We start from the raw sequence: 144,179 nt of genomic DNA on the forward strand, positions 1-144,179 counted from the left end.
GGATCTTCTCGACCCAGGGATCGAACCCTCATCTCTTATGTCTTTTGCATTGGCAGGCGGGTTCTTTACCACTAGTGCCATCTGGGAAACCTGATAAAATGTATACAAATAGACAAATTAAAAGATAAGGGCAGGTGGAGCCTATTATACAGAGTGAAGTAAGCCAGAAGGAAAAACATCAATACAGTATACTAACGCATATATATGGAATTTAGAAAGATGGTAACAATAACCCGGTGTATGAGACAGCAAAAGAGACACTGATGTATAGAACAGTCTTATGGACTCTGTGGGAGAGGGAGAGGGTGGGAAGATTTGGGAGAATGGCAATGAAACATGTAAAATATCATGTAGGAAACGAGTTGCCAGTCCAGGTTCGATGCATGATGCTGGATGCTTGGTGCTGGTGCACTGGGACGGCCCAGAGGGATGGTATGGGGAGGGAGGAGGGAGGAGGGTTCGGGATGGGGAACACATGTATACCTGTGGCGGATTCATTTTGATATTTGGCAAAACTAATACAATTATGTAAAGTTTAAAAATAAAATAAAATTGGAAGAATAAAAAAAAAAAGATAAGGGCAAAAATAAAATTACAAAATAAGTAAAGACTAGAACAATAATTGTCATTTTTTTATGAAAACCACTGAAAGGTTTTTAAAAGGAGAATTATTTCAGAGTTGTATTATAGGTAGTCCATCTTTTAGGCCATGGCAGGAAAAAGAAAGCAAGTTTTTTTTTTCTGATCTTTCTGATTTCTGGTAGAGTCATTTGTTTAGAACTGTTCTCTTTTCATGCTTCTGATGGTTTAGCACAAATATCTCTCTTTTGACTTGTACAATTCCACACCTTAAAAAATTGTTTTTTCCCCGTCTTCTGTACAGTCAGAGCTCTTTGAAAGCCAGACCTGTATCTTAATCATGTCTGCCACCTGTTCACCGAACACAGTTCTGGGAATATAGTAGACAGTGAAAAAAATGGGTCAGTGCTGAGTGAGCATATTCCCTCAAACAGAGAGATAGAGGAGAAATGGAATAATGCAAAGGTTTTAGGACATACCAGTAGAGAAAATGAGCCAGAAAGATCATTTTCACTCAAACCTGACTTGAATTGCTTACTGTTTCACAAACACATAAAACAGATTTTCATACTTTTCCAAAGTCAGAGAAATAAGAAGAAGGAATTTTGGTTATTTATTAGGACTTGAGGTAAAATTTGCCAGCTTCCCAGGTGACTCAGTGGTAAGAATTCATCTGCTAATGCAGGACACGAAGGAGACACGGGTTCGATCCCTGGGTCAGGAAAATCCCATGGAAGAGGAAATGGCAACCCACTCCAGAAAATAAAATAATTCATGATATAAATTAATAAATCTATGAGTCATGAATATTGCTAGACTTCAATGCAAATGTGGGTAAACAGACTGATTTATAAATTTTAATCTGTTCTAGTACGGTCTTTCAAAGAACGTTTATTAGTATTTAATACAAAGCAGAAGTATTGCTGAAAATCTTCCTTTTTTAATTGAAGTATAATTGATGTGCAATATTATGTTAGTTTCGGGTATACATCATAATGATTTGGCATTTAAATATAAAATGATCACCACAGTAAGTCTCATAACCATCTGTTACCATACAAAATTATTACAGTATTATTGACTATGTTCCTTATGCTATGTATTATGTCCCCATGACATTTATTTTATAACCAGTTTTGTACCTCTTAACCTCTTCACCTGTTTCACCCAACCCCCCACCCACCCTTCTGGCAACCACCAGTTTCCTCTCTGTATTTATGAGTTTTTAGATTCCTCATACAAGCTGGATTGGCCCTGGTGGCTCAGACAATAAAGAATCTGCCTGCAATGTGGGAGACCTGGGTTTGATTCCTGGGTCAGGAAGATGCCCTGGAGAAGGAATTGGCAACCCACTCCAGTATTCTTGCCAGGAGAATATCCATGGACAGAGGAGCCTCGTAGGCTTAAGTCCACGGGGTCACAAAGAGTTGGACACAACTGAACAACAAACACACACATACAAGATCATACAGTGTTTGTCTTTCTCTGTCTGATTTATTCCACTTAGCATAATACATCTAAGTTCACTCATGTTGTCAAAATGGCAAGATTTCATTTTTTCTTTTAGCCAAGTAATATGCCATTCTTTAGCCATTTATCTATCAATGGACATTTAGATTGAATCCATAATTTAGCTATTGTAAATAATGCTGAAGTGAACATGAAGGTGGATATATCTTTTCAAATTAGTGTTTTGGTTTAAACTTTTAAGAACCTCTAGAATTTGAAAACAGTGACAGAGTTTATTTTCTTGGGCTCTAAAATCACTGCAGATGGTGACTGCAGCCATGAAATTAAAAGACTCTTGCTCCTTGGAAGAAAGAAAAGCTATGACGTATTTAAAAACAGATTAAAAGCATATTAAAAAGTAGAGACATTTCTTTGTTGACAAAGGTCCGTCTAGTCAAAGCTATGGTTTTTCTAGTAGTCATATATGGGTGTGAGAGTTGGACCATAAAGAAGGCTGAGCACGGAAAACTGATGCTCTTGAACTGTGATGTTGGAGAAGACTTTCAAGAATCCCTTGGACTGCAAGGAGATCAAACCAGTCAATCCTAAAGGAAATCAGTACTGAATTTTCATTGGAAGGATTGATGCTGAAACTGAAGCTCCAATATTTTGGCCACCTGATGCGCAGAACTGACTCACTGGAAAAGACTCTTCTGCTGAGAAAGATTGAAGGCAGGAGGAGAAGGGAACAACAGAGAATGAGATGGTTGGATGGCATCACTGACTCTATGGACATGAGTTTGCGCAAGCTCCAGAAGTTACTGATGGACAGAGAAGCCTGGCATGCTGCAGTCCACTGGGTCACAAAGAGTTGGACACGACTGAACGACTGAACTGAAAACTTGTGTTATTACCTGCAGTAACTACAAAGTCAGAGGAATTCCTCTCCTCTAGAAGCCTCCCCCGCCCAAATTCCCAAGATCCTTGGCCTGCCAGGAAACAATTTTCTTTGTGTATGAGCCTGGCACCCTATATGTCATACACCATGTCAGTTTCCTTTGAGGACTTTGTAAATATTGACTCCACCCATATTTCTCTATTGTGAGGTTGTCATGACTGATTAAATAAGAATTATTTTCAAAAATTATTTTTCTGGTAGGCCTTAATTACACAATCAGTCTGTCTAAATTATGTCTAGATTTAAAAAAAAGACATATTCTTATTAAACTAATGCAATTAACTATGTTGCCATGAAAATTATGGATATATTTTTACTTTTTCAGTAAGTTTTTGTTCTGAATTTTAAGAGAGTTAGTGCAAATCAGATACCATTTTTAAATGCTTTGTCTCCATCTACATACAGAAACAGAATCTACTAAATTGGGTGCTAGATATAGAGCAAAAAGGGGAAGGGCTTCCCTGGTGGCTCAGAGGTAAAGAATCCGCCTGCCAATGCAGGAGACGCGGGTTCAGTTCCTGGTCTGGGAAGATCTCACATGCTGAGGAACAACCAAGCCTGTGTGCCACAACTGCTGAGCCTGTGTTCTAAAACCTTGGAGCCGCGACTACTGAAGCCTACATGCCTGAGAGCCTGTGCTCTGCAACAAGAGAAGTCTGAGCATCTCAAGCAGAAGAGTAGCCCCTACTCACTGAAACTAAAGAGAAGCCCACATAGCACAGCCAAAAATAAATAGTTTTTTTAAAAAGAAAGAGGAAGAACTTTCCCCAATATTTGTTTAAAATACATTTAAAAAATACCTTTGTGTGTATATGTGTGTGTGTGTGTGTGTGTTGAGTTGCTCACTTGTGTCTAACTCTTTGCAATGCTTTTGGACTGTAGCCTACCAGGCTCCTCTGTCCATGGAATTTTTCAGGCAACAATACTGGAGTGGGTTGCTGTTTCCTCCTCCAGGGGGATAAAGACTTATCATATTCTAAATAAATATCCACATTTTAATTTCCCTCCTCGTTCATTCAATCCTAGTAATTCTTATTCTGCTTGATCTTAGGCAAAGCATTCTTTTTCATGAAGTATATTTGCTTTTAAAGTTAAACATGTCCTAGAAAACCTGCCTTGTACTAGTACAAATAACCACAGTTAACCACTATCTTTACTATTTACTTGCCTTTACCAGTTAGATTTTTACTTACATACGTTTTCAAGTTATTAGTATATTTTCAGCTTAAAGAAACCCATTTCCTGTAAAGCTGGTTTTGTGGTGATAAACTCCTTTAGCTTTTGCTTCTATGGAAAACTTTTTCTCTCTCCTTCAGTTCTAAATGGTGGCCTTGCTGGGTAGAGATTCTTAGTGAGTTTTTTCCTTCACAACTTTAAGTATATCTTGCTACTCCCTTCTGACCTGCAAAGTTTCTGCTGAAAACTCAGCTGATAGTCCGATGGAAGTTCCCTTGTATGTAACAAGGTCTTTTTTTTTCTTTCTCTCTCTTGCTGTTTTTAAGATTCTCTCTTCAACTTTTGATTTTAATTATAACATGCCTTGATAGAGATCTCTTTGGTTCCTCTCATAAGGAACTCTTTGTGCTTCCTGTACCTGAATATCTGTTTCTTCCCCTTTGTTAGGGATGTTTTCAGCCATTATTTCTCAAGTTTTCAAGCTCTTTCTGTCTTCTCCTTTTGGGACTCCTTTAATGTGAATGTCATTCTGCTTGATGTTGTCCCATAGGAACTCTTTACCTGCCTCCACTCTTTCGACATTCTTTTTTCTGTTTGCTGCTCTATTTGGATGAGTTCCACTGCTCTTTCAGGTCACTGATCCTGTCTTCTGCTCCACTTCATCTTCCGTTGAACCCCTCGAGCCTATTTTCAGTTCAGTTATTATATTCTTCAGCTCTATGACTTCTGTTCAGCACTTTCTTATTTATCTTTGCTGAAGCTCTCACTGTGTTCATCCATTCTTCCTCAAGTTCAGTGAGCATTTTTCAACTATTCTTTTGAACTTTTTTTTCCAGATAATTTACGTATCTCCATTTTTTAAAATTTATTTATTTATTTTAATCAGAGGATAATTACTTTACAATATTGTGATGATTTTTGTCATGCATCAACATGAATCAGCCATAGGTATCTCCATTTTGTTAAGTTTTTTTTCTGAAGTTTTGTTTTGTTCTTTCATTTGAAGCATCTTCCCCCGTTTCCTCATTTTGCTTGACTCTCTGTGTTTGAGTCTGCATGCTAAATAAAACAGCCCACTTTCCCATTGAGTGTCCTGCGTATGAAATGAAACTTATCATTTATCCTCACCCTAGCTCTTGGTTGTCTCAAATCAGTGTGTTAAGCAGGCTGATTTATTCTTGACGGGTCCCAGTTGTTGAGGGTGTTTTAAGACCTGTCAGTGTTCCAGAAAGCTTGCTCCCAGAGTCAGTGCTTAGTTTCAGACAGATCGAAAGCCAGATACTCAGGCAACAGCTGTTAAAGTACATACAGTCCTGTGGGTCTGCAATCCCTGCTGACCTCCAGACCAGGAGATCCGGGAGTGTTTCTGGGCAATAGTTGCCAGAACTAAGCCTTCCTCTGAGTTTATAAGCTCATTGCTGGCAGATCCCAGCAAGCCATGGCAAGGTCAGGGGACAATGCAACAATGGGAGGGTGCAAAGACTGCATCTTCCTGCCTATATTCCCTACAAGTGCGTCTGCAGCCCCTAGATGAGCAGCAGTGCTGAAGCCTGTCCCTAAGGTTGAAGCTCCGGGACAAGTAAATGTCTTTTTCACAGGCAGACTATGGGTAGTTTTTTTTCTGCTGTCTGCGCAATGCCCTGGGTGTGACAGCCTGCCTAGAACTATCTTTCCAACCATTACAGACCTGTGAGGCCCGGGGAGGTTAGTCCCTCTGGCCACCAGCACCAGGTGATCAAGAGGTGCCCTGTGCAAACTGTGTCTACTGCCCAGCCCTAGCAAGTCTGCAGAAAAATGTTGAGGGTGGGGTGGATCCACAGTGTTAGCGATACAGGGGAAGTATGTTGGGAGCAGGGCTTGGCTGCAGCTTGAGGAAGGCTAGAAGAGAGTGGTAGATGGGTGGGTCGTGATGAAGTGAGGGGGAGGGAGAAGACGGGGAGAACACCTGCAATTTTAGTCAAGCACAAGCATTTCTTTTGAATTACTTTCTCCAGAGCTGCTTACTCAATCCTCTGTCAAAAAGTCCCCCTAAAGTCATTGAATGAGTTACTGGCATAATGACACATCCCTTGACCTTCAAAGGTAGCTTTCTTTGACACCTACTTGCAAGAATTTTGAAGGAGTTGAAGAAGGATGGGTTGAAAGTTCCTCCTCTGGAGCTTTGCTGTCAAAGTTAAAGAAGGTTAATTCTCCCTGGAACATAAATTTTTATTGTCTGGAAATGACTCAGAGCCTGTCAGACAGAGTTTAGCCTTGAGACTAATGAAGCAATCGCTGAGAGCATCAACCCTTTCGGGAAATCTGTGTCCAACCATGAACTCCATTTGGAGGCACTAGGTGGAGCTTGTCTGCAAATAGCATATAAAGTCTGCTAAATTTGAAAGGTCTCAAGGACCAGGCTGAGGGCAGGAGCTGGGCACGACACGGTGCCTGCGGTTTGTCCCTCACTATGGGGGAAGGCAGACTTCTTCACTCATGTCTCCTGCTACTTCTCGTCATTCGGTTTGCTACCAGCGCCTCAGATTCTGTGGAACCGTAAGTCTCACCCAACATCTCTTCCTCAATAATCTGTTTTTTTTATTTCAGTCTCTCCCTTATATCTTTGCTTTGCCTTTCCTAGTTATTGCTACCCTTTCATTCCTTAAGATACCTTAAAATTATAAGAAAGTATTATATTTTTTATTTCACTTATTCTATATTCTTGAAGTCATGTTTTTCATGGGGTCAATAATAGTCATAAACACAATAAGTAGTCATTAGGAAGCATGACAAACCTCAGACCCCACCCTCACAGAATCATTCTTTCAGGTGAAAGGTATGGACTATAAAAATATTTAAAATGTACTGTTGGGAGTAATTAAACTCATATTGCAGATTATATGTACACAGAAGGTAAGGAACGTGTTAAATTATATCACAGGCATATAATTTGCACAATTCATACCATGGAAAACTGACAATTTGATTTCTCCAACAAATAAATTGTCTCAGAATCAGAAGCAGAGACCACCTATAAAATTAGAAAGATTTAAAAGGCATATCAATCAATTAATCAATCACAATGTATAGGCCTAATTTTGATAATGATTTCAAAGACATCTTTTAAAACATAATGACATCTGTGATGACCTGGAGGGGTGGGATGGGGGCGTGGGAGGGAGGCTCAAGAAGGAGGGGTTATATGTACACATTTGGCTGATTCATGTTGTTGTACAACAAAAACTAATGCAACACTGTAGAGCAATTTACTCCAATAAAAAAACATGACATTTTAATAAAGAATTATAAATTTGCACTGGCTGAATATTTAAATATGGATGATATTAAAAAATTTTGTTAAATGTTTAGGTACCATAATGTAGCATGTTTTAGTTTAAAAATAATCCTTTCCTTCTGGAAATATATGTTGAAATATTTTGGAGTTTTGCTTCAAAATGATAATGGGAAAGGTGAGGTGGTTAGGAGGTGAATGTAGATGGAATGTGGATATGGTATAGCTAAGGCAAGAATGCACGTAGATGTCCTTGGATGTTAGAACTAGGTATTGAGAGTCTAGTGGTTCATTATATTAATACAATATTGTGGATATAGACTTTTAGTGTATTTAGAACAGTTAGATAAACAGATAAAGAATATGTGTACATATATACATGGAGAGTTTTATATATTTACAAAAAATATTCCCGATTAAAATTTACACAGGATTGGTGATTTCTCACTTTACATATAAAAGATGCCTTGCAGATAAATTATAAACCAGAAAGATTTTCAATGTGGTCATGGGTGACTGGTAGCCAATCATTAGGATTATTTTTGAGGGTAACTTTAGCATTTCTGTTCAAATGATGCTTTTAAAAACTATTACTACTACCACTACTTTTAAAGACTACTATTTTTCTGAGTGGAACCTATGTCAGGAGAGCAGGATAAAAGCCTATTAAAAACATATTATAAAAATAATAACATTGTGTATATATTTGGATTCATTTATTATTTTGTTTAATTTTATGTATGTTTGAAATGCTCCATCATAAAAACTTTAAAATTAAAAGGAAGTAACAATGAAAGTTACAAAACATTTAGAACTGAACAAGAATTAAAACATTTTATGTCAAAATACCTTATTTATTTGTTTAAATATCTAGTACACATGGAAGTACATTTTATAAAACCTAAACATTATATGAATTAAAAAATCAAGAAAGGTTGTTATATGAATGAAATGAGCTAGAAAAATGGGGGAGAAAGCAATATATAAAGAGTGTTGACAGCGAATTGTGAAGAACAGAAGTTAATAAAATGAAAGTCAACAAAATGATAGAATCAAGAAAACAAAAGTCTGTATTCTAAAGATTAATAAAACATATAAATGGTAAATTTTGAAAGCCTCAATGAAAAATATAATGTTGAGAGTCCCTTGGACTGCAAGGAGATCCAACCAGTCCATTCTGAAGGAGATCAGCCCTGGGATTTCTTTGGAAGGAATGATGCTAAAGCTGAAACTCCAGTACTTTGGCCACCTCATGTGAAGAGTTGACTCATTGGAAAAGACTCTGATGCTGGGAGGGATTGAGGGCAGGAGGAGAAGGGGACGACAGAGGATGAGATGGCTGGGTGGCATCACTGACTCGATGGACATGAGTCTGGGTGAACTCCAGGAGTTGGTGATGGACAGGGAGGCCTGGCGAGCTGCGATTCATGGGGTCACAAAGAGTCAGACACGACTGAGCGACTGAACTGAACTGAACTGAGAAGAACAAAAATTATACAAATTATCAAAAGTGAGGACAGAATATTTTGAAAAATTGAATAAACCAGAAATGAAAGTGAATTAGGAGTAAAAAATAATCCTTCACTTACAAAAGAAGCATAACAATATTTTACAGAAAAATTTCATCATACTTTCAAGGAAATGATAATCCCAATCCTAAAAACAATATTTAGAGAGCAGAAAAAGAATACCTATATAAATTACTTTAAGTTTAATATCATAAGAATCACACAAAAAAGAAAATTAAATATCAATCTCATGTACGGACTGCCAATTTGTTACAGCTGTGTATTTAGTTGATTTTACATTAGCTGCTAAAACAGTAAACCCTAAAACTCAGTGACAAAGCACAATAACCTAACTTTGTCATTTTCGTGTGTGTCACTTCCAAATACTTATCCATCGAACAGTGATATAAAGGTTCCCACAGGAAGTTTTAATACAGCAAACCTGGATATGACATACATGACATTTACTTATGCGCCATTAGCCAGAACTCAGTTGCATGATGAGACAGTCTTTCTGTGTATTCAGGAGGAAAAGGAAAGAAACTCAGTGCAACACTAGCCAGTCTCTGCTACAAGTCATGTGTGTATGTGGGTATGTGTGCTGTGTTGCTATGTGTTCCAGTTATCTACCTAGAGTGTAATGAATTAAAACAATACTTTATCATTTTTCTCTCATGGTTTTACGGTTTGACCAGGTTCACCCAACAGGGCATTATTTGCTTTGGTTCTCTCTTGCAGTTGAAGTCAGATGTTGGCTAGGGCTTTGGTCCTCTGAAGATTCAACTGGACTGGGTATCCAAGATGGCTCCTCAGATGGCATGCAGTTCGTGCTGGCCATCACCTGGTGGCTCATCTAGAAATGCTGCCCAGAGTGTTGGCACATGTCCTCTCCAAATGGCTCAGGACTTGGAGCGGGATTCCAAGAGACTGTGTCCTATGTATTAACATAAGCATTCTAGGGAATGGGGCAGAACCTGAAGAGCCTCTTGTGCCTAGCTTTGGAAGTCACATAGTACCACTTCCGTCACTACCCTTTTTCAAAAGCAAGGCATAGGGCAAGTAGAGGGAACTACATAAGCCTGAGAATACTGAAAGGCATGGTTTATTAAGGAACAATCTCTAACCACTAAGCTTTCATAATCTTCCATAAGCCCCCCATTGATTTGCATCTTGCTTCCATGTTAAAAAAAAAAAAAAAACACTCATCCATGTTCCCCTCCAACACATGATGTCTTGTCATATGATGACATCAGCCTCAGGCTTGAAATCCAGCATCTAAATTAGGTCCAGCTATAGGTGAGACTCCTTGGGGGTCATCTGCTCAATTTCAGTTCCTTTAGTATAGTTCTCATTCTGAAGATCTGTGAACTAAACAGAAATGTTAGTTATCTGCCACCACTCTGGGGACAATCCCAGGACAACTGTGACAGATACTTCTATTCAAAAAGGTGGAGCACGGGAGGCCACTCTAGTTCATGGTCCATAGCCACTCTGAAATCTGACCAGGCAGTTGTCACCAGTTCTCTGATTAGGGTTGTCTTGCTTCCTCAGAGTGGTTCTCTGTGACTCTGGAATCCACTCTACACTCTAATTCATCCTTTATTTCCCATGAGAAAAGGCATATGTTTTCAGCTGAGATATGCTCTCAGTCTTCTTCTAGTCTGTAGATGTTTGAGGGCTCTGAAATCTCCTTTTCCCTTTGAACCATCTCTGTCCTTTGAAGTCCCATCTGGAAGTGCTTCTGTTAGTACAGTTCTTTTAAATGTCATGGTTACATATTAGTTTTAATGAAATTTATTCCATGAGACAAAACCAATACCCACAAACCTCTCCAAAAGGCACATCTCTTCCTTAGGTCACCTACAAGGCTCCTATGAACTAGATTATTAGAATTCCTGTTGTCTAGCAAATACAGTCAAAGAGGAATACCCTTAAATTTCTCAGAAATCATTTTTTTTTCTATTCAAAAGTAACTGCTAGGCATAACTTTATTTAGTTCTGAACCTTAATGTTGGATGCTACAGTCAAAACTTTGACTTTATTTTTATCCCAAAGTACATTGATTCTGTACTTTGATTTTTATTTTGGGTTTGATTTTTCTCATGATACCCAGGAATAAATGGAAAGAAATGTTTAAAATATATATAAGAAAAAAAATTTAAATAGTAATGAAGAACACAAAAAAAGGACTTGAACAAATGTTATTTAATAAAGCATCCTATATTTTTGGATACGTTAAAAGTCAGCATCATGAAAATGTCAAATGTCAATACTCCCTATTTACATTTTATGTAATCTTAGCTCAAAAACCATTAGGATCAGAGATGCTGATTCTAAAATTCACATTAAAAAAAAAAAACCATTAAGATAGGTGAATTTTATATATGTGTGTCTGTCTGCCTATGTGTCTATCTGTCTACCCCTGGTTCCCAGCATAGCACTCCTAAAAATCCCCTTGGAATGTCCTAAGTGATAAGAGTACTTAGAGCATCTTTTATTTGAAGTTTTGCCCTTTGACCCAAGTTCCTGACACAGATCTCCTAAATCCATTGGGATTTTTTAGATAAGAGATATTTTCTTCTAAAGAGGCAACTGTTGGTGGGCTCCTGGATAGCTTCAGAATGGGAGCTGGGCACCAGAAACAGAAAACCATGATTAGAATCTATTTCCCTCTAAAATAATGGCTTCACTGTCTACATCTCAATGTTCTGGGCTGCCACACCCCCTGCTGTTTCATCCTTATGTATGTATAATTCCTCATTAATTGCATTTAATTTGCAAGAATCATCTATCAACCTGAGCTGGTTGTGTCTCCTTTTCAGCCCTACTGTGGGTTTCTATTTTCGTGCATGCGTGCTAAATCACTTCAGTTGTGTCTGACTTTTTGTGATCCTTTGGACTGTAGCCCACCAGGCTCCTCTGTCCATGGGATTCTTCAGGCAAGAATACTGGAGTGGTTTGCCATGCCCTCCTCCAGGGGATCTTCCTGACCCAGGGATCAAACCGGAGTCTCCTGTGGCTCCTACATTGCAGGTGGATTTTTTACCACTGAGCCACAGGGGAAGCCCATCTCTGTTTTCAGCATCCTTTAAATGACCCATTAAGCAAAGGAAAGGAGAGAAGTTTCACTTGATTCAGAAACTCAGTTTTGTTTCCATAGCAGTCCTTTTGGTCAGAGAATTCTTAACCTACACAATATACTTGTAAAGGAAGTTTGTCCATTCATTTTTTATTTTTATGTGAGGTCTCCTCTTTCTCTTCCTTTTTTGGTAGGAAAATAAAATATTGATATAATTTTATATTTGCATGGTATTTTAAACATCTCAGAGATGTTTCTATACATCTCATTTTTTTTCTAAACTGTTGCAGAGAAAAAGCCAGAAGCAGCATGAGAAACTGTTCTACTTAGCCTTATTGTAGACCATAATCACAAGACACAGAATTTCACAATGGGAAACGTGAAAGAAATCTCTGAAAATGATCCAAAAGATCTGAATTAGAATGTAAGAAAGAATTTTGTTTGAAACAAGGGATTTCTCAATCATAGAGAATACATAGGCCGACAAGAGACAGGGTAGGAGGGCAGGGCAGTTAGAAGTCTAAGAATTCTCTGCCTAATCCAGACCACTTTTTAAATTTCGTCTTCATATTTTCCAAAGAGAGAAGAAGCTGTGTTCTGGTCTTTTTCCTCAAATGATGTGTTTAATACCACTTATTACTACGCATTTTGATCCCTTTCTCATAAGGTGAAAGATTGCTCATGTATTTTTTCATAAGGAATGGTAGAAATGGTAGAAACAGGAAGCAAAGATAGTCACATTCTCCCAACATATCACTACTCCCCAGGTGGTGGGGGCAGGGGTGGTGGGGCGGAACAGTTAGGTTTCAATACTAGTGCTCTTTATTGAATTCTGGGATTAAAATTCCAGATTTCCAGAACCATATGTTTGCTTGCAGAAGCAGGAAAGATATGTGTGTGGGACAGTAACAGCACTTCCAAACAAGAACCAAAGAAGAAATTGGAAGAAGGGTCATTTTAACTATTGTACAAGAAAATCACACAGATCAGCAGAAGTCTCTACATTAATTTTTATTCAATAATTCGAGGTTATGGAACTATATATATGAAAACAGGAATTTCTCAAATAATAACAAGATCAGCCTGCTTTTCCCCTTTCCTTTATCTTTTTTTTTTTTTTTCTTTTTCCCCCCAAACAGTTACATGGACAAATCTTAACTGAAACTATACAAGTTCACATTTCTTTTCCCAAAGTAAGCAAAATACCTCTGTTTTCCCAGCATTTTTCCCTTCTTAATGTGGAAGAATAATTTACGAAAATGTTAAAGACTATTTTGGTTTCACTACTGAAAAGGATTTGAAAAGATTGTAATCTGTGCTGATTCTTATCCTATGGTTTTTTCCCCTTCCCTATTTCCAAGTGTAGCCAGGTCCTTGTGGCCTTTCTCCTTAAGAATTTTCAAGCTTAGAAGCAGAGGTTGCTTAAAGATACTATGCAAAAGCCCTGGCACTTGGGCAAATCACTCGAGGTGCTCCTGAGGAAGAAGAAAAAGAAGTCTTTTGCAGAGACGTTAAAGCGAAGCCCCACTGCAGCCAGGATGGGAAGGGAGTTTGCAGGAGAATGGATATATGTATATGTGTGACTGAGTCCCTTTGCTGTTCACCTGAAACTATCGCAGCATTGTTAATCGGCTATATCCCAATACAAAATCAAAAGGTTTTTTTATAAAAGAGAGAGAGAGAAGCCCCACTGGCAGAAAGAAATCAAAACCAGGACGTGAGTGGAGCTTATGGGATCCAGGAGAGTGGGCGCTGGGTCACCTCCATCATTGCACTCAGGGTAATAGACAGGACCTCTGAGCTAAGTAGCTGTGTGAGGCACATTCTGGACCACAGAGCTCTCAGTCTCAGGAAATATTCCTGTGTCCAGATAGAGCATAGAAGCAGCCAAGTAGCCAGGCTTCAAAATGGCTGAAGGGCTGGACAATGGCATGGTCATATGAGGAGTAACCAGTTTCATGCAAAGACAAAAGCAGCTTCCCAAATATTCTGTTTTACAAACCCCAGTGTGGGGAAGGCTCTAATAAAAATGAAGATTAAGTCTCACTAAGAATTTTAGAAGAATGAAAGCAGAGTCAGATTTAATTCAATTCCCACATGGCACTAGTGGTAAAGAGCCTGCCTGCCAACGTAGGAGACTTAAGAGACACAGGTTCGATCCCTGGGTCAGGAAAATCCCCTGGAGGAGGGCACGGCAACCCACTCCAGTATTCTTGCCAGGAGAATCCCAGACAGAGAAGCCTGGTGGGCTAGGATCTGCAGGGTAGCAAAGGGTCAAACACAACTGAAGCAACTTAGCATAAACGCACAAAGCAAGTAAAGCAATGTTATATTTCTTTTTGTGATTGAAGTGCAATTGACCTACAATGCTATGTTAGTTCCAGACACACAACACGGTGATTTGATATTTCTATACAAAATGATCACCACAATAAGTCTACTTGCCATCTGTCACCATAAAAAAATATTACAATATTATTGACTATATTCCCCATAAATGTTGTACATTTCATCCACAAGACTCATTTCTTTTCTCACTAGAAGTTTGTGCCTCTTAATCTCCCACACTTGCTTCACTAATTCCCCCTACTCCCCTCCCCTAGCAACCACTTGTTTGCTCTCTGTATCAATGAATTTGTTTCAGTTTTCTTATGTTTGTTCACTTCTCTCTTTTTTTAAATTCCACATGTAAGTGAAATTATATGGCACTTGTCTTTCTCTGTTTGACACATTCCACTTAGCATAATATCCTCCAGGTACATCCATGTTGTTGTAAATAGTAATATTTCATTCTTTATTGTGGCTGAGTAATATTCCTTTGTATTTGTATGTCACATTTTCTTTATCCAATCACCTGTCAATGGACACTTGGGTTGCTTCCATATCTTGGCTATTGTATATAATACCGCAGTGAACATAGGGGAGCATATATCTTTTCAAATTAGTGGTTTTGTTTTCAATGGATAAATACTCAGGAATGGAATTGCTAGATTATAAGGACAGTAAAAGGATAACAAAGGAATACTATGAACAATGCATTGCCCACAAATTTAATAATCTAAATGAAATGGACTAACTTCTTGAAAGGCCACTTTTCCCAAAACTCCTACAAGGAGAAATAGACAATTCAAACTGACCTATATCTATTGAAGATATTGAATCAATAATTAATAACCTTGCAAAACAGAAACCATCAGGCCCAGATAGGTTCACTGGTGAATTTATCAAACATCTAAGGAAAGAGTTATCCCAATTATCTTCAGTCTCTTTCAAAAGATAGACAAGGAAATATTTTCTAACTCAATTTATAAGCCCAGGATTAACATAATACTAAAACTGTACCAAGGCAATACAATAAAATAAAACTACAGAACAGTATTTCTCATGGGCATAAGTGCAAAAATCTTTTTAAAAAATAGTAGATCATATCCAACAGTGTATAAAAGAATTATACACAATAACCAAGTGGAATTTATCACAGTTATGCAAATCTGGTTAAATATTTGAAAATCAATTAATGTAACCCATTACATCAATAGGCTAAAGAAGAAATTGATATTACATGGTATCAGTAGATACAGAAAAAAGCAGTTAATAAAATCCAACACCCATTCGTGATAAAAAAAAACAAAAGTGAAAGTCGCTCAGTTGTGTCCAACTCTTTGCAACCCCATGGACTATCCATGGAATTCTCTAGACTAGAATACTGGAATGGGCAGCCTTTCCCTTCTCCAGGGGATCTTCCCAACCTAAGGATTGAACCCATGTCTCCCTCATTGCAGGCAGAGTCTTTACCAGCTGAGACACAAGGGAAGCCCAAGAATACTGGAGTGGGTAGTCTATCCCTTCTCCAGATCTTCCTGACCCAGGAATCAAACCAGGGTCTCCTGCATTGCAGGCAGATTCTTTACCAACTGAGCTGTCAGGGAAGCCCTAAAAAACAAAACCACTCAACAAAACAGAAACAGAGGAGAACTTCCTCAACATGATAAAAAAAAAAAAATTTTACTAGAAACTTACAATTTATATCACACTTACTGGTGCAAAACTAAAATTTTCCCACTAAGAGAAACAAAGGAAGTATATTACCTCTTATCACTTTTTTCCAATATCATATTAGAAGTTCTAACTAATGCAATAAGACAATAAAAGAAAATTAAAATTACACAGATTGAGAAAGAATAAATATCACTCCTGTGATGTTAGTCATGGGAGTTTTTGTTGTTGTTGTTGTTATTTCTTTCAGATCACTACATACAGCAGTAATAATAAGGTTGCAGGATACAAAGTTAATATAAAAAGTCAATTGCTTTCCTATACACCAGAAATGAACAAGTAAACTTTAGAATTTAAAAGCACAATACCATTTACATTAACAACCCCACCAAAATGAAATAATTAGGTATAAACTTAACAAAATAAACACATATGATGCTAGAACAACTGGACATCCACATGCAAAAAAAAAAAGAAAATGAAGGAATCTACACACTTTTCAAAGAAAATTAACTCAAAATGCATCATAGACCTAAATGTAAAATACAAAACTTCAAAACCCTAGAAGACAACACAGGAGAAAATCTAGGTGACATTAGTTATATTGACGACCTTTTTTGATAACAAAGCAAAGGCATTATCCATGAAAGAAATAATTGATAAGCTAAACTTCATTATGATTAAAAATCTGCTCTGTGAAAGACTCTATCAAGAAAATGAGAAGACAAGCTACAAACAGACCTATCTATTTATTTTAACTAGATATAATACTAATTAAGCAACCCCTGAAGGAATTTATCCTCACAGAATAAATAGCATTTTAGCAAGATAATCCTATTTATCTGTCTAGACTTGTCTGTTTATTTTTCCTTAATTGTGTTTATTTTATAAGCAGCACTGGTTCCTAAAGTAAATTTGAAAAATGTAGCAAACCACTAAAGAAGTATTGGATTGGCCAGTGAAAATCATGTCTCTACCTCTTCCATTGTTTTCTGAATAAGTCAGCCTAACACCAGTAGATAGAGATAGGTAAGACATGTCACACTGAGTTGAAGAGAGTTAAGATAGTAGATAGTATGGTGTACAGCTCCTAAAAGGATGAAAAGAATGTTCACAAAGAAAGTAGCCTGGCTCAATAGCATATTAGAAGTTCTGGCTAATGCAATAAGACAATAAAAGGAAATTAAAATTACACGGATTGAGAAAGAATAAATATCACTCCTGTGATATTAGAGTTGGAGCAAGATGAGGTGGGTGTCCTTATGGAGGGTTAGTCTACGTGTGGGGCATCAGAAGCCTAACAGAGTATGTATCAATTTATCTACATGTGTATGTATGTTTAAACATGCATAACTCCATAGCTCTTTTGCTAAGAAAGTCTAGGAGTAGGGACACCCTAAAAATAAAGGGCATACCTACATCCCAATTCTTGATTTCTAATGCCATTCGCTAAAAGAAAAAAAAAAAAACATAGTAAAGGAAAATTATAAGATGAGCTTGAAATATCTTGGGTCAGAAGATAAGTAGTTGCCCAAGATTAATTGAGGACATGCCAATAGGACCCAGGAGTCAGCTTAAATGGATTTTTACTCACCAAATCTGAGACTATTTGAGCATCAAAATAAATAATGAAATAATAGATTATAACCCATTATACAAAAAAGGAAAACATGACTATTCTGGCAGAAACAAACACATTGAAATTTTGATGAGAAGTAGGTATGTGTGTGTTAGTTGCTCAATTGTGTCCAACTATTGGTGACCCAATGGACTATAGCCTGCCAGGCTTCTCTGTCCCTGAGAAGTAGGTAGGTAGGTGGCAAAGAGTCGGACATGACTGAGCGACTAAGCACACAGCAGGACATTTATACAGTCTGATAGTATCCCCATAAAATATTAGTTACAAGGCAAAACATAAACTCACAGACAAGAAGTATGGCACGTAACACCTTAATCAAGTGATTGGATTTAACATTGCCCCAAATGAAAGAAACTTAACGATGTGCTACCTGACAGGGTTATAATAAGAACACAGCACCACCCTGGGATATCCCATCTGAAGATGTACATGCCTTCTGGATACCTCTACCTGGATGTCTTACAACCACGTCAAACTCTTGCTGCCTCCTCACTTTTCCTCTCCTCACGTATGAACTGTCTTGGCAATGGCATTATCATCACTTAGCTAAATATGCTCTCCCTATCTCCTTCTAAATCCTAATCTGAAGCACCATTGTCTCCCACCACTGCAAGAATAATCTTTTTGGTGTGACATCAGCATCATGGTGGTTGAGATGCTCTCTTTATCGCTCCCCTTCAGTCTACCACCAGGAAAACATCTGCAACTCAGCAAAGGTGCCTCCATCCAATACACCAGGACATCAGAGGATTTCACACATCTGTACGTTAAAGGTGGGTGGGCTGGGGCACATAGAGGAGGCAAAGCCAGGAGACCACTGGAAGCCGTGCCTGCGATTCTGGATCACCAGACTTGGTGGCTGAGCCCACAGCCCCACACAAGCTGGTAGCATCAGGAGAAGTGCACATGACACTGACCTTCTGGGTGCAGATGCGCCCGTGGCCACAGGGAACTGAACAGCATGGCAGCAGGGCCTGAGATCCTCTCCCTCCAGCCACAGAGGTACCTGTAACTCCACCTTTGACACACACAGTGGCAGCATCCATGACCCAACAACTCCGGTCATGGTAGAGACACTCATGATTCTGGATTCCCCACACACACAGCACACAGCACCAGAGCCTATGCCCCAGGAGGCCTTGGACGAGGCATAGGCACCTGTCATCCTGGTGCCCCAGGTGGTGCTGCCGGTGACACTGGAGCAGCAAGGTACCCACAATCCTGGAGGCAACAAGAGCAGTGACAGTGATGGCACTGGGCAACACCACTGACAAAGGCAGAGGAGGGTAGAAAGTGCCTTTAAAAAAATAGAGAGGGACTTCCCTGGTGGCCCAGTGGCTACGACTCCCAATGCAGGGGGTCTGGTCTCAATCCTAGGTTACAGAACTGAATCCCACATGTCACAGCTAACAGCACAGCCAAATAAATAAATAAATACATTTTTAAAAATAGAGAAATGTGAGTTACACAGTTGTGAGTAAATTCATAGCTTAATTCACTGTCAAATTACTATACTAGAATGTTAATAAATACATTTTAACTTGGAAAATGACCTGCCTCTTGAGAAACCTATATGCAGGTCAGGAAGCCACGGTTAGAACTGGACATGGAACAACAGACTGTTTCCAAATAGGAAAAGGGTTACATCAAGGCTGTTTATTGTCACCCTGCTTATTTAACTTATATGCAGAATACATCATGAGAAACACTGGGCTGGAAGAAGCGCAAGCTGGAATCAAGATTGCCAGGAGGAATATCAATAACCTCAGATATGCAGATGACACCATCCTTATGGCAGAAAGTGAAGAGGAACTAAAAAGCCTCTTGATGAAAGTGAAAGAGGAGAGTGAAAAAGTTGGCTTAAAGCTCAATATTCAGAAAATGAAGATCATGGCATCTGGTCCCATCACTTCATGGCAAATAGATGGGGAAACATTGGAAACAGTGTCAGACTTTGTTTTGGGGGCTCCAAAATCACTGCAGATGGTGACTGCAGCCATGAAATTAAAAAATGCTTACTCCTTGGAAGGAAAGTTATGACCAACCTAAATAGCATATTCAAAAGCAGAGACATTACTTTGCCAACAAAGGTCCGTCTAGTCAAGGCTATGGTTTTTCCAGTAGTCATGTATGGATGTGAGAGTTGGACTGTGAAGAAAGCTGAGTGCCAAAGAACTGATGCTTTTGAACTGTGGTGTTGGGCAAGACTCTTGAGAGTCCCTTGGACTGCGAGGAGATCCAACCAGTCCATTCTGAAGGAGATCAGCCTTGGGATTTCTTTGGAAGGAATGATGCTAAAGCTGAAACTCCAGTACTTTGGCCACCTCATGCGAAGAGTTGACTCATTGGAAAAGACTCTGATGCTAGGAGGGATTGGGGGCAGGAGGAGAAGGGGACGACGGAGGATGAGATGGCTGGATGGCATCACTGATTCAATGGACATGAGTTTGGGTGAACTCCAGGAGCTGGTGATGGACATGGAGGCCTGGCGTGCTGCGATTCATGGGGTTGCAAGAGTCAGACACAACTGAGCAACTGAACTGAACTGAGAACACATTAAGTCTTTAATATTTAGCCTTTTCAGCTCTTCATGTTCTGTCACAAAAGGAGTGCTTATCAGGGACTTGCCTGGTGGTCCAGTGGTTGAGAATCCATCTGCCAATGCAGGAGACATGGGTTTGATCCCTGATCCAGGAAGATTCCACATGTCGTGGAGCAACAAAGCCCGTGAGCTGCAACTAGAGAGCAGCCCCAACTCCCCACTAGAGAAAACCCTCCCAGCAGCAAAGAGCCTTTGCACTGCAACCAACACCCAGCACAACAAAAAATAATAAATAAATAAAAATAATTTTTTAAAAGGAATGCTTATCAATTTTGTAAATAACAGTACTGCAAAAGACAACTTTATGAACACTGGAATCACTTTTGAAAAACTGAAAATAAAGGCCAATATTTGCCAACATAGTATTCTTTTACATATTAATTTTAGTCATTTGTTCTTTCAACAGTTATTTATTGAGCACCTAATATGAACAAATGGGCACTGTTCTGGGCATTAATATGTATATATACTGTAAAAATTGTATGTACATATACATAGCATCATATGGTTACATGTAATATATTTTGTCATATGTACACTCTGTGTTAGTTGCTCAGTTGTGTCCAACTCTTTGCAACCCCATAGACTGTAGCTCACCAGGCTCTTCTGTCCATGCTCTCCATGGGATTCTCCAGGCAAGAATACTGGAATGGGTTGCCATTCTCTTCTCCAGGGGATCGTCCCAACCCAGGGATCAAACCTGAGTCTCCTGCATTGCAAGCAGATTCTCTATCATCTGAGCCACCAGGGGTCATTTATATTTTTATGTAATGTCATATGATCACATATATGTGTGTAATGAAATATGCTGTTACTGCTGCTACTGCTAAGTCACTTCAGTCGTGTCCGACTCTGTGCGACCCCATAGACGGCAGCCCAGCAGGCTCCCCCGTCCCTGGGATTCTCCAGGCAAGAACGCTGGAGTGGGTTGCCATTTCCTTCCCCCGTGCATGAAAGTGAAAAATGAAAGTGAAGTCGCTCAGTCGTGTCCGACTCTTCACGATCCCATAGACTAAAGCCTTCCAGGCTCCTCCGCCCGTGGGATTTTCCAGGCAAGAGTACTGGAGTGGGGTGCCATTGCCTTCTCCGAATGAAATACGCTAGGAACAATAAAAAGCAGCATAAGGAAACAGAGGACAATATGTGGAGGATTGCTATTCTGGTAGAATGGTCAAGAAAGGCCTTTGTGAGGTGGAACAGAAATGAATTAAAAGAGAAAGCCATATGTATATTCCAAGTGCCCCAAGAAGAGCAAACAGGGAGTACATGGCCCTGAAGCAAAAAGACTTTGTGTATTCCAGGAACAGGAAAGAGACCAGCATGACTTCAGCAGAGTGAACAGGATGGGTGAAGCCATAAAAATGAGATCAGAACATGGGAGGGAATCACCAAGTCCTGGACATCTTCTAGGCTTTGGTAAAAAATCTGGATTTATTTATTTTCAGGATCATGCGGAGCTGTCAGAGGAGTTTCCCAGGGGGTGACATAAATAGATTTTTCTTTTAAAGGATCTATTTTGACTTTTGTGTGAGACAGTGAATTGTCAGAGAACAGTGGGAGAATCAAGAAGACAAGTTAAACTAGTCTTGCATAGGACTGACAAAGGATGGTGGTGGTTTAGACTAGACGGTGGTAGATGAAATGACATCAGCATACTAAAGATATATTCTGATTGTTGTTAAACTTAACATTGGAAATAGCAGAAAAAAAGAAACCAAGGATGAATCCACAGATTTTTGGCCCAAGCAATTGGTTTAATGGAGATACCACTTAGAGGAAAAGTCCCAGGAAGGGAAGAGGAATCAGATGCTTAATCCTGTGTTGAATTTGAGGTGCCGGTAAGACTTCAGTAGAGAGTCAGAGGAAGCAGTTATAAATACAATTTTCAATCAGAAGGGAGCAATCAGGGATAGATGCTTTGCAATGAGAAATTGTTTGAGAATGAGAGTTTAAATACTCTCTAAATACAGCATTTAAAACCCTAGGACAAAAAGCGACTCTTTAGAGACAATATGACTTGAAAAGAGATTAAGTTAGAAGACTGGACTTTGAGACACGGCAAGGTTTAAGTGTCAGGAAAACAAATAATAAAGGATTCTGAAAATGATTGACAGAATCAAATAAGGGCAGGGCGTTGAAATTCAAGTAAGAAATGACTTCCAGAAGAATTTCAAGAACAGAGTGAGCAGCTAAGTCAGTTGCTTCTGAAAGACATAATAAAATGAGAACTGAGAATTAACCACTGAAATTGGCAACATGGAGATCGCTGGTAACTGACAGATGGAGATAAAGCCTTAGGAGTGGGTTAATGAAATAATGAGAGAAGAATTGGAAGTAGTAAGTTTGGACAAATATTGATAGGAGATTTGTGGGAAAAGGAACCAAAAAATAGTGGGGGAAGGAGGATTGGTAGAAGGATATGTATAGTCAAAGATTTTGTTTTTTTCACAGGTGAAATATATATTTATATGCTGATGAGAATAATGAGGTTGAGAGGACAGATTTTTATGGTATAGTAGAGAGAGCCAAGGGCTTCCCTGGTAACTCAGACAGTAAAGAATCCGCCTGCAATATGGGAGACATGGGTTCGATCCCTGGGTTGGGAAGATCCCCTGGAGGAGGGCATGGCAACCCACTCCAGTATTCTTACCTGGAGAATCCCACAGAGAGAAGAGCCTAGCAGGCCACGGTCCATGGGGTTGCAAAGAGTTAAACACGACTGAGTGATTAAGCACAGCACAGAGAGAGGTAAATCAATTTAGTAAAAAAAGTTTTTGAGTATGTGAAAAAAGTAAGTTACACTAAGAAAAAAAAAAATTTTTTTAATGGTAGTTTGCATTTAGATGCACACAAGTTTATCTGGTGCAACACAAGAGAATGCAGAGTCCATGGGTGCAGATGCAGACGAGCTGGCCATTTCAGAATTGGAGACAGATGATCAGAATTATACTTGTGATCATTTCTATCCTTTCAGTGAAATAAGAAGCTATGTCATCAGTAGAGAGAAAAGAGAGAAAGGGCATTGTTTATAGAAACGATGACTGGGAGAGTGAGGAAATAAAATCACTTGAGCAAGGCAGCTGCACTGCATGGAGACTGTGTTTGCACCCAAGTCTGCAGTCGTGAATTTAAAGTCGATCTGTTGGCATGGTCACATGTGTTTCACCAGTCACCTTCTTAATTTCGATGCAAAGGAATGTAAACTCCCCAATGGCAGAAACATATGGTTTTTGTTAACCACAGGACAGTGTCTGGTACAAAATATGCATTAGAATATATGTGGACTGACTAAATAATATCCATCTTCTCCACTTGACTGCTTTGCTTTACAATATCCCCAGTACTTAATACAGAGCCTGGTTCATAGTAGGCTTAAATATTAACTGAACAGACGAAGGAGCCAATTAATCAATCTCTTTTTTTTTTCCTTCACTTCTGAAATTTACCCCCAACTCCCTACTGAACAGCTTCCCTGAATTTCACAAGAAAGCCTCAAAGCCAACAAACATACCTGAGATTCTACCTGACAATTTCCTGTCTCTTATTAGCAAGATCACCCACGAGAGCCCCAGTGAGAAACCTAGAGTCATTCTCTATTTATCATCTCCAAAATGGAAAAGTCCATAACTAGTTTATACATTTTTGAGCAAAATAAATGAAATGAAGTACTTAACACAATGCCTAACATATAGTACCTACAATTATTAGCTATTTCTGGCATTCAGTGATTGTAACATACACATCTTTTCATATCATGACATATTTTACATAATTTAATTGGAAGAGCTTTTTCTTTAAGTAATATATTAAATAATTGTGTCCTTTATATCAATATTGCATCAAACAAGGTAAAAAGGGGTACTGTAACTTTTCTTTTCGTACGTTCATCAATATTAAACTAGTAATTGTCATGTCCAATACACTTAAAATCCACATTTTTCATCCTCTCCCCACTGTTGCAATGTTACTTTAAGTTCTAATTTTCTCTATATTTTTAAAATGCATTTTGCACCTGTCTGTGAATCAGCTAGGGATTTCTCTGGCAATAAATAACAGAAAAGCAACTAGCAATTGCTGAACAAATAGGGAAGAAGTCCATAGGTTGACATTCCAAGGTTGACACAATTACCCAATAATACTGACAGAGACCAAGGCCCTTTCTATCGTTTGGACCTGCGTAGCACGCAGACCTTGATCATCCTGTTCGTTGCTTTGTCAACTCAAGACGGTCATTGAAACTTTAAGTGTTACATTCAATTTGCATGCAGAAAGAATAAATAAAAACGTTCATTGCTGTGTCTTCTGAAACTTTTTCTTTTTGTTAAGAAACCAAAAGTTTTCTACAAGCCCCACCCAGAAGTTTTCCATTTAATATGTCACTGGCCAGACTAGATCAAACAGCTACCCATAGTTTGAAGATGGTTAGGGAGAAAGACGCTGTGTGAGTAGTTAAGCCAATGAGCATTGTCTATCATAGTTTGGCAAATGTCTTCTCAATTTTTGACACATAGGTCAAGAGTTATCTTATCTATTTGCTTATTTGTTTGCTTGTTGGGTTTACTGTTTGTTTCCTATTTATTTAGCACCTCATACACACCAGACCCTGTTCTAAGCACTGGGGATACAACAGTAACAAAATCCTTCCCCTTGTGAAACCATCCCAGCCTGCCCTTTTGATCCAATATTTCTACTTCGAACAATTTACCATATGGACTACTTTGCCAAGACAAGCATGTTCATTGATGCAATATCTAGAAAACAAAAAACTGATTAGTTATCTTTATGGTATTGATTAATCACAGCATGTACATATAAGGTAATTATTCAAGAGAATATATCTCTTTTAATATACATCCTTATGCTGACATGAAAAGCATCTTCAATACCATGTATACTTTAAGGGGAAAATGTATGGTATAGTAAAATCATACTTTTGAAAGAAAACCCACACTAAAATTCATGTGGAATCTTGAAGGACCCTGAATGGCCAAACAATTCTGAAAAAGAATAAAGCTGGAGGGTTCTCACTTCTTATTTTCAAAACATTACAAAGTTGAAGTAACCAAAATACAGTGGTACTGGCATAAAGATGGACAAATAGATCAACGGAAGAGAATAGAGAGCCCAGAAAGAAACTCCTCATGTATATGATAAAATGATCTTCAACAGTGCCAAGACCTCTCAACCTACTCTTAACAGTCAACTGTACATGCTTACCTTATGCTCATTTTTTAAAAATTCAGTTACTTGATTTTTTTTTTCAGTTACTTTATTGTTTTGTATGATTAAATTGTACTGTAAATTTGCTATGTCAAGGAGTGTACACATTTAAAGCTTTTATACATCCTGTCATATTACCTTTTTAAAATGACTCTGCCAATTATCTTCTACCAGCAGTGCCCAAGACTGCATTTTTCCCATGCCTTTAAAAGAATTTCCCAGTCTGACAGACAGCGTTGCATATCTTTTTTTCTTTTCCAAATGTATGATTACTAGTGATGTATTGTATCATTGTTACTTGTAGGAACTCTGCTGCTTATACTTTACTTTGTCTTGGGATTTTATTATCTGATTAAGAAGTCTTTTTGTACCCCCCAAATGGTAAAATTATTCTCTTACATGTTTTTCCTAATTTAAATATTTGTGCTTTATATTTTTGTCTTTAACTCTATGTAGTTTATTTTTGAATATGAGACTCGATAGGGAATATATTGCAGGGTTTCTTTTCCTTTGGTGAATAAAGAACGTGTGTGTGTGCGCATATGTGCGTACTAGCACAGGGTCATTTCACGAGAGAAAATGAAAGTGTTAGTCACTCACTGTGTTTGACTCTTTGAGACCCCATGGGCTGTAGCCCTCCAGGCTCCTCTGTCCGTGGGATTCTCCAGGCAAGAATACTGGAGTGGGTTGCCATTTCCTTCTCCAGGGGATCTTCCTGACCCAGGGATCAAACCCAGGTCTCCCACGTTGCGGGCAGATTCTTTACCATCTGAGCCACCAGGGAAGCCCAATCACAAGCCTTGATATTTCATTATAAAACCCCAATCACTCTGACTAGTAAAAACCTTCTCAACTATTTTCTTAAAATGTCTCTTCTTTGGGCTCAGAAATCCCACTCTCTCCCATGTTTCTCTTTCTCTCTGGCCTTTCCAGTTCCACTTAGATGTCCATCGCCTAGATACTAGTGTTTCTCGGAGGTCTGTTGTGGACTCTTTTCTATTTTCATCCCATATTATCTATTTCCATGGCATCAACTCTCCCTATAAATTGATAAATTATTAATCTGTAATAAATAGGCCAGATCTCCATTAACTGGTGGTGTTCAGATTGCTTTAACTCTAACCTACAATAAGAAATTTTGTATATTTTCATTAGGCAGTTTGCAAGGTAACAATGAAATCACATTTCACAATGTAACTTTTACACTGTGACTCAGGACACTTAGAGATGATAGAGATTGTAATGAAAAAAGAGAAATTATATGAGTTAAGATACAAGTTTTAGCTTGAACAAAGATATCTCAAAACACAAAGGCCTTTAAATAAGAGAAAATGTTTTTCTCTTACATGAAAGTGCCAGCTAAAATGGCCTTTGGATGACTCAGAGGCTCAGTCGATGTCTTGTTTTTTGTTCTGCCTCCCTTGACACATGGCTTCCATCTTATTACCTGCAATGAAAGATCTGACTATCATCAACGTGTCCACGTTCCAGACAGTAGTAAGGGAGAAAAGGGAAGGACAGAACCTAACCCTTCGAAGTCATGAATTGAAAGTTGCATACCAAACTTGCACTTACACTCCAGTTGCCAGAATTCAGCCGTATACCATACCCAGCCTCCAAGGAGAAGACTAGGAAATAAAAGTTTTCAGTGAGGTAGTTTATGCCCAGCAAGAACTCAGATGTTTGAATAATAAAGGTAGAGTCAGAGAAGGGGTAATAGGACATGACCAAAGTTTCTGCTGCACAACAGTGAAATAAATATTTCCAAACTCAATAGTTTCACGTATTCTGTTTGGTACACTGTGCTTTCTATTTTATTGTATTCTATTACATTTTTTAAAATCTTGGTCATGACTCACTGATCATGATATTATAATTCATTTTAGATGGTGATCCACAATTTGAAAAACATTTCTTTAAGCTTGCTGTCTAATATGGTAACCAGTAGCCTCATGGGCTGTTGAACATTTGAATGTGGCTATTCTAAATTGCTATTTCTTGTAAGTGTAGAATCCACCCTAGATTTTAAAGACTTAGTATGAAAAACAAATTTAGAGTATCTCATTAACAATTTTTATAATGATCAAATGATAATATTTGGGCAATACTGAGGTAAATAAATGGTATTATTAAATTAATTTTAAAATATATAACCAATGAGAACATACTGTACAGCACAGGGAACTCTGCTTAATTCACTGCAGTGACCTAAATGGTAAGGAAGTCCAAAAGGAAGGGGATACATGTATATATATGGCTGATTCATTTTGCTCTACAGTATAATACAACAAAACATTGTAAAGCAACTATACTTCAATAAAAATTCATTTAAAAATAAAAATGATAAAAATCAGTATAAAAATAAAATTAATTTAATTTAATCTGCTGCTTTTTGTTTTTCAATATGGGAAATGTAAAATTACTTAGGCTTACCTTACATTTCTTCTAGACAACAATGCTCTAAGTTCTAGATGCTAATGTTAGTTCAGTTCAGTTCAGTCGCTCAGTCGTGTCTGACACTTTGCGACCCCATGAACTGCAGCACACCAGGCCCCCCTGCCCATCACCAACTCCCAGAGTTTACTCAAACTCATGTCCATTAAGTCAGTGATGCTATCCAACCATCTCATCTTTTGTCGTCCCCTTCTCCTCCCGCCTTCAATCTTTCCCAGCATCAGGGTCTTTTCAAATGAGTCAGTTCTTTGCATCAGGTGGCCAAAGTATTGGAGTTTCAGCTTCAGCATCAGTCCTTCCAATGGATATTCAGGACTGATTTCCAATAGGATGGACTGGTTGGATCTCCTTGCTGTTCAAGGGACTCTCAAGCGTCTTCTCCAACACCACAGTTCAAAAGCTAATGTAAAACTCCCTACAAATGTTATTACTTAAAGCACAAGCACTTTCTAAAATGAGACTCTATCTTCCCAACTCTCAGCCCTCTGTTCTCGTTCTGTTCTCAGCCTGTGTCCTGTGTTTCACTCAATCACTTAAAAGCAACACAAGTCATTCAGTTAATAGCCAGGAAAATTGGAAGGCACATTGTCCTTTACCCACCACATTCATGTGTTCACTGTGTACTGTAATTTTAGCTCTTAAATATGATATAAATCTGTCAACCTCTAACCAATATCATTATAAATGCATGTATGCATGCATAAGTCACTTCAGTTGTGTCCAGCTTTTTGTGACCCCATGGACTGTAGCCCACCAGGCTCCTCTGTCCGTGGGGATTCTCCAGGCAAGAATACTGGAGTGAGTTATCATGCCCTCCTCCAGGGATCTTCCCAATCCAGGGATCGCATCCACATCTCTTATGTCTCCTGCCTTGGCAGGTGTTTCTTTACCACTAGAGCCACTTGGGAAACCCCAACCCTAGCTCAAATACCATCATTTCTCATCCATATAATTGTGCCAACTCCCACCCTGCTTCCTGGATTGTTTCCTTCCCATCACTCTCTCAAATTTCAGTGAGTGTGATCTTTTCAAGAAATAAATCTGGGGAAGTCATTTCACTGATTACCCCCCAAGTACCCTAGTACTGCCAGCAAGTTTCTTTTTTATTTGAAGCAAGCTTACTTCACCACTTTTCTAAGTGGACAAGCATTTTCTCCATTCCAAAAATTTTTCATTTTACTGTCATGATGTTTATCATGAATGTGTCATGATGGTTATCACCTCCTGTGTCTTTGTTTATGTCATTCCTTATGTGCTTCGAATGCACTTTGCGCCTCCTCTTTCCCCTGGCTAGCCACCACCCACAAGTGTGGGTGGGTGCTTAATTTGCTTTTTTCTTTCCCTTTGATTTCCTTTCCAAGACCCAAGTTTAAATTGTGTGCCCCAATCCTGTGCTCCCAGAGCACCTGAACTTCTCCAATAATAATGTCTGGCTACTGTTTTTTTATTGCTTATTTGTCTGCTTTCATACCCTCAAGAATGTGCAATCTGTTTCTACATATTTGACCATTCCATCTCCATGATTTTGTATGATCCTAGACCAATTGGGCTCAATAAAACTTACAAAACAATCAATCAATTGGATCAATGAATGAATGAGTGGATGGATGGATGGATGGAAGGATAAAATAGACTGGAGGGGAGTTGCATATTTAGAAGGCAGGAACAAAATGTGTTCATGTTCATGTAAGTAGATGGTAAAGGCAATTAAGGTCTTTCTTGGGCAGAGTAAGTCAAACTTGTTTTTGAGGTCCTGCTACTTCTCCTTTCATCTTTTCACTTCCTTAATACAGGGAAATATTTCTGTTATCATTCTTCCAGAACCTAGCTCTTTATCTGCAATCCAGCAATATCCTCCAGACAAAAAGGTATTCTTTTAATCCATTGTCATTTCCATAGAGGACAACTAAATTCTGAAACTGCTTCAATATCTGAGGTAGACATATCTGATGGAGGACTTGCAGGAGACGGACTTGTAGTGAAATATCTATTTTGAGCCTTCCAGTGTTGCTTAAATTATAGCTTCCCCTGCCAGCTATTCATGCAAGAGATGAGAGGAAAGCCTTAAAAGGCACTATGAGGAAGCAGAAGGAGGGAGCAAGAGAGAGAAGGGATTGAAAAGCCGATTAGCTGCTTTACGGGAAAACCCAGGGAAAATGAGCACTAATGGGAATGTGGATTTTATCCCTCCAGGAATCCTATTTAGCTTGCCAGGAATTAACCTTGACTGTAATTAAGTCCCTTAGAGCAATGACCCTTCCAGAGAATGTTCAGAGACCTCTACTTTGTTTAGACACCTTGTGTGGGTGGAACTTCCTGTTTACACAGAGAGCAGCATAAAGCCTACTTGCTCTGAGGAAAGTCTGGGACCAGACCAACTGCAGGGAGAAAGGTGCAACACAGTCTGGTCTCCTCCGGTCCCTTCTCCCTGCAGCATGGGGAAGAACAAACTCCTTTATCCAAGTCTTACTCTTCTTCTTCTGCTCTTGCTGCCGACAGATGCTTCAGTCTCTGGAAAACCGTGAGTTTCACATAAAACGTAAACTTGAAGAGTCCTTTCCTTTATTTTAAATGCTTACCATTCATTTATTTGTCCCCCCTATGGAACTGTCATCTCCTTATCTTTAAGGTCTCTTTCAATAATGAGATTTTACAAATCTTTACTTATTCTTAAACATTTCTCTCCAACTTCCTGGATCTCTGAATCTCTAAATTCTCTGGGGATATACAAAGAGGTTCTAAAGGGCACTGGAAATTGATACTTTGAAAAGAATCAGCTTTTAGATCCTCACACTCATGCTGATCAGCTTGAGACCATGCTATCTACCCTTTCTTACCTCCCCTTTTTAAATTTCCCATCTTCCACTTTAAAAGAGACAAACCTCCCTCAATTAGTTGTTACCATGGAACATTGTTCTGGAATATAAAAGTCTCTAGAGTTCCAAATAAAGGAGCAATTTGAAAAACTGATGTTGATGTTGAGAAAACAAAAGACTCAAATGACAGAAGAGAAAATCATTTTGCAGATAGTGTGGTGATGAATTCTTTGTTTCAACAGAATTGAAGGAGGATTTAAGGGAAATACCAGTTGATAGATGATAAGAAGCAACTCTTGATAATAGGGCACTGTGATTTTTGGCACGTAATGCAGAAGTTACAAGAGCTGATAAAAAAATGATATAATTTATTTACTTTTATGTGAACAATTTTTCACAGCACTGCATATACACAAACCAAAACTAGCAACAGAGTTCATGGTAGACCTTTGTTTAATTCTTGCAGTGAGGAGTATCTGTCCATGAATATTTAAGAACAGTTCATCATTTTCATCAAAGATGTGCTTCAAAAGTGTTTTGATTTTATATTAATATGTAAAATATATGAATCATAGCTTGTAATATATTTATTTTGTTTTGATCTGTTGTATACTACTAAGGCTTTTGAAAACAATTCAGAAGAAAATGTTTAACATTTACAACTTTATGATCACATTAAATTTAAGAGTTAAAATTCAATTTATATACCCACACATAACAGTACATGCATACATGTACATATGCACACACATCACACATACATATGCATATGTATATCCATACAAAATAAAGACACTAGAGTGATCCATAAAATATTTTAAAGCATAGAAATGTTAGGACAGACTTCTGTGTGGTGACATGAAAATTCAAGCTCAAGAGGGAAAAGGAGAAAGCTGCTAAATTTCTGATCATTACAAAAAGAACATTTTGATGTATTTTTTAAATAGATCATATTGAATATCTTATCAATATGATATTTAAGATTCCATGAGAAAGTTAGAAAAAAGTAATGTGGTGGTGGTGGTTTGCTTCCATGGGATTCTCCAGGCAAGAATACTGGAGTGGGTTGCCATTTCCTTCTCCAGAGGATCTTGCCAATCCAGGAATCAAACCCAGGTCTCCTGAATTGCAGGCAGATTCTCTACCAACTGAGTTATATCCAGGTAGCAAAAAAAAAAAGTAATGTAAGTTTTATTTTAAAGTATCATCAAAAATAATATATTTTGCTATTACTTAAACTTGTGGGGAAAAAAATAGATGTTTACCTGAGTATATGTAAGGAGTGCATAGTGTCTAAGAATTATGTTAGGGATATTGTGAGCAAAAATGTTTGAAAATTTGAGAGTCAATAAAATTATATATGAGGGTATTGGGAAAGTTTCTTTTCTGCTCATGAGTTACCAGGACTCCAAATTCAATCTTTAGAAGACCATCCTTGAGTACACCATTTTTGTCCAGCCGTGAGTTGAAAGACAAATATTTAATGTACAAACATTCAGGGTTAGGTAACACACCAAGATGTCATTAGTTGCTTAACACACTGAGACTTTAAACTAATGACTTTCTTTAAGCCTCAGGTTCCATATCCATAAAGTGGAAAACAAGAACATGCCATTCCATTTTTACAGGCTTGCTATGTATTCAACAAAAAGTTCTATAAGTGGATTGGCTTTTGTAATGTCTCACATGAGAATTGCTTGCTTTCCTCAGTAATCCTAATGTAAAATAGATTGACAGCTTGACTAAGTATAATTATCATGTCTTTATTTGAATTCAGATTTGAATTCCTCAGCATGAGATATGCCTGCAAATGTTCTCCTCATTAAGGCTCACTTCAAGTAAAATGTTCACTGACATGGCACTGACTATGGAAAGGAGAATAATTCTCTTGCATGCCTTTCAGTGGCAGGGATCAATTTCCTGCTTATCAATATGTCTTCTCTTGGCATAGAACTAAGGATAGTAACAAAAATTACAGCAGAAAATAGTGCTGCTGATAACAATGCCTCACCTCCTACACTCTCCTTTAACTGGACTCCCCCAACCCCAGGCAATACATGGTGCTGGTCCCCTCCCTGCTCCATACGGAGACCCCTGAGAAGGGCTGCCTCCTTCTGAGCCACCTGAATGAGACGGTGACCGTCAGCGCCTCCTTGGAGTCCGTCAGAGAGAACAGGAGCCTCTTCACTGACGTGGTGGCAGAGAAGGACTTATTCCACTGTGTCTCCTTCACTGTGAGTATGACAGTTTGACTTAATACACTTGTTTCTATGGGTCAGGAGCACAGGGATCTAGAATTCAGTCAAGATAAGACTTTGCGAGGCCGGCATGGACTTCACGAAGGAATCTAAATGTAACGACTAAGTGTAGAAATTAAGAAGCCACATGTGAATTTCCAACCACGGTAGACAAATATTTATAGAGATATTAAAATGAGCTTAATGACTGAAGAAAATTCCTCTTAACAAAACAAAACAAAACCAAAAAAAACAGTAAAAACTAGACAAAGGGAAAGTGTGACTTCTCCTTAAAATGAAAATGGAAAAAAGACTAATAAAACATACTAGGCCAATGTTCAACATAAGCCCCAGTGGTGGGCTGACTGGAACACAGAACACATCATCCCATACTCTTTCTAAGCGTGAAACTGTGGAAATCACCATGAATGTACAGCCAGTATCTCTTCAGAGTTGTATAGAATCCTTACAGCATCCAGCCAATAAAATATTGCAGTTTCCTTTCTCATAGCGTAAGTGAAGAAAGTCAGACAGAGGAAGACAAATATCATATAATATCGCTTACATGTGGAATCTTAAAAAAAAATCATACAAATAAACGTATTTTCAAAACAGAAACAGACTCACAGACTTACCGGCAGAGGGATAGATTGGGAGTTTGAGACTGACATGTACACACTGCCATATTTAAAATAGATAACCAATAAGGATCTACTGTATAGCATAGGGAAGTCTGCTCAATATCCTGCAATAACCTAAATGGAAAAAGAACTTGAAAAAGAATAGATACATGTATATGAATAACTGAATCGCTTTGCTGTACACCCGAAACTAACACAAAATTGTTGATCAACTATACTCCAATATAAATAAAAATTAAAAACAATAAATTGAGCAAAAATATTTTTTAAAAACTGTTCTGGCTGATCTACAAGGAGATGTGAATCTCATTTATGACCTCACTCACTGTTATGTTTTCCTCCACCTTTTGTTCTGTCTTCCCATTCACAAGTGACAGAGGTCATCCTGTCCATGAATTTCTGTCCATGACAGCTTTCTCCGATGAGAATGGGCCAGTGAAATTAAAAGGGGCAAGACCCCTAGGGAGAAGTAGGAGAGGGACTTGGAGAGGAAACTTGGGAAATGAGTGGGTTTTCAGGGTCTCTCTTCTATTTCAGCTCCCAAGATCTCCAACCAGTCAAGAGGTAATGTTCCTTACCATCCAAGTGAAAGGACCAACCCAAGAATTCAAGAAGCGGACCACAGTGTTGGTTAAAAACGAAGAGAGTCTGGTCTTTGTCCAGACAGACAAACCCATCTATAAACCAGAGCAGACAGGTACAGAGGCCTATAGTCAGGACAACTTCCCAAAAGAAAGATCTTCCTCTCTTGCATGTTTCCCAGTCAAAGGAATTCTGGTTCCTTAATAGCTTGTCTTACTAACCTACGGACCTGGCCTAAGGTTTCTGGGCCTCACGGAAAATATTTCTATTTCAGTGAAATTTCGTATTGTCTTGTTGGACGAAAGCTTTCACCCCCTGAATGAGTTGGTAAGTCTCCTAATATCTATCTAGAATTATTATTATCTGTATAAACAGGCTTGGAGTCTGTTTTTGGTGTTGGAGGAGGGCCAGAGAAAGGAAGAATCTGCTGATAACAATATTTTCTGGCATGGCCATTGTGCAAAATCCTCATTTAAAACAGTACCCTGGGTCAAGAGAGTTGTTGATTCTTTCTTGTTACTGGTACTTGATTGTCACACAATTAAACTTACTCTTTGAAAAATTCTCAGTTAGGCAAACTAGAAAGATACACTAAATAAATAAACTGTCAAAAAACTTAGGTTTAAATAACTTTTCAAAGATCCAAAATTTTTCTAAACACACCTACCAAAACCTCTCCTATAAGGGAAGGAGAGTATAATCGATGTTTGTTCCTCAAGACTAACGCTCAATTTTGATGTAGACAAGAAACCAAAGTCTTAATTTTTCTCTCCCAAATCTAGTCCTCAACCACATTTTTTTTTAATCTTGGAAAGAGACACTTTTCAATTAAAAGCCACAGACTCTGTTTACTATAGTCCCTCCCCCTCCCAACTTCCTTTTCCCCTCTTAAAAACACTCGCTTTCCCAGGCCATGGGGGGTTGCAATTCCCTGCTGATCCTGATTAAATCCATCTCTGCTGGGGAATGGGGTGGGAATGGGGGAGGGGGTTGGCAGAAGGAGCAGGGAGGACTGGCGGGGAGGGAGCAATTTTTTCCTTCTGGCTCCTAAAGCAAAAGATTAAGGCATAATCCTTCATCTTTTTCTCTTACAGCCACATCCTATTTTATCAGAAAATCATGTTAGCTTAAAATGTATCCAGACTGTGCTTTACCACCTGAATTGCTACAATTTTGTTCTCACCAATATCACCTCTAAATGACACTATTGCAGTAGCCTTGAAATGGGTCTCCTGGTTTCTACTTACACTTTTCTATCTAAAATTAAACACTTCTTCCATCACTCTGTCAGCTGAACTCTGCTTTATTTTCATTTCTTGACACTACTTCAAACATATATATATATATATAACTTAAATATATATGTCAAATATGTGTATCTCATACACCAAACATATATATCAAATGTATATCTATACATATCAAAAATATATATTGCATATATGTCTGTTTTTCATATATCCATCCCTATTAGAATGCAAGCTCCATGAGACACAGATCTATTGCTCTTTTGTGGATTGCTGTATTTATAGCACCTAGGATGATACACAGCACTTGGTAGGCACTTAATGTGCATACTAAGTCACTTCAGTAGTGTCCGACTCTATGAGACCCCATGAACTATAGCCTGCCAGGCTCCTTTGTCCATGGCATTCTCCAGGCAAGAATACTGGAGTGGGTTGCCATGCCCTCCTCCAGGGCTCGAACCCACATCTCTTACATCTCCTGCATTGGTAGGTGGGTTCTTTACACTAGGATTATACACGGCACCTGGTAGGCACTTAATAAATATCAGTTGTTGTTTTTTTTTTAATTTTATTTTATTTTTAAACCTTACATAATTGTATTAGCTTTGCCAAACATCAAAATGAATCCACCACAGGCATACATGTGCTCCCCATCCTGAACCCTCCTCCCTCCTCCCTCCCCATACCAGCCCTCTGGGTCGTCCCAGTGCACCAGCCCCAAGTTTTTAAAATGAATATGCATTAATAGTAGAGGATTTATTCCCACTCCTTCTTATTCTTAGAACTACTTAAGAATTCTGTGGTCCACCTCATATTTGGATCTGAACATGTTTACTCATTGTTTCATTGGTGTTTATTTCTCAATCTGTAAAATAGCATAACAAAGGAATGTTCTTCACTGGGGTGCTATAAGCATTTAAGTAATATTAGTAAATACCATTCCTAATGAATGGCACACATGCATTTGTTGCTGACAGTCCAGTAAGTACTTAACATTACTCATTAATTCCTTGTAATGGATTAAACTTCTACAAAACTTAATCTAGAATTTTTCTGTGTTTTACTACAGATAAAACTAATCTGCATAAAACTATTTTGCTTATAAATCAGAATTGAGGCTATGTGAGAACAGTTCTAAACTGCTGACTATCCTTTTGTCTTTCAGGTTCCACTAGTATATGTTGAGGTAAGCAACGTGAAACATTCCATAATTATAATAAACTTAGGGGAAATGTTCTTATTTAAGAGATTCTTACAGTATTTCAGAAATTTATCATTAAGGGAGAAGCCTTCAAATTCATGTAACACTGGTTTGTTCCAAGTCATCTCCTCCCACCCCTCTTTGTGGATAACATCAGAATTCCTCTTTGTGGATAACATCGGAGTCCCCATTGATTTCCTGTACTGTCTAACACCCTAGGCTCTTTTGTAAATTACGATTATTGTGCCTGTAGGACCCCAAAGGAAATCGCATCGCACAGTGGCAGAACCTCGAGGTAGAGAATGGCCTCCAGCAGTTGACCTTACCCCTCTCATCAGAGCCCTTTCAGGGCTCCTATAAGGTGGTGGTACAGAAGGGATCAGGTGGGACTGCAGAGCATCCCTTCACCGTGGAGGAATTCGGTATGCCATTAAGAAAAATCACCAAGCAGTTCTTTTTTTCATATTTGAACTTCTAAGGCCTAGAATTCAAGTTTCTTTGGAATCCTCCTATTTCCCATGGGTGAGATTAGACTTGGAGTGGACCAAATTATATCTAAATCCAGTGAGGACTATCAGGGATTTGTGAATAGGATGCCATATAGCCTTTTTTGTAACAATTTTAACCTTAAAAAATGTAAAACATTCATAGTCTAGTGGGGTCTCCCATAATTCACCAGGATTACATTGATCCATCACAGTCCTTTAACCAAGATCTCCAGTTGAAAGGAAGGTGAATATACTGGAGAAGAGGGCTACCTTTTCAGGGCCCTAAAATATTATCAGGGAATTATTATTGAGAATCTGGAAATGCCAATTCCCCAAAAGTTGAAAACCAATCATCAACTTCCTTTTCTCCAATCAACAGTGCTTCCTAAGTTTGAAGTACAAGTAAGAATGCCAAAGATAATCACCATCTTGGAAGAAGAGGTGAAAGTGTCCGTGTGCGGCCTGTGAGTTTATACTTTCCAAAAATCTTCTTTTGGGGTGGGTGTATTATTTAAAAGAGACTCACCCTTTGGGATATCTTGCTAGTTTGTCTATGAGGAGTGCTTCACAAACACCTTAAATACATGGGAACATTCCCATCTCTAGAACTTTCCTGTTGCTTTTCTATTTTCCTTCTTAATTTCTTTCCTGTCCTTACCAGAATTATTGTAACTATCATGGGATAGGCAACTGTTTCTAGAGAAGCTATGCTAGTAGGGTTGATTCTGAAAGTAATAAAGCTACTCGCGCACACATAGGCACACAAATAAGAGAGTGTTGAAGGGAAGTGACTTTCACTCTACCAGGTTGTACAGGAAAGTCAATCATCAACAGATCATTTACCTGACCTTGCAGACATAGTGGAAAAATAACTTAGATTCAGAATTTGTAAAGATAAGCGTGTTACAGAAATCTCATCTAACTCATCCATCTACCTAAGGCAGGTCACATACTTCTTGGCACTGCCATTGTCACTGATGAGACTGGACATGGTCTCTCAGTCACGCTTTTCCAACCTTGAGAATTAATGTTACTAGGATCTTATGCTCCCATCTCCAGTAGCCAGCCCAGCAGCAGCAGTAACAGAAAGAACAGGCAGTGAAGAAACAAGTCCCGCCTAAAGACCACACTTGTAATATACTAGCTGTTTCGCCGGAGAAGGCAATGGCACCCCACTCCAGTACTCTTGCCTGGAAAATCCCATGGACGGAGGAGCCATGGACGGAGGAGCCTGGTGGGCTACGTCCATGGGGTTGCTGAGAGTCAGGCACGACTGAGCGACTTCACTTTCACTTTTCACTTTCATGCATTGAAGAAGGAAATGGCAACCCACTCCAGTGTTCTTGCCTAGAGAGTCCCAGGGACGGGGGAGCCTGGTGGGCTGCTGTCTATGGGATTGCACAGAGTCAGACATGACTGAAGCGACTTAGCAGCAGCAGCAGCAGCTGTTTAGCTGGGTCCCTCTTCAGTCCCTTCCAGCACTCTCTCAGAGGAAGGCCACCAAGCTCCTGATCCACAGAGCTAATGAACCAATACTCTTACAAATACAGAGATAGAGGATTTTTTTTTTTTTTTTAATTTTGGCTGCACTGGGCCTTCGTTGCAGGTTTCTGTAGTTTTGGCATACAGGTTTAGCTGCCCTGAGGCATGTGGGATTTTAGTTCCCTGACCAGGGAACCCTGCCTGCATTAGAAGGCAGATTCTATTTTTTTAATTTACTTATTTTTAACTGGAGAATAATTGCTATACAAATTATGCTGGTTTTTGCCATACATCAGCATAAATCAGCCATCAGTTTACATGTGTCTCCTCCCTCTTGAATCTCCCTTCCACCTCCCACCCCATCCCACCCCTCTAGGTTGTCAGAGTACTAGTTTGAGCTCTCTAAGTCATACAGCAAATTCCCACTGGCTATCTATTTTATATATGGTAATGTAATTGTTGCCATGCTACTCTCTCAATTTGTCCCACACTCTCCTTCCCCAACTAGGTCCACAAATCTGTTCTCTATGCCTGCATCTCCTTTGTTGCCCTGCAAATAGGTTTATCAGTAGCACCTTTCTAGATTTTGTATATATGCATTAACATGTGATATTTATTTTTCTCTTCCTGACTTACTTCACTCTGTATAATAGGAAAAGGATATATATAAAACTCAAATGTGTTCCTTTTTATGGCTGAGTAATATTGAATTGTATATATGCACCACAGATTTTTTACCCATTCATCTGCCGATGGACATCTAGGTTGCTTCCGTGTCCTGGCTTTTGTAAATGGTGCTGCAGTGAACACTGGGTATACGTGTCTTTTTCATTTGTGGTTTCCTCAGGTTATATGCCTTGTAGTGGGATTGTTGGGTCACATGATAGTTTTATAACTAGTTTTTTGAGGAATCTCCATAATGTTCTCCATAGTGGCTGTATCAATTTTCATTTCCACCAACAGTGGAAGAGGGTTCCCTTTTCCCTATACCCTCTCCAGCTTTTATTGTTTGTAGATTTTGTGATGATGGCCATTCTGACCAAAATGAGGTGATACCTCACTGTAGTTCTGAGTTGCATTTCTCTAATAATGAGCAATGTTGAGCATATTTTCATGTATTTGTTAGCCATCTGTATGTCTAGAAAGTGGATTCTTAACCACTATACCATCTGGGAAGTCCTGAGGATATTTAAATTGGGAAGAAAACACTCTCAAAACCACAGCAATTACCAATGACATATTTATGGCACGATCCCATTTTTGTAAAAAGCTCAGTTCAGTCGCTCAGTCGTGTCCAACTCTGCAACCCCATGGACTGCAGTATGCCAGGCCTCCCTGTCCATCACCCACTCCCAGAGTTTACTCAAACTCATGTCCATTGAGTCGGTGATGCCATCCAACCATTTCATCCTCTGTTGTCCCCTTCTCTTCCTGCCTTCAATCTTTCCCAGCATCAGGGTCTTTTCCAATGAGTCAACTCTTCACATCAGGTGGCCAAAGTATTGGAGTTTCAGCTTCAACATCAGTCCTTCCAATGAATATTCAGGACTGATTTCCTTTAGGATAGACTGGTTGGATCTCCTTGCAGTCCAAGGGACTCTCAAGGGTCTTCTCCAACACCACCGTTTAAACACCACAGTTTTTGTAAAAAGTAAACAAGTAAAATTCAACATAAACAGAGATAGCTGCCCATAGGGAGAGGATGACAGAAGGAAAGACACCATCATGTTAATAGTTTATATTCCCATGTAGAATTGAAACCACTCATTGCTTATCTTTGTTTTGTTGGTATGGTTGTTTCTCTTAAGATCTGGTGCAGCTTTGACAATAAGAAAAATATTTTTTAAAAGATGAAACTGAAAATTAGATATCAGGGGGGAAAAAGACATGGTAAAAGAAGATGGTAGTAAATTTCAGCACACTGCACTGTAAATTTCTAAAAGAGAAGGTTTTAACAGACTTGTGGACCCAGTGGGAGAAGGAGAGGGTGGGACAAATTGAGAGAGCAGCATGGAAACAATTACATTACCATATATAAAATAGATAGCCAGTGGGAATTTGCTGTATGTATGTTAGGGAGCTCAAACCAGTTAGTTTACTTGCCCTCAACACTACATGAGCCCTGCAGAAGTTAGAAGGAAATACATAGAGTAAAAATATGCTATAGCTAAAGGGGAAATATAAACAGGTCAAAAATGAGGGTGTTCAATGTCTGATTTGATCCTTGTGGCAATGCTTTTATGACAGATACACTTATGGGAAGCCTGTCCCAGGACGTGTGACTATGAACATGTGCAGAAAGTACAGGAACCCTTCTAATTGTTATGGTGAAGAATCCAATGCTGTCTGTGAGAAGTTCAGTGGACAGGTACGTGGGAAGCCACTCCTAAGGACTAACAGCCTAAGCACCATTGACAAGTAGTGAGTTATAGCATGGTGACAATTCAAGCAAGAACAGACCAATCTATAAAATAATTCTATGCTAGCTATAGTAGTTTTTATTGATAAAAATCAGTGACTTAGCCTAATAGGAATTATTTCTTGTCAATTGTAGGTATTCTTTGTGCACCAGGGACCCAGAACCTGGTATCTAAAACCCCTTTGAGTATCTGCAGGAAGGAAGGAGACAGAATATACCCATCTTAACCACCTTGGCTGAGAAGGGCTTCAGTTCTTCCCTCTTTCTTTGAGCAAGAGCTTGTCACATGGCCCCACCTAGATGTCAGGAAGGGAGGAAATACAGTCCCCACATGGGCAGCTACCTCCCAGCCACAGCTGTAAACTAAGGGAAGCCAGATTTCAGTGAAGAGTTAGCTGCCTCCTGCAGTAAGATTGTTGTTATTGTTTGGTTTCTCAGTTGAGTCTGACTCTCGGAACCCCATGGACTATAGCCCACCAGGCTTCTCTGTCCATGGGATTTCCCTGGCAAGGGTCCTGAACTGAGTTGCCATTTCCTTCTCCAGGGCATCTTCCTGACCCAGGGATCAAACTCCAATTTTAACGGTTTAAATTTCTATACCTCATTCATTCTAGAGGTTATCAGGTACTAAGGAATACACCTGTCAGTTATAAGGCAGAGACTGTTGTGAGATGTAATAATAATTAATTCCTAGAGAATATTTATTGTGTTTTTATTATGCAAAGTTCCTAAGTCTTGTTGCCTCAAAAAAAAAAAAAAAATCCCTCCAGACTGCCTGACCACTCATTTGTCTAGTCTTACGTTTATGTGTTTTATTTCATCCCCTCCTAGCTGAACAATGAGGGCTGCTTCTCTCAGCAAGTAAACACCAAGATCTTCCAGATGAAGAGACAAGAGTTTGAAATGAAAATCGAAGTGGAAGCCAAGATCCAAGAAGAAGGAACAGGTGTGTATACCTCCTGGGTATGGGAAAAGAACAACGGACACTGATTTAGTTCCTTTGCCAAATTATGAAAGGGAGGTGGTGGTGTAAGTTCAGGGAGAAAATCCTTCCAAATGAGAATGTATTTTTTCCGTCTTTTTCAGAGGTGGAATTAACTGGAAAGGGGGCCACTGAAATAACAACAACCATCACCAAACTCTCATTTGTCACAGTGGACTCAAACCTTAGACGAGGAATTCCTTTCACGGGGAAGGTGAAGTATTTTTCAATTCACGTGTCAAACCATAGTCTCCCCTAATACACACAACATATTCTGCTAAAACCACATTTGGCTGGTATTATCCATTGATTAGTATAATCAAAATCATGCGTGAGTGTGTGCTCAGTCGCTTCAGTTGTGTCCAATTCTTTGAGACCCTATGGACTGTAACCTGCCAGGCTCCTCTCTCCATGGGGATTCTCCAGACAAGAATACTAGAGTGGATTGCCATGCCCTCCTCCATGGGATCTTCCCAACCCAGGGATCGAACCTACATCTCTTATGTCTCCTGCACTGGCAGGGGGGTTCTTTACCACTAGCACCATCTGGGAAGCCCCTAGTCAAAGGTATAAAACTGCATAAAATAGATTTGTTCCTTGGTAAATTTGTATATCAAATCTATAAAAACCACGCTAAAATTAGAAGGTTTTTAAAACAGCCCTGTGTGTTACCATTCAAACTCTTTCCCATGGCTTACCATACAGTCTCAGATTTTTATATTTTTCCATAAGCATCTCAAAATTCATGCTGGCCAATTACATTATCTTTCCAACATTAATTTTGTATGGAAATGATGGGTAGGTGGCTTTTATTTTTATTTTGAAGTATAAGAGGTTCTACTGTTTTCCGATGGCTCAGCAGGTAAAGAATCCACCTGCAATGCAGAAGGAGATCGGGGTTAGATTTCTGAGTCAGGAAGATTCCCTGGAGGAGAAAATAACAACCCACTCCAGTATTCCTGCCTAGAGAATCCCATGGACAGAGGAGCCTGCCAGGCTACAGTCCATGGAGTTGCAAAGAGTTGGACATGACTGAGCACATGGCAATCACTGTACCTGTTGTTTCTTTCATGGATTTTGTATTTATATTACTCTTTCTATAATAGCAAGTATATTTTAAAAACACTACACAGAGGGATAAAATACTGCTATTTAAGGTTTACCCTTCCAGGTGGTGCCAGTGGTAAAGAATCTACCTGCCAATGTAGGAGATGCAAGAGACCCAGGTTCAATCCCTGGGTTGGGAAGATCCCCTGGAGTTATGAAATATTATAAAATATTTGCTTAGGTGGCTCAGAAGATAAAGCATCTGCCTGCAATGCAAGAGAACCGGGTTTGATCTCTGGATCAGGAATATACTCTGGAAAAGAGAATGGCAACCCACTCCAGTATTCTTGCCTAGAGAATTTCATGGACAGAGGAGCCTGGCGGGCTACAATCCATGGGGTTGCAAAGAGTCAGACATGACTGAGTGACTAATACTTTCACTTTCACCAGATTTTAAAGATACAAATTCTTCTCTCAAATCTACAAAAAAAAAAAAAAAAAACTTCTCCTGTTATTTTTCTATTATATGTAAAAATACTAATGGAGTTTTCAGACTACGGAAGTCTAAGATGACAGTCATATGTACCTCCAAGTATAATCACCATGCATCTCGTCTTCAATAGAAACGTTGTGTCAGCTGTGGAGAGTGTAAAAAACAGAAGGATCAGGCTATAGAGGAGTGGTGGAATAAATTTTAGAATGTTTTGATTTTGTTATGACAGCACACATGTTCAGAAACTTTGGTCACTTCCTAAAATGAAAGTTCACTTTTTCAGATTTCTCAGAGATATATTGTACTTTTTGAGATTTTATTCCTGCTAAATAACTATCCCATTAGTCCCATTTCTAATCAAAAGAGAAAGAATTTTGGTGTTCTGGTCTTCATACATGCAACTGGCATTTCATTGGCAAACTCAGATTTTGTTGAAATTGAAAGTGCTAGTTTCTCAGTCGTGTATGACTCTGTGACCCCATGGACTATAGTGCACCAGGCTCCTTTGTCCATGGAGTTCTCCAGGCAAGAATACTGGAGTGGGTTGCCATTTTCTTCTCCAGGGGATCTTCCTGACCCAGGAATCGAACCCACGTCTTCTTCATTAGCAGGCGGGCTGTTTGCCACTGAACCACCAGGGAAGCCTAGCTACCAGGGAAACCCATTACTTACACATTTATTTAGCAGCTATCTTTTTTCCTGGACTGGATGCTCAAAGACAGAAGGAACTTTGTTTTGTTCACTGCTGTAGCCTCAATGCCTGGAACCACCTTCAACATATTAGACACAATAAATATCTGTGCTAAAATGAATGTTTGCTGCCTGTTGGATATTAGCCACAAAACTGATCTACAGCTTTTAATCTTCAGGTGCTCCTAGTGGACGGGAAAGGTGTCCCCATGCCAAATAAAGTCATCTTCATCACAGCAAATGAAGCCAACCACAACTCTAACACCACCACTGATGAGCACGGCCTGGCACAGTTCTCCATCACCACCACCAAAATCAAGGGCACCTCCCTCAGTATCAGGGTAAGTCTGTAAGGAAGTTACCAATGACATGAAGAAGTCTTAGGAAAAAGGGTTGCAACCGAAAGTGATGGCATTTCCAAGTTGTGTTTAGTCTTAAAGAAGACAGGGAAAAAATGAGAAATTAGAAACTAATTTTAGGTCAATTTTGAAACAGTTTATTAAAAAGGAGGCAGCACAGAGTTGTGGTTAAAGTGGTGGCGGTGGGGGGTGGGGTTTCGACACATGGAGCCTAAGACAGCCTGGGAGAGGCAGGCATCAATTACTTCACTCAAAGAATTGATGCTTTCAAATTGTGGTGCTATAGAAGACTCTTGAGAGTCCCCTGGACAGCAAAGAAATCAAACCAGTCCATCCTAAAGGAAATCAACCCTGAATATTCACTGGAAGGACTGGTGCTGAAGCTGAAGCTCCAATACTTTGGCCACCTGATATGAAGAGCCGACTCATTGGAAAAGACCCTGATGCTGGGAAAGATTGAAGGCAGGAGGAGAAGGGGACGACAGAGGATGAGATGGTTGGATGGCATCACTGACTCGATAGACATGAGTTTGAGCAAGCTCTGGGAGATGGTGAAGGACAGGGAGGCCTGGCGTGCTGCAGTCCATGGGGTCACAAAGAGTCAGACATGACTGAGTGACTGAACATAAACAAACATAAACTCAACTCTTGAACAAATGCTAGTTACAGAAAGTGTTCTCAGACGTCTAAGTTTGCAATATTACATTTATTCATAGTATCCATTTGAAACCCATCCTAAATGAGGCATCTCCTCTCCGAAATGCAATTCTTCAGTTTCTGAGAATCAGTTAGTCTCCTCAGTGAGGTTTCATAGCTCCAGTATCTCTGTCTGAATACATAAAGTGGCTACAGAAACGCAAGGGAGCTAATCAGAGTCAAGGATGCCTCCTCATATGCTCTTCAGAAGTATAAATACCAACCCAGGAAGCCTCTGCCATGTAAAGGGTCTGCAATATAGATAAAACAAAATAAGGGACACTTCTCTCTCACTTTTTAGTGTGGAGCAAAAGATTTCTAGGTACACTAGTTAAGGTAGGATACTAAACTAAACCAATTCTGTGAGCACACTGCCATTCTCTCTGATATATAATCTATAAGCTAATACTGGTTTTCTAATTCATCAGGTCAAATACAAGGATCACAGCCCCTGTTACGGCTACCAGTGGCTGTCAGAAGAGCATCAAGACGCTTATCACAGTGCTAATCTTGTGTTCTCCCGAAGCAACAGCTTTGTCTACCTGGAGCCCTTGCCTCGTGAACTGCCCTGTGGCAAAACTCAGACAGTCCAAGCACATTATGTGCTGAAGGGACAGGTCCTAAAGGATCTAAAGGAGCTCGTGTTCTATTACCTGGTGAGAAGGAGGGCCACCTTCACTGTCTGTAGATAAAAGCACTGTGTGGGCAAGCATTTATGAAGCTCTTTACATTCCTTCCCTGAAGGCTCAGATGGTAAAGAATCTGTCTGCAATGCGGGAGACCCAGGTTTGATCCCTAGGTCAGGAAGATCCCCTGGAGGAGGGCATGGCAACCCACTCCAGTCTTCTTGCCTGGAGAATTCCATGGACAGAGAAGTCTGGCAGGCTACAGTCCATGGGGTCTCATAGAGTCGGACATGACTGAGCAACTTCCACTTTTACATATCACTTCTTTGACCTCTTATGCACGTTCCTTTTGAAAGTTTGACTTCTCTCCAATCTAATTATTGCCAGTAGCGGCTTAATGAAACAGGCATATTACATGGAGGGCAAGAACTTCAGCTAAGAGCTCTTTCAGGCAAATTAAATCCCTTTTCATTTCCTTGTTTGCAGATAATGGCAAAAGGAGGCATTGTCCGATCTGGGACTCACACACTGCCCGTGGAGCAGGGAGACAGTGAGTATTTCTATAATTCCTCATGCTTGCCTTCCTCTGTCACATGCAGCCTTATGCTGCAAAAATACCAGGAATAGTCTCAAATAGAGAGAGACTGTTCATCTTACCCTCAGAAAAAAGCTGAAAAGGGAGACTTATCTGGCAGTCTAGTGGTTAAGACTCCATGCTTCCAATGTGGAGGGTTTAGGTTTCATCCCTGATCAGGGAACAAAGATTCCACATGCCTCATGGCCAAAAAAAACCAAAGCATAAAACAAAAGCAATATTGTAACATACTCAATAAAGACATCAAAAATGGTAAGCATCCCCAAAAAAAAAATCTTTAAAAGAAAAAAAAAATTTGAAAGGGGAAAGCGATTAAAAAACCCTTTATCAAATATTTTCTTTTCCTTCAGGTTAATCTGTTCAGATTTAAAATGTTGAGTTGGTTCATAATCTATGCTTATTCCAAATTTCCCAAAATAAATACTCATGAACCTTCTCAAAACGACATTTCAAAATTGTTTTAGACAATGGAAAGAAGCTAAAACTTTGCAGTGTCTCATATATTGGGTCCTGTGCTGAGTTATTTATATTTTCACATTATATTTCCCTTTTGAAGATATTTATGATTTATGAAGAGATAAATTGAGTTTTTCCAACATTGAATTGGTCTTTCCACAGGAACATATATGAAACAATATAATCTCTGAACTTTTCGCTTACATAAAGTGGCTAAGTCGCTGCAGTCGTGTCCAACTCTGTGCGACCCCATAGACGGCAGCCCAAGGGAATCTAAAAGATCCCTTACTAGAAAATTATCAGTGAACTACTCTTTTGTTGCTTCTTTGTAGCAACGTAGAAGCGCTACAGTAGACTTAGAGAAGCTTAATGTAACTTCTAACAAATCTATTTGCTAAGCTAAACCACTTCAGTTGTGTCCAACTCTGTGCGACCCCATAGATGGCAGCCCAGCAGGCTTCCCCGTCCCTGGGATTCTCCAGGCAAGAACACTGGAGTGGGTTGCCATTTCCTTCTCCAGTGCATGAAAGTGAAAAGTGAAAGTGAAGTCACTCAGTCGTGTCTGACCCTCAGCGACCCCATGGACTGCAGCTTTCCAGGCTCCTCCATCCATGGGATTTTCTAGGCAGGAGTACTGGAGTGGGGTGCCATTGCCTTCTCCAAACAAATCTATGTATGTGTCAAAAAACAACTTTCAAAGGAGCTCAGTACTCCTCTTAAGAAGAAAAAATAGAATATTTGGTTCATAGAAAGTTAGAGGATATAAGGGTAAACACAACGCATTAAACTCTTACTATTATATCTCACAACTTCAAGTTCTATTTCCTTCTCCACTGTGAAGTCTAGATCAAATGGAAGCCAAGCAGATGTCTCCACATCCTTAGATAACATCAGAATTTTATACAGATGAACTCAAGCTTAACTCAAGCTTAAACCTGGGGAGAAACCATCTTGTGATTTTCAGAGACGAGAAGACTTTGATAAAGTTTTTTTAAGCCAGAGTTCTTAGAGGTAGTCATCCATTTATTGCATCTACTATTTCTTATATCTGCTACATCTGCTGGGCTTCCCTGGTGACTCTGTGGTAAAGAAATCACCTGCCAAACAGGAGACTTGTTTTCGATCCCAGGGTCAGGAAGATCCCCTGGAGAAGGAAATGGCAACCCCCTCCAGTATTCTTGCCTGGGAACTCCCATGGACAGAGAAGCCTGGTGGGACCAAGTTCATGGGGTTACAGTGAGTCAGACAGGACTTAGCGACTAAATAACATTACATTACTAGTAGTCATTAGCCAAACCAGGCTTCTAAAATGACTTTGTACTGATACAACAGAAAAGCATTATTTTAGCCTTGAATTCTAACCCATGATCACTTCCTTATTGTCTCTGTGCTCCAGTGCAAGGCCATTTTTCCATGTCAGTCCCCGTGGAGTCAGACATTGCTCCTGTCGCTAGGCTGCTCATCTATGCCATTTTACCTGACGGAGAAGTGGTAGGGGATTCTGCAAGATATGAAGTTGAACACTGTCTGGACAACAAGGTGAGTGTTTTATATGGTAAAATTTTCAACATTTAAAACTAGAAGTTACTATCACTATCAATTATTTTCTACACTTGCGCATTGGGGTCAAAGGGGTTAAATGAATTCTCCAGAAATTTTCAGCAAGGTAATGGCAGATCACACTAAGAAGCCACGTCAAGAGAAAAACAAATATCATATATTAACACATATTTTTGAAATCTAGGAAAATGGTACAGATGAACTATTTGCAGGGCAAGAATAGAGATTTGCAGATGTAGAGGACAGATGTGTGAACAAGGAGGGGGTAATGAGGGTGGGATGAATTGGGAGATTAGGATTGATGTATACGCGCTAGCATGTGTAAAACAGATAGTGGGAAGCTTCTGTAAGGTACAGAGAGCTCAGCTTGGTGCTCTGTGATGACCAGGATGGGTGTTGGAGGAGGAGGATGGGAGCGAGGTACACGAGGGAAGGGATATATGTATACATATAGGTGATTCACTTCATTGCACAACAGACTCTAACACAACATTGTAAAGGAACTATACCACAATTTAAAAAAAGAAAGAAAGAAGCCATGTCACTTGACTCCTAGCACAAAATCCCCATGCATTATCTCTTACCCAGTTCACAGTACCTTGTTCCCTTCTTTTATGGTGAAGTGTTGGGAAATATGCAACCAAGTTTTAAGACTACAAAAGAGCCAAAGAAAAATACAAGAGTGTCTAGAACCATTTGCATTCTAGCCACAGTTAATGAACACCTCATCATGTATCAAAGGTGGACAGTGGAGTCTCAAATTTAATAACTTATAAAAATAGATATCACTATAATGGCTCAACTGATGAATATCAGAGTGACACATAGGGAATCAAAGGCCTCAAGACTCACGTGGCGCCAAACATCAACAAAGTCAAAGTGATTTTGCACCAAATTTGAGGAACAGCCAGGAAAGGCTGGTGAATCCATGGATCAATCAGGAAATTTCTTCTTCTGACTTTGTCCCCAATTCCACAGGTGGGTTTGAACTTCAGCCCCGGACAAAGTTTCCCGGCCTCCCAGGCCCACCTTCGAGTCACCGCTTCCCCTCAGTCCCTCTGCGCCCTCCGCGCCGTGGACCAAAGTGTGCTGCTCATGAGGCCCGAAGCTGAGCTCTCAGCAGCCACGGTGAGTTCTGTGAGCCCCAGGGGCCAGGAAGGGCCCCACGGGCAACTCAGAGCAAGGAGAGTGGGGTGGGTTCTATTAAACTTATATTTATCTAGGAGTTAATCATTTTGAGCTCTTTCATGTGCACCTTTTTTTTTTGGTAAGGAAGATAATACATATGAATATATAGGTATAAATGATGTACCATCCAAAATCCCTGATATTGAAGAGCTTTATGAACCCAATAATAAGAATTTTCAAACTAGTTTCAATATTTCAAAAAGTCTTAACATAAGTGGTACATATACGGGCACTAAGACTGCACAGGCTAAATGAAATATCAAATTTTTATAAGAATTGTATCACAGGATCCTTGGGGCTAGTGCACTGGGATGACCCGGAGGGATGGTACGGGGAGGGAGGTGGGAGGGGGTTCGGAATGGGGAACACGTGTACACCCGTGGCGGATTCATGTTGATGTGTGGCAGAACCAATACAATATTGTAATTAGCCTCCAATTAAAATAAATAAATTTAAATTTAAAAAAAAGAATTGTATCTGTTGTAACATTGCATTTTCCAAGATGAACACAGTTTCTGAAGGAAGAGCTATATTTTCTCTGATGAATACAAATTAGGAAAAATTAATTGCTGTGTGACAAACGACATTAATAAGTGAAACCTTTTAAAATATTGAGTTAGGGGACTTCCCTGGTGGTCCAGTGGCTAAACTCCAACCTCCCAAAGCAGGGGTCTGGGGTTTGATCCCTGGTCAGGAAACTAGATTCCCTCATGTGCAACTAAGACCCAATGCAGCCAAATAAATACTAAAAAAGAAAATAATACATAGATAAATAAATTAAATGAAATAAAATATTGGGCTAATAGGAAAAATAACAAAAGAATGTGCTGAGTGTAATAACAAGAAACTACTTAATATGTCCTAATAGTAGTTTGCCCATTTCTTCAAATTTTCAATGAGGCCAATTGGAATACCTCTTACTGAAGGTTTTTTTACTATCAAAATTTTATAAAGGGAAAGTTATGTTTTTTCTTCCCTACAAGAGAAACTTATAAGTAAAGGACTTTTTGGTCCTTCCAACGGTATTTAATTAAAAATCTTAAGATACTTCTAAAGGAAATTTTAAATGCATAGTGGAAGCAAGAAATATGTGGGCAAATTAAATTAATGTGTTAAGCTTATATAACATAATTTCATAGTTCTCAAAATTTTTTTAAATTACAACAACCTCAGTGGATAGATAAGGCAGAAGATTCTACTAGTTTGTTAATAATAAACCAGGCGCTTTCAGGTATTTAGGAGCAGACCTGGGTTAGAACAAGAGTTCCTCTCAATCTGTGATAATGTTTCAGTATTGAAATGCCTGCAGCGAAGGGGAGCCTGGTGGGCTGCCTTCTATAGGGTCGCACAGAGTCAGACACGACTGAAGCGACTTAGCAGCAACAGCAGCAGTAGCATAAGTCATTCAGTCCACACATACTTATTTAGTGCCTACTGAGTTCTGGATGTGCCTACTGTGTGCCTAAATTCTGGGGATCTCAATAGTGAACTACTAGAAAGTAAAAAATCTATGCAGTCATGGATCTTACATTTTTGTAGATGAGATAGACAATAATTACGTTATACGCTTTCAAGAAAAATAAAGCAGAGCAAGGAGACAGAGATGCTAAGAGGGAGCTGCCCTTGAGAAAGTGTTTCATTTCATTGTGCTACTCACTTTGCTAATTTAGTCTTGTCAACAATTTTGTCAGGATTTTCATGTTTGTTTTATTCTTCAAAGTATCATTTTCAGTATTCTACAATAAAAGTTTATGTATTTTATAAAGATATGGAGCATTTTGTTCCCATCATTAATACTAAGAAAATACCATCCTGACCTATATAGAGGATACAGGCTTATCCATGTGCCTGTTTGGAACATGCATCCATTACTTTGTTATACACTGAGTCTGTTGCTAACCACCAGGTAGAGAAAAAAACTATTACTTAATTCTCTCATCCCAAAGTGTTACACAATCTCTCAAGTACAGCAAACCTCAATTTCTCTTAATTAAATTTTATTTCATTCCAACATAGAGTCTAGGGTTTGTCTCTGAATTATGTAACAAAGGATTATGATCTTTGGGTATTTAGATAGGAATGTTTTGGGGTTTTTTTCCCCCTAACACTGTTAAACATCTTCAAAATCATCTTCTCTATAAATTGTCTAAGCAACAGAGCCACTCAAAGAAAGTTTGGCAGTGATTAGTCTTTTCTTTTCTCCTTGAACTTAAGAAAAATAAGCCACAAATAATTTTGGCCTTTTTTTTTTTTTAATTGTTTAATCCTTTTGTGGGGAGATGGTGCCCCCCACCCCATACTGCACAGCATGTGGGATCTTAGCTCCCCAACCAGGGATCCAACTCTAGAGCCCCCTGCCTTGGAAGCATGGACTCTTAACCACTGGGCCTCCACGGAAGTCCTTAATTTTGTCCTTTTGTCCTTTGCATTTGTACAGGTTTATAACCTGCTACCAGTCAAGGACCTCAGCAGTTTCCCCTCAAGTGTAAATCAACAGGAGGAAGACAATGAAGACTGCATCAGTCATGACAATGTCTATATCAATGGAATCATGTATTTCCCAGTATCAAATACAAATGAAAAAGATATGTATAGCTTCCTGCAGGTAAGTCCCTTATACTGCTGATGGTCACTTCTTAAGGTTCACAAAATATTATCCATAGGAAGAATATTTATTTTAATGCTTCCATATCATATTTGAGGGCAATGGAACATAGAGAGGTCAAGTAACTTCTCCAACATCTACTAATAGTAGCAGATCTGCAAGAGCAACATAACTAGGACTGGAACTTCTGGGACTATTAAGCAAATTTTGTTTTGTCTTTTTACCGAAATTCATTGCCTTGTGATATTTATAAATATCATATATGTAAAATAATTACCTTTGAAAGAGGTTTAAAGCCAGAATAAAATTATCTGTTTATCAATTTCCTTTCTACTATGTGAACATTAAAATTTTTTTAATTAAAATAAAAATTAGTATTAACCTAGTTGGATTATTTGTTTAATTCTATGAAAAGAAGAATGGGTATAAAATATGGATGTACTGATTCAGTTATGATTTCCTTTACAGGATATGGGCTTGAAGGCATTTACCAACTCAAAGATTCATAAACCCAAGATATGTCCACAGCCTGAAGAACATAGAATACAGCATCACACACTATTAGCTTCTCCAGGTAAAAAATTAATTAATTGCCTAATATATTGAACCAAATAAAATAATTCTTTAAAAAAGGTAAAATGTGATGAAATTAACCAAAAAGAACTTGTGATTCAAGTCATAGAGAGCAGACTTGGGTTGCCAAGAGGGAAGGAAGGGTTGGAGAGGGGTGAACTGGGAGTTTAGGGTTAGTAGATGCAAACTATTATATATAGGATGGATAAAAATTGGGGAATGAAGAACTTTTAAAATTCTTGATCCTCTCACTCCTATAAACTATTTCTCAAAGACACTGTCATAATGTCTGAGTATGGTTTTTCTTTGCTCGTGCAGAGGAGCAGACCAAATCCAGATCTCAAGTCATAACCCTCACCACTTAGAACAACATGCAGTAGCTGCAGAGCGTCCTTTCTGCTTCTAGGTCTCCTTTCACAGACTATCCAAGACTCTTTCTGCTTCTGGGTCTCACTGTTCTCTGACTGGGACTCGCTTCCCCCAGCTCACTTACAGCTTATTGTAATACTTCAGAATTCACCTAAAAATATCACCTCCTCCAAGAAGCTTTCCCTTAACCCAAGTGTCCTTTCCCAGTTCCTATCTTTTTCATCACCCTATTTCTTTTGTTGCACTTATTACAATCTCTCATAAGCTTTATCTTTATAGATACTGTTACTGTTTCGTCCACAGTCAGAGCTGAAATGGGAAGAAATCGTGATTTTGTGCATTTTGACGATACTTCAGAGCCTCCCACAGAGACTGTACGAAAGTACTTCCCTGAGACATGGATCTGGGACTTGGTGGTTGTAAGGTAAGCAACTTCTTTTAAATTACTTATTTTTTATTTACTTTATTTTCACTTTTCATTCATTTTATTATTCATTATTGACTCTGCTGGGTCTTCCTTGCTATGCACAGGCAATTTCTCTGTAGCCTGCAATGCTGTCTGATAGCATTTACCCATTGTAGAATGTCTTTCAAAATTGGAGTCAGTCCTCTCAAACTCTGCCATGGCTTTGGCAACTAAGTTTATGTAATATTCTAACTCTTTTGTTGTCATTTCAACAATTTACAGTATCTTCCACAGGAGTAGTCTCCATCTCAGGAAACTACTTTCTTTGCTCATCCATAAAAAGCAACTCCTTATCCATTCAAGTTTTAACATGAGATTGCAGCAATTTGGTCATATCTTCAGGCTGCACTTCTAATTCTGGTTCTCTTGCTATTTACACCACATCTGCAGTTATTTCCTCCACTGAAGTCTTAACCCCTCAAAGTCATCCATGAGAGTTGGAATCCACTTTTTTCACTCTCTTGTTAGTGTTAATAGTATGACCTCTTCCTATGAATCATGAATGTTCTCAATAGCACCTAGAATGGTGAAGCCTTTCCAAGAGGTTTTCAATTGACTTTGCCCAGATCCATAGAGGACTCAACCATATATGGGAGCTAAAGCCTTACAACGTATATTCCTTAAAGAATGAGACTTGGAAGTCAAAACTACTTCTTGATCCATGGACTTCAATGATTATTGTGTTAGCAGGCATGATGACAACATTAATCTCATTGAGCATCTCCATCAGAGCTCTTGAGAGACCAGGTACATTGTCAATGAGCAGTAGTATTTTGAAAGGGATCTTTTCTTTCTAAGCAGTGGGTCTCAACAGTGGGCTTAAAATATTCAGTAAACCATGTTGTAAACAGATGTTCTATCATACAGGCTCTGTTGTTCCATTTATAGAGCACAGGCAGAGTGGATTTAGCATAATTCTGAAGGGCCCCAAGATTTCCAGAATGATAAATGAGCATTGGTTTCAACTTCAAGTCACCACCTGCATTAGCCCCTAACTAGGGAGTCTGCCCATCCTTTGAAGATTTTAAGTCAGACATTGACTTTTCCTCTCCAACTATGAAAGTCCTAGTTGGCATGTTCTTATAATATAGGGCTGTCTCATCTACATTTAAAAATCTGTCATTTAGTGTGGTCACCTTCAGTAATTATCTTCTGGATAACTTGCAGCAGCTTCTATATCAGCACTTGCTACATCACCTTGAGCTTTTATGTTATAGAGTTAACTTCTTTCCTTAAGCCTCATAAACCATTCTCTGCCAGCTTCAAATTCTTCTGCAGCTCCCTTACCTCTCTCACCCCACAAAGAATTGAAGGGAGTTAAACCAAAGAGAGTTGGGGCCTTGCTCTGGATCAGGCTTTGGTTTCAGGAAATGTTGTGGCTGGTTTGGTCTTCTCTCTAAATCACTCAAATTTTCTCTGTCAAGCAGTAAGGCTGATGTTCTATCTTATCATCTAAGTGTTTACCCAAGTAGTACTTTTAATTTCCTTTAAGAACTTTCCCGAGCATTCATAACTTGGCTAACTGGTGCAAGAGGCCTAGCTTCCAACTTGAATTCCCCACAAAGCTTAATCATTTCTAGCTTTTTTAAAAATTGCATTTATTTATTTTCGGCTGTACTGGGTCTTTATTGCTGCATGCAGGTTTTCTCTAGTTGCAGCGAGTGGAGGCTACTCTTTGTTGTGATGTGTGGGCTTCTTATTGCAATGGCTACTCTTGTTGTGGAACATGGGCTCTAGAACATAGGCTTAAGTAGTTGCGCACTGGCTTAGTTGCCCTGGGGTATGTGGGATCTTCCCAGACCAGGATCAAACTCATGGGCCCCCTGCATTGGCAGGTGAATTCTTAGCCACTGGAAAACCAAGGAAACCCTATTTCTAGCTTTTGGTTTATTAAAGTGAGAGGTGTGCAATTCTTCCTTTCATTGAACACTTACAGGCCATCCTAGGATTATTAATTGGCCTAATTTCAGTATTGTTATGTCTCAGGGAATACAGAAGCCTGAAAAGAGGAAGAGAGTTGGGGGAATGGCTGGTCAGTGGAGCAGTCAGACACACACAGCATTTATCTATTAAGTTTGCTGTCTTATATGGGTACAGTTTATGGTACCCCAAAACAAGTAAAATAGTAACACCAAAAATTAATGATCACGGATCCATAACAAATATAATAATAATGTAAAAGTTTGAAATATTGAGAGAATTACTTCAGAGACCTGAAGTGAGCAAATGCTGGTAGAAAAATGACACCAATAGACTTGTTTGACACAGGATAGCCACAATTTGTTTAAAAACACAGAACTGTAAAGCACAATAAAGTAAAGCACAATAAAACGAGGTATGCCTGTACTGGGGCTTCCCTGGTGGCTCAGTGTAAAGAATCTGCCTGCCAGTATAGGAGACACAGGTTCAATCCCTGAGTCAGGAAGATCCCCTGAGGAAGGGAATGGCAACCCACACCAGTGCTTTTGCCTGGAGAATCCCATGGCAGAGGAGCCTGGTGGGCTATAGTCCATAGAGTCTCAAAGAGTTGAACACAACTTAGCAACTAAACACAACAACAAGGCCTGTATTTTAACTGCCTGCTTTTTGTTTTTCACATGGCCATCGTCCCCAGCTCTTCAGGTGTGCATGAAGTAGAAGTATCAGTCCCTGATACCATCACTGAATGGAAGGCAGGGGCCCTCTGCCTGTCCAGAGACACTGGACTTGGTCTCTCTCCGACCGCCTCTCTCCGAGTCTTCCAGCCCTTCTTTGTGGAGCTTACAATGCCCTACTCTGTGATCCGTGGAGAGGCCTTCACACTCAAGGCCACAGTGTTAAACTACCTTCCCAAATGCATCCGGGTAATGACCTCTCTTTCTTAAATTGAACACAGGATAACCATCCAATAAATTAAAAACTGCATTCCTGGGAATATTGACAAACTTCCTATTTATAAGATGGGCTCACCAGGAGAGAATACTGTCAGAAATATTCAGGTATTATATGACCGCAGTTTTTGATAGCTCCAAATACCAAATGACAATGTAAGACAAGGTTCTGACCTTATCATAATCCTCATGTCTTCTGTTCTCAAAGATTTCAACCTATGCATTCCTATATATTAATATTTAACTTTTCATATATGATTAATTATATTAAACTTAATTTTTAAATCTCACCATAACTGTTTATAAATCTTATATACTCTGCTGGGAGACCTGAAGGTGTGGTTGAGATCCTAAGCCAAGAGAGTGGGAAGGAGGTTCAGGAGGAAGGGGATTCCACTTAAGGCTCATTCACATTGTTGTACGGCAGAAACTAACACAACACTGTAAAACAATTATCTTCCAATTAAAAATAAATTTTAAAAAAAAATCCTAAGCCAAAGGAGTAGAGCTTCCACAGGCAACAAACCTACTATCATGACTTTTCTTCAACTCTGCTCCTACCACGTGAAAGAGCAGATTACTCCTAAATACTAAGATTTAGGTGTCAGATCCACCCATAAGATGCACAGTCCTCATTTATATTATCTTCAGTGTTAGGCAACCTGAAATCTACTTAATCCCCCAATGTGCTTTATTTTAAGCCATTCCCTCTTTGGTTCCCTTTTCCTCTGGTTCATTTGTCTCTTTATCTCACCCATGGTTTCAGGTCAGTGTGCAACTAGAAGCCTCTCCTGCATTCCTAGCTGTTCCAGAAAAGGAACAAGAGACTTATTGCATCTGTGGGAATGGCCGGCAGACTGTGTCCTGGGCGGTAACTCCAAAGTCCTTAGGTGAGAGACAGCCTCTCATAGGCAATTCTGTACCTAAAGATTGTATGTATATATGGGATCCTTATATCCAAGCAAAGAATGTGCCCCCTCTCCACCAGATGGTAGAATGTTTTTCTCTCTTTCATTCTAGGATGTCTAGAAGGATACCCCCTTTCCCTCACCTCCATCTCTACCTTGGATTCTCAGTATCATTAGCCTCTAGTCTATGCTACTTACATTCCTGTTCCTATATTTTTATAAACCAAAATAAAAAGTCACATAGCATTAAACATGTATAAACCTTGGGGTTTGGAGTCACTGAAGAAGACAGAGATGGGGCTCATCTCTACTGGTCCCCATTTTCTAGGGAATGTGAATTTCACAGTGAGTGCAGAGGCAGTGGAGTCTCAAGAGCTATGTGGGAGTGAAGTGCCTGTGGTCCCTGAGCATGGAAGGAAAGACACAATCATCAAGCCCCTGTTGGTTGAAGTAAGTAAGCCTGCTTTTTTTTTTGGATGGGTCACAATGAGTCAGGAAAAACAGTGGTGAATCCAGTTGGAGTTCCTGATTTTGGGTAAGAAGGACTAAATAATATATGATCATGTGATATTTCACAATATGATTCTCTCTTTGTCTCTCTCTCTCTCATCTTTACCTCTCTTGATTTAACTTTATAATTCCCTTCCCTTTCCCATCTATCAATTTGTCTCCTTCATATATTGCTTCAGTTCAGTTCAGTTCAGTCGCTCAGTCATGTCCGACTCTTTGCGACCCCATGTATTGCAGCACACCAGGCCTCCGTGTCCATCACTAACTCCCGGAGTTCACCCAAACTCATGTCCATTGAGTTGGTGATGCCATCCAGCCATCTCATCCTCTGTCGTCCCCTTCTCTTCCTGCCCCCAATCCCTCCCAGCATCAGAGTCTTTTCCAATGAGTCAATTCTTTGCATGAGGTGGCCGAAGTACTGGAGTTTCAGTTTTAGCATCATTCCTTCCAAAGAACACCCAGAACTGATCTCCTTTAGAATGGACTGGTTGGATCTCCTTGCAGTCCAAGGGACTCTCAAGAGTCTTCTCCAACACCACAGTTCAAAAGCATCAATTCTTCAGTGCTCAACTTTCTTCACAGTCCAACTTTCACATCCATACATGATCACTGGAAAAACCATAGCCTTGACTAGACGGACCTTTGTTGGTAAAGTAATGTCTCTGCTTTTGAATATGCTATCTAGGTTGGTCATAACTTTCCTTCCAAGGAGTAAGCATCTTTTAATTTCATGGCTGCAATCAGCTGAACGCTGAAGAAGTGATGCATTTGAACAGTAGTGTTGGAGAAGACTCTTGAGAGTCCCTTGGACTGCAAGGAGATCCAACCAGTCCATTCTGAAGGAGATCAGCCCAGGGATTTCTTTGGAAGGAATGATGCTAAAGCTGAAACTCCAGTACTTTGGCCACCTCATGCGAAGAGTTGACTCATTGGAAAAGACTCTGATGCTGGGAGGGATTGGGGGCAGGAGGAGAAGAGGATGACAGAGGATGAGATGGCTGGATGGCATCACCAACTCAATGGACATGAGTTTGGGTGAACTCCAGGAGTTGGTGATGGACACGGAGGCCTGGCGTGTTGCAATTCATGGGGTCGCAAAGAGTCGGACACAACTGAGTGACTGAACTGAACTGAACTGAACTGAATCACCATCTGCAGTGACTCTGGAGCCCCAAAAAATAAAGTCTGATACTGTTTCCACTGTTTCCCCATCTATTTGCCGTGAAGTGATGGGACCAGATGCCATGATCTTAGTTTTCTGAATGTTGAGCTTTAAGCCAACTTTTTCACTCTCCTCTTTCACTTTCATCAAGAGGCTTTTGCTTACACTTAAACAATTTGTTTATATAATACATTTGAAAATCAGTTCCAATACTTTTCTTCATGAAGAAACCTTTAGTTCCCCTATGTCCTGAAAGTCTCTCATTTCTAACTTTTTTTCTTTCCACCTAAAGCCTGAAGGACTAGAGAAGGAAGTAATATTCAACTCCCTGCTTTGTCCATCAGGTAAGACTCATTCATCATAATTAAAATGACATTGACTAGAGTATAATATTTGAAGTTCAAAGTATTTTATATAAACCCTTCCTACACTGTCCCTATGAGGTAAGACCCGAAGAACCATCAACCCATTTGGTAAGTGAGGAAACTGCTTCTTAAAGAGGCCAAGTAATTTGATCAGGGGACTATTCTTATCCCATGAATTCTGAGTCTTTATTTCTTAAGCACCTATGCAACTATCAAAATGACCTTCTGACTAGTGTATGATGTGGTTATAGGTTTTAATAGAAAGTGGGTAGATTCAAAACGAATATTGCCAAAGGGGATATTTTCTTGGATATTTACTAATACAACATGGGATGCATATATATAATACAATTATAATATACAATACAATACAAGTAGCTGAATTGCTGAATTCAAGCCACTGCAACACCGAGTTTTGCATAGCTAACCACATTAGAGAATGAGGCTACGGTACTTCCTGAGAAAAGGTTTCCATAGCCTGTACCATTTGTCCTGTCAATATTTTTTTGGTGTCGATTCTGACATCCTATCAGTCATTCCAAGGAGGAACTAAAGAAGCTTACAGTAAAAGATATAGCTTTATCCTTGTGGAGAATTCCCTAGTTTAAATAAAAACATTTATAGAAACTTAGTACATAAGAAATTTATCAATGCAATGTGTTCTTATCTCAAACTAATGTCTAATCAACATCATTTCTTGCCTTTCTCTTCATACTCACTTCCCTTTATTTTTTGTCATGTCAAGACTTAATATATTAATAAATGAAATGTATTCTAAAAAACATAATTGCCTTATTATTTAGCCTTGTTTATACATTTAAGTGAACTTACTGCTTACTACCAAATCCATCATAGATTTTCCTCTATTTCTGAGCTTTTCATTTTGATTTCTCTCTCATGTGTCTAGGGATAATCATCAGAGTTTTATTAAAATTAATTTTAATTACTCACATAATGCAAAAAATACTTTCTCCTTAAAAAGAACCAAAACCTCATATTAAAGGCTATTGTCATCACTTTGAAATCTTTTTCAATACTTTAATGATTATCAATGTGCATTTTTAAATAACACATTGATAAATTTGTTTCTGTATGTGTGATTTACATAAATGGATAAGTTTAATCATATAACTTGCTTTCTTTTTCACTCAAGGACTTTTAGCTTAGAAAACTCTCCATGTTAAATTATAGATTTAGATAATTCCTTTTAATTTCCAACTATCACAGTTCTGCTTGGTTTTATAGCATTTCCCAAATTGGTTTTTCCAACTATTTGCTGGACTAGATAGATAGATGCTTAAGGTAGATACCAAAATGTGAAATTCCTAATTAAGAGCCAGTAATGTATATTCTTAGTCTTAATAGAACTAAACAAAGTCTATTACCTAAATATGCTTCTATTTCCACCAGTTTATATTTTCCTGCATGATCACCAGCATTTGTTACCATCAAAGTTTTTAAATTTTGACCAAAAATGTGGATGAAAAAAAAAAGCATTGTTGCTTTAATTTACATTTCTCTAGCTGAAAATTAGGATGACTTTATTTTTGCACACTTATGAATTGCTTTCATATCCTTGACCATTTTCAATATGTTGGAGTAGTTTGGGGTTTTTTGGATTCAGTTGTATACATATCTATTGAGTAATTTGTAAATATTTCCTTTCATTTGGTAATTTGTCTTTTTTTTTTTTTTTTAAATGAACAGTTGACTTTGTCTTTCTCGGTGCGGAAGATGGAGGCCAAGTACTCCGCCATTTCCCACCCGCCGCCGCCACCGACACTGCTGCCGACGCCCACGACCCCGCCCGACCTGGTAATTTGTCTTTTTGCTTTGCTTATGTCATGTTTTCTTACAAAAAGTTTTTTGAATGTAAGAGAATTCATATACAAGTAATATATAATTAATATAACTATATTTAGCACACAATTATATATTTAACTACAGGATTAAATTTAACTACATGACTATGTAATTAATATAACTGATAGTATATACATAATTGATATATCCTACTTAATGAGTTTGGAAGAAGTATACACTTGTGAAACTGTCACCACAATCTATACCATAAACTTATCCATCACTTTCAACAGTTTCCTCTCACTCTCTTATTATTATGTTTTTGTAATATAAGATATATCCTATTAGCAAATGTTTAGATTTCACTTTCATGCATTGGAGGAGGAAATGGCAACCCACTCCAGTATTCTTGCCTGGAGAACCTCAGGGATGGGGGAGCCTGGTGGGCTGCCATCTTTGGGGTCGCACAGAGTCCGACATGACTGAAGCGATTTAGCAGCAGCAGCAGCAGGTATACAATACAGTATTAACTCTAGGCACTATGCTTTACAATAGACCTCTTGAATTTACTCATCTTGTATGACTGATACTTTGTGCCCTTTGACAAAGTTTCATTATTAGTCTATAAAGATGGGATTCAGTATGATGATAAATACTACAATTTTTTCTTTTCTTCTTCATGTCATTCACCAATTAAAAGGCCAGCAAATGTATGCTTATCAGCAACTATTAATTTCTTTTCAGTGAGTCAAATACTGTTCATCTTCACCCCCTGCCCCATGTCTAGGGTTTCCATAAAAATACTGTCTTTATATCTGGTGAAATTTGATGGAAGTAAAGACTGAGCATTAAGGTAGAATTCAGGAACTTTTGAGTGACAGCTGAAACCACCACCAAGATATTCTGGCCATGGTTTGGTCTTAATGAAACTCACTGAGTTGTGTTCGACTCTTTGCACCCCTATGGACTACACAGTCCGTGGAATTCTCCAGGCTAGAATATTGGAGTGGGTAGCCTTTCCCTTTTCCAGGGGATCTTCCCAACCCAGGGATTGAACCCAGGTCTCCTGCATTGCAGGCAGATTCTTAACCAGCTGAGCCACAAGGGAAGCCCAAAAACACTGGAGTGGGTAGCCTATCCCTTCTCCAGCGGATCTTCCCGACCCAGGAATCCAACCAGGGTCTCATGCATTGCAGGAGGATTCTCTACCAATTGAGCTATCAGGAAAGCCCAAAAAAAAACAGATTTTGGGCTTCCCTTGTGGGGAATTACACAGAATTACGATGTGTCAGGTTCTTGTCAATGTGTAGCCTTCTTTTGGCTACAATTTCACATACAAAGAGGCCGGGAAAGGAAAGATTCTAGAAATCTCAGAATCCCATTCATGTATGTTGAAGATATTAAAAAACTGGAATATTAAAAAAGGGACAACTTTTCAGAAGAAGTTTAGGTTCAAGGCATAGTTCTGGCTTCTGGGTCTTGGAGATCTTTAAGAAGATGCACAGTAGAAGTCATTTTCATCATGGCTGATTTGTTTCTCTAGGTGCCAAGGTGTCTGAATCATTATCTCTGAAGCTGCCACCAAATGTGGTGGAAGAATCTGCCCGAGCCTCCTTCTCAGTTTTAGGTGAGTCTCCAGCCCTAGGGGACTATAGGGGACTAGTGAACGGTATTAGACAATAGCTACTATTTTTTCCATAAATATTTTCTGAAAATAACAGCTATAATTTTAACTTCTTTGTTCTCTTCTCCTTTGGACTTATTTATTGCTTTTAATCATACTTCTATTCTTAAAAGACCCACCCTTCCTAAAAATCCTCCTTTCTTTACCTTAGCTAATTATTCATTTGTTCCTAATGATTCTGATACATCATAATCTATAAATTTTATGACTTCCCATCTCTCCCATTTCCTAGGAGACATATTAGGCTCTGCCATGAGAAACACCCAAAATCTCCTCCAAATGCCCTATGGTTGTGGAGAACAGAATATGGCCCGCTTTGCCCCTAACATCTATGTTCTGGATTATCTAAATGAGACACAGCAGCTGACTGCAGAGCTCAAGTCCAAGGCTATCCTCTACCTCAACACTGGTGAGTGACTGAATAAGTGCATGAAAACTTTGTGGTGTTATTTTAATAACAGACTGGATTATCCAGTAGGCTTGAGTTACTTATCCATTCTATGATATGTAAATGTATCATTCTAGGATATTTACAATAATAAGACTACTATGACGGTCAATTTCATGGGACCTATCCAGTGTCCAACCTCCAATAAAATGTTTAGGACTCAGAACCATCCAACATATTGCAGCAAAATTTAGGGAATAGCACAAGATGCCAGGGCGTTTTGATGATTTGTCTGGGCATGCAATGTACAATCTTTCATGTTGCTTATGAACCTTTCACTCCAGGTTACCAGAGACAGCTGCTCTACAAGCACTTCGATGGCTCTTACAGCACCTTTGGGGAGCATCGTGGCAACAGTGAGGGCAATACTTGGTAAGGGAAAGAAAGCTTTTTCAAGCTTCTATTTTTGTGTCAGCTCTCTTACATATATAATCAAAATTATATTCCCAGTAACCCTATCAGATATTATCATTAAGCCTATAGTTATACTGGATAAATATACAAGACTAGCAAGGCAACAAGCAAAAAAGCTGAGATTTGAATACACATATGTTAGACTTGTCCCCAGAATTCATCCTGTTCATAATACACCAAGGTATTCTTTCTGAAATAGCTATTTTTTTAAAACAGCCTCCATAACCATGACTTTTTAAATGAGATAGCCAGTGACCATATCACATAACTTCCAAATAAACTGTGTTAACTTCAGATTATGTTTTTTAGATCAGATTCATTTTGATCACTAGCAAACTAATAGTGAGGAAAGAAATGAGATGGTCCCAGTGATATCAAACATTATTTTAAAATCCCTAAGGTAGGAACATCCCCAGTGGTCCAGAGGTGAAGACTGCCTTCTAACACAGGCAGTGTAGGTTCGATCTCTGGTTGGGCAGCTAAGATCCCACAAGCCTTATAAAACAGAAGCAATATTGTAACAAACTCAATAAAGACCTTTAAAATGGCCCACATCAAAAAAAAATCAAAAAAAGAGATACCTCAGGCAAAACAGTGTCAAAAGGTACCACATGTAAGAGCTGTATATGAGAAAATTCTACCATCTACAAAGGAAAATCACTAAAGATTTAAAGCCTTAATCAAACAGAAAAAAAAAAAGAAGTAACATTAGGAGTACAGCTGACCCTTGAAAAACATGCAGGTTATGGGTGCTGACCTTCAGCAGTAGAAAATTCTACACTGTCACTCTACAGTTGGCCCTCTGTAACCCAGTTGTCCATCCACAGATTCAACCAAATGGGGATCATGTAGTACTGCAGTACATATTTGTTAAAAAAACAAACAAAAAAACCATTGAGTAAGTGGACTCATGCAGTTCAAACCATGTTGTTCAAGAGTCAACCGTACTAAATCCAGCAGATTCATCAAGTAAAGGCAATGGAAGCTCTGAGTACACAAGTATGTCTATTAGATGACTCACATCAGTGTATGAGACGTGTCCTGTGCAGGCTGCTGCTGTGAAGTGGTTATGAAACCACTGTACCAACATAGATGTGATCATCACTTCCTCTCCCCCACAGGCTCACGGCCTTTGTACTGAAGAGTTTTGCCCAGGCTCGAGGCTATATCTTCATTGATGAAGCACATATTACTGAAGCTCTCACCTGGCTGGCCCAAAAGCAGAAGAGCAATGGCTGTTTCAGGAGTACTGGGTCTCTGCTTAACAATGCCATCAAGGTGAAGTGTTCCCAGAGCTAGTTTTTGTTTGTCCAGTATACTGTCCACAAGGATAAGGAGAGGAAGTGATAACCTAAGGATTCCTTAAGGAAATCAGATGAAAATAAAACCTGGATAGCAGCACCAGAAAGAGGGGATGGAACTTAGGGTGAATGTGATACTTTGCCCCACGGTGATAAATATGGATTAGGACAAATCCCTTGACAACAGAATACAAGGAGCTGATGAAGAGCATTCTCAGAAGTTATTGGGAGTTTTTAAATTATTTTAAAAACTCAATTAGTTATTGGGAGTTTTTAAATTGGGAGTTTTAAACGACTCAGAACTTGACCAGTACTGAGTCAAGTTCAGTACTGGTAATTGGTCTGTTCAAACTTTCTATTCCTTCCTGGTTCAATTTCTTGGGAGATGGCACCTTCTAGGAATTTGTCCACTTCTTCTAGATTGTCCATTTTATTGACATACAGTTGCTGATAGCGCTCTCTTGTACTCCTCTGTATGTCTGTAGTGTCGGTTGTAACTTCTCCTTTTTTCCCATCTGATTTTATTGATTTAGGCCCGCTCCCTTTTATTTTTTTCATGACGAGTCAAGTGAAAGGTTTATCAATTTTGTCTGTCTTTTCAAAGAATCAGCTTTTAGTTTCACTGACCCTTTTTTTAATTTTTAGTTTCTATTTCATTTATTTCTGCTCTGATCTTTATGATTTCTTTCCTTCTACACACTTTGGGTTTTGTTTGTTCTTCTTGTTCTAGTTGCTTCAGGCATAAGATTAAATTGTTTATTTGAGATTTTTCTTGTTTCCTAAGGTAAGCTGGATCACTATAAATGTCCTTCTTACTCAAATCTCTCTCTGTCTCATGTTTACAGGGTGGGGTGGACGATGAAGTGACCCTCTCTGCCTACATCACCATCGCCCTTCTAGAGATGCCTCTCCCTGTTACAGTACGTGTCCTGGCTAAAGCATTGCTCTGGATGCCATGAAACTGCTGACATGTTGTCTGAAATGTCACCTTACTCAGCTTTCCCACTACGCAATGCCAGTGCTTCCCAGATCATTAGAGAATTTGATCAAACCACTAAGATACATTTACACTTTCCCAGTGATGGCCCTTGTCTATTTCTTCCCTAGCAACCTCACCACCAGCATCACACACACATAGAATCTAAAATTCTAAAGATATGGATTATATTCTTGCACTATGAATGTAGACTAACAGATTAAAAAATACTATTCTCTCCCTCCCTAAGAATGAGGCTAGAGGGATAAATGCTTCTGAACAACCTGACCTCTGTGCTGTGGTCCGTTTTTACCTGGGGGCCCCAACCTCCCCATTCACACAGCGCACCCCCTTCCTGTTCTCCCTCGCCAGCACCCTGTCGTCCGCAATGCCCTGTTCTGCCTGGACTCAGCCTGGAAGTCAGCCAAGGAAGGATCCCAAGGCAGCCACGTCTACACCAAGGCACTGTTGGCCTATGCCTTTGCCCTGGCGGGTAACCAGGAAAGGAGGACAGAGGTACTGACGTCACTGTATGAGGAAGCCGTGAAGGAAGGTGAGAGCACACCCGAGAACTTTCTCCCATCCCATATTCTCGGGATCAAGAATTCCACACCAAAGGTCTGCCATGACTACCTCTCAGGATCCCTTTCCCTCTCTTCTTTAACTATATCATTATATTTACATTTTGTTTATTTTTTAATTTTCGGCCACACTATGCAGTATGTGGGATCCTAGTTCCCTGACCAGGGATCGAACCCACACCACTTGCATTGAAAGGCTCAGTCTTAACCACTGGGCCACCAACGAAGTCCCTCTATATCATTATAGACTCGAAGTTTCTTACTCAAGTTACACATCCAAAGATTAAAAGGCAGTAGACTGTAATAGTAAGAAGCTTGGCCTCTGAAGACTAGTGCTAAAAAAGTATATGGCCTAGAGCAAGTGCTGTACAAGTATTAGCTATTGGTTAAGATATCAGTTCTCAATATATGCCCCACCCACACCCAGTGTATCATATCATTTTAAACATAAGACTGAAGGAAGTAATCCCATGAATAAATTCTAGTGTTTTATGCTCATTTCACAAAACTGATGATGTTGGGCAAGTCTATTCATTATCCACACAATATTTCTGTATATGTAATGGTCTATATGAGAGGTAGAAGAAGTAAAAATAAAATGCAAATAATAAGATATCCAATAAAACATATCCTGCTTTTTTCCCTTGACAGTGCTATTAGTTGTTTACTCTTATAATGCACTGAGAAACATTTCAGATATACAAAAATGCGTAAAGAACAATTAGCAAATACCTTTAATACCTCCCTTTCAGCTTAAGAAACAGAATATTACCAATGCTGGAAAAACCCTCAGGGTACCACTCCTACTCTAAAAAGTAGTTGATCTAGAATTTGTCATTACAATCTCCATAGATTTATCTTTTTATTGCATGTGTAATCCTAAATAATATTCAGAATGTTTACATTTTTCATCTTTAGATAAGAACTATCATCCTTCTAAGTATTTCTACTTGATCCTTGTCTTTCTGCTTACCTTTTGTATTTTAAGTTCAATGTTAGGCTGAAAGGAGTCCCTTGTACGGGTGTGTTAATTTTCACTGCTGCATAATACATTCAGTTCAGTTCAGTCATTCGGTCATGTCCGACTCTTTGCAACCCCATGAACTGCAGCAGGCCAGGCCTCCCTGTTCATCACCAACTCCTGGAGTTCACAAACTCATGTCCATCAAGTCGGTGATGCCATCCAGCCATCTCATCCTCTGTCGTCCCCTTCTCCTCCTGCCCCCAATCCCTCCCAGCATCAGAGTCTTTTCCAATGAGTCAACTCTTCGCATCAGGTGGCCAAAGTATTGGAGTTTCAGCTTTAGCGTCAGTCTTTCCAATGAACACCCAGCCCTGATCTCCTTTAGAATGGACTGGTTGAATCTCCTTGAAATCCAAGGGACCCTCAAGAGTATTCTCCAACACCACACTTCAAAAACATCTATTCTTTGGTGCTCAGCCTTCTTCACAGTCCAACTCTCACATCCATACATGACCACTGCAAAAACCATAGCCTTGACTAGATGGACCTTTGTTGGCAAAGTAATGTCTCTCTTTTCAATATGCTATCTAGGTTGGTCAGAACTTTCCTTCCAAGGAGTAAGCATCTTTTAATTTCATGGCTGCAATCACCATGTGCAGTGATTTTGGAGCCCCAAAAATACAGTCTGACACTGTTTCCACTGTTTCCCCATCTATTTCCCATGAAGTGATGGGACCAGATGCCATGATCTTAGTTTTCTGAATGTTGAGCTTTAAGCCAAATTTTTCACTCTCCACTTTCACTTTCATCAAGAGGCTTTTTAGTTCCTCATCACTTTCTGCCATAAGGATGGTGTAGTCTGCGTATCTGAAGTGAAGTGAAGTCGCTCAGTCATGTCCGACTCTTTGCAACTGTAGTGTACAGGGCTCCTCCATCCTTGGATTTTCCAGGCAAGAATACTGGAGAGGGCTGCCATTTCCTTCTCCAGGGGAACTTCCCAACCCAGGGATTGAACCCAGGTCTCCAGCATTGTGGGCAGACGCTTTACCGTTTAGGCCACAAAGAAAGCCACAACTTGCATATGTGAGGTTACTGATATTTCTCCCGGCAATCTTGATTCCAGCTTGTGCTTCTTCCAGCCCAGCATTTCTCATGATGTACTCTGCATAGAAGTTAAATAATAAGCAGGGTGACAATATACAGCCTTGACGTACTCCTTTTTCTATTTGGAACCAGTCTGTTGTTCCATGTCCAGTTCTAACTGCATATAGGTTTCTCAAGAGGCAGGTCAGGTAATCTGGGTATTCCCATTGCTTTCAGAATTTTCCACAGTTTATTGTGATCCGCACAGTCAAAGGCTTTGGCATAGTCAATAAAGCAGAAATGGATGTTTTTCTGGAACTCTCTTGCTTTTTCAGTGATCCAGTGGATGTTGGCAATTTGATCTCCGGTTCCTCTGCCTTTTCTAAAACCAGCTTGAACATCTGGAAGTTCACAGTTCACATATTGCTAAAGCCTGGCTTGGAGAATTTTGAGCGTTACTTTACTAGCGTGTGAGATGAGTACAATTGTGCGGTAGTTTGAGCATTCTTTGGCATTGCCTTTCTTTGGGATTGGAATGAAAACTGACCTTTTCCAGTCCTGTGGCCACTGCTGAGTTTTCCAAATGTGCTAGCATATTGAGTGCAGCACTTTCACAGCATCATCTTTCAGGATTTGAAATAACTGGAATTCCATCACCTGCACTAGCTTTGTTCATAGTGATGCTTTCTAAGGCCCACTTGACTTCACATTCCAGGATATCTGGCTCTAGGTCAGTGATCACACCATCGTGATTATCTTGGTCATGAAGATCTTTTTTGTACAGTTCTTCTGTGTATTCTTGCCGCCTCTTCTTAATATCTTCTGCTTCTGTGAGGTCCGTACCATTTCTGTCCTTTATCAAGCCCATCTTTCCATGAAATGTTCCCTTGGTATCTCTGATTTTCTTGAAGAGATCTCTAGTCTTCCCCATTCTGTTGTTTTCCTCTATTTCTTTGCATTGATTGCTGAGGAAGGCTTTCTTATCTCTTCTTGCTGTTCTTTGGAACTCTGCATTCAGATGCTTATATCTTTCCTTTTCTCCTTTGCTTTTTGCTTCTCTTCTTTTCACAGCTATTTGCAAGGCCTCCCCAGACAGCCATTTTGCTTTTTTGCATTTCTTTTCCATGGGGATGGTCTTGATCCCTTTCTCCTGTACAATGTCATGAACCTCCATCCATAGTTCATCAGGCACTCTATCTATCAGATCTAGGCCCTTAAATCTATTTCTCACTTCCACTGTATAATCATAAGGGATTTGATTTAGGTCATACCTGAATGGTCTAGTGGTTTTCCCTACTTTCTTCAATTTAAGTCTCAATTTGGTAATAAGGAATTCATGATCTGAGCCACAGTCAGCTCCTGGTCTTGTTTTTGTTGACTGTGTAGAGCTTCTCCATCTTTGGCTGCAAAGAATATAATCAGTCTGATTTCGGTATTGACCATCTGGTAATGTCCATGTGTAGAGTCTTCTCTTGTGTTGTTGGAAGAGGGTGTTTGTTATGACCAGTGCATTTTCTTGGCAAAACTCTATTAGCCTTTGCCCTGCTTCATTCCGTATTCCAAGGCCAAATTTGCCTGTTACTCCAGGTGTTTCTTGACTTCCTACTTTTGCATTCCAGTCCGCTATAATGAAAAGGACATCTTTTTTGGGTGTTAGTTTTAAAAGGTCTTGTAGGTCTTCATAGAACCATTCAACTTCAGCTTCTTCAGCGTTACTCGTTGGGGCACAGACTTGGATTACTGTGATATTGAATGGTTTGCCTTGGAAACGAACAGAGATCATTCTATCGTTTTTGAGATTGCATCCAAGTACTGCATTTCGGACTCTTTTGTTGACCGTGATGGCTACTCTATTTCTTCTGAGGGATTCCTGCCTGCAGTAGTAGATATAATGGTCATCAGAGTTAAATTCACCCATTCCAGTCCATTTTAGTTCACTGATTCCTAGAATGTCGACATTCACTCTTGCCATCTCCTGTTTGACCACTTCCAATTTCCCTTCATTCATGGACCTGACATTCCAGGTTCCTATGCGATATTGCTCTTTACAGCATCGGACCTTGCTTCTATCACCAGTCACATCCACAGCTGGGTATTGTTTTTGCTTTGGCTCCGTCCCTTCATTCTTTCTGGAGTTATTCCTCCACTGATCTCCAGTAGCATATTGGGCACCTACTGACCTGGGGAGTTCCTCTTTCAGTATCCTATCATTTTGCCTTTTCATACTGTTTATGGGGTTCTCAAGGCAAGAATACTGAAGTGGTTTTCCATTTCCTTCTCCAGTGGACCACATTCTGTCAGACCTCTCCACCAGGACCCACCCATCTTGGGTGGCCCCACAGGGCATGGCTTAGTTTCACTGAGTTAGACAAGGCTATGGTCCGTGTTATTAGATTGACTAGCATAATACATTACAATATACTGAAAGGTCGTAACTTATATAGAGTGTCTCTTCTCATGGATCTTTTCTTGTTTATTTACTTCTGTGGCAAACCATGATGCAATGAATACTCATATTCTCCTTGAGGGGGTAGTACCTGAGTTTGTCTAACTTGAACTTGGAAAGCATAACCGGTGGATTCGTGAGCTCAGTACATTTTCCCCTTTGCTGGATTACTGCCAAATTACTCTCCAAAGAGCTGTTTACTTCCCACAGCAGTATAAATCAGAACCTGTTATTTCACACCCTGTCAGCGTTTGGTATTTTGAGAATTACTCTACTTTTTTAATCTAATCAGTGAAAACTCCATTATCTCATGTGATTTGTGATCCTCATAAGCAATCTCCAAAGACAGGCTTTATAGAAAACTGAACAAACCCTGCTGCTACTAAGTCACTTCAGTCGTGTCCAACTCTGTGCGACCCCATAGACGGCAGCCCAACAGGTTCCTCTGTCCCTGGGATTCTCCAGGCAAGAACACTGGAGTGGGTTGCCATTTCCTTCTCCAATGCATGAAAGTGAAAAGTGAAAGTAAAGTCGCTCAGTCGTGTCCAACTCTTGGCAACCCCATGGACTGCAGCCTACCAGGTTCCTCTGTCCATGGGATTTTCCAGGCAAGAGTATTGGAGTGGGTTGCCATTGCCTTCTCCGGGAACAAACCCTAGACAAGGTTAGAATAACATCAGATACAGGAAATTACTACAACCAATCAGAGAACTTGGTCGGCTATTTCTTCCACCAATACAACTGCAGCAACCATTTCACAACTTGGATGGCTGTAGGCTTTGGACTCCAACAACATGACCACCTTAGCCCAAGTTCTATGAGAAGTTAAGTTCAGCTTGTCCCATAAGGAAAAGCATCCAGATAAGGTTTAACAGACTATCATTGGAAGGAAACCCTCACTGCAGGTCTGGCTCCTGTACTTTTACTTGAAGTTGAACATGAGTATGTGGTCACTTACATACCACATGAAAAAATCTTTTTCTCACATCCAGATAATACCATCCACTGGACACGACCTCAGAAACCCAGGGTGCTCACGGAGGACATTTACCAACCCAGGGCTCCGTCTGCGGAGGTGGAGATGACGGCCTACGTGATCCTTGCTCACGTCACGGCCCAGCCGGCCCCGAACCCAGAGGACCTCAAACGTGCCACGAGCATCGTGAAGTGGATCTCAAAGCAGCAGAATTGCCAGGGGGGCTTCTCCTCCACCCAGGTCCGTGCTTAGCCAGAACCTTTCACTTCACCTTCAGGTAGCAAAATGTTTGAACGAGATACAAACATGTATAAGAAGAAAAAAATGAAGATAAGAATAATTTGAAATGAGGAAAAATGTTATTAGTATTCAAGGATGGTGAGAAATAAGGATAGATACATGACAGAACCATACAGTCCAAGGTAGATACGCAAAGGATATGGTTCTGTCATCTATGTAAGGATTATAATCAATCTTAAAATGAGGATTCTACTACTAAAGTAGTGAGGGGAACAGGAAATAGGAAACCGAAGCTCCTTTTGTGGCAACTAACATGGATTTTGGGTTTCCCTGGTAATGCAGCTGGTAAAGAATCCTCCTGCAATGCAGGAGACCCTGGTTCTATCCCTGGGTTGGGAAGTTCCCCAGGAGAAGGGATAGGCTACCCACTCCAGTATTCTTGGGCTTCCCTGGTGGCTCAGACAGTAAAGAATCTGCCTGCAATGCGGGAGACCTGGGTTCAATCCCTGGGTTAGGAAGATACCCTGGAGAAGGGAAAGGCTAACTACTGCAGTATTCTTGCCTGGAGAATTCCATGGACAGAGGAGCCTGGCGGGCTACAGTCCATGGGGTCGCAAAGAGTCAGACATGACTGAGTGACTTTCACTATTAACAACATGGACTTTTGGGTCTTTCAAGGGCTGTCATGCCTAAGTGGGTCCTCTCACCTGTCTCTTCCAGGACACAGTGGTAGCTCTCCACGCCTTGTCCAGATACGGAGCAGCCACTTTCACCAGCGCTAGGAAGGCTGCACAGGTGACCATCCAGTCTTCAGGGACATTTTCCACAAAATTCCAAGTGGAAAACAGCAACCGCCTGTTACTACAGCAGGTTTCATTGCCAGAGGTGCCTGGAGAGTACAGCATGTCAGTCACAGGAGAAGGATGTGTTTACCTCCAGGTGAGATTCTGGGCACAGAAGATCCAGAGTCACCACGGTCAATGAAAAGTCGTAACTCAGTGAACGATGGCGCAAATGAGAGAAAGGGTTGAGGTATCTGGGAGGAGTCCTGGAGAAGGAAAAATCACAGATTTTTCTCTGTTCCACAGACATCTTTGAAATACAATATTCTCCCGAAAAAAGATGAGTTCCCATTTGCTTTGGAGGTGCAGACTCTGCCCCAAACTTGTGATGGACCCAAAGCCCACACCAGCTTCCAGATCTCACTGAGTGTCAGGTAAGACCTCTGACTGCATCATGTAGTTCTGGGTATAACAGCCAATCTTCTCACTAGAACTCCGCATTAAGCAGAGCAGCATGACGGTGAATGTCTGTTCTGCATTTATTGAAAAAGCAACCTGTTCCCATGTTGACACAGAATTTCTCAGTGATGAAGTTTACATTGTATATCCCCCACTGCAGGATCTCTTAATGTCTAATCTCCTTATTTACAGCTTATTAACCCCCTCAATAATAATTACATAAAGAACATTACCCCTTGCCTCTAACCTGAATTCCTGATTTTATTCTAATATAATGATTCATCCTGATTTCATTCTATTGTCATGAAATCCGATATTATTCTTGCTTTATCCAGGACAAAGGTGGAGACCTCTTGCAAAGTATGAATAGAAGGGAGTAGTGACTCTCTAGTTAAAATTCCTACTGGTGATAATTAAATCTCAGATTATATATAAAATAATCAATCTGGGGGAAATATATACATATGCAGCCATTTTCAAATAACTACTGGGCTATTTGTATCTGTCCACAAGATATTATGAGCAAACTCTGGCAGATAGGAAGGACAAGGGAGCCTGGCATCCTGTAGTCTATGGGATACAAAGAGTCAGACCCAACTTAGTGACTGAACAACAAGAATATTATAACCTGGTTGGGGATATTATTCAGGAAAAAAGACAAAGTACATGTAACAAATAACTGGATAGATTAGCAATCTCATGCCCATCTATGCTTTTGAACTGTGGTGTTGGAAAAGACTCTTGAGAGTCCCTTGGACTGCAAGGAGATCCAACAGTCCATCCTAAAGGAAATCAGTATTGAATAGTCATTGGAAGGACTGTTGCTGAAGCTGAAACTCCAATACTTTGGCCACCTGATATGAAGAACTGACTCATATGAAAAGACCCTGATGCTGAGAAAGACTGAAGGTGGGAGGAGAAGGGGACGGCAGAGGATGAGATGGTTGGATGGCATCACCAACTCGATGGACATGAGTTTGAGTATGGTGTTGGACGGGAGTTGGTGATGGATAGGAAGGCCTGGCATGGTACAGTCCATGGGGTCGCAAAGAGTCAGACATGACTGAGCGACTGAACTGAACTGCCCAACTATACAGCACTTATAGAGCTTTCTTAAAAGGCAGATGCTCAGAGGTCACACCCATGCAATTCTGATTCATCTGGTCTGGAGTAAGGCCTGGTCTCTGTGGCTTCAACAGTCTCCCCTGAAGATTCTAATGCACAGCCAGTTTTTTTAGCTCCTTGATAAGAAATTTAGGAAGATTTCTGGTACCTTTCAGGACTCTTATGTGCTTAATGGACATAGAAAAAGAATATTTAATGACACAGAAAATCCTAACTCCTTTCTTCCCTGGATTTTTAGTTATATTGGAAGCCGTCCAGCCTCCAATATGGCAATTGTTGACGTGAAGATGGTATCTGGCTTCATTCCCTTGAAACCAACAGTGAAAATGGTAGGTTTACAATAAGCCAAGGAGACTCTATTTTATTTAATGTTTTATATATCTCTAGACTAAGACATTAATATAAAATACTATTAAATCAACTCCTACCAAAGACATTACTTTCACCAAATGCAGAAATATAATTTAGTATGTTTGTATGGGGAGTTGTTTGTTTTCCCATTAAACTTTGCTTTAATGGGTCTCAAAATTTTGTGATGGATTTTTTGGTCACATTTCCGTTAAGATATTAATTTGAAATATTAATTTTAAGTACTAATAACCCAAAACTGCCACCCATGAAAAACAAATGGTCTGTAAAACTTTCTCCTTTTCTTCTAGTTTTATGAAGCATTGTTATCATTAACTAGTCTTTCACTACTAACTTCAGTGGTCAACTCAGACAATTTTGAGACTGTTCTTCCACCATGGATCATACTGGGGTGGCAGCTATTAGGGATCATATTAATTTAGTCTTCTGAGCTTCCTGGGCAGACCTGGATGCTGGATGCCAGCTCCAGCATCCTTCCTGTCCACTGCTTTAGTGACACAGCAGCAGTCTGTCTCCTGTCATGAACAGCACTATGGTAGGAGCCCCATCTACTAGGAAAAAAAGTGTTGGCAGGCTCTTACTTTAACGGAGCTTAGAATCTTCAGAAAATAAAGCATAAGCACATGAACCAGTGAAAAAATATGAAAAAGATTAACAAAGTAGAACTATTGCAGAAGTACAGAGAAAACTGAGAATAAGAAAAAGTAAAGAAAAAAAAAAAGCCTCCATAAAGGAATGGAATGTGAATTGAACCTTGAGATACGGGTAATTTCTAAGCTTTTTTGTTCCCTGTTCCTCAAATAAATCAACTTTATACATAGGTCCTGTATCATACTAATATTAAACCCTGCATCCCAATTACCTTTCCTCTTTAATTTTGCCACATTATTGTCTTTGCTTATAAAAAGCATTTCAAGAAATTTCACCCTTAGGCTTAGTTTGGTAATAAACATTCTTTTATCTGGTTCCCCAGGGTTTTCATCTGTTTATTAACATTTACAATGTCTTAATTTTCTTCAGCTAGAAAGATCTAACGTGAGCCGAACAGAAGTTAGCAACAACCATGTTTTGATTTATCTGGATAAGGTGAGTGCCCTGCCAGTCTAGTTGCAAAATATACAGATAAGACATTTTTGGAGACATCATCTCCATACTAAAAATTTGAGAATTCTAACATTAGTTCCAATAAATATTCTCCTCTCCTCTATTTATATTTCATCTGGGACTATGGGAAGAAATGACTTATATATAATATTGGGATATGAATATTTCTAGGACCCCCCAAAAGCAAGAAATTCTCCACAAAAGGTGCTGACTTATGTGCACAAGTTATTTTGCAAATACTGCATAATAGAAGGAAGCAACCATTGGGGTTAGTCAATTATTATATCAACATAATCAACATAATATCATATACCAGGTGACACCAATGGTAAAGAATCCACCTGCCAATGCAGGAGACTTAAGAGACAAGGGTTTGATCCCCGGGTCAGGAAGATCCCCTGGAGAAGTAAATGGCAACCGACTCCAGTATTCTTGCCTGAGAAATCCCATGGACAGAGGAGCCTGGTGGGCTATAGTCCTTGGCGTCGCTAAGGGTTGGACATGACTCAGCACACACACATTTCAACATCACATCAGTAAGACAAAAGGGTAATACCAATCTCAGGAAGGACTTAGACCATAAAATATAAGATCAGTCCATCAATAAACCAATCTGGTTTTGTAGTTGTGTGTTACATAGTTTATTTGTTCCCATATTGATGGATATTATAGCTTACAATTTTATGAAACTTAAGTCTGCAGCGATCTGCCTTTTATATTCCTTTTTTTTTAAACTTTTTATTTTATACAGGGTTATAGCCAGTTGGGCTTCCCAGGTGGCTCAGTGGTAAAAAACCTACCTGCCAATGCAGAAGACATAACAGACAAGAGTTCAATCTCTGGTTCAGGAAGATCCCCTGGAGGAGAGCATGGCAACCCACTCCAGTATTCTTGCCTGGAAAATCCCATGGATAGAGAAGCCTGGTGGGCTGTAGTCTATAGGGTCGCAAAGAGTCAGACACAACTGAAGCAACTTAGCACGCATACATGAGCCAATTAACAATGTTGTGTCAGCTTCAGGTGAAAAGCGAAAGGACTCAGCCATATATATATATATACACGTATTTTGAGTTAACAAGTATTTCTGCATGATAGAGAACTGAAAATATTGAATTCTGATACTTAAACATAGGTATTCAAACAATAAAAAGCATACATCATTCACCCCGATAAACAGAGCCATGAACTCATATTAATGGGAGTGTATGAATAGTTTTAGCTATTTAAGAAACAGTTTGGGGAAGTTTTCATCTACTTTGAGAGCTTTTAACCCAATTTAAGGACCCTGTTAGTTGACAAAAAGTTTTTCCCCAAAAGAGGTGAATACTTAAACTCACTCAAAGAAGAGAGACGGAAGCTCCCTGGAGGGTCATTTAATTCCTTTTTGCTTTATAGGTGACAAATGAGACCCTGACCTTGACCTTCACAGTTCTGCAAGACATCCCAGTAAGGGATCTGAAACCTGCCATAGTGAAAGTGTATGACTATTATGAGACAGGTGAGTGAGAGCAACGTTCACACAGAAATTAAATTCTTGATCAGAGATTTATATTTGAAAGATGTGTTGGGCCAGTTCATTAAACTAACTGCTCTCATCAGTTCATTTTGTCTCCACCAAGTCTGATTCTCCTGTCTTTGTCTTCTACACAAACATTGTAGAAATTACCTATTGTATAATTGTACTATTCCTAATACAAAGCACCTGTAGGATATCTAGTTCTTTTTTCTTCAGTTAAAATCAACTATAGGACAATATGAAATTTAAATAAGTATGATATCTAAACTGCTGCCCTTCAAGAGTTTAGGGTAAAGGAAAGCATAACATAAAGTATTTGAAGACACAAGGCAGTGAGAACACATCAAATGAATGATGCTGGTGTTTCTGATACAATTCTTCCCACAATAAAGATTCTCTCACTAACCTATATCCCATCGATGTTTGCTTTCCCTCTCACTTCATTTGACTGTTTTTGTTTTTATTCAGATGAGTTTGCAGTTGCTGAGTACAGTGCTCCTTGCAGCAAAGGTAAGCAAACCTCCTTCCAGATGGAATGAGAACCACTTTGTCTCCCCTCAAATCTCCTCCATAAAATTCTGGCTAAATATTTTTCATGGATATCATACTGCTCAAGGTGCAACTTATTGTTAAAAAAAATACCTTTATTGAAAAGGGGCCCCTGATAGTCAAATCTCAGACGGTTCATAGAACTGCAAGTTGAATCATTTTAAGTAATGAATCTCATTTCCACTATACTAACTGGATTTCCTCTGGCAATATGCCACCCAGATCTCAGGGAAAGAATTTCCACTGCTCCAGAAACCCATGTCCATCTGAACTTTCTGTCCTTCCCACTATCACAGATACTGGAAATGCTTAAAGACCATGTCAATGAAAACTGCTTTGCTGGATTCCCTGTTCCACAGACTCAGATCTCCGTGGAAGAAAGACAATTTTTAACATCTCTGAAGGCTTGTTGAATAAACCTTTTTTTTTTTTTTTTCTGGTCTCTATCACTGTTTTCTCATTTACTCAATAAATGTTTATTACACTTCCATGTGATTCCCATGGACTCCTGAGATAAAAATTCATAGAAAGGGGTTTCCGTGCTGGCTCAGTGGTAAAGAATCCACCTGCCAATGCTGGAGACAAGGATTTGATCCCCGATCAGGAAAGATACCACATCCTGTGGAGCAACTAAGCCCATGTGCAACAACTATTGAGTGTGTGCTCTAGCACTCAGGAGCTGCAGCTGCTGAGCCCACACGCTGCAGCTACTGAAGTCTGCACACACTAGAGCCCATGCTCTGCAACAAGAGAAGCCACCGCAACGAGAAGCCCACACACTGCAAGTAGAGAGTAGCCCCCACTCACCACAACTAGAGAAAGCCTTTGTGCAGCAATACAGACCCAGCACAGCCAAAAATAAATAAATACAGTTACTGTTTAAAAAGTCAAGGGTTAAGGGACTTCAAAAATGAGAAACATTACAGAGATGGTAGTCTGAGTAGGCTTCATTTAAAGGTTGCCGGGAAAAGAAGAAAGTACTGGATTATATACTAGGAGCATTTAAAGTGTGTTTGGTTATGGCAGGACTCTAAGAAAAAGCCAAAGAGTGGATTTATGAGAGAACAAAAGGCTGTCTGGAGAAAGAAAGACTCCACATTAAAGGGAAGTAATGAAATAGAAAGTTGACTGTCCAACATAGGGAGGCAGCATATTAATTGGGACTTGATTTGAATTGAAAGTTATGTGTCCTGAGAACCAAATCTGCCATTGATCAATATATGTGATCAGTTAGTTAACCTTGGGTATCAGATTCAGTGAAGGATGACAGATTGAAAATACTGAAGAGGTGATTCAAAGAGAAGTGAGTTTTCCTAGAAGAAAGAATACATAGGGCTCAAAGCCTAAATAAGAGTGTTACATTGAAACATCTCTTTTTTTGGAACTTTGAGCCAGAATCAAAGGATGAATACAAACTCAAGGAGATACTCATATGCATTAAATCATCCATCATATGGATGGAGGAGTAGAAGCTTCCAGAGTTTGAAGAGAAGGTCCCTGGAAAGTCCTAGGTGTCCTAGCCTTCATTTGGTTGAGTCTGACAGAGCCTGGATGCTATAAACAAAGAACTGTGAAGGTCTTTGAAGTTCAAGCACCCTTAGCTTTGTCTCCAGGCTAGGCAAAAGTAAAAGCTAAAAGCTATCACCCTGGAACTTCCCTGGCTATCGGTGGTTAACTTTGCCTTCCAATGCAGTGGGGTGTGGGTCCGATCCCTAGTTAGGGAGCTAAGATCATATGTGCCTCTTAGCCAAAAAATATAAAACAGAAGTAATATTATAACGAACTCAATAAAGACTTTTAAAATGGTCCACATCAAAAAAATCTTTAAGAAAGTTAATCACCTTTGTGCTAGATTCTACTCTAAGCACTTCATAGGTATTAATATATCAACCCTATGAAATAGGTATTATTATAACAATTGAGGCTTCCCTGGTAGCTCAGACAATAAACAAATCTGCCTGCAATGCAGGATACCAGGGTTTGGAAAATCCCCTGGAGGAGGAAATGGCAGCCCACTCAAGTATTCTTGCCTGGAGAATCCCATGGACAGAGGAGCCTAGTGGGCTACAGTCCACGGGGTCACAAAGAGTTGGGGACACAACTGAGTGACTAACACTTTCACTTTCATAGCAAGTGAGGACACTGAGGCACAGAGAGGTGTAATTTCCCCAAGTTATTCAGGGAGTAAATGGCTAAACCAGAATTCAATATCAAGAAGTCTGGCTTCCAAGTCTACACTCATAACCTCAAACCATTCTGCCTCTCCAACCCACACCAGACAACAAGGCCAAGAAAACAACATTTCAGAGCTGAATAAATGTTATAATTAGATCAATCTAAGTCATGAAATATAAAAGAAATTAGGGGTATGACTGCTGCTGCTGCTAAGTCACTTCGGTCATGTCCAACTCTGTGCAACCCCATAGATGGCAGCCCACCAGGCTCCTCTGTCCCTGGGATTCTCTCCAAGCAAGAATACTGGAGTGGTTTGCCATTTCCTTCTCCAATGCATGCATGAATCATGTCTGATTCTGTGCAACCCTACGGACAGCAGCCCACCAGGCTCCTCTGTCCACGGGATTCTCTAGGCAAGAATACTGGAGTGGGGTGCCATTGCCTTCTCCTCAGTTCAGTCGCTCAGTCATGTCCAAGTCTTTGCAACCCCATGAATCGAAGCACACCAGGCCTCCCTGTCCATCACCAACTCCTGGAGTTCACCCAGACTCATGTCCATCGAGTCAGTGATGCCATCCAGCCATCTATTCCTCTGTCGTCCCCTTCTCCTCCTGCCCCCAATCCCTCCCAGCATCAGAGTCTTTTCCAATAAGTCAACTGTTCACATGAGGTGGCCAAAGTACTGGAGTTTCAGCTTTACCCTCATTCCTTCCAAAGAAATCCCAGGGCTGATCTCCTTCAGAATGGACTGGTTGGATCTCCTTGCAGTCCAAGGGACTCTCAAGAGTCTTCTCCAACACCACAGTTCAAAAGCATCAATTCTTCGGCACTCAGCTTTCTTCACGGTCCAACTCTCACATCCATACATGACCACTGGAAAAACCATAGCCTTGACTAGATGGACCTTTGTTGGCAAAGTAATATCTCTGCTTTTCAATATGCTATGTATGACTAAAGGAAATAAACTAACAGGATTATAATAAATTCTATCACTTAGTCTAGTCCTTTGTTCTTATGGAAGTCATGACTGCAAATGTACTTGAAGGGTATGCTTGTTGCAAATCAATCACTGTATCTCCTTGGACCAAGAAGACTCACTCAAGAAACATTTGTTCATTCATTCCAGCGTGTCAGGCACTATATTCCATGCTATGATGCAAAATTGAATACATTGGAATTCTTTCCTTAGAGAAATTACATTGAAGAATAAAACAAACAGATTCATATTTGGCTTATTGTAATACTACATGATAAATATTGCAAACTATTTATTACTAGGATGGACTCCAGATACAATGACCTTCTCAAGTTTTGACATACTACATTCAAATTCTGATATTCTGGTAATTACCAGGCACTCTGTATGAATTCTTTTATAATTCGATTCACTTTTCCTTTCATTGTAAGAGGATTTTGGACATTATTTTCGTAACCAGAGAGACCTGGACGCTCTTGAGTCATGAATTTTTACATCGTGTTCTTTATCCTGAAGAAAAGATCTAATTATAATTGAAAATAGATCTGCCACCAGCCTACTGGTTGGGAATCATGGAATTAAAATTCAGCAGACTTTTAAAGAATGATATACCTTGACAACATCAAATTTCATGAACTATTTATTCTTTCTGTAAAAGTATTTGGAGACGTGACAGTAAAAGAGATAGAGAGGTCAGAGGTTGATTGCATGATTATGGCAGGAATTCAAAGAGAAAGAAATAGAATACTTGATCTACTTCTGAAGAATAAATGTCTTTTATATTCATGTAAACGCCACTGAAAAATCAAAAGTTAATACTGGGAGGTGAGGGTATAACAGTTTACTGTATGAAAGTGGTCACAAGAATTCAGAATATATTAGGAAACATCTAAACGATGGCAAAATATGTGGCTGGAAACAGAATGAAAAAGCACTCTACATATCAATACAGAAATAGCTCCAGGATTATACTGTTATGAGAAAACAATAGAGCAAAGGACAGGGTACATAATACAGGCTCTTAAATAATGGGAGGGGAAGGAAATAAAGTGTCCTTTTTTTTTGCACTTACATAAACTAAGACTCGAATGATGTCCACCAGAAATGGGAAAAAAAAGCTACTAAAAATGTATTTACCTGGGACTTGCCCAATGGTCCAGTGGTTAAGAATCCACCTCCCACATGCCACCAGGCAACTAAGCCTGAGCGCCTATGCATAACAATGAAGACCCAGCACGGTCAAAAAGGGAAGCACTTACCTACCTACAGGAACAGGAAAAAGTAGGCAGAGGTTCTCAAGGATAGGAAGAGACCACTTAGTGAGTACCATTTAAAATTATTTGACTATTGAATCACATGAGTATATTTACTGTTGGACTTCCCCGATGGGTCAGATGGTAAAGCATCTGCCTACAATGCGGGAGACTGGGATTTGATCCCTGGGTCGGGAAGATCCTCTGGAAAGGAAATGGCAGCCCACTCTAGTACTCTTGCCTGGAAAATCCCATGGAAGGAAGAGCATGGTAGGCTGTAGCTCATGGTGTCACAAAGAGTCGGACACGACTGAGCAACTTCACTTCACTTCACTTCAAGGTATGTGTTAGTCGCTCAGCCATGCCTGACTCTTTGCGACCCCACGAACTATAGCCTGCCAGGCTTCTCTGTCCATGGAATTCTCCAGGCAAAAATACTGGAGTGGATTGCCATTCCCTTCTCCAGAGGATATTCCAGCCCAGGATCAAACCCTGGTTTCCTGAATCCCAGGCAAATTCTTTTTTTTTTTTTTTTTTTTTTTCTCTAATTTTATTTTATTTTTAAACTTTACATAATTGTATTAGTTTTGCCAAATATCAAAATGAATCTGCCACAGGTATACATGTGCTCGCCATCCCGAACCCTCCTCCCTCCTCCCTCCCCATACCATCCCTCTGGGTCGTCCCAGTGCACCAGCCCCAAGCATCCAGCATCATGCATCGAACCTGGACTGGCAACTCGTTTCCTACATGATATTTTACATGTTTCATTGCCATTCTCCCAAATCTTCCCACCCTCTCCCTCTCCCACAGAGTCCATAAGACTGTTCTATACATCAGTGTCTCTTTTGCTGTCTCGTACACCTGGTTATTGTTACCATCTTTCTAAATTCCATATATATGCGTTAGTATACTGTATTTATGTTTTTCCTTCTGGCTTACTTCACTCTGTATAATAGGCTCCAGTTTCATCCACCTCATTAGAACTGATTCAAATGTATTCTTTTTAATGGCTGAGTAATACTCCATTGTGTATATGTACCACAGCTTTCTTTTCCATTCATCTGCTGATGGACATCTAGGTTGCTTCCATGTCTTGGCTATTATAAACAGTGCTGCGATGAACATTGGGGTACATGTGTCTCTTTCCCTTCTGGTTTCCTCAGTGTGTATGCCCAGCAGTGGGGTTGCTGGATCATAAGGCAGTTCTATTTCCAGTTTTTTAAGGAATCTCCACACTGTTCTCCATAGCAAATTCTTAACCATTTGAGCTACAGAGAAGTCCTTGAATTCAGTACCTGCCCTTCTGTACAAGAAAAAAGAATACTTACTATATAAAGTACAATTAAAGACATCTTCATAATCCTCATTGGGTCTTAAATACTCCACATATCTGGTTTTGTGGAAAGTATTTTCCTGCTCTTGTTTCTGTTTATCCACCACTTATTCGATTTCTCCTCTTCCTTTCCCCAAATGTTTATCTATTTCTCCTCAGCCTTTGTCTACTTAAGAAGACAAGAGACAAGCTTTTGAAAACTGAATAGCACATATTCACTGTGATCTATTAAATAGTCTTACAACAAAAAACTAACACTTGGAACTTCCCTGGTGCTCCAGTGCTTAAGACAATGAGCTCCCAATGCAGGGGACCCAGGTTCAAACCCTGATCAAGGAACTAGATCCCGTGTGCCACAACTAAGACTCAGCACAAATAAATAAATATTTTTTCAAAAAAAAAACTAACACCTTTATTCCAGTTGGTTCTGATTATGTTAATACATTATTTGTGGTAGTAGTTTATTAGTTTCTAGTCACTTGATTTTTAAAAGCTTAGTGTGCATCAGAATCACCTAGAAGACTTGTTAAAATATGTCAAAGCACTTGAATAGGTATTTCTCCAAAGATATATAAATGACATATAAGTACCTGAAAGAACAACAAACTGTGGGAAATTCTTGAAGAGATGGGACTACCAAGACTACCTTACCTGCCTCCTGAGAAATCTGTATGCAGGTCAAGAAGCAGCAGTTAGAACTGGACATGGAAAAACAGACTAGTTCAAAATAGGGAAAGAAGTACCTCAAGGCTGCATATTGTCACTCTGCTTATTTAACTTAAATGTGACGTATATCATGTGAAATGCTGGGCTGAATGAAGCACAAGCTGGAATCAAAATTTCCAGGAGATATATCAATAACCTCAGATACACAGATGACACCACCCTTATGGCAAAAAGGGAAGAAGAACTAAAGAGCCTCTTGATGAAAGTGGAAGAGGAGAATGAAAAAACTGGCTTAAAACTCAACATTCAGAAAACTTTGATCATGGCATCCGGTCATATCACTTCATGGCAAATAGAGAAACAAAGCAAACAGTAAGAGACTATGTTTGGAACTCCAAAATCACTGCAGATGGTGACTGCAGCCATGAAATTCAAAGATGCTCACTCTTTGGAAGAAAAGCTATGACAAACCTAGACAGCATATTAAAAAGCAGAGACATTACTTTGCCGACAAAGGTCCATCTAGTCAAAGCTATGGTTTTTCCAGTAGTTATGTATGCATGTGAGAGTTGGATTATAAAGAAAGCTAAGCACCAAAGAATGGATGCTTTTGAACTGTGGTATTGGACAAGACTCTTGAGAGTCCCTTGGACTGCAAGGAGATCAGACCAGTCCATCCTAAAGGAAATCAGTCCTGAATATTCACTGAAAGGACTGATGCTGAAGCTGAAACTCCAATACTTTGGCCACCTGATGCAAAGAACTGACTCATTGGAAAAGACCCTGATGCTGGGAAAGATTTTAAAAGCAGAAGGAGAAGGGGACAACAGAGAATGAGATGGTTGGATGACATCACCAATCCGATGGACATGAGTTAAGCAAGCTCCGGGAATTGGTGATGGACAGGGAAGCCTGGTGTGCTGCAGTCCATGGGATCGCAAAAAGTCAGACATGACTGAGTGACTGAACTGACTGACCTGAAGGAACCCTGATACTATTACTGATTAGAGAAACACAAATTGAGACCATAATGAGATACCACTTTATATCTACAAAAATGGCTATAATTGTTTTAAAAATTAACAAGTGTTGTCAAGGATGTAGAGAAATTATAGCCTTTGTACAGCTACCAGGAATGTAAAATGGTGCAGCCTCTGTGAAAAAGTGTGGTGGAGCCTCAAAAAGTTAAACATAAAATTACTATATGATTTGACAGTTCCACTCCTAAGAATATACCTCCAAAGAATTGGAAAAGAAAACTCAATCAGATGGATACTTGTATGCCATTGTTCACAGCACCATTAGTCACAATAAGCTGGTAATCAAAAATCCATCAACAGATGATGAAGGGATATATAAAAGGTGGTATGTACCTACAGTGGAAAATTATTTGGCCATAAAAAAGGGATATGGTTCTGACATTTCTACAACATGGATGAAACTTGAAAACATTATGCTAAGTGAAATAAGCCAGAAACAAAAGGACAAATATTGTATGATTCCACTTATATGAAATATCTAAAAGAGAAGATGTCTTAGAAACAGAAAGTAGACTAGAGGATACCAGGGACAGGGGATAGGTGGAAGACTGGGGAGCTATTGCTTAATGGGTACAACGCTTCTCTTAAGAGTGGCAAAAAGGATTTGGAGATAAAATAGTGGTGATGATTATACAACATTGCATATATACTTAAAGCTACTGAATTATGCATTAAAATAATGGTTGAAATGACAATTTTTATACTTTATATACTTCAGTATAGTAAAAACACACAAAAAAAATCCAATGTTAGGCATATCAGAGTGAAATTCAGAAAACAAAGACAAAGAACATATATTAGAAGGAACAGATTACTCAAAAACAGTACTTGAAGCCAGAAGATAACAAAATATCTCAAAATATTGAGAGAAAATATCTTCAAATCTAAAAATATATACCTAGCTAACTTACAAACAAGGGTCAAAAAATTTTTAGGTAAACAAAAGACATACTGGGAGAGGATACTTTTAATTCAAATAAACAAGTATTCGTCTCTAACAGAGAACAGACTTGTGGTTGCCAAGGGAGATGGGATGGGAGAGGGATGGAGTGGGAGTTCGGGGTTAGCAGATGTAGCTGTTACATGCATAGAATGGATAAACAACAAGGTCCTACTGTACAGCACAAGGAACTGTATCCAACCTATTGGGATAAACTATAATGAAAAAGAACATATATGTGTGTGTGTGTGTGTGTGTGTGCCTGCCTGCTTAGTTGCTTCAGTCATGTCCCACTCTTTGCAACCCTAGGGACTATAGCCCGTCAGGCTCCTCTGTCCATGGGATTCACCAGGCAAGAATACTGGAGTGGGTTGCCATGCCTTTTACCATATATAGATAGATAGATAGATACACACACACACATATATATAAACTATATATAACTGAATCACTGTGTACAGCAGAAATTAACACAGCATTGTAAATCAACTGTATTTCAATTTTAAAAATATTAGTGTTTGAATATATCTTTTAAAGGCTATAAATCACCATGAATAAGACAAATCAATAGAAAAATCGACAAAAGACATGAAACAACTAAAGGAAATATAAGTGGTTGGTAAACACAGGTGTTACCTAGCCTGTTTAGTAATCAGAAACATACAAATTAAAACAACATTATTTATACACATTGGGAAAATTTTTTTAAGTTTGGCACTGTTATAATTGGGCAAGATTGCAGAAGGGGAATATATACCTTGAAGGCTAATTTGTTAGGATTCTAAAATATACATACAGTATGGTAACAATTCCACTTCTGCGTATCTACCATAAAGAAATCCCCATATGTAAATAAGGAGCCTATGCAAGAACACTCATTACAGCATTGTTATCAGAAAAACCTAGAAACCACAGTTTAAATATTAAAAGGGCAGAATAAAATGTGGTATTGTGCAATAAAATACTATAGAGCAGATAAAATAAATTAACTGGCTCTGAATTAGAACATGCAAAAACTCTTCTTCCACTAGATAAAATTCTTAATCCTTTACAGATAAATGGCAGATTTTACCCAGTTGGGTCAAGGAAGGAGAAAATTGCAGCAAAATCAATGGAAGTTTATACAACCCCTTCAGTTCAGTTCAGTCGCTCAGTCGTGTCTGACTCTTTGCGACTCCATGAATCGAAGCACACCAGGCCTCCCTGTCCATCACCAGCTCCTGGAGTTCACTCAGACTCACGTCCATCGAGTCAGTGATGCCATCCAGCCATCTCATCCTCTGTCGTCCCCTTCTCCTCCTGCCCTCAATCCCTCCCAGCATCAGAGTCTTTTCCAATGAGTCAACTCTTTGCATGAGGTGGCCAAAGTACTGGAGTTTCAGCTTTACCCTCATTCCTTCCAAAGAAATCCCAGGGCTGATCTCCTTCAGAATGGACTGGTTGGATCTCCTTGCAGTCCAAGGGACTCTCAAGAGTCTTCTCCAACACCACAGTTCAAAAGCATCAATTCTTCGGTGCTCAAGCCTTCACAGTCCAACTCTCACATCCATACATGACCACAGGAAAAACCATAGCCTTGACTAGACGGACCTCTGTTGGCAAAGTAATGTCTCTGCTTTTCAATATGCTATCTAGGTTGGTCAGAACTTTCCTTTCAAGGAGTAAGCGTCTTTTAATTTCATGGCTGCAGTCACCACGTGCAGTGATTTTGGAGCCCAAAAAAATAAAGTCTGACATTGTTTCCACTGTTTCCCCATTTATTTCCCATGAAGTGATAGGACCAGATGCCATGATCTTCGTTTTCTGAATGTTGAGTTTTAAGCCAACTTTTTCACTCTCCTCTTTCACCTTCATCAAGAGGCTTTTTAGTTCTTCTTCACTTTCTGCCATAAGGGTGGTGTCATCTGCATATCTGAGGTTATTGATATTTCTCCCGGCAATCTTGATTCCAGCTTGTGCTTCTTCCAGTCCAGCATTTCTCATGATGTACTCTGCATAGAAGTTAAATAAGCAGGGTGACAATATACAGCCTTGACGTACTCCTTTTTCTATTTGGAACCAGTCTGTTGTTCTATGTCCAGTTCTAACTGTTGCTTCCTGACCTGAGTACAAATTTCTCAAGAGGCAGGTCAGGTGGTCTGGTATTCCCATCTCTTTCAGAATTTTCCACAGTTTATTGGGATCCACACAGTCAAAGGCTTTGGCATAGTCAATAAAGCAGAAATAGATGTTTTTCTGGAACTCTTTTGCTTTTTCGATGATGCAGCGGATGTTGGCAATTGGGAGGCGGCCAAGAGGAGTTACCCCACGTCCGAGGTCAGGGGCAGCGGCCGAGAGTGCCAGGCTGCAACGGCACAGGAACAGCCGAGAGGAGCTACCCAACGTCCAAGGTTAGGGGTGGCGGCCTGGAGGAGCTACCCCACGTCCGAGGTCAGGGGCGGCAGCCAAGAGGAGCTACCCGGAGTCCGAGGTTAGGGGTGGCGGCCGAGAGGAGATACAACCCCTTAGGCAATAAAAAATTGACTTTCATTTAAAGGGTTCAATGAGTCAATTTGATTTACAATTTAGAAAAAACGGTTTAAAAAATAGTAAAGCCTGCATTTGGATTCCAGTTTTTTTTCTTTAATTCCTCTATACTGGCTTTATGTTTGTGGACTGACTGTCTTAAAAGATGTCCTTCATGTATCCTTTTTAAAAATGCAGGATGGCAGAGACATCAGAATCCCCATAGAGAGAAATTTAGCAGGAAAATAAATGAGCCATTATTTTCACTGGACAATGAGCTGGAGACCTTTCTGGAACAACATTAAAGGATCAAGATTTTAATTTTCAGATGTTGACAGTTATTATCAATGTATTTTATTCTTCAGGTCATTTTTCAAAATGAAAAAATTACCTAAACTATCAAGTTCAGCTAAAAATAAGAAACAAATTATAACTTTGTGGATAATGATAGTTTTTAAAGTGTTTTGTTATGTTTTTCACGTTGTGGATTCTGATTAGTTTCTGATTAAAAACTAGTAAAAAGAGTTATGTCAAAACATAGTTGGGCTCAGATTCTGAGAAGAAAAAATTGGTCATATCCAGTAACTGGGCTTCCTGTACTTGAAGCAGGTTAATATTTAAGCAAAAGAAATGTCCTCAGAAGGTGTGGGACTCAGGCAAAGTGCAGCTAAATGTACTCTTGTGTAATTTATTTGGATAGAGTGCAAATACAAGAAGGAGACTTGTGGGATGCCAAGGGAAGACAGGTAAGTTCTTCAGTCATACCGTAACTGTTATAGGAAATTAACATTTTATAAAATTGGTTCAAGCCTTCTAGCTCATCATCCCTATTTTGTCTCCAATTGCAAATGCTTTTGCTTTCTGTTTCATGTCCATCAATCATTCAACCATTATTTATTGAGCAACTACACTCTGGCCCACTAGGAAGTAAAACAGACAAAAATCCCCATCTTCAGAGAGCTTAATTAAAGCGCTTAAGCTATGACAAACCTAGACAGCATATTAAAAAGAAGAGACATCACTTTGCAAGCAAAGGTCTATCTAGTCAAAGCTATGGTTTTTCCAGTACTTGTGTACGAATGTGAGAGTCGGACCATAAAGAAGGCTGAGCGCCAAAGAATTGATGCTTTCCAATGGTAGTGCTGGAGAAGACTCTTGAGAGTCCCTTGGATTGCAAGGAGATCAAACCAGTCAATCCTAAAGGAAATCAATCCTGAATATTCATTGGAAGGACTGATGTTGAAGCTGACGCTGCAATACTTTGGCCACCTGATATAAGAGCAGACTCATCGGAAAGGACCCAGATGTTGGGAAAGATTGAGAGCAGGAGAAGTGCGTGACAGGATGAGATGGTTAGATATGATCACTGTCTCAGTGGACATGAATCTGAGCAAAATCCGAGAGACAGTGAAGGACAGGGAAGCCTGACGTCACAGAGTCAGACAGACTTAGCAACTGAACAACTGAACAACAGAGAGCTTATGCTCTAGAGTGAGGAGAAAGATAAAAAGCAAGATAAATGAGGAAGCTAAATTGCGTATAAGAAATGTTTCCCACTATGGGAAGCAAAACAGGGGAAGAAGGTGTGAGTACAAATGGAAAATGATTACATCTCTAAACAGGAAAGCCTCCAGGAGAGGCTCACTTTTATGCAGCAACTTGTAAAAGGTGAAAAAATATTGTGCATTTTCCTGTCTCCGGCTTCCCTGCCTTCTTGTCTTTGATTTCCCTTTCTTCTTTCCTTCCACCTTTTTTCTCTCTTCCTCTTAACTATAGAAACTACATGATGAAATAAGTATTGAAAAGCTGTAGAATCTGTATTAAAGTCATAGCAGCTCTGTTCCTCACAGAATCTTTACAAAGATAATCTAGTAGCTGTATTGTCTAAAGATTGATAAATTTCTTCCCTACATCATTCATATCAGTAGCAGACTTATAACTGTTTCCCTTAACACATCTTGGGAAGAGTGATTATTATCATTGTTATTGTTTTATTATTATTATTAAGGGTGGGGAAAAGGGAGGTGCTCTAACACTTATCCTTGCTCACCTTGCATCCTGCCCTGTCATGAACATATTACACAGCTTTCTTTCTGCACTTTCACAGTAATCCTATGAGCAGATATATTAGTATCCACATTTTAAGGATGTAAAAGTGAGGCTTTGCAATCTTAAGTAAACCAGAGAACTCAGGATTTGAACCCTGGCATTCTAACTCCAGACATTCTCAATCATCATGCGAGTCTTGAACTCTTCAGTGTTCTTTCTAAGGCTTCTTCTCATGAAAATCTACTTATCCCAGTGTTAGTGCTCAGGAAGCTGTAGCTTAGGTTAGAAGCAAAGGTGACTTCATCAGAAGCACACGAAAGAGGCAATGCTGCATAGTGGTGAAGAAAAGCTGGGGCCCTGGGCCCAGAACACCTGAGTTCAGATTTTCTTGCTGCGCTTAGCTGTGAGTCCCCAGTAGGTGACCTAACCTCTGGGTACTCCATCTCTAAAGTGGGGGCAATAATAAGACCCACTTGGTGAGGTAATTGGAAGTGTTAAATTAGATAACACAGCCTAGCATGCCATAAGAGTTCAAATAGAGTTCAATAAACTATCCAGTGTAAAAACAGGACTAGAACTCCATTTGGTCTTGCAGTTCAGTGTGGTACTCAGAGCAGTGTGTATTCCACCCCTGAGGAGAAGAAGGTTCTGACTTGGTAGAGCAATATTCCAAGCAAGGAATTTCCTGTTTCAGGAAAGTTTATAGTATTTTACCAAAATAATAAATAGTAATAATTAACCCTAGAAGAATTAAAAATTAAAAGAACTCTCGTGGCTCAGAAGGTAAAGAATCCTCCTGCAATGCAGGAGACCTGGATTCACTCCTTGGGTCAGGAAGCTCCCCTGGAGAAGGGAATACTACCCACTCCAGCGTTCTAGCCTGGAGAATCCCAGAGACAGTGGAGAACTGGCAAGCTACAGTCCATGGGGTTGCATGAGAGTCAAACACAACTGAGTGACACAGAACTATATACTAAAGGACTAAGTTTCTATATGTAAATAATCCTTCATTAAATCTGACCCAAACTGAAAATAAACAAATTTTACAATTGCCCAAATTTGTAAAAATCTTTATGCATTTTTATACCTCTTAAATTTTCATGCCTTGGTTTTCCTTTATTTTCATGATACCATATTATCTGAATTTTCTCCTACTGCTCTGGCTCCTTCCTCTGCTGCTGCTGCTGCTAAGTCGCTTCAGTCGTGTCCAACTCTGTGGAACCCCATAGACGGTAGCCCACCAGGCTCCCCAAAACCTGGGATTCTCCAGGCAAGAACACTGGAGTGGGTTAACATTTCCTTCTCCAGTGCATGAAAGTGAAAAGTAAAAGTGAAAGTGAAAGTGAAGTCACTCAGTCGTGTCCGACTCTTAGCAACCCCATGGACTGCAGCCTACCAGGCTCCTCCGTCCTTGGGATTTTCCAGGCAAGAGTACTGGAGTGGAGTGCCATTGCCTTCTCCGACAAGACATGTGTACACAAACTCAATAAATGATGAGGAGACAAAGAAAGGTGAGTGCCATAAATATTCAGTCCAGAATGAAGAGTAGGGAAAATGGACTCTAGTTCTTGATGAGGGAGTGGCAGGGACAAAAGAGCCTGTGGTTCATTATTATATACACTTCAAATAGGTGTAGTTCATGGTTCATCAGCTATACTCAATGAAGGCATTTGCTTCTTTGTTTTTAAAGATCATGTTTGATGGGAGACGGGCAGCCATCTTGGGAAACAAGTCTGACACAGCGTTTTACACAATAGCTGTCAGGCAGTCAACATTCCTTCTTCATGTATGAACTTGGCTGCTTTCCCATTGACCTTCCCATTAAACAGCTTTAATCTCTCAGTGTTTTAGTCAGTGAGTCATTTGAAAAGGGAACTGGAATTCTGGTTGTTGTTTGAAACCCTCCCTGAACAACTCCTAGTCAGGTCAAAAATGTGTTAGCTTGAAGACCTGGTTGGCAACCAATCTCAGAAACAATGGTGAGGCACTCTTTTAGGAAATGCTGCATTGGCAGCAGCCACGTGATGTACATAAGGACACAGAGTATAAAAAGCGATTCAGATGAAATGCCCTCTAATGAAAATAAGTTTTAGGAATATTGAATGCCAGATGAATTCGGATGAATGCCGAATCCCTCCGGCCTGGGAGGGAGAACAGAAGAGCTAGCTAACATTCCAAATACATCATTGCTACATTTCAGGCAAAAGTGAAAAAGCTCTTGATTTCCAGTCTAGTGTTCTCTGCAGAACACTAAGATTTCCTGACTTGGATAACCCAACACAGAAGGCACTTAAACAGAAAAATGGACAGCATGGCTTTTGTCTTTCCAAATGGGGTAGGGGGTTAGATGACATTCGTTTATTAAGGACAGAAAAAGCCTGGGGACCTAGCACTACATCAGGGGCTTTATGATAATTCTGTGCCATCTACCAGATGCACTTTTTTTTTACCTTTTGGCCATCCGAATGACATGTGGGATCTTAGTTCCCCAGCCAGGAATCAAACCTGGGCCCTCTGCATTGGGAGCGCAGAGTCTTAAGCAGTGGACCACCAGGAAAGTCCCTGTGCCATACAGTGAAATGACATAGTGCATGTGACTATGAACCATTCCAAAATGATGCCAAGATTAGCGCTTGATTCTACCTGCATCTTCTCCTTTCTCTCTTAATTTTTGGAAAGCTTCATTTTCTGTAATCAACTGTCACCTTTCTATTAAAAATATGATGTGTTTCTGTTTTATCCTCTTTTGTTCTTTTCTTCATTACTGACACGTGCTACTGCTGATACTTTTACTTTCCTTGCCACTTAATGTTAGGTTTTTTGTTCTTATTCACTCTAGTGAATTCACTCTAGTCACTGTCATTCAGGACTAGAGTTGATAACTGGCAGTGACCTGAATACAGTGTACAAGCAGTCTGACTAATCAAATGATCCTAGATTTCTGTTTGAAAATGTCTGGTGATAAAGGGAATGATTCACCACAAATGAACTATTCGGGGATCTGAGTAAAGTCAAAACGACACAAGAATTTTTCTAGAAACAAGATAAGTGATTGGATAACAGATTCTACCCATGATTGGTCATTTAAAAATAAAACAGACAAAAACCTCAAAGAGCAGTCTTTAACTCAATACCCTCTGAGTGACCTTGGACAGAGTACTTCAGCAATTCTTCAGTTCCATTCAGTTCAGTCGCTCAGTCGTGTCCGACTCTTTGTGACCCCATGAATCCCAGCACGCAAGGCCTCCTTGTCCATCACCAACTCCCGGAGTTCACTCAGACTCACATCCATCGAGTCAGTGATGCCATCCAGCCATCTCATCCTCCGTCGTCCCCTTCTCCTCCTGCCCCCAATCCCTCCCAGCATCAGAGTATTTTCCAATGAGTCAACTCTTTGCATGAGGTGGCCAAAGTACTGTAGTTTCAGCTTCAGCATCATTCCCTCCAAGGAAATCCCAGAGCTGATCTCCTTCAGAATGGACTGGTTGGATCTCCTTGCAGTCCAAGGGACTCTCAAGAGTCTTCTCCAACACCACAGTTCAAAAGCATCAATTCTTCGGTGCTCAACCTTCTTCACAGTCCAACTCTCACATCCATACATGACCACTGGAAAAACCATAGCCTGGAATAGACGGACCTCTGTTGGCAAAGTAATGTCTCTGCTTTTCAATATGCTATCTAGGTTGGTCATAACTTTTCTTCCAAGGAGTAAGCGCCTTTTAATTTCATGCTGCAGTCACCATCTGCAGTGATTTTGGAGCCCCAGAAAATAAAGTCTGACACTGTTTCCACTGTTTCCCCATCTATTTCCCATGAAGTAATGGGACCAAATGCCATGATCTTCGTTTTCTGAATGTTGAGCTTTAAGACAACTTTTTCACTCTCCACTTTCACTTTCATCAAGAGGCATTTTAGTTCCTCTTCACTTTCTGCCATAAGGGTGGTGTCATCTGTGTATCTGAGGTTATTGATATTTCTCCCGGCAATCTTGATTCCAGCTTGTGCTTCTTCCAGCCCAGTGTTTCTCATGATGTACTCTGCATATAACTTAAACAAGCAGGGTGACAATATAGCAATTCTTAGATCAGGGCAATCATCGACTTTGACCACAAGAGGGCAGTTAAAATCACAAGAGATCATCATATATGTCTGTTTGTTTTATTAAAAATCCGAAATCTGGGTATGTAAACTGAACTTGTTCAGATAAGCTAGTTCATTATATTTTTAGTTTATTTTTTAATTTAAGGATAATTCCTTTACAGAATTTTGCCATTTTCTGCCACACATCAACAAGAATCATCCATAGGTACACCCATGTCCCCTCCCTTCTGAACCTCCCTCCCATCTCTCTCCCATCCCACCCTTCTAGATTCTCACAGAGCCCCTGCTTGAGTTCCCTGAGTCATACAGCAAATTACCATCGGCTATCTATTTCACATGTGGTATTGTAAATTTCCATGTTACTCTCTCCATACATCTCACCCTCTCCTTCTTCTCCTCTGCCCCACCCCCCACTCCTGTGTCCATAGGTCTGTTCTCTATGTCTGCTTCTCCACTGCTGCCCTGAAAGTAAATTCATCAGCACCATCTTTTCAAAGTGGATGGGAAAGAGAAGGAAGGAAGGAAAGGATTGTGGTTGTTGTTCAACCTCTAAATCATCTCCAACTCTTTGTGACCCCATGACCTGCAGCATTACTTTACTAGCATGTGAGATGAGTGCAATGGTGTGATAGTTTGAGCATTCTTTGACATTGCCTTTCTTTGGGATTGGAATGAAAACAGACCTTTTCCAGTCCTGTGGCCACTGCTGAGTTTTCCAAATTTGCTGGCATATTGAGTGCAGCACTTTTACAACATCATCTTTCAGGATTTTAAATAGCTCAACTGGAATTCCATCGCCTCCACTAGCTTTGTTCATAGTGATGCTTTCTAAGGCCCACTTGACTTCACATTCCAGGATGTCTGGCTCTAGGTGAGTGATCACACCTTCGTGATTATCTGGGTCATGAAGATCTTTTTTGTACAGTTCTTCTGTGTATTCTTGCCACCTCTTCTTAATATCTTCTGCTTCTGTGAGGTCCATACCATTTCTGTCCTTTATCGAGCCCATCTTTGCATGAAATGTTCCCTTGGTATCTCTAATTTTCTTGAAGAGATCTCTAATCTTTCCCATTCTGTTGTTTTCCTCTATTTCTTTGCATTGATCGCTGAGAAAGGCTTTCTTATCTCTTCTTGCTATTCTTTGGAACTCTGCATTCAGATGCTTATATCTTTCCTTTTCTCCTTTGCTTTTCCCTTCTCTTCTTTTCACAGAGATCAAGTTGCCAACATCCGCTGGATCATCAAAAAAGCAAGAGAGTTCCAGAAAACATCTATTTCTGCTTTATTGACTATGCCAAAGCATTTGACTGTGTGGATCACAATAAACTGTGGAAAATTCTGAAAGAGATGGGAATACTAGGCCACCTGACCTGACTCTTGAAAAATTTGTATGCAGGTCAGGAAGCAACAGGTAGAACTGGACATGGAACAACAGACTTGTTCCAAATAGGAAAAGGAGTACGTCAAGGCTCTATATTGTCACCCTGCTTATGTTAAATAAGCAGAGTACATCATGAGAAACCCTGGGCTGTAAGGAGCACAAGCTGGAATCAAGATTGCCAGGAGAAATATCAATAACCTCAGATACACAGATGACACCACCCTTATGGCAGAAAGTGAAGAGGAACTAGAAAGCCTCTTGATGAAGGTGAAAGTGGAGAGTGAAAAAGTTGGCTTAAAGCTCAACATTCAGATAATGAAGATCATGGCATTTGGTCCCATTACTTCATGGGAAATAGATGGCGAAACAGTAGAAACAGTGTCAGACTGTATTTTTGGGGGCTCCAAAATCACTGCAGATGGTGACTGCAGCCATGAAATTAAAAGACGCTTACTCCTTGGAAGAAAAGTTATGACCAACCTAGATAGCATATTGAAAAGCAGAGACATTACTTTGCCAACAAACGTCTGTCTAGTCAAGGCTATGGTTTTTCCAGTAGTCATGTATGGATGTAAGAGTTTGACTGTGAAGAAGGCTGAGCGCCGAAGAATTGACGCTTTTGAACTGTGGTGTTGGAGAAGACTCTTGAGAGTCCCTTGGACTGCAAGGAGATCCAAACAATCCATTCTGAAGGAGATAAGCCCTGGGATTTCTTTGGAAGGAATGATGCTGAAGCTGAAACTCCAGTACTTTGGCCATCTCCTGCGAAGAGTTGACTCACTGGAAAAAACTCTGATGCTGGGAGGGATTGGGGGCAGGAGGAGAAGGGGACGACAGAGGATGAGTTGGCTGGATGGCATCACTGACTCGATGGACGTGAGTCTGAGTGAACTCCGGGAGTTGGTGATGGACAGGAAGGCCTGGCGTGCTGCGATTCATGGGATCGCACAGAGTCGGACACGACTGAAGCGACTTAATAGCAGCAGCAGCAGTGAAGTATTTGTAGTAAAGTCAGTACAAAAAAGCAAAAATATGTCAAAATACTTAGTGATGATCACCATGTTGTAAAATTATTAGTGATTTTATTTTATTATATCTGCTTTCATGCTGCTACTGCTAAGTCGCTTCAGTCGTGTCCGACTCTGTGCGACCCCAGAGACAGCAGCCCACCAGGCTCCCCGTCCCTGGGATTTTCCAGGCAAGAACACTGGAGTGGGTTGCCATTTCCTTCTCCAATACAGGAAAGTGAAAAGTGAAAGTGAAGTCGTTCAGTCGTGTCCGACTCTTCGTGACCTCATGGACTGCAGCCTACCAGGCTCCTCCATCCATGGACTTTCTAGGCAAGAGTACTGGAGTAGGGTGCCATCGCCCTCTCCGATCTGCTCTCATAGTTTCTCTAATTCCTGTAATGAGCATGTAATCCTTTTTGTATTTCTCCTGGAGAAGAAAATGGCAACCCACTGCAGTATTCTTGCCTGGAGAATCCTATGGACAGAGGAGCCTGGAGGGCTACAGTCTGCGGGGTGACAGGAGTCTGACACGACTTAGCAACTAAACTACCACCAATACTTTTGTAAAGAGATTTTTAATATTGTTTTAATGCTCTTAACCTGTTTTCCCATTCTCAAGCAGAGCACCCCAGAAAGCTGGTGTAGGAATAAACATACTGGCAATAAATAAGAATGTGCAGTGTCCACTGGATACAAATAAAAAACCACTTTCCTGGAAATCAAAATAATTATAGTCAAGTTTCAACTTATCACAAATTGTGTGATCATGTACATAAATTCTAAAATGCACATTCTTTTTGATTTAACATTTTTATTCCTTAGAAATTAGCATAGACATAACCCCAAAGAAGGAAAAATAAGTACAAATAAAATGTTAAATGCTCTATAATTTACAGTAATAGAAATAAATCTAAATGTCTAAGTATAGTGGAATGATTTAGCAAATTATAGCAGTGATTTCAAGGGACAATACTAAAACTTGTAATAGTAAGACTAGGAGGCAAAAAAGAGAGAAATCTTATGGAGCTACACTAAAGAACACACTTCATGGGAGTTTGCTCCCCAAGATATAAAATCAAATATTAATTTTGGCACTTACACAGTTATCTGCCTGTCTCAGAAATTGTTTTCTTGGGGTTCCATGTAAGGATGGTTTGTTTCATCTTCAAATTCCCAGAGTCACAGGGTCTAGTATCTGTAACGCTCTTAATACCTTCTTTCTACACTTGTCACCATTCTGGTGCAACACTGGGAGTGTGGGAAGGACCTAGTTATATGAATTGTTCAGGGGACATTCAAATTTAAGGAATCAATATGCTGCACTTTTCTTCCTTTGTCTGCCATTTCTCAAGGATTCTCTATTCCTTAGCAGTCCCTATTCTGGGAATGAGTAGAGCCACACATAGTTCTCAGGACTGAGATCATGCAAAAGGGTACCTACTTGGATTGTTTTCAGTAGCTCCCTTCAATGACTCTTTTCAGCATCAGCGACCTTGTGTCTATTAGACTATCCATTTTGTTGCAATTGATGGGATTTCTGGCACCCCGCTCCAGTACTCTTGCCTGGAAAATCCCAGGGATGGGGGAGCCTGGTAGGCTGCAGTCCATGGGATCACAAAGAGTCGGACACGACTGAGCGACTTCACTTTCACTTTTCACTTTCCTGCATTGGAGAAGGAAATGGCAACCCACTCCAGTGTTCTTGTCTGGAGAATCCCAGGGACGGGGGAGACTGGTGCGCTGCCGTCTCTGGGGTCACACAGAGTCGGACACAATTGAAGCGACTTAGCAGCAGCAGGCTTTGTAATGGCTGAGTAATCATTTTACAAAAGATATATAAGCCTACATTTCTGCTAATAAAATACCCTTGTTTCACTAGAGACTTGGGTCCCCGTGTCATTCTTTCTTTCTCTCTCTCCCTCTGGTTAATTCTCTGGCGTGCAGAAACCTGCTGAGCTCACTTTTCTGCCCGGGCTTTCAAGACCTCTTTGAGAGGACCCCCTGTTCCTCCTAGGTACAAGCCCTGTCCTAGGGCTTTACTGGTTCTCTGCGTAACCCAGGGAATACTAGCCTCTTTCTCTCTTTTGCTTTCTTATCGTTGACTCTGGACCACCCGGTTCCAGTCCATTAAAGGACCGCAACAAGTGGCGCCCAAACAGGGATCTGGTATATGTGGCATTTCGGACGGAGTGACTCAGGACCTATTGAGGTCAGGACCTATTGAGGCTGGTAAGTACTAAGACACAGGTCAAACGGCTGGAAAACCCCATTGTTTCTCTACTTTACTTCACCATTTGTTTAAAGTTCAGGGACGGTTCAGTTTCACATCAGCAAATAGAGGCTTATCTCCAAATGGTGGAAACTATCTTGACTGTAATAATTGTAGTCATCTTATTCTTGCTGTTTGCTTTTTATATCTGTAACTATATAATGATTTTTATATCTAAATGGCTTAGTCATTTAAGTTACAAATGATTATTCATGCTCCTGCAGTTTCCACTGCCTCCTCTAGCTATTACTCAGGACCCCTAGATCAGAGACCCTCTATATAAAGATGAGGAGAATATATTGCCTCAACAATTTAAGGCCTATGCCCCTTCCCAGCAGGAAGAGATTACAGAATGATTTCTCCACCCCTTTCCCTGACAACCATATTCTCCTAAAAGCAGGAGGAAATCAAAGACTCAAAACTTAAGCAGACAGTCCAGGGCCCTATAAAGAGGAAACAAACATTCTCACTCATGCTTTCCTTAAACCCTATGCAACAATGAAGCTTGCTGGAAAACTGACCTTTCTTTTGGTCCAGAACTAATGATTTACACAGCACAATGTCTTACTCATGGAAATGCTTTTCTTAGGCTCTATGTTAATGATTATAATTATAACAAATCTTGCCTAAGAACTTGTATCTCAACACTTGTACCCCTGATTACACAACAACAAAATATCTTGCCCAGAGACATTATCTGGAACCTGTTCTCCCTGGCTAATTTTGTGCCAAAGTTATCACCAGATGAATGTCTTGAGAAAGGGCCTAACAGAACTCTTACAACATTGAGGTATTCTTTTTACTTAGTCTCAACAACTAATTGAAAAATATATAAGGTTCCACTTAAACTAATGAGACAAATACTCTTTCTAGCCCCTTTTTGATATCTATGACAGAAGCTTTCTCTGTTCTTTGAGGCAATAGAAGCTCAATACTATGCCCTCCTTAATGCACAAATAATTGAAAGAAGTTACCCTTGAAGCCTGGGATCAAATTAGTCCTCAAGAGAACCTAAAGGTACTTACACTAAGATATTACAAGGACCTAATGAAACATATGCTGATTTTCTAGCTAGACTAGAAACTGCTATTTCCCATACTGTGATTGGAAAAGAAGCCAATATACAACTAGGAAAACTGCTTGCATTTGAGAATGCAAATCAAGAATGTCAAAGGGCTATCACTCCAATATGTGAGACCGGGACTGTTATTGATTATTTGAAGGCTTGCCACAATCTTGGGTCTAAGACATAGAAAATGCAAATGTTAGCTAAAACAATGGCTGCTGCTTTTAAAAAGAGAAATGAAGGCTATTTTACTTGTGGGGATAAGACCCATATAAGAGACTGCCCTAAGAAACATACAGGAAAAAACAAAAATAATAAAAGGTTTTCAAAACTTTGCCCTCACTGCCATAAAGAGATGCATTGGGCTAAAGACTGCCAATCTAAATATGATGTTGAAAGAAAACTTATTTCGGGAAACTTCAAACAGGACTCCCCGGGTCCCTTTCAACAAAAATCAGGGACAAACTCCATCTTTTCCCTCAAATCCTCAACATCCAGCTGTACTGGCATCAATATATCAACCCTAAATGATTTTCTCCTTTTCCGTCAAACAATCCCTTCTAAAATACCTACTGGACTTTTTGGACCCCTACCTCCACAAACTTTCGGCCTTTTACTTGGCTGATCTAGTTTGACTTCTAAAGGAATTACTGTTCACCCTGGAGTAATTGATTCACATTATAAAGGAAAAATTCAAATTATGATGTCATCTCAGATTCTATGGCAATTCAAAAAGGGGGACAAAATTGCTCAATTACTTCTTTGACCTTATACTGCTATTAACTCCTCTCATGATATACAGACAGATGGGTCAAGTAATACAGATCAAAAACAATCCTTATGAATATCATTGGTATCTGAATATACCCGACCAAATATAAATATCAAAATTAATGATAAAAGATTTTCTGGTCTCCTCGATACTGGATCTGACCTCCCTATTATTTCAAAACACTTACGGCCCACATCTTGGCCTATACTGAAAGTTTCTTGCCAAATTACAGGAGTTTCTCAAACCAAAATACAAGAAGTTTATCAAAGTATTCAAATTTATCCTTATGAGGGACCAGAAGGCCAGCCTGCTACATTACAACCTTATGTGATAGATACACCCCTTAATCTAATAAAAAGGGATTTACTTATACAATGACAAACTCAGATATACATTCCACATTTTTCCTAGGGGCCACTGCTTATTTAACAAACAAAACAATTATTAAAATAACTTGAAAGAATGACGAGCCTATTTGGACAGAGCAATGGCCCCTTACAAAAGAAAAATTACAGGCTGCTAAAGAATTTGAATGAGTAAGTGAGTGAAGTCGTTCAGTCGTATCTGACTGTGATCCCATGGACTGTAGCCCACCAGGCTCCTCCATCCATGGGATTCTCCAGGCAAGAATATTGGAGTGGGTTGCCATTTCCTTCTCCAGGGGATCTTCCCAATCCAGGGATTGAACCCAGGTCTCCCACACTGCGGGCAGACGGTTTAACCTCTGAGCCACCAGGGAAGCACAATTAGAATTACAACATATTGAGAAATCTTGCTCTTCTTGGAACTCTCCTATTTTTGTTATAAAAAAGAAATCTAACAAATGGTGTCTCTTAACAGACCTTAGAAAAGTTAATGCATCTGTGAAACCAATGGGTACATTACAACCGGAGATCCCATCGCCTACCGCTATTCCTCAAGATTGATGCATTATTATCATTGATTTACAAGATTGCTTTTTTAATATACCTCTACACCCTTTAGACTGAGAAAAATTCGCTTTCTCCCTCCCTTTTCCTAATCACATCGGGCCTCATAAACAATATCAATAGACTATACTGCCTCAAAAAATGATAAATTCTCCCACCATGTGTCAGTACTACGTAACTAAAGCCCTTGAGCCTATGAAAAAACAATTTCCTGACTTTCTTGTTATTCATTATATAGATGATATATTATTTTTGGCTCCATCTGTTTTAAAAACTCAACACATGTTTGATATAGCTCAACAATGTTTAAACAACTTTGGATTAATCATTGCCCCTGAAAAAATCTAAACCTCTATACCTTACCATTACTTAGGGTTTATTATTAGTAGACAACACATTACTCCTCAACTAACACAGATTCATACTGATAAATTATTAACCTTGAATGATTTTCAAAAACTTTTAGGTGATATAAATTAGATTAGGCCCTCTTTCAGCATTGCTAATTATCAACTAATTAATCTATTTAATACTTTGAAAGGCGATCCTAATCTAAATAGCCCTCAATCACTTTCTCAAGAGGTACAAGAGAAACTCTATTTAGTGCAAAACAAACTACAGAAACTTGTTCTTACCTGCATTAGACTAGATTTACCTTTAAAATCATTTGTATTCCCCTCTCTTCATTCTTCCATGAGACTTCTTGCCCAATAAGAATACCCAATAAAATGGATCTATACCCATTTTAGAGAAATAAATTCACTTATACCTTACCTTGATTTAATTGCTCTAATCATTATCAATAGACTAGAACTAAAACTCTAATTGGCTCCAATCCCCATAAAATTGTAATACCTATTAATAAATCTCAATTTGAGAATACATTACAAACTTCTACCGATTTCCAACTAGCTTTTCTAGAATATTTCGGGAAATTTTCATTTCATTATCCCTCTAACAAGCTATGAAATTTCTTCAAAAATACTGAATTTATTATTTCCCACATTATCAGCCCACAGCCTATACCTCAAGCTAAAGTTTTCTACATAGATGAGACTAAAAACACTAAAGCCTTATTCTGGTCTCTCAAAGAATATAAAGTCTTTTACACTAAATTCCATTCTGCTCAACAAAACAAATTATATGCCCTTATTAAAGTTATTTGCCTACATCCCTACCCCATTAATATAGTCTCTGATTCCTTATATTCAGTTTTTTTATTAAAAAATATAGAAACCTCCACCATAAACTCCAATCAACCTATTATTCAACAACTTTTTTTCGAACTGCAATCCATTATTAAAAGCCACACTTCTCGCGTTTATATTACACATATTCGAGCACATTCCTGTCTTCCTGGTCCTATGACTCATGGTAATGAATAGGCTGATAAATTTGTTTCCTTTGCTACTCCAGAAAAACAGCATGCTCTGTTACACAACAATGCTGGCTCTCTACACCAGCTATAAAAAATCCCATACCACCAGGCTAAAAAAAAAGAAAAAAAATATATATATATAGTAATAATTGCTCTACTTGTAGACCCCTACATCTTCGACCCATTACCCAAGGTATTAATCCTCAGAGATTACAACCTAATAAACTATGACAAATAGATGTAACTCATTGCCCTAAACTTTCTCCTTCTTCTCTCCTACACGTCTGTATCGACATAAATTCTTCTTTTATCTGAGCCACACCTCTTCGCAGTGAAGCTACACAATACATTATAACTCACCTATTAGCTTGTTTTGCTATAATAAAAACTTCTGGTTTTATAAAAACAGACAATGACCCTTCCTATACTTCAAGTTATTTCAAACAATTTTTACAATCATTTTCTATTAAAGATGTTACAGGTATTCCTTTTAATCCACAAGCACAAGATATAATCAAACAAGCACATCACACACTGAAACTACAAATTAAAAAATTAATTTAAAAAGGAGAGAATACACAGGAACACTACTACCTTCCTTATCTAAAACAGACTTTACTAGATTCCAAAATAAGCTATTCTCTAAACCTATAACTATTGTCAATACAGCTTTATTTGTTTTAAACTTTTTAAACTTACTGCAGGGAGAAAAACATCTCAAGAAACTGAAGGTCACGTCTCTTCCGCTGCCCATTTGGTACCAAGATGGGTTAACTAATCAATGGAAATCTGGGAAACTAATCTTACAGGGAGAGGGGTATGCTTGTATTTCTCCAGATGGATCCAACGAACTCACATGGCTTCCTCTTCGGAAGATTTGACCTAAGGGGGCCCACAGCATTCAAACTAGAGATGAAACAGCAAAAACCCCAGGAGCAAGAAATTCCAATACGAACCATGGAGGCTCTAAAGATCTCCAGAAAGCACCGTCCTTGGTGGTATCAACCTTATGATCTCCCTTCTTGGGGACAGATAAAAACCCTTACTAATCAAGCTGAAAATCTGGTTTCTCAACAGGCAATGCCTCAGAATCCAGAAAATATTTTTGTTGCTATGCTTGTTTTGCTTGCTTTTCTTTCCCCTGCTCAAGCTGAATTAATGAATCATACTTATTGGGCTTATATACCCAACCCCCCTTTATTACAGGTTGTAGAATGGACAGAAAAGGGACCGATCATATCAACCAATGATTCCATACATATGCCTTCTCCCTGGAGCATGAAAGGGCCCTCACACTCTGAGGAGAAAGAGAGACTAATTAATATCTCTCTAGGTTATGAAATCCTTCCTTTATGCATGCGCCCAGCAGAATTATGCATAAATGGTAGCTGACAAACTTGGGCTTTTGTCCTGCCTCCAAAAAAGGACTTTCGGACATTGCTTGGATTATTTACTGCCCTTTCTTTTTATGAGAACCATGTCAACACTACTGAAACTCTAGGAAAAGGACAAAAAACATTATGCAAAGGGTTTACTTATAAAAACTTTAAGTATATTCCTGTTCATTGGTACAAGTGTCAAGCCAAATCAGGAAAATTAATGTTTGTGGCCAATTACAACATTGTCAATTGGGGACCCCATGGTATGTGGTTATCTGACTGTTCAGATGATATTAATAGCACTATATGTGATTATGCTGCACAAGTATCATGGAAGACTACCAATATTATGATGGAATATTACCATGAACAAGGACTTCTTGGCTGGCTTGATGGAGGAATGGCACCCCCTCACCCTTGAATCATCCTCAGTAAATGGATTGAACCTAAACAATAAGACATTTGGAAGCTTGCTGCGAGCACCAAAAAATCTTGTAACTTGGACTGAGTATTTTACAGAGACTAGTCGCAGTTCTAGTCATTATTCCTTTCATTGGAATCAGCCATATTTCATACAAGCTGTGTTCCCCTTCCTTTTGTTATAGCTATAGGAAACTTACAATTCAACAAGATTTTATGTTTTGTAACTTCTATAAATTGCAAATTATATACCTGTCTTAACTCTTCTATTTCCTTAAGAAATGAATCCCTTTTTGTCAGGAGCCACATTAGGCATTACTGACAAAGTGGAGGCGTGGCCCCAACACCCTCTCCTTGTCCCGCAGGCACGGACCCAGGATGAAGGAGTTAGGCCTTGTGATTCTGACTTTTTTTCCCTCTCCTTGGCTGGGTTGACTGAAAAGAATATTAAGGTGCTTATTGTTCTTGAGAGGAGCATGAGAAGACACAAAGCCTTCTGCAGCTGTGCTCAGAGAATAATTCATAAAGTTAATCATTGACATTCATTCAAGGACCTTTACAAAAGAGTGTTCCAGGATGAGCACATAGGCCGCAGCTTGAGGCCATGGGAGGGATTGCTATCTGAAACCTATTTGTGAGGGAAATATTTATGGCAAAGGAGTTTGCTGAATTTGGGTGGGGCTTAGGAATAATTTAAATAGTTAGAAGCTAAAGATTTAAGGAATGTTGTAATGTTAGCATATTTTACTATAGCTTATAGAGATCAGTAATTTTGGAGATATTAGAGGTTAGAAGCCTTTTTAGAGAAAGTGAGCTCAGGATACTAGAGGCAAACACGATTTAGAAAGATAAGAAATAAATTGAGGAATGTGGTATGCAGCCCAGGCATTAGCATGAGTTACAATGTATTCACAAGGACACACCAGAAGAAGTAGATAGAATTGCTGAGGCAGGAACTCCTTTTGAGGGGCAACAATGATTTATGGAGACAACAAATCTGGGTCATGGGGAACTGAAACTGTCAAACCTCTGACCTAATGCTTTTGTAAAAGTATAAGAGAATCTTAACCTTGAAATAAAGATGAAGTCCAAAAAAACTAAATGAGAGGCTGCATTGTGACTCGCCGACACCACCCATCCCTTCAGGCTGATTCCCTGGCTGCTGGAGCTGGACTCTGGCACCTTTTGATTTCTTCGATCTCAACGTAATTTATGGTTCCCAGTAAATCTCCAACAGCCCTGGAAAGAAGGCCCCATGGCCGGGCTCGCTTCCCAGTTACTTACTAAAATACTCTGATGATCTAAATGATTCATTGGATGGCTGATTCTTGGCATTTGGGAATTAATAGCTATTTGCACAACTGCCGCCCTCACTGGTGTTGCTTTACAAACTTCAATTCAAACACATAATTTTTTCCAAAATTGGACTAAAGATGCTCATACGATGTGGGCCACTCAGGCTCAGATAGATGAGGAATTTCAAGATGAAATACAGGAACTAAAAACAGCCATCAAATGGTTGGAGATCAATTAACAGATTTACAAAAACAAATAATACTAAAATGTGATTGGAGGTCTACTCAATTTTGTGTTACTCCTGTTGAATTCAATCATTGTGCCTACAACAGGGAATGGATCAAATTTCATTTACAAAACATACATGATAATGCCTCTCTGAATGTACAATTACTACAAAAAGAAATCTTTGAAACCTTTTCTAAAAGTCTTCCCTCTTCCACTAATTTGGAAACTAGCTGAACAACTGTCTGATCAATTATCTGGGCTAGACCCTCGAGGATGGTTACAAAGCATTATACACAGTATTGGATCTGAAATTATAACACTAATAATTGTCCTAATGGTTATATGCATATTATACCAATGCCTTTCAATTAAAATTGTTCAAACAAAACAAACTCATTTGGTCAGGACCTTTCTCACCAAAGTATCTACAGTCACCCCCAATTATGAAAAAATAAAAAAGAAGGAATTGTCAGAGGACAATAAAGACCATATATCCATTAATAGTCTGCCTTGTGAATTGTTTAGGATTAATAGAACACCATATGAATAAAAAATTGGAGAAGGCAATGGCACCCCACTCCAGCACTCTTGCCTGGCAAATCCCATGGATGGAGGAGCCTGGTGGGCTGCTGTCTATGGGGTCACACAGAGTTGGACACGACTGAAGTGACTTAGCAGCAGCAGCAGCATGAATAAAAAATACTAGAAAGTAAAAAAAAAAAAAAAAAAAAACTAGAAAGTTCCCAGTCTGGATCATTGGTTTTCTCCAGAGGAAACAAGGACATAAAGAGGTTAAGGGACTTGCTTAAGGAACATAGCTCATTGTAACAGAGCCAAGGCAGTACACATGGCTGATTAGGAATGTGTGTTCACATGGCTGTGTTCCTTTTAACCTGGTCTGTGGCTTTACAACTAACTTTACAATACTCAGCTTTGCTATGCAAAAGTATACAAGGGACAAAATTTGGAAAAATTTTATTATTCCACTGTTGCACTGAGTATTTTGAACTCTTCTTGGTTATGTAAAACAATAATGTAATTCACTTATTAGGTATTATGATTTTTAACACAAAGTGGGGGTTTTATATAATATTTAAATATTTTTGTTTGATTTGGTAATTATTTTCTTTCCAGGACATAGACTAAAGGTATTCACCAACTTGAAGCCCAAACATCCCTAATTCTGTCCTGATCCTATAAGTTTCTATCTTCCAGGCAAAATAAAAACAGCCATGGCAGGAGCCACTTTTTTTATTGCATTGGACATTATGCTGTCATTCAATAAGCAAAAAAATAAACAGTAAGATAAAATATAATTATTCCTATAGCAGGTGGATGAAGTGTACATCAAAAGAGAATAATTCTGAGAAGTCTGGATGTTTTTTCATATAGGAGATGTATCATATGGAATGAAGAGCATTTTAGCAAGTGTATGAGAGATAGAACAAAAGAAAAAAGACCCTTTAAGCAAACGGAATACTATCAAAGAAAGAGAAACAATTTTTAAGTTAAATAATGGTTGGAAGGCATCACTGACTCAATCAGACATGACTTTGAGCAAACTCTGGGAAATAGTGAAGGATAGGAAAGCTTGGCATGCTGCAGTCCAAGGGGCCATAAAGAGTCAGAGGCAACTTAGCAACTAAACAACACTATAAATGAAGTATGGTCACTCTATTTCTTCTTTGTTGTTGCTGTTTAGTCACTAACTTGTATCCAACTGGTTTGCAACCCAGGGATCTAACCCAAGTCTCCTGCATTGGCAGGCAGATTCTTTACCACTGAGTCACCAGGGAAGCCCTACTCTACATGCTAGAAAAACATCATGCAGACTGGCAGATCTGGGAGTAGAGAACTGAGACATTAGAAAACTCTGAGGAATGAACGTTAAAAAGAAAGTCAGAGGCCAAGTTAAGAAGTCAGTGGCCATGGCAAACAAAAACCCAGAAAATGAAACTGTATAAATGCAGGGGGAAAAATCCATGAAGGAAGGATAAACAATTTTTGTACAGTCTCCTCATTTATCAGTTCTTCAACAGTTATTTCTGAAAATAAGTCCACTTAAGAAAGGAACACTTTGTTACAAGCCTTAACTCTGAATCTGTTTGTATTCCTATTCTAAGAAAATGCAGACCAAAGAACCTCTGCTACTAGTTGTAAGATTTTTATTTCCTGCCACTTCAACCCAAGCAAATGCTATGATTCTTGTGTCCTTATTTTCCTTTGCCCCATCAAAAAATATATATATACATACCGGATAGGGAATGTTCCCTTTCATCCCTTTCTAGTTCAGAAGTTTATACTGTTTCATTTCTTGCCTTTTTTCACAAATTAAAAACAGGTAACTCAAAACATTAAGTTTGCTTTTATGGATCTATAAAAAGAAAAACATTGCAAGAATCTCTCTACTAATAACTTTGGCACTGTTCAGCTCTTGCCATTCATAATTGAAATGACTCTTCTTACAGCTGGAGATATCTTGCCTAAAGGGCAGCTTAAGGTTCCTGCTTCTGTCTAATGTGAAAGTTCTCCTGTTTTTGGAAGCCCTCCCCAACTACCCTCACTCCCAAAATATACACCATTCTCTGGTGGCTCAAATGGTAAAGAATCCACCTGCAATGCGGGAGACCTGAGTTCGATCTGTGGGTTGTTAAGATCCCCTGGAGAAAGGAATGGCTACCCACTCCAGTATTCTGGCCTGGAGAATTCCACGGACTGGACAGTCCATGGGGTCGCAAGTGACTGAGCAACTTTCACTTTCCTTCCAGTTTCTCTTACACTAGGTTAGGCTTTCTCCAGGATTTTGTCATTTCTACTTTTTAAAAAAGGTTTTGTCTGCATGGGATTGTGGTGGGTGGGGGCTACTTTTCATTATGGTAGCTTCTCTTGTTGCAGTCCACAGGCTATAGGCACACGGGCTTCAGTAGTACAGTACTCGGGCTCAGGAGTTGTGGCCCACAGGCTTAGCTGCCCCTTGGCATGTGGAATCTTCCCAAACCAGGCATCTCAGAACCCATATCCCCTGCACTGGCAGGTGGATTCCCATCCACTATGCCACCAGAGAAGTCCAGTCATTTCTACTTTTGACAAAGATTCTATCCATTCAGAAAATGAGTGGCTGAACATGGTTTCCAGTGCAACTGTTTTAACATTTTAATTTTAGCAGGAAAACTAGATATTTAGCTGCATTATTCATTTATGTCACATTGTATGAAATAACTTTCTCAAAGCAGCATCTTCTTCTTCCCACTGTAATAGTCAAAGTGGCCCTTGCCACTGAGGAAGATACTACGGTAATGGGAGAGATCCACTCAAAGCCAATCACTAAGACTGTGTGAAGCTACTTCCCTGAAGCCTGGATCTAGGACTTGGTGATAATAAAGTGAGTAACTTCCACTCAACCACATTTGCTTTGGATGTAAAAAACATGACTTCATTATTTCCAACCATTTCTCTAATTAACTGTCATTTCAAAACAGGACTAGGCTAATTTATAAAACTCTGGTCTAACTATATCAAGTCAACAATTGTAGATATGCATGTATTCCTGGCACTTTTAAAAAATAAAAGAGATGACTAATTATGGAATTCTCCAGGCCAGAATACTGGAGTGGGTAGCCTTTCTCTTCTCCAGGGGATCTTCCCAACCCAGGGATTGAAGCCAGATCTCCCCCATTGCAGGCATAGTCTTTATCAGCTGAGCCACAAAGGAAGCCCAGGAAAACAGGATAGGGTAGCCCATCCCTTCTGCAGTGGATCTTCCCGACCCAGGAATCAAACTCAGGTCTTCTGCATTGCAGGCAGATTCTTGACCAACTGAGCCATCAGGGAAGCCAATTATAATCAAGTTTTCTAATGTTTACCAAGCACGAATGCCATATTGAAGAGCAAACCTGAAGCAATCCTACAAGCAAGTGGAATAAACCACTTTTAGAATTATAAAGTTGTCAGGTAGTATTTTAGAGAGGGAAGCTCAATGACAATTTCAAGTCTATAGTCAGATTTTTTTTCAATTTTATTTATTTGGCTGCCCCAGGTCTTAGTTGTAGCATACAAGATCTAGTTCCCTGATCAGGGATCGAACCTGGGGCCCCTGCACTGGGAGCTCGGAGTCTTAACACTGGACCAACAGGGGAGTCCCTATAGTCAGATTTCTAATGATTATACAGACTTGTGGGAGGCATGACCATGTTGGGGGAAGTTGAATCACTGAAATGCCTTTTATTTTTCCATCTTGGGCTTTGATTATATTGTTAATTTCTATAATTCTTTTGAAAGTGAAAGTTGTTCAGTCGTGTCTGACTCTTTGAGATGCCATGGACTATAGAGTCCATGGGATTCTCCAGGCCAGAATACTGGGATGGGTAGCCTTTCCCTTCTCCAAGGGATCTTCCCAACTCAGGGATCAAACTAGGTCTTCCATATTGCAGGAGAATTCTTTGCCAGCCGAGCCACCTGCTGCTGCTACTGCTGCTAAGTTGCAACATTTGCGTCTGACTCTGTGTGACCCCAGAGACGGCAGCCCACCAGACTCCGCTGTCCCTGGGATTCTCCAGGCAAGAATACTGGAGTGGGTTGCCATTTCCTTCTCCAACGCATGGAAGTGAAAAGAGAAAGTGAAGTCGTTCAGTCGTGTCCATCTCTGCATGACCCCATGGACTGTAGCCTACCAGGCTCCTCCGTCCAGAGTGGGTTGCCATTGCCTTCTCCACCAAGCCACCTGGGAAGCCCTTAACTCTTTTGAGAGGACTCAAAAGTATGATATTGGGTCACACTCATCAGTTACCAGCTTGTGCATGACTGCTCAGTCGCTCAGCTGGATTCTTTACCACTGAGTCACCTGGGAAGCCCAGTTACCATTTTAGAATAACCAGTTCACTTGCTTGCTTTTTGTTCATCACATGGCTGTCCTCTGCAGCTTCTTGGGTGTAACTTAAGTAGGAGTGAGTAACGGTCCCTGATACCATCACTGAGTGGAAGGCAGGGGTCCTATGTCTGTCCAGTGACACTGGACTTGGTCTCTCTCTCAACTGCCTCTCGCTGAGCCTTCCAGCCCTTCTTCTTGGAGGTCACGATGCCCTACTCTGTGGTCCATAGAGAAGCCTTCACACTCAAGGCCACGGTGTTAAACTACCTTCCCAAGTGTATTTGGGTAAGGACGTTCCCAAATTAAGTGTGAATTTAAAATTGCTTTTTGCCCATAACATTTCTTCCAGATCACTGAAGTAACCCATGATTCCAATTACATATATTACCACACCACTAATAATCAGGTCCTAGGTTAAGGGGCATAAGTAGCATTTTTTTCCAAAATTAAATTAAACATTGGCTGTGAAACTATAACTTACACACTCTAGATCTTCTTTCATTTCTTAAACTTACAAAAAATATTTCATTATAACCTAGGCCGAGTGTCCAAAAATGACATGAGTCAGTACTGTTCAATCCCGTTATTTGGATTTTCTAAGTCTTCCCCTAAATTTCTACGACTTACTTTGTATCTTTCTTCTAACACACATTGCATTTAACCATATGTAATGTAATTCTTTCTGGCATCGTTTATGTCCTGCGACCAAAACCATATTGAGGACAGGAGGTACTTATATCATACAAGTGCTTATATGCATAAAGTTTACCATAACTAAATAAATGTTTTTAACTGAATGAGCAGATGAGTGTGTGGATTAAAAAAAAAAATGAAGGAAGGAAAAAATTGAAAGAGGGAGCTCCAAATGGACTATCGCTACAAATTTAGCTGGGAGAATTCTCATGAGTCTAAGCCAGTATCTAAATTTCCTCAGGACAACATGCTATTTTCACTTTCCTTGTCCCTCCATTACTGGTACAAAAAAAATTAATAAACAAATACATATTTATATTAAACACATTTACAAATACATATGTTCTATATGAAGTTGATACAAATTTTTAAGGTAAATATGTTGCTGTTCAGTTGCTAAGTTGTGTCTGACTCTTTGCAGCCCATGGACTGCAGCATACCTCCTGGAGAGATAGTGAAGTCATGTCCCCTGAGTCGGTGACTGCCAGGGTCCAGCCCCAGCAGGATCCAGGGGAACTCTCAGGATGAACAGCGTCAGTGAGAGAGATGACACGGGTCTAATAATGGACTGGGACCTGGTGGTCCAGGGTCAAAAATAAAAATAAAAACTAAAGAGAAAGACTAAGGGAGAGAGAAAGAGGCTGAAATTCCTTGGTTTACACAGAAAGCCAGTAAAGCCCCTGACACGGGACTTGCTCTGTTCACGGAGGCCTCAGGTGCCCTCTTGGTGGGGTGAAGACGCAGAGCGCCTTCCTGATCAGGTCTTAGAAGCCCAGGGAAAAAGTGAACTCAGAGGGCCTCTGTGCTCCAGGGATTCAGCCTGGAAAAAAGGGAGAAAGAGAAAGAAAGACACAGAGACCAGAGCTCTGGTGAAGTGGGATCCACAGCTTTATTTTCAAAAAAGAACTTTTATACTCTGAGTTACACATTTCTCAAAGTGAAAGATACAGTGTCAGTTCAACATTCCATCAATTTTACCTTTATTGAAACCAGGATATTTTCTGTATACCTTTTCATAAACAAAGGTCTTATGTTATGTCTGGCCCTGTGGCCTGTTAATATTTCATGACTCTTTTCTGATAAAGGTTGATTAGCCAGAGAACTTGTTTTCCCTAAAGTGTTTTGTTTTTTCTTTATTTCTCCCAGCCTCAGAAAGTACTAAATAAAGTTACATTCTCACAGAGCAAAGGAGCAGTGGGTCACAACAAAGAAAGAACTTATTAGCTCAAAGGTCTGATGTGGTTAATACCAAGCCTACTACTTATTTTTCTTACATTCCAACTACATTAACTAATGCACTCCCAGGTGCATAATGGATAAGGGATACGGGAACTTGGTGGCAAGCATTGGCCAAATAATGAAGCCCTTTACCAATACTATTCTAATAATTTTTCATCCCTTAAAGGACTCTATGCTCATTAGGACTTTTAGAATGTTTAGGCTTCCCATGCCTTTCATGGTTGGGAAGCTGTGAATAATCATGTGCGTTAGTTGTAAGAGTATGGATAAACCTGTCAAGTAAGCTAGAATGCTAATCAGAGGGATTTGAATTGAAATACTCCTTTCATGCCCAGGAGACTTATTAATTAGAGCCCTAAGTTGATTTTCTTCAGAGAAAGGTGGTCAGGGATAGCCCCTTGCTAATGTCAGAAGAGTTGGTGAAAAACATAATATAGTAAACACTAGACAGACAGATTTTGGTTTCAGGGTAGATGCTCGAGCAGGTCCAGGGAGTCCCTCGAGTCCTGATCCGCCTTGCCTGTCAGGTCTCTTCCACATGACCTTGTCATGGGTGGGATCTCCCATGGTGGCTCCCGGCAGGTGACGTCATCCAACCATCTCATCCTCTGTCGTCCCCTTCTCCTTCTGCCTTCAATCTTTCCCAGCATCAGGGTCTTTTCAAATGAGTTGGCTCTTCACATCAGGTGGCCAAAGTATTGGAGCTTCAGCTTCAGCATCAGTCCTTCCAGTAAAATATTCAGGATTGATTTCCTTTAGGATTGACTGGTTGAATCTCCTTGCAGTCCAAGGGACTCTCAAGAGTCTTCTCCAGCACCACAGTTCAAAAGCATCAATTCTTCTACACTCAGCCTTCTTTACAGTCCAACTGTCACATCTGTACATGACTACTGGGAAAAACATAGCTTTGACTATATGGACCTTTGTATGCAAAGCTTTTTAATTCATTTTATACATGTTAGTCTGTTTATGTCAATGCTACTCTCTCAATTCCATCTGTCTCTTTTTAACACCTCAGATTCACTCCAGGTTTTCTCACTTGCCCATCTCATGTGTCATCTTGTTACCTTAACAGCCTCTCTCTGGTGTCACTTTGTCCCCTGGGGGGCTGCAGGTGGCTATGCAGCTGGAAGCCTCTCCTGACTTCACAGCTGTCCCCGTGGAGAAAGACCAACATTCCTCCTGCCTCTGAGCAGACGAGAGGCAATCAGTGTCCTGCTTGGTTACTGCCAAATCACTAGGTGAGTGAGAGTTCTCTAAAGAGACTCCTCCACTCAAAGATGGTAAAAATGGGAAGGTTCCTCAAATTAGGTTTGCCTATTTGGGCCCCACAAGCCAAAGACTTCAGTGGATGCTGTACATATCCCTGCACTTGCAAGCTCCTTAAAATCAGGGGCCAGCTTTTCTCCTTGGAAAAGACCCTGATGCTGGGAAAGATAGAAGGCAGGAGGAGAAGAGGGTGACAGAGTACTAGATGGTTGGGTGGCATCACTGATTCAGTGGACATGAGTTTGAGAAAGCTCTGTGAGATGGTGAAGGATAGGGAATCCTGGCGTGCCACAGTCCACGGGATCACAAGGAGTTGGACACAACTGAGCAACTGAACAACAACAAAAGCTTTTTAGTTGCTCACAAAACCTAGGACACCATGTGGATTCTGGGGATTTGAAGAGCACCTCTGGACATGATGTGCAGAGGTCCTGGGACCTCTAAGCTCAGATAAACACACCCTTTCTTTCAGGGAATATGAATTTCTCAGTGAGTACAGAAACAGTGCACTCCTTGGAGCTCTGTAGTACTCAGGTGGCTACAGTTCCTGAAATTGGGAGGAAAGACACAGTTGTCAAACTTCTTTTAGTTGAGCTGAGTAAGCCTGACTTGCTTGATAGCTCTATAAGGTCCAGAGAATGGTAACAATATTGGCTGCCTGTAGTCTTCAGGTAAAAAAAGTATTTTTAAATGAATTTTTATTGCAGTATAATTTCTTTCCCTGGAGAAGGAAATGGCAACCCTCTCCAGTATTCTTGCTTGGAGAATTCCATGGACAGAGGAGTCTGGTGGGCTACAGTCCATGGGGTCGCAAAGAGTTGGATACAACTGAATGACAAACATTTACTTGTTTATACTTGCTTTATAATGTTGTGTTAGTTTCTACTGTACAGCAAAGTGAATGAGCCACACACACAAATATATATATTCACTCCCTTTTGGGTTTCCTTCCCACTCAGGTCACCACAGTGCATTAAGTAGAGCTCCCTGTGCTGTGCAGTATGTCCTCACTAGTTATCTACTTTATACATAATGTCAGTAGTGTATATGTGTCAATCACAATCTCGCAATTCCTCATTCATTTATTCAGTAACACTGGTGATTTCTCTCATTTGCCTCAGCTCGATAACTCGCACCACGTGAGCAGGATAGAAGTGAGCAACAGCAATGTCCTGATTTAGGTGGAACAGGTAAGAGCCCTGCAGCCTTTCTGGACACAGGCAGGTGAACATTACTTTTACTTGTGTCTCTTCACCTGGGAGGTACCTAATATGAGAAAAGCGATCAGGGAAGCCTCCTTAAAAAGCACATTCTTCCAGTTCCATTAGATAATATTATAAAATCTCTTTCCTCACTGCAGTCTTCCCTGGAATTTGGAGTGTCAGAAGCAAGGTGGGTGGGGGAATATGAGCATTTCAGAAACTATGGATTTATTTGTATTGAAATGAGAATATGAGTATTTCTGTCTGCTTCAGGTAGACATTCAGTCTCCATAACAATTCTAGGAAGATAGGTTTTATTATTTCTATTTTATAAGTGAAGAAACTTACCCAAGACACATGTTTACTCAGGTGTAAAATGTGAGTTCTATGTGAGTTCTAGACATGCTTTTCCACAAACAGGCTCCATCATCTAGAAGCTCAGTTGAAAGTTGCTGATCAAGGGTAGGAAGTGTTCCCAGGAGTTGGCCAATGATTATGCCAACCTCACCTGAACATAAATATATACCAAAAATTAGATGTTGGTAAATAGATAGGTAAGTAGATAGATATATACATAGAGAGATATAGACAGAGAGATATGTTGTCAGTCTAGAAGTGTTAATCATAGTTAGTTTCATCATAATGTAATCAATTTCATTAGCAACACAAGAAACCACTCTGATTTTGTACACGAATTTGTACGCATACATTTGTACATGAATGTTTATACTTTGAAAAATGTTTTCTAAATATTCAGAAACACTAGTACGGATAGAGTCAGTCCACCAGTAAAAAGAATTTCTGGGCACTTCTTGGCAGTCCAATGGTTAGGATTCTGAGCTTCCACTGAGATGATGTGGGTTTGTCCTGATCAGGGAACCAAGATCCCGCATGCTGAATGGCATGGCCAAAAAAAAAGTTTTTTTAATTAAAAAGAAAAAATTCCAAAAAAAAAAAGAAAAGAAAAAATTATCTCTCACTCCGAGCAGAAACATATATTGGACATTATGGAGAAACGTGGGCCGTTTTTTTCTAAATATTTATTTATTTGGCTGTGCCAGGTCTTAGTTGCAGCACTCAGGATCTTCCATCTTCCTTGCAGCATGCGGAATCTTTAGTTGCAGTATGCAAATGAACTCAGTTGCAGCATGTGGGATCTAGTTCCCTGATCAGGAATGGAACCTGGGCCCCCTGCATTGGGAGTGTGGAATCTTAGCTGTCAGACCACCAGGGAAGTCCCTGAATTGTTTTAATTGTTTAAAAGTCTGGTAAAGTTTCATTACTCTAAGATCTTTTCTCTAACTCCTCAGGTTCCTACTCTAAAATCTTCATCACCATCCTCCTACAAGAGCAGTGAGGGAGCACAGCTGCCTTGAGATTAAACACCACCACCAACAGGACTGTTCTTCAAAGGATGAAGACTGAATGGAGCTAAAGGAAAAGAGGCGAGGACTCCTTGATTCTGGATTATTCTCCCTGTCTTTTTTCAGGTAACCAATCAGACACTGAGCTTTTCCTTCTGTGTTCTACAAGACATGCCTGTAAGAAACCTGCAACCTGCTATCATGAAAGTCTATGATTACTATAAGACCAGTGAGTAACACAGCACTAAGGCCCTAAGTTGGAGAAGGAAATGGCAACCTGCTCCAGTATTCTTGTCTGGTATTATCCATGGACAGAGGAGCCTGCTGGGCTACAGTCCATAGGGTTGCAAAGAGTCAGACACAACTTAGCGACTAAACAACAACAGCAAAGACCCTAAGTTACCTCAATCCATATAAAAAGGAATTAGAGTGTGACAGACATGTATAAGTAAGTCTTGTTTTCAACATATTCTATTACCTTATTCGTGCTACCTTGGCCTATAAAACTACTATAAAAAACTACCTACAACATAAGTCTGCCAATAATATAATGATTTCCAAGGGACTAAGAGTTTTATGAAGAAATGTTTACAGATTAAGAGATATATAAATCTTCTTTAAAAGATACTTCAACAATGCAAAGTAATAAAAAGTTGGGAGAATTATACAGATATTTATAGGAGAAAATTAGAGATAGGAAGAGAACAACCCTTTGAATGGTCAGTGAAGACCAATCCAAACAAAAAAAAAGTGGGGAACTTCCCCGGCGGTCCAGTGGTTAAGACTCTACACTTCCACTGAAGGAGGCATGGGTTCTATTCCTGGTCAGGAACCTAAGATCCCGCCTGCCATGAGGTATTGCAAAAATTTTTAAACAAAAATTTAAGAATAAAGAAAATAAAAACTTAGTTGGAAGATAGAGGGTGAGTACTATGCTGATTAGTGGAGAGGAACATGCTGAATGTTGCAGACTTGGAAAGAAAGATGAGAAAATATCATGAAGGGACAAAGAAGCAAATATCAAAGCAGAACTGAAAGGATGCACACCACGGTTAGCCAGGTCCTGTACTTTGCTTGAATAACTGCAATGTGGGCAGCCCTTCACTTCTCCTCCAGAGAAGGGGATTCCTTCAATGATATCAAGAGAGGAAATCCCTCCACATTTTTGTCTATTTTCCCAATGAGCTGTTATTTCTGCAATGATACAAATCCTGCTTCAGTCAAGTGTGCAGTTCTGATCTGTGAAAACCTCCCCATGAAATCCTGTCCCATTGAAGCTCCCATTTCTCAAGCTTTTCCCACATCGTGTCTTTCAGATGAAGCAGGCTTTGCTGAGTACAGAGCTCTGTGCAACACAGGTAAACAGTCTATGTTCCAAGTGTCAAGTCTTTATTTTGTTCCTAAAGCCAGTCCTCCTAAATACAAAATCACCTATATCTTTTTTCAATTGATCTCAGATTCCTCATGCCACATAATAACACAGAAGTATACACTGGGGAGAAGAGTGCTAACTCTCTGAAAGATTTCTTTCTAATTTCTTTACTAGAAGAGTCTCTATTTGTTATATGCTGGATATTTGATGAATCCCAATCTCAGCCACAGCCAGTTTAGCTTCCTTTAGCAAGACCTGTCATTCACATCCAATTAGAAGTGCATTCAAGCCTGTCAAGCTCTAAATCAGCCTGTTTACTTTCTTCTCTTTATAGACATAGAACTAGAAAATATTTGAGGATAGTAGCATCAGTTCAGTTCAGTTCAGTTTAGTTGCTCAGTTGTGTCCAACTCTGCGACCCCATGAACTGCAGCATGCCAGGCCTCCGTGTCCATTACCAACTCCCAGAGTCTAATCAAACTCATGTCCATCAAGTCAGTGATGCCATCCAACCATCTCAACCTCTGTAATCCCCTTCTTCCCCCCATCTTCAATCTTTCCCAGCATCAGGGTCTTTTCCAATGAGTCAGTTCTTCACATCAGGTGGCCAAAGTATCGGAGCTTCAGCTGCAGCATCAGTCCTTCCAATGAACATGCAGGACTGATCTCCTTTAGGATGGACTGGTTGGATCTCCTTGAAGTCCAAGGGACTTGCAAGAGTCTTCTCCAACACCACAGTTCAAAAGCATCAATTCTTTGGTGCTCAGTTTCCTTCACAGTCCAACTCTCACATCCATACATGACCACTGGAAAAACCATAGCCTTGACTAGACGGACCTTTGTTGGCAAAGTAATATCTCTGCTTTTGAATATGCTATTTAGGTTGGTCATAACTTTCCTTCCAAGGAGTAAGTGTCTTTTAATTTCATGGCTGCAGTCACCATCTGCAGCAATTTTGGAGCCCCAAAAAATAAAGTCTGACCCTGTTTCCACTGTTTCCCCATCTATTTCCCATGAAGTGATGGGACTGGATGCCATGATCTTACTTTTCTGAATGTTGAGCTTTAAGACAACTTTTTCGCTCTCCTCTTTCACTTTCATCAAGAGGCTTTTTAGTTCCTCTTCACTTTCTGCCATAAGGGTGGTGTCATCTGCATATCTGAGGTTATTGATATTTCTCCCGGCAATCTTGATTCCAGCTTGTGCTTCTTCCAGTCCAGCGTTTCTCATGATGTACTCTGCGTATAAGTTATATAAGCAGGATGACAATATACAGCCTTGACGTACTCCTTTTTCTATTTGGAACCAGTCTGTTGTTCCATGTCCAGTTCTAACCGTTGCTTCCTGACCTGCATACAAGCTTCTCAAGAGGCAGATCAGGTGGTCTGGTATTCCCATCTCTTTCAGCATTTTCCACAGTGTATTGTGATCCACACAGTCAAAGGCTTTGGCATAGTCAATAAAGCAGAAATAGATGTTTTTCTGGAATGCTCTTGCTTTTTCCATGATCCAGTGGATGTTGGCAATTTGATCTCTGGTTCCTCTGCCTTTTCTAAAACCAGCTTGAACATCAGGAAGTTCATGGTTAATGTATTGCTGAAGCCTGGCTTGAAGAATTTTGAGCATTACTTTACTAGCGTGTGAGATGAGTGAAATTGTGTGGTAGTTTGAGCATTCTTTGGCATTGCCTTTCTTTGGGATTGGAATGAAAACTGACCTTTTCCAGTCCTGTGGCCACTGCTGAGTTTTCCAAATGTGCTGGCATATTGAGTGCAGCACTTTCACAGCATCATCTTTCAGGATTTGAAATAGCTCAACTGGAATTCCATCACCTCCACTAGCTTTGTTCATAGTGATGCTTTCTAAGGCCCACTTGACTTCACATTCCAGGATATCTGGCTCTAGGTCAGTGATCACACCATCATGATTATCTTGGTCATGAAGATCTTTTTTGTACAGTTCTTCTGTGCATTCTTGCCACCTCTTCTTAATATCTTCTGCTTCTGTTAGGTCCATACCATTTCTGTCCTTTATCGAGCCCATCTTTCCATGAAATGTTCCCTTGGTATCTCTGATTTTCTTGAAGAGATCTCTAATCTTTCCCATTCTGTTGTTTTCCTCTATTTCTTTGCATTGATTGCTGAGGAAGGCTTTCTTATCTCTTCTTGCTGTTCTTTGGAACTCTGCATTCAGATGTTTATATCTTTCCTTTTCTCCTGTGCTTGTCGCTTCTCTTCTTTTCACAGCTATTTGTAAGACCCCCTCAGCCAGCCATTTTGCTTTTTTGCATTTCTTTTCCATGGGGATGGTCTTGATCCCTGTGCCCTATACAGTGTCACAAACCTCCGTCCATAGTTCATCAGGCACTCTATCTATCATATCTAGTCCTTTAAATCCATTTCTCACTTCCACTGTATAGTCATAAGGGATTTGATTTAGGTCATACCTGAATGGTCTAGTGGTTTTCCCTACTTTCTTCAATTTAAGTCTGAATTTGGCAATAAGGAGTTCATGGTCTGAGCCACAGTCAGCTCCCGGTCTTGTTTTTGCTGACTGTATACAGCTTCTCCATCTTTATCTGCAAAGAGTAAAATCAGTCTGATTTCGGTGTTGACGATCTGGTGATGTCCATGTGAAAGTCTTCTCTTGTGTTGTTGGAAGAGGGTGTTCGCTATGACCAGTGCATTTTCTTGGCAAAACTCTATTAGCCTTTGCCCTGCTTCATTCCGTATTCCAGGCCAAATTTGCCTGTTACTCCAGGTGTTTCTTGACTTCCTACTTTTGCATTCCAGTCCCCTATAATGAAAAGGACATCTTTTTGGGGTGTTAGTTCTTAAAGGTCTTGTAGGTCTTCATAGAACCGTTCAACTTCACCTTCTTCAGCATTACCGGTTGGGGCATAGACTTGGATTACTGTGATACAGAATGGTTTGCCTTGGAAACGAACAGAGATCATTCTGTCGTTTTTGAGATTGCATCCAAGTACTGCATTTTGGACTCTTTTGTTGACCATGATGGCTACTCTATTTCTTCTAAGGGATTCCTGCCCACAGTAGTAGATATAATAGTCATCTGAGTTAAATTCACCCATTCCAGTTCATTTTAGTTCACTGATTCCTAGAATGTCAACGTTCACTCTTGCCATCTCCTGTTTGACCACTTTCAATTTGCCTTGATTCATGGACCTGACATTCCAGGTTCCTATGCAATATTGCTCTTTACAGCATCGGACCTTGCGTCTATCACCAGTCACATCCACAGCTGGGTATTGTTTTTGCTTTGGCTCCATCCCTTCATTCTTTCTGGAGTTATTTCTCCCTGATCTCCAGTAGCATATTGGGCACCTACTGACCTCGGGAGTTCCTCTTTCAATATCCTATCATTTTGCCTTTTCATACTGTTCTTGGGGTTCTCAAGGCAAGAATACTGAAATGGTTTGCCATTCCCTTCTCCAGTGGACCACATTCTGTCAGACCTCTCCACCATGACCCGCCTGTCTTGGATGGCCCCACAGGGCATGGCTTAGTTTCATTGAGTTAGACAAGGCTGTGGTCCGTGTGATCAAATTGACTAGTTTTCTGTGATTATGGTTTCATTGTGTATGCCCTCTGATCCCCTCTCGCAATATCTACTGTCTTACTTGGGTTTCTCTTACCTTGGATGTGGGGTATCTCTTCACAGCTACTCCAGCAAAGTGCAGCCACTGCTCCTTACCTTGGACCTGGGGTATCTCCTCAAGGCCGCCCCTCCTGATGAACATGGAGTAGCTCCTCTCGGCCCTCCTTCTTAGTAGCATAATCAGGTTTAATTTGAGATAGTAACAAGCAAGAGAAATGGGCAAGAGAGGTAATACTAGGTGGAAAGGAGATTAATAGTCCTTATTTCTCGTGGAAAATGGGCTATGAATATATTCTACTTCTTAAAAGTGATTTTCATTTTGCCACTTAAAGAAAGCCAAAATGCTTTGCACCAGTCTGACAAGTTCTAGACCAACATGAAAGTCTACAAAGACATTTTACTGTATGGGTCTACGATCAATAGGTTCAGCTTTCTATGCAATTCTTTTCCCAAGTCCATTAAAAGCCATAATTGACACTCATGGCAAGGCAGGATCAACAATTAATGTGATTAATTATGCATCTTAGTTTGAACTCAGATGAGGAATGGGGAATTACTAGGTAAGGTTAGACATAAACTGAAAGGATTTTAAACATAGATACTGATACTTTGGAGGCACATATATAGCATATACTAGATTCGTGCTTCCAATCCTGAGCATTATAGTGAAAAGACCGTCCTGGATGTTCTGCCAGTTTTTCTTTCTTTTCTTTTCTTTTTTTTTTTTTTAAATGTGCTTCCGCTTCACTTGTGCCTGCTCTGATACCTTAGCAGAAGCCCTAAGATGCCCTCTTTTCATGCACAGTAATGAAACTGCCACAGGGTGGCAGCAGAGGTTTAGAAAATATGAGTACTGCTGCTGTATTAATTGTAAAAAATTTGGCAAAAAAATTAAAAGTTAGGCAAGGGAAGAGAGAAGGAGAGGAATAAAATAATCACAGAAATTTATAGTAAGAAGATAACAAAGCAAGGTAACTAGCACACAGATTGTCCTTACTGGTCCACAGAATTGCATTCTGGAAGTAGTGATTGTGTGTGTGTTTGTGTGTGTGTGTGTGTGTGTGTGTGTGCACGCGCGTACACGCGCGTATGGGGGGCACATTTTTCACACTTTAACATCTCTGAAATTGGGACACATCCTACAGTGAATATTATCTATTTGATTTATGTATTGTTGCATAACAAATCACTCCAAAATTCAATAAGCTTAAAAAGCAACAATTTTATTGTATTTTACAGTTTCATGGATTGACTGAGCTTCTCCAGGGGGTTCTTCAGATGGTCCTGCCAGGGGTCTCTCATGAAACTGCAGGCTGATAGGAGCTCGGACTGGACTTATCCAAAGGCTCCACCAGGATTCTTGGACAGCTGGGGTCTGCCCCATCTCCATGTAGCTCAGGGTTCCTCCTTGTGTCTTCTCCAACGGACCTGTTACAGGGCAACTCAGTGCTCCCAAGAAACAAAGCAGAAACTGAAACATTACTATAGAACAACCCCAGAAGTCACATAGAATCACTTTTATTACATTGAATTGATCAAGAGCATCACAGGGTCCAGCTTGTATTCAAGAGAAAGTGAAACAGACTCTATCATGAAATAGAAGTAAGATCACGTTACAGCAGACTATGTAGATGAAGGAATTGTTGTAGCCACCTTTGGAAACACATTTTGCTAAATCTTCCATTTGATTACAAAATCACTTCTTTCCCCCACAGGCTAAATATTTTTAGCCTCTCCTCAGAAATTCTCACCTTATTATGGATGCGCTAGGATCTCAGCATCAAAATCAGGTGTGAATGGGGTTTGTGGGTGAAGTTCCTTAAGTACCACTCTTCAAATATAGATCCTGAAGAAATCTGGTGGGTTTTTTTTTTTTTTTTGGTTCTTTGTTAGGTTTTTGGGGGCCATGCTACATGGCTTGCAGGATTTTAGTTCCCTAACTGTGCATTGAATCCAGGCTCCCGCAGGGAAAGCACAAGTCCAAACCACTGGACCGCCAGGGAATCCCTAGTTGCTAAAGAAATCTGAATTTACAAGACATCTGTACACAAATTCAATAAATGATGAGGAGACAAAGAAAGGTAAGTGCCATAAATACTCAGTCCAGAATGAAGAGTAGGGAAAATGGACTCTAGTTCTTGATGGAGGAGTGGAAAGGACAAAAGAGCCTGTGGTTCATTATTATATACACTTCAAATAAGTGTAGATCTTGGTTCATCAGCTATACTCAATGAAGGCATTTGCTTCTTTGTTTTTAAAGATCATATTTGATGGGAGACGGGCAGCCATCTTGGGAAACAAGTCTGACACAGCGTTTTACACAATAGCTGTCAGGCAGTCAACATTCCTTCTTCATGTATGAACTTGGCTGCTTTCCCATTGACCTTCCCATTAAACAGCTTTAATCTCTCAGTGTTTTAGTCAGTGAGTCATTTGAAAAGGGAACTGGAATTCTGGTTGCTGTTTGAAACCCTCCCTGAACAACTCCTAGTCAGGTCAAAAAAGTGTTAGCTTGAAGACCTACCAAATGGTTGTCAGCTTGGCAACCAATCTCAGAGACAATGGTGAGGCACTCTTTTAGGAAATGCTGCATTGGCAGCAGCCACGTGATGTACATAAGGACACAGAGTATAAAAAGCGATTCAGATGAAATGCCCTCTAATGAAAATAAGTTTTAGGAATATTGAATGCCGGATGTAGGCCTGGGAGGGAGGCACAGAACAGAAGAGCTAGCTAACATTCCAAATACTTCATTGCTACGTTTCAGGCAAATAGTGAAAAAGCTCTTGATTTCCAGTCTAGTGTTCTCTGCAGAACACTAAGATTTCCTGACTTGGATAACCCAACACAGAAGGCACTTAAACAGAAAAATGGACAGCATGGCTTTTGTCTTTCCAAATGGGGTAGGGGATTAGATGACATTCGTTTATTAAGGACAGAAAAAGCCTGGGGACCTAGCACTACATCAGGGGCTTTATGATAATTCTGTGCCATCTACTAGATGCACTTTTTTTTTTAACCTTTTGGCCATCCGAAAGACATGTGGGATCTTAGTTCCCCAGCCAGGAATCAAACCTGGGCCCTCTACATTGGGAGCGCAGAGTCTTAAGCAGTGGACCACCAGGAAAGTCCCTGTGCCATACAGTGAAATGACACAGCGCATGTGACTATGAACCATTCCAAAATGATACCAAGATTAGTGCTTGATTCTACCTGCATCTTCTCCTTTCTCTCTTAATTTTTGGAAAGCTTCATTTTCTGTAATCAACTGTCACCTTTCTATTAAAAATATGATGTGTTTCTGTTTTATCCTCTTTTGTTCTTTTCTTCATTACTGACACGTGCTACTGCTGATACTTTTACTTTCCTTGCCACTTAATGTTATGGTTTTTTGTTCTTATTCACTCGCTGTCATCCAGGACTAGAGTTGATAACTGGCAGTGACCTGAATACAGTGTACAAGCAGTCTGACTAATCAAATGATCCTAGATTTCTGTTTGAAAATGTCTGGTGACAAAGGGAATGATTCACCACAAATGAACTATTCGGGGATCTGAGTAAAGTCAAAACGACACAAGAATTTTTCTAGAAACAAGATAAGTGATTGGATAACAGATTCTACCCACGATTGGTCATTTAAAAATAAAACAGACAAAAACCTGAAAGAGCAGTCTTTAACTCAATACCCTCTGAGTGACCTTGGACAGAGTACTTTAGCAATTCTTAGATCAGGGCAATCATCGACTTTGACCACAAGAGGGCAGTTAAAATCACAAGAGATCATCATACATGTTTGTTTTATTAAAAATCCGAAATCTGGGTATATAAACTGAACTTGTTCAGATAAGCTAGTTCATTATATTTTTAGTTTATTTTTTAATTTAAGGATAATTCCTTTACAGAATTTTGCCATTTTCTGCCACACATCAACAAGAATCATCCATAGGTACACCCATGTCCCCTCCCTTCTGAACCTCCCTCCCACCTCTCTCCCATCCCATCCTTCTAGATTCTCACAGAGCCCCTGCTTGAGTTCCCTGAGTCATACAGCAAATTTTCATTGGCTCTCTATTTCACATGTGGTATTGTAAATTTCCATGTTACTCTCTCCATACATCTCACCCTCTCCCTCCTCTCCTCTGCCCCACCCCCACCCCTGTGTCCATAGGTCTGACTCTATGTCTGCTTCTCCATTGCTGCCCTGAAAGTAAATTCATCAGCACTATCTTTTTAAAGTGGATGGGAAAGAGAAGGAAGAAAGGAAAGGATTGTAGTTGTTGTTCAACCTCCAAATCATCTCCAACTCTTTGTGACCCCATGTCCTGCAGCATGCCAGGCTTGCCTGTCCTTCATTATTTCCCTGAGTTTGCTCAAAGTCATGTGATAGAAAAAAATGAAATTTAATTTAAAAAAAAAACCTAAGTTTATACATGTGCAGAAACCAAATAAATCTGTCAATCCACAATATCTGAGTGCAAATTGATACCAAAAGTTTTATTCAATTTAAAACAAAATATCAGTCTTATAAAATTTCTGGCTACATACCTCTGGCTTCTGAGTCTTGCTTTCACAGACCAGCAGTGGGGAAGTGAGGCAGCCCTCTAGCCTCTGGAGTTGGGGATTGGAAGAACAAAGTCTTTTTTACTGGTACTCTGTTATCTAGCTATCACTTTGTGTGACTGATACCTGTGATGGTCCTGTGATATGTCATCTCAGCTAGGCAACAGTCCCCAGTCATTCAATCAAACACTGTTTTTTTTTGTTTGTTTGTTTGTTTTTGGTGGCGCCCTGCAGTATGTGGGATCTTGGTTCCCCAACCAGGGATTAAATCCTCACCTCCTGCACTGGAAGCGCAGTCTTAACCATTGGACTGCCAGGGAAGTCCATCGCACTAGTCTAGATGTTGCTGTGAAGGTGTGCTTCCCAGGTGGCATTAGTGTTAAAGAACCCCCTGGCAATGCAGGAGATGCTGGAGACACAGGTTTGATCCCTGAGTCAGGAAGATCCCCTGGTGGAGGGCATGGCAATCCACTCCAGTATTTTTGCCTGTAGAATTCCATGGACAGAGGAACCTGCCGGGCTATAGTCCATAGAGTTGCAAAGAGTTGAACACAACTGAAGTGACTCAGCACACACACACACATGCAAAGTCTATAACCAGTTGACTTTAAGTAAGGGAGATTACCACAATCAGTTGACAGGCCTTAAAGCAGAATTGAAGTTTCCCTGATGAAGAAGAAATTCCTCCTGGGGACAGCAGTGTCCCCAGTCTGCCCTTCCTGATAGCCTGCCCTTTGAGTTTTGGACTTGCCTCGTTGGCCCCACAATTGCCTGAAACAATTCCATGCAATATATACATTTTTAAATATATCGCCTACTGGTTCTGCTTCTTTTGTTGAACCCAGACTGATATGATCCCCGGATACTAGTGGGTTTCAGGAGATCCCACACACAGCTAGACACACGCCCGAGGAATTTCCGCCCTGCACCATTTCCTGATACAGGTGATATGCTCTCTGGAGGGCCTCTTCACTCATGGCCAAACATTCCACAGGACCTCTTTCTCCTGGGGTCCCTTTGTAGACAACTCAAACCCCATTAACTTCTTCTGTTTCCTCTGGGCCTGGGGTGCTCCTATACCCACTGAACAAATGGTGAAATTGCAACTGGCATCCACTGCATCTGCCCTTCCTTACCTTGGCATGAGGGGCAATTTCAGGTAGCTTCCCACCACCAGACCTCTCCAGGCAACATTCAGATGGAAGTTTCTATGCCATCCACAACAGGGCATTTAGGTTGAGTTCTTACAAGCACTCTCTTGCTCTCCAGTCAGCCCTGGGTCTACAAATTTCCAGAGCTGAGCCATACAGACTGGGAAGGACTGTGTCCACCTCCAGCAAGCAGAGGCCCTCCTAGTTCCTCCCCAACTTGGCCTGGGCTGAAGGAGGGGAAACATGCCAGCAATCCCATCATCCACAGATTCCCTCAAAAAATTTGCCTCTGTAATTGGTTTTGAATTTTTCATTATATGGGCTGTGGGTAACTGTCCCCAGACCCATTTAGAAAGTCCTATGGGGTGTGTCCAAAACCTGTCTTTGGAACACAGGACTTTTTATCACCTACTATTCTCAGCTTGCCTATATGCACTTCAGGAAGCAACAGTTAGAACTGGACATGGAACAACAGACTGGTTCCAAATAGGAAAAGGAGTACGTCAAGGCTGTATATTGTCATCCTGCTTATTTAACTTCTATGCAGAGTACATCATGAGAAACGCTGGGCTGCGAGAAGCACAAGCTGGAATCAAGATTGCCAGGAGAAATATCAATAACCTCAGATATGCAGATGACACCACCCTTATGGCAAAAAGTGAAGAAGAACTAAATTGATTAAAGTGAAAGAGGAGAGTGAAAAAGTTGGCTTAAAACTCAACATTCAGAAAACGAAAATCATGGCATCTGGTCCCATCACTTCATGGGAAATAGATGGGAAAACAGTCTGACACTGTTTCCACTGTTTTCCCATCTATTTCCCATCTATTTTGGGGGGCTCCAAATTCACTGCAGATGGTGATTGCAGCCATGAAATTAAAAGATGCTTATTCCTTGGAAGGAAAGTTGTGACCAACCTAGATAGCATATTGAAAAGCAGAGACATTACTTTGCCAACAAAGGTCCATCTAGTCAAGGCTATGGTTTTTCCATTGGTCATGTATGGATGTGAGAGTTGGACTGTGAAGAAAGCTGAGTGCTGAAGAATTATGGTTTTGAACTGTGGTGTTGGAAAAGACTCTTGAGAGTCCCTTGGACTGCAAGGAGATCCAACCAGTCCATCCTAAAGGAGTGTTCTTTGGAAGGACTGGGTGTTCTGAGTGCTGAAGAATTATGGTTTTGAACTGTGGTGTTGGAAAAGACTCTTGAGAGTCCCTTGGACTGCAAGGAGATCCAACCAGTCCATCCTAAAGGAGTGTTCTTTGGAAGGACTGGGTGTTCTTTGGAAGGACTGATGCTAAAGCTGAAACTCCAATACTTTGGCCACCTCATGTGAAGAATTGACTCATTGGAAAGGACCCTGATGCTGGGAGGGATTGGGGGCAGAAGAAGGGGATGACAGAGGATGAGATGTCTGGATGGCATCACCGACTCGATGGACATGAGTTTGAGTGAACTCTGAATGTTGGTGATTGACAGAGAGGCCTGGCGTGCTGTGATTCATGGAGTTGCAAAGAGTCAGACACGACTGAGCAACTGAAATGAACTGAACTGAACTGAACTGATTCTCAGCTTTAGGTTTCAGCCAAAATTTTGAGACCACAGGAAAAAAAGTCTTGCTGATATTCTATTTCTCTCATCAATGGGGAAGTTCTTGCACTCTCAAAAATCAGTTATTCATAGGTGAGCTTCTATCTAGAATTTTGTATCTTCAAAGAATATTCCCAGGTTGCTCTAGGCTCTCAACAGCATTGTCCACTACTGACTCTGTTCTGAGTCTAGAGATATTTGATAAGTCCCCAAGTCTGTCAGTGAATACCTATGGTGCTGGACCTTACAGATTCTTAAAGCCTCTCGGATGAGCCATCACACATGTAACTACTGTGCTCATTTCCCTGTTTCTCTAGCAAATGCACCAATTTTCCATCCTTCTTGACACAACAATGCCAATTCCAATTAATTCCTGGGGTTTCTATAATTATGCCTTTCACTGGAGGTCAGTTGTTTTATATTTTCCTTTAACTAATTTAATCTTAGAATGGAGAATAAAGGATTTCAAAGGACATAAACAGAAAAATTATAAACTTAAAATATTTTCAGCCTGTATTACACACAAAGGGCTCATTTATTTAGTATATAAAGAACTTTTTCTCACACATTATTTAAGAAAAGATCAATCACCCAATCTCTTTTTTTAAAAAGGATATAGGCTATGAACTGTCAGATCACAGAAAAGGAAATACAAATGACTTGTAAGCACGTAAAAAGATAATTCTTAATAAGAGAACTACAAATTAAAACCACAGTGAGAAACCGTTTTTCATTTCTCTAATTAGCAAAGATCAAAACGTTTGATGAAAAACTGCATTGGTAAAGATGTAAAGGAAAATGAAACTTGTCATGCATTGCTGGAGAGAGTACAAATCTGCAGATTTATGTACAATTGGGGAAATCTACAAATACTCAAAAAGCAAGAAATTACATCTGTAGAAATATAGTCATTGCAGCATTGTTTGTAAAGGCAAAAGAAGGGAAATGATCTACACTTCCATTAATAGATCAGTTACATAAATTGTTAAATCCATAAAATAGAATTCTGTCCCACCATTAAAAAGAATAAGGCAGTTCTAATGAGTATATAAACATAGATTCAAGATATATTGTTAACTGGGGGTGGGAAGTACAGTTCAGAACAGTGTGTATACTATGCTACAACTTGAGGTGTGTGTGCGTGTGTTTGCGAGTGCATGCTCAGTCATGTTTAACTCTTTGTAACCCCATAGACTGTAGTCGGCTAGGTTCTTCTGTCCATGGAATTTTCCAGGCAAGAAAACTGGAAAAGGTTGCCATTTACTGCTCCAGGGGCTCTTCCTGACCCAGGAAATGAACCTGTGTCTCCTGCATCTCTTGCAGTAGCAGACAGATTCTTTACTAATGAGCCATCTGGGAACCCCCGTATGTGTGTGTGTGTGTGTGTGCGCGCGCGTGCACTCATGTACATAAATGCTTGTTTGTGAACAATTTATATCTGAGAAAGAATGTCAAGGCAACAGTATTTTTCTCCAGGGCAAGGAACTGGTGAGCTGGCAATCAGAGGTGGAGCAGAGACTCTTTTCATGGCTATGTCTTGTAACTTTTAAATTTTATCCTGTGCGCATGTACATCTTCAAAACACGGTAAATAATAATTTGATAGAAGTAACACATAAAGAAAATAAGACTGACAAGAGCTTTGAAGAAACTAAACAAGCAGATGTCACAGAGAGCTGGGAGATTGGCTGTTTTGGACAGAGCAATCATATAGAATGGCTCAATATAAGCTCAGAGAAGGTAAGCATTTTTGCCTAAAGTCACACAGCAATTATTTGAAAAAGGATTTGAGGAAAGGTTGCTCTTGGGGACTTCCCTGGCAATCCAGAGGTTAAGATTTCACTTTTCGATGCAGGGGGTGCAGGTTCAGTCTCTGATTGGGAAGCTAAGATTCCCACATGCCTGACAGCCAGAAAACCAAACATAAAATAGAAGCAATATTGTAACAAATTCAATAAAGACTTTAAAAATGGTCTATATCAAAAAAGAAATTTTTTTAAATTTTATTTTATTTTTAAACTTTACATAATTGTATTAGTTTTGCCAAATATCAAAATGAATCCGTCACAGGTATACATGTGTTCCCCATCCTGAACCCTCCTCCCTCCTCCCTCCCCATACCATCCCTCTGGGTCGTCCCAGTGCACTAGCCCCAAGCATCCAGTATCGTGTATCGAACCTGGACTGGCAACTTGTTTCTTACATGATATTTTACATGTTTCAATGTCATTCTCCCAAATCTTCCCACCCTCTCCCTCTCCCACAGAGTCCATTAGACTGTTCTATACATCAGTGTCTCTTTTGCTGTCTCGTACACTGGGTTATTGTTACCATCTTTCTAAATTCCATATATATGCGTTAGTATACTGTATTTATGTTTTTCCTTCTGGCTTACTTCACTCTGTATAATAGGCTCCAGTTTCATCCACTATGAGGTACCATTTCACACCAGTCAGAATGGCTGCGATCCAAAAGTCTACAAATAATAAATGCTGGAGAGGGTGTGGAGAAAAGGGAACCCTCTTACACTGTTGGTGGGAATGCAAACTAGTACAGCCACTATGGAGAACAGTGTGGAGATTCCTTAAAAAACTGGAAATAGAACTGCCTTATGATTCAGCAATCCCACTGCTGGGCATACACACTGAGGAAACCAGAAGGGAAAGAGACACGTGTACCCCAATGTTCATCGCAGCACTGTTTATAATAGCCAAAAAAGAAGTTTTTAAGTTGGTCTTATTGACTCCAGCATCAGTGCTCTTCCCACTGTCTTCCCACAGCTCTTAAGAGGGGACAAGGCATTTTCTAAGGAAAAATATATAGAAGGAGCCCCAGTGGCTCAGTGGTAAAGAATCCACCTGTAATGTGGGAGACACAGGTTCAATCCCTGGGTTGGGAAGATCCCCTGAAGAAGGAAATGGCTACCCACTCCAGTATTCTTGCCTGGAGAAACCTCTGGACAGAGGAGCCTAGGGAACTCCAGGTCCATGGAGTTACAAAAGAGCTGGACACAACTGAGCAACTGAGCACACACATACATACAAGGAACCAGTGTAACTAACAGTCTTCAGGAAAGCGGTTGAGCATTCCATACCTGTCACAGCCAGCAGCACTTAGATGCAAATATTTGCTTACAAGTCATGCAGGGCATTGGAAGTCATGAAAAACTGTTTAAGCAGAAAATAGGAAGAACTAAGGGGAAAAAAACTTTTGGTTCTTTACTGGGGATCTAGAGAGCACATTCTAGCCCATCTTTGGAGAGACATCACATATAAACAGCTTGGGACATCACTATAGCTAAGACAAGAAAAGCCTAAGAGCAGTCTTGGCATCCATGACAAAATTTGGAATGTGTGCAGTGAGGTCACTGACCCTATGTCCATGTGACCAAAGATGTGGCCCTTTTGAAGACAAGTAGGACTTGTTTTGAGGGGGCAGAGAAGGTGCAACTCTTTTAAAAGTTTTTTCTTTTTTTTTTAAATTTATTTGGCTGCATCGGGTCTTAGTTGTAGCATGCGGGCTTTAGCTGTGGGGCACGTGGGATCTTCGTTCCTCAACCAGGGACTGAACCCACATTCCCTGCATTGGAAAGAAAGCCTCAGAAAATGCAACTTTTGAATTTTGATCCAAAATCTTGAAATTAAAATGGAATCACAGATAAATAGCCTGGAGACAAGGATTGAGAAGATGCAAGAAAGGCTTAACAAGGACCTAGAAGAAATAAAAAAGAATCAATATATAATGAATAATGCAATAAATGAAATTAAAAACACTCTGGAGGCAACAAATAGTAGAATAACAGAGGCAGAAGATAGGATTAGTGAATTAGAAGATAGAATGGTAGAAATAAATGAATCAGAGAGGATAAAAGAAAAACGAATTAAAAGAAATGAGGACAATCTCAGAGACCTCCAGGACAATATTAAACGCTACAACATTCGAATCATAGGGATTCCAGAAGAAGAAGACAAAAAGAAAGACCATGAGAAAATACTTGAGGAGATAATAGTGGAAAACTTCCCTAAAATGGGGAAGGAAATAATCACCCAAGTCCAAGAAACCCAGAGAGTCCCAAACAGGATAAACCCAAGGCGAAACACCCCAAGACACATATTAATCAAATTAACAAAGATCAAACACAAAGAACAAATATTAAAAGCAGCAAGGGAAAAACAACAAATAACACACAAGGGAATTCCCATAAGGATAACAGCTGATCTTTCAATAGAAACTCTTCAAGCCAGGAGGGAATGGCAAGACATACTTAAAATGATGAAAGAAAATAACCTACAGCCCAGATTATTGTACCCAGCAAGGATCTCATTCAAGTATGAAGGAGAAATTAAAAGCTTTTCAGACAAGCAAAAGCTGAGAGAATTCTGCACCACCAAACCAGCTCTCCAACAAATACTAAAGGATATTCTCTAGACAGGAAACACAAAAATGGTGTATAAACTCGAACCCAAAACAATAAAGTAAATGGCAACGGGATCATACTTATTAGTAATTACCTTAAACGTAAATGGGTTGAATGCCCCAACCAAAAGACAAAGACTGGCTGAATGGATACAAAAACAAGACCCCTACATATGTTGTCTACAAGAGACCCACCTCAAAACAGGGGACACACACAGACTGAAAGTGAAGGGCTGGAAAAAGATTTTCCATGCAAATTGGGACCAAAAGAAAGCAGGAGTCACAATACTCGTATCAGATAAATTAGACTTTAAAACAAAGGCTGTGAAAAGAGACAAAGAAGGTCACTACATAATGATCAAAGGATCAATTCAAGAAGAAGATATAACAATTATAAATATATATCCACCCAACATGGGAGCACCGCAGTATGTAAGACAAATCCTAACAAGTATGAAAGGAGAAATTAACAATAACACAATAATAGTGGGAGACTTTAATACTCCACTCACACTTATGGATAGATCAACTAAACAGAAAATTAACAAGGAAAAAAAAAATGTATCTATAAAGTTCACTAAAGCAAAGCACAGTAAAATGAGGTATGGCAATAAAAGGCGTTAAATTTATCAAAAATAAAAAAATAAAAAATAACACCTTCCTCATAGATTTTCTTTTTAATTAAATGAAGCAGAACAAGTAAAATATCCAGGACATTGCTTAATAGATCTAAGTTACATATTTAATTATTTTTTTAATAGAACTGAAATTGAGTATTTTTTCCTCAAAAATCTACATAGACAATGCCCTTACCCTAATAGTTAACCGAGTGTAGATAAATATGCTCACCAAAAAGCATCTCTTTCATTTACTAGTAATCCGTTAATGCCACTGTGCCTCAGTTTCCTCATCTATAAAATGGGAATGTTGATAACACTTTCCTCACAGATTTTCTTTAAAAAAAAAAAAAAAAGAAACCAGCCGGAAATAATATTAATCATATTTAGTCATATGCTTGGTTTGTGGCTAGAACAAGCTAACGAAAGTCTCTTGGGAGAAAAAGGAAAAGGAATAAAAAATATCTGGACTTGAGAAGAATGACATACATGAGTAATAAAGGAGGCAAAACATTGGAGATGGGGATGTGGAGGTAAAAAAAAAAAAAAAATGCAACTTTTGAAAGTTGATCTAAAAGGGGGAAAAAAGAGAAGAAGGTGCATTAAGCAGGTCACTCAAAGCTCAAGTGGGACTACATAACTAGTGCTAACTCTCCTCCAGAGCAACAGAACCAAACTAGTCTTTCACCTGGGATGAGCTCAGAAAAACCCCAGCCAGCGAACCCTTGAATGCAGTGTCAAGGCCAAGCCACCGCACCAACATTAGAGCTCGACGGTGGTGTCAGAGGGTGCGGACTGGTTTCATTGTGTCTTAATTACTATTGTTTTCAAGTTGTACAGGTAAAAGATAAAAACATACTCATTTTAAAAAGTTTGTCCTACAGAAGAAAAAATAAAGGAAGTAAGGTGGTTATTTATTTAATCATTTTAATATTGATAGATATTTAAATAGTTTCTAATTTTTTCCTGAGGATTAGGTCTCTACACAGTATGTGTTTAGTGCCAGATAAAGGGTGCTATTCCCAAATATATTAATATATGTATGTAGTGTTGACCATATCTAGATTAAACTAGTCCTCTGCTCAAATGGGTAGGTTTAAGGGAGGATTCAGATATACCATGTTTCTTGCTCAATTCCTCTAGTCAACTCATGAGCTAATAGAAACAACTAGAATAAGAAATTTTAAATTCCATTTTTTTTTATTCAAGCATTGAATATTCACTGATACAAGCAAGCACTATTTTAGGTGTTTGAGATACAAGGGTGGATTAGATACAATCTTTGTCCTAAAAATAATACAAAAGGGAAATTTAAATAAACACCACAATCCATAGTCGTCAACAGTACAGAATTACAATCTCCTCATCATTCCCTCCTGTATCTTTTCTTTCTCTTTGCTTTATTGACCTACAATAAGCAGTTGTTTTATTTCAAGATTCCATTGACAATGCTGTGCCTTCTTTCCCTTTAATTTCATTTGTCATTATGTCCTACTAATCCCTCCTCTATCTCTAAACAACACCTTGCTTTCTCATCTATGCCCAACCCTACTAAGGATAAATAATGTTTTTCTTATTTTTTAGTCATTTGTGCCAAAAATAATTGGGAGATCAATCCACATAAACTGCTTCTGTAAATTTTCCTCTATAATAATGCCTTTACCAGAATGCCCACATTTCACATTGTGAAATTAAGGTGCAAATCACAGTCATAACAAGGAAAATACAGTCACACACTGGTTATTCAACCACAACTATGCATTTTCGAAAAAACTAAATTCAGTCAAGGCCAGTTCTTTACGGAAGTGTGAAGAGCTGAGACACAAAGCACCACCCTGCTCTCTCTCATTCACCTTCCACAACTTATTTCAGGTTTTACCTGCAAAGAGGCACTGTTAGGATAAAAGTATATTATCGGGGAGCAGTAGCATGTCAACCCACTAGCACACAGAAAAACCCTGTAATACACTGGCAATAGTACATATTTGCACAGATTTCATCAGCTCAGCTCAGAATATAACATTTTAAAGGTATTTTTGACAGAGATGATGGGGATGACTAAGCCAACAACCTTAGTCACTAGAGAGAGGGATACTAAAAACAAACCTTATCTATTTCACAAATTTGCCTGCACTCTTTAAAGTGTTAAGATAACATCTAAGTTCTCTCAAAGAGAGTCCAGCAAGAAGCCATCAGTCCCAGGGAGGCGGCATTGATCCCACATCTAACTTACGTGCTAGAAGGGCAGCACTCACTAAAGGTGTGCTCACGAGAGGTCATCTCCCTCTTTTTAGGGAGCCACAGGACAGAAGGAACATTCATCAACGTCTGACCTTCTTACAGACCCACGGAAAATCAACCTCACAGCTAGAGGCCAGGAGACCACCTTTGCTGATGGTACCACAATTCTGTACCAAGCTGTTTGAAGCAATTCTGTAAGGAACCAAAAAAATCAATCACTTAAGGTGACGTGCAGAGTAAAGGAAGTTCTAAGGCATGAAAAGATTAAAAATGAGCAAATTCTTTCTGCCATTCAGACCTCACTTCTCTCAGCTCCCAAAACTGCAGAATAAAAATTACTCGTTATCCTCTTTAAAGTGTCCTCTCTTTTTTTTCTTGCCCTTATCAACTATTGATTTCCTTCCTTGTTTCCTTTTTCTTTCCTCTCCTCTCCATCCATTATCCTTAGTCTATTTCCCCAGACATATAATTTCTTTTCCCCTTTTCTTTTCTCTTCTCTCTCTCTCTGCACTCTTTTGAAGCCCCTTACCTTGAGATGTTTAAGGCTGATCCATCTTCCCACCTCCAGCCAGAACTGTTTCTCAGACCAATCCAGTAAAATTCCTGACTGAGGAGATTTTGGAGCTCGATCTAAATGAGAGGTTGCAGAAGATGAAAAAAGGTAAGAAAAAATGCAGAAAGGTTAAAAAGAGATGTAGGGTCATGGTAACGCTGTTTTTCCTTACACCGTCTCTCATCACTGTTATTTATGAACTGAATGTGTGTGTCCCCCTACTCCCTAGATTGCTATGTTGAAGCTCTGATATCACAAAGTGATGGCATTTGGAAGTAGCCTTTGGGCAGTAATTAGGTTTAGATGAGGTCTTCAGGGTGGGCCCCACACTAAAAATGGGATTAGTGCTCTTAAGGAAGAGGAAAAGGCTTCCCAGGTGGCTTAGTGGTAAAGAATCCATCTGCCAATGCAGCAGATATAAGAGACGTGGGTTTGATCCCTGGATCAGAAAGATCCCCTGGAGGAGGGCACGGCAACCCATTCCAGTATTCTTGTCTGGAGAATCCCATGGACAGAGGGGCTTGGCGGGCTATAGTCCATAGGGTCACAAAAAGTCAGACACGACTAAAGCAACTTAGCATGCAGTCTCTCACCACCACATGAGAGGCAGCTGTCTGCAAGCCAGGAAGAAGTTTCTCACCAGAAACCAAGTCTACCAGCATCTTGATCTTGGACTTGGCCTCCAGAACTCTGAGAAAGAAATGTCTGCGGCCTAAGCTCCCCCACCCTGTCTATGGTTTATAGCAGTCCTAGCAGACTGAAACAACCACCTACTCCAAATAACTACTCTCTCTTTCAAACCTTCATTCTAGAGATGTGTCGGTTGCAGAGTGCAATACTTCCTAGAATTGAACTTCATGCCTATAATTACACTCTTAGATCATGACAGATAAGATAACTATTACATCTCTACCTTCCACTGCAACTTCTTCCTTGATTAGATGGAGCACCAAATAGGTATTCAGATAAATACCAGATAAATATATATTCAAATAACTTTGAAAAAAAAAAAAGCTAAATACTGCTGTGAACACACTCATATTTCACATCATCATTTAACACTTATGTTATTATTAAACTTGCAACAATGTATTTGCATTGTTGTTTTTTCCCCACTAAACTCTCATTCTCCAAGTCCTCATCAATCTTGCATATGGCAAGAAAAAATAAACACAGTTTTTAAGGAAAAGATGATGGTAAGGTTAAGTTGGTTATACTCTTTACATGTCCCAAGCTACCCACTAGAACAGAAATAAGATTCTTTGCTCTGTTGAGTCTGACCGGCAAATGAAAGAGTTTATATCCTAATGGAATTGTCTCTAGAAATACAATGAAATAAAATAAAGGTTAAATCCCAGAAGACTAATTTTGTATAGGATTTGGTGCTAGTGTAATAAATATATTTAGCAACAAGTAAACTACCACCTTGGATATGGCCCTATATTCCCAGCAAGTACTTAATTGTGTATGCTGGTGGGGGGACAGGGTCTGAAGTGTAAGGAAGGGTAGGATAAATGAAATGACATCCTAATTTCCAGATTAGCAGGAAACCTTTTGTGTAGTACTTAAACAATTTGCTTAAAATGATTACTTAAATTAGGAAAAAAGTGAGTTTATCCTCATTCTTCCAATAAGATTATAAGAAAAACTGTCCATTTCTTTCTTCCTCGCATTTCAGTGGGAGGAATGACAGCTAATGAAACACAGAAATGAATAGACTTCATTCATTAAATAAATAAATAGATATAAACACAGACCTCAATTAGAGTCTGAAGAGCTGGGATTCGATAATACTCACAAACTCCAATCCTACACTTGATCACTACTCTCAAGATCCATACAATTCTAAGTCACATGATTCTGCCAGCTTACTACTTCTCCCTAATGAGGCTGGACAGGGCAAATGTTTACTGGATCACTTTCACTTGAAAATCAACATCCCACTTGAAAGAAGCTTTTAGAACCAGAGTGCGATTATCTATAGGGTTCTACGGACTCGTGAATGATGTGTGTGCGTTACCGTAGAAGCAACATAAAAGCATAAACAAGAGTGTTTATTGCAAGGGTGTGACCTCAGAAGGCTTATCTTGCAGAGAAGGTGTGAACTAGAGCAATGAGGTGCTATGTCACTTTAGAACTAGTAATATTTGGTTATACCTTAGAGAGGAAAAAGTATAAAACCTAAAAGCAAGATGAAGACAGAACACAAACAAGTGAAATCAGATACATTTTTTTCTTTCCTTTGCATTTTATTTTTAAGGTCAATATTTATGTCTTACACATGCACACATATGTTTTTGCAGGCAATATTTTTAAATTGTAATTAAAATACTGCTAAGGTATAGAACATACTCCTTACACTGCCAAAATGAACATGGTTTACAGGATATAGCTAAGATATTTCAGTCCAAATGGAGATAAACTACTAAAATACCAAAGCTACTAAATTGGACATATCTTTGATTGGCTAACTTAATTTCAGGGACTATATACTAAATAACTAACCTCAAGGAAATAATTCATATAAATATGCTTGTAGCTGCTTAAAAATTGGAAATCAGATTTTTTTCTAGAAATACGAAAACAGTTAAGCAAAAATAGAATAATACAGAATTTTAAAAGATAAGTATCTGTAATCATTTAACGTGTGGAAAAAGGTATGAAATTATGCTACATTACAAAAGCAAAACATGAACATATGGTATCCAAAAAGCCTAGATATTTACATAGGGTAAATATGTAATTTTAAATAATAGGTATGTTATGTTTTCAAATAAAATAACTTACATTTTTTCTTCAATCTCCAGACACTTTTTCGGGTGAAGTACTTATCACAATACATGTAGTTATTAATTTGAAAAAAAAAAAGTACAATACGGAGCACCCATAAAGTCTAAAATTATTTAGATCTATTGTTTTCAATTTAGAGTTATTTCACTTGAAAATGTGTCTGGAAAGCTGAATAAACACACATTGAGCATATTACGTGAAAGTTTAACAAATATACTATTTAAAAATAACTTTATCCTCTGTTTTCAGACTTTTCAAATATATCCTATAGAATGTAAGCACTGACTGCTGTTGCTGCTGCTGCTGCTGCTAAGTCGCTTCAGTCGTGTCCGACTCTGTACGACCCCATAACAGCAGCCCACCAGGCTCCCCCGTCCCTGGGATTCTCCATGCAAGAACACTGGAGTGGGTTGCCATTTCCTTCTCCAATGCATGAAAGTGAAAAGTGAAAGTGAAGTCGCTCAGTCATGTCCGACTGTTAGCGACCCCATGGACTGCAGCCAACCAGGCTCCTCCGCCCATGGGATTTTCCAGGCAAGAGTACTAGAATAGGGTGCCATCGCCTTCTCCATTGACTGCTGCTGCTGCTGCTAAGTCGCTTCAGTCGTGTCCGACTCTGTGCGACCCCATAGATGGCAGCCCACTAGGTTCCACCATCCCTAGGATTCTCCAGGCAAGAACACTGGAGTGGGTTGCCATTTTCTTCTCCAATGCAGGCAAGTGAAAAGTGAAAGCGAAGTCGCTCAGTCGTGTCCGACTCTTCGCGACCTCATGGACTGCAGCCCACCAGGCTCCTCCGTCCATGGGATTTTCCAGGCAAGAATGCTGGAGTGGGGTGCCATTGCCTTCTCCGTCTCCATTGACTACTAGCATATAAAAACATGCAGATACATAAAGAGATTTAAGGGAAACTGGACAGGGTACAAAATTACTAGAATTTAATATTGATAAGAATTTCCTCTATAATTTTGTGTATGTGCACAATACTAAAAGTTAGTAAGCCTTGCTGTGTAAACCGAGCACTCTCTTTAAAAGAGTGAAACGCTGGGGTCCCACCAATTGGGGTGGCAGGAGGACCCGCACTCCCGCTTCACTAAGTCTCCACGGCGCACCTGCCCACAGGCACGTGGCACGTTCTTGCTCCCTGCTATGCCCAGGAAGGAGGTCGGCTCCACCCAGGGAGCAACAAAGGGAGAGCCCAAGAGATGTGGTTCTCTGCTAACCTGCTCCTGCGAAAAAGAGGAAATCAGAGTGGAAACCAAAAAATGGCGGCAGGAAAGGATAAATCTTCAGACCAAAAAAAAAACAAAAACCCACAAACAAAAGGGGAAAAAAGAACACGAGGAAAACAGGCTAACCAAGACACAAGATTTACCTGCAGAAAACAGAAACTAAGAGCGAGGAGAACCCAGCCTCTGATGAAGCAGGAGACAAAAGAAGCCAAATCTGATTCAAATCACCGCCCAGTCTTAGTGGTCCCTGTCTCCCTTCTTGTACAATACAGGGCAATATGTTTATCAACTATTTTGTAAATGCAAAATTGTGAGTAGCTCTGGAAACATTTTTAAGAAGGAGGAAATTCAACATTATTCCATTTTTTAAGTGCTAACTGCTTTTCCTTAAGAGGTGAAATCATTTAGTGGTTTTTTTTTTTTTTTTTTTTTTTTGGTACAACTAGAAAATAGAGGGATATTGAATACAGAGGCTTTGATTGTCTTGGGTATCAGCTTAACATTGCATAGATGGACTAGATTTTATATCCTCCAATACAAAGCACACTAAATGGCAAACTGGAGTCAGTTGTGTGTTTAACATGTCTTGGACACTTTGAATTACTTTTATTCCCATGTTGGTTTTGGTGAAATTGTTTCTTAAAAGAAAAACCACGCCTTGATCTCCGCTCTCCCTGTCAGAATTTTGTGTACTCTGTAACATCTTTGTTCAGGTAGTCCAGTTTTCCTAGTAACTTTCTTCATCTGCTGTGAAAGATTAATATCATATACACTACTAATGAATTTTCAAATTGTGAATCCGTGGGACATATGATATAACAGTGTATGAACACTTGAAGGCATTCATACTTAACATACTGTTAAAACAAGTTTGCCTTCACATTTTAAACTGGAGAGTAACTTGGATAATTGTTCAGAAATGAATCACAATTACATGGGTTTTTTTTAGATTTTTGGTACAAATGTTAAGAATTATACACAAATTTAAACTTCTGTATACTGGTAAATCCTAAAGGAAATCAACACTGAATATTCATTGGAAGGACTGGTGCTGAAGCTGAAGCTCCAATACTTTGGCCACCTGATGCAAAGAGCTGACTCAGTAGAAAAGACCCTGATGCTGGGAAAGACTGAAGGCAGGAGAAGGGGATGACAGAGGATGAGATGGTTGGATAGCATCACTGACTCAATGGACATGAGTTTGAGCAAGCTCTGGGAGATAGTAAAGGACAGGGAAGGTTGGCAGGCTCCAGTCCATGGGGTCACAAAGAGTCAGACATGACTGAACAACACAACAAAATACCGATCTTCAAAACCATCAGTACAATTTCAATTATGAAAGAAAAAAAAAATAGTAAAACACTGTCCATCAACAGATGAATGGATAAACAAAATGTGGTCCTATCCATACAATGGAATATTATTCAGCCTTTAAAAGGAATGAAATTCTGATACCTGCTACAGCACAGATGTACCTTGGAAACATGCCAAACAAAAGAAGCCAATGAAATAATATAAGCCAGATACAAAAGGACATAAGAGGAAAATTCAGAGAGAAGAAGATTAGACTAGTAGTCACCAGGGTCTGGGGGGTGGGGTTATGGGGAGTTACTGTTTACTGGGTGTGGAGTTTCTGTTTGGGGTGATATAAAAGGTTCTGGAAATGAACAGTGGTCACAGTTGCACAATGATGTGAATATACGTAATTCCACTTAATTATATACTTAAAAATTGTCAAAATAGTAAGTTGTATGTTATTGATGCTTTACCACACTTTTTAAGTTAAAAAAAAAAAGGAGTGAGAAGTATCCTAACCTACCTACCAAAGATATGCTTTGGGGTGAAGTTCATAA

At 39.7% G+C, this 144,179-nt stretch overlaps 2 protein-coding genes across 4 annotated transcripts in view; one reads left to right on the top strand and one right to left on the bottom strand.

Annotated features, from left to right (window-relative positions):
• Positions 1-6,401: 6,401 nt before the first annotated feature.
• On the top strand, positions 6,402-78,872 carry LOC133248160 (alpha-2-macroglobulin). 2 transcript variants are annotated; one of them, XM_061417959.1, is made up of 37 exons: positions 6,402-6,697; positions 32,798-32,981; positions 34,163-34,322; positions 34,482-34,534; positions 36,620-36,640; positions 36,909-37,077; positions 37,523-37,607; positions 40,873-40,993; positions 41,876-41,990; positions 42,131-42,240; positions 44,436-44,597; positions 45,740-45,967; positions 46,424-46,487; positions 48,385-48,527; positions 49,527-49,676; positions 52,174-52,341; positions 52,810-52,915; positions 53,587-53,707; positions 56,364-56,592; positions 57,386-57,509; positions 57,856-57,977; positions 59,492-59,543; positions 61,272-61,379; positions 62,911-62,994; positions 63,284-63,460; positions 63,784-63,871; positions 65,035-65,191; positions 66,060-66,134; positions 66,563-66,743; positions 72,257-72,480; positions 73,201-73,419; positions 73,569-73,696; positions 75,085-75,175; positions 76,236-76,301; positions 77,715-77,817; positions 78,304-78,345; positions 78,681-78,872. In XM_061417959.1, the coding sequence occupies exons 1-37, from the start codon at positions 6,612-6,614 to the stop codon at positions 78,695-78,697; spliced, it is 4,533 nt and encodes a 1,510-aa protein (XP_061273943.1). In that variant the 5' UTR covers positions 6,402-6,611; the 3' UTR covers positions 78,698-78,872. The 2 variants fall into 2 exon arrangements, with proteins under 2 accessions (XP_061273943.1, XP_061273944.1); XM_061417960.1 differs by lacking the exon at positions 6,402-6,697 and adding an exon at positions 29,955-30,452.
• A 57,191-nt stretch (positions 78,873-136,063) lies between these two features.
• The window catches only part of KLRG1 (killer cell lectin like receptor G1), an 18,429-nt gene continuing 10,313 nt past the window's right edge, over positions 136,064-144,179 (bottom strand). Inside the window, exons 4-6 of one of the 2 annotated variants that reach the window (XR_009736630.1) lie at positions 138,281-138,381; positions 137,744-137,943; positions 136,064-136,797 (exon numbers count right to left, since the gene is read on the bottom strand). Coding sequence is in view for 1 of the 2 variants with exons in the window: in XM_061417961.1 (XP_061273945.1) it covers positions 137,832-137,943; positions 138,281-138,381 (213 nt within the window). In the remaining variant the exon portion in view is untranslated. Of the gene's footprint in view, positions 137,944-138,280; positions 138,382-144,179 lie in introns of both variants that reach the window. The other variant, XM_061417961.1, reaches the window with a different exon arrangement.

This window comes from Bos javanicus, chromosome 5, assembly GCF_032452875.1.
Source record: "Bos javanicus breed banteng chromosome 5, ARS-OSU_banteng_1.0, whole genome shotgun sequence".
Lineage (NCBI taxonomy): Eukaryota > Metazoa > Chordata > Mammalia > Artiodactyla > Bovidae > Bos > Bos javanicus.

Coding starts and splice junctions, on each gene's coding strand:
- LOC133248160 (XM_061417959.1), top strand. CDS start 6,612: ATGGGGGAAGGCAGACTTCTTCACTCATGTCTCCTGCTACTTCTCGTC. Junction 34,323..34,481: donor CTATAAACCAGAGCAGACAG/GTACAGAGGCCT, acceptor TTTCTATTTCAG/TGAAATTTCGTATTGTCTTG. Junction 73,420..73,568: donor AAGGATGTGTTTACCTCCAG/GTGAGATTCTGG, acceptor TCTGTTCCACAG/ACATCTTTGAAATACAATAT.